This window comes from Sarcophilus harrisii, chromosome 4 (genome assembly GCF_902635505.1).
Source record: "Sarcophilus harrisii chromosome 4, mSarHar1.11, whole genome shotgun sequence".
Classification (NCBI taxonomy): domain Eukaryota; kingdom Metazoa; phylum Chordata; class Mammalia; order Dasyuromorphia; family Dasyuridae; genus Sarcophilus; species Sarcophilus harrisii.
Genome location: NC_045429.1, coordinates 448,813,034 through 448,921,080, shown reverse-complemented (window position 1 = coordinate 448,921,080; position 108,047 = coordinate 448,813,034). Strand labels below are relative to the sequence as shown.

The window sequence follows — 108,047 nt, the reverse complement described above, 5'->3', positions numbered from 1 at the left end:
TCATGGAGCTCACCACGTGCAAACTGCCTATGAACCCACAGGCTATTTTTTCAATCATGTCCAACGTTTCCTGATTTTAAGTCCAATGCTATTCACCATCCCATCCATTCACTGCTGGTCCTATCCCTTCTTACGACCAAAGGAAAAGGGAAGGCTGCTCAATTAGCCTATTGTTGTTGATTGACTGGTGAGTCAAACACAGCAGTATAAAACAATAGGATACCCACTCTGTTGTAGCCACTCACTGAGTTCTTTCAGCCACATCCAACTCTCTTGGGACCCCATTTGAGGTGTCCTTGGCAGAGATGCCAGAGAGGTTTGCCATTTCATGTTCCAGCTCGTTTTACAGATGAGGAAACTGAGGCAAACAGAGCTAAGGGACTTGCCCAAGGTCACACAACTAGGAAATATCCGGGCCGGACTGGAACTTGGGAAGATGAGTCTTTCTGAGGCCCCTTCAGAGCTAATGAGAGAAAGGGCTGGAACTAAGGGGAGCGGAGGAAAGTGTTCTTGTAGAAGGGGGGACTTTAGCAGGGATTTGAAGGAAGCCAGAATTCCCGGCACGAGGGAGAGTGTGAGGAACGGCGAGGAGGCGGATGCCCTTGCATGGGAGCCAGGGGTCCGAAGGCCGGCCCCGGAGGTTAAAGCCAGCGTTTTATGATTGATGCTGGGAGGCTGACTGAATCAGGGATGGGGGGGTGTCATTAGCGCGGTCAGGGGCCGCGCTGGGGAAGCTCCAGAGGACGCACTGGAGGCGAGGAGGCCCAGCGGCCGGTCCGGGGGAGAGGCCTCCGGACGAGAGAGGGCAGAGGCAGATGACGGCGCCTGCCCTGCACCGGCCCTGCACCGGCGCCTGCCCTGCACCGGCGCGGCGGGAGCAAGCTCTGCGCCGCTGTCGGAGCACTTTGCGAGCATCCCCCGGGTTTTACCCTCCAAACGCCCTTGGGAGGCAGGGGTTATGACCCCCGTCTTACAGACGCAAGCTGAGAGAGGCCTTAGCTGAGCTGCCCGGGTCCCAGCCAGGGCCCCGCGTCGTCTTCCCGGCTGCCCTTCCCGCGCCCTTCCCGCCCGCGGCGGGACAGCCTCCGAGCCCCGCCCGGGAGCGGCAGGTGAGCGCGGCTCCCGGGCGTCGGAGCCCCGGCCCCCCCTTTGCTCGGCCCGGGCCCGGGTCCCGTGCGCAGGCGGCGCGTGGGCGGGGCCTGCTGTCGGGTGGGGCCCGAGGGGGGCGGGGGGAGGGGTGAGTCTGGGCCCGGCCCGGGCTTCCAACCTCGGTTCCCTCCTCTTCCTCCTCAGGCTCAGCCGCAGGAAAGCAGCGCGTCCCCGCAGGCTGGGCCGCCGGTGGGCGGGGGCGGGGGCGGGCCTGCACGTGCACTCCGCCTCCCCGGGCCCGGGCCCGGATTGGCCTGTGCGGAGGGGGCGGGGCATCGGGCCCCGCCCCCTCCCATTGGCCAGCGGCGGCGGCGGCGGAGCCCGGAAGTGGACGGCGGGGACGGCGGCGGCGGGAGCGGGAGCGGCGGCGGGAGAAGAGGGCGAGGGGCGCGGGGCTCGGCTGGCGCGGAGCGGCGGGGCCGTCATGGAGGGGCCCCCCGCCCCCTCGGTGAGCGCCTGCCTGCGGGACTGGGACGACCTGCAGGAGGACTTCCAGAGCATCCAGGTGAGTGGTCGGGACCCGCCCCTGCAGCCGATTGGCAGAACCGGGCAGGTGCGGGCCCCGATTGGGCGGCGCGGGCTGTCCGTTCCGGGGGTCGGGACCCCCCCTCCCCCCTCCCCCGCAGCTGCCCGCGGGCTTCCGCCGGCCCGGCGGACCAAGGAAAGAGCTGCCGCGTGGGGGGAGGCGGGGGGCGCCCGGGGCAGCGAGCGGGGCGGCGGAGGTGGGGCTGCCGGAGGTCGGGCTGCCCGAGGTCGGGCTGCCCGGTTGCCCCGCCTGGGAAGGCCCCCGGTGTGCGGGGTGGCGGGCCCCGGAGCCTGCGGTGGTCCCGAGCACCTCACTTCACAGAGGAGGAAACTGAGGCCCGGGAGGGGCGCTTAGTGCCCGAGGTCCCCCGCGAGTAAAGCCGAGGCGCCGCCTCCTCTGCGGGCTCCTTGTCCGCCGGGGAGCTCAGAGTGCCCGCTGCCCCCCCCCGCCCCCCCCCCCCGCCCTGCCGGCCTTTGCAGGCTGGTGGGGGCCGCGCTCCCGCCGGGGCCGCACGCACGGACACCCAGACCCGCGCGCCAGCGCAAGCTGCGAGCAGGCAGAGCGTGGGCGCCCCTCGGGAGCGGGGCAGCCTCTCCCCTCAGCGCCCTCCCCGCGCCGGGGTCCCCCCGGACCCCCGGGAGATTTCCAAGCTGTGGCTCCCTGCGCGCACCGCTGGGCATCGGGGCTCGGCCCAGGCGCCGCCTGCTTTGCCCTCTTTGGGAAACTTGGTTTCTGACACGCTCGGGTGTCCCGGGCCTCAAGCTAACCTTCCCCGGGATGTCCTCCCTGACCCGCTACTGGCGCCGCGCCAGCCAGCCCGTGGGCCAGCCGGCCGGCCCTGGGAGGGGGCCAGAAATCGTGGGGGGGCGGCATCAATGGCCCCCGGCTGCCAGGCCGCCCCCGAGGGCCGGTGCCACCTGCGGTCGCCAGCCCAGGCAGCACTCAGTGGCCGCTGGAGACGGAGTCAGCCACGCCGGACCCGGTGCCCGGCCTCCCTCTCCCCGGCACTCCCCGAGGGCTCCTTGCCCAGAGTCTCGGTCCTGACCCCTGCCCACCATGGCCGCACTGGCGCTTGGGTGGGGCTTTCCCCAGAAACATGGAGGCTCTCCAGTTTGGGGGCTGGCTTTGTCTGGTCCGCGACTGCCAGCGCCCAAGAGAGTTTCCTCACACTGCCCAGTTTCCCAATCCCAGGAACAGAGAATCTCTTCTTAGAGTCCCACCTCCAAGGGCAAAGGGCCCCTCGGCAGGAAACTGGGTGAAGGTCACATAGAGCCTGTGCCCAGGGTACACTTGGGACTCGGCCTCAGATGTGCCCTGGGAGGTCCAAGGACCGAAGGTTGGCCAGCTCAGCTCAGGGCGGGGAGCGCTCAGAAGAGCCCGACGGCTCGCTGCTCCCCCCATTCCCTAAAAGTCAGGGGACCCCGGGCCCTAATAGAAGTGGTGGGAGGGGAGGCCGCAGGCTGAAAGCAGGGCCTTCCCTGTCGGTGCTCCTCATGGCCTAGCTGGGCGCCAGCCCTCTTACTCGCCATTGTAGGTGAAGGCCCACCGGGCACTGGAGGGCACCTACAGGAAGAAGCTTCATTTTCATCTTGAGGGAACCCCTGTTGTGCTGATGGGAGACATGACCTCTGCCCGACCCTCTCCCCAACATGTCTGCCCTGAATCATTAGCTCTTTCACACTTGGGGCGGCATAGGCAGGGGTATCCCAGCTGCCGGGGAGGCTGGCAGGGACTCTAGCTCAGTGACAGGAGGGACACGTGGATGGCTTCCTCAGGATCCCTGGACCGGCAGAGCAATGGGAGGAGCTGTCTGCTTGGAGGAGGTGGCCCGCTTGGCCAATGGGCTGGTTTCCATGTCACCTAGCACAGACATAAGAGATTTGAGATGCAGGAGGCCAGACAAGGGGCAGAGATTTGTGTTTACGCCATCTGGAAGGGGAGAGAAGTGGGCTGCTGCCACTGCCCCGTGCGGCCATGGGGACTCCTCTCACTCCAAAAGGGCCGAGGGATCCTTTGCCCGTGGGTTGGGGCCCCCAAAAGTTTCTCCATTCCTGGGACTGGTGAATGGTCATTGTGGAGATGATGGGCCAGCAAAAGCTGCCACCCAAACGGGGGAACCTCCATGTTTCTAGATAAAGCCCTCAACTGTTCCTCCTTTTCCCCTAACCTGGAAGGCGACCTTCTCCTCCAGCAGCACCCCCAGGGCCAGGCTCAGACTGAGCCTCCTCCCTCTGGTGGCCAAAGGGGATGTTGCTTGGTGCTCCGCAGTGGGCATGGGGACCACCTTGGGGCCTGCCCATCTAAAGCAGCTTAGCCAGGATGAGGCTTGACTTAATCCCTCTGGGCCCCAGATGTCTGCAACCCCCTGCCCCTGGCTTGGGAGGGTCCTTCAGGAACCCTTCCTCTTTCACTTCACCCGTGGTCCATGGTCCGCGAGCCTCATCATGGCTCTTCCCTTGCCTGCAGGAGACCCACCGAGAGTACCGTCTGCAGCTCGAGGCCCTGACCAAGCTGCAGAGTAACTGCTCTACCTCCATTGCCCGGCAGAAGAAGAAGCTCAAAGAGCTAGCCTTGACTCTGAAGAAGTACGTGCTTGGGGTGCTGGGGGTCACCAGCCCACTGATCCATGCGGAGAGGGAGAGCAATGGAGTCTGAGGCCCTTGGGAGGGCTGGGGGCCTCTGAGGCTCCAGAGCTGGCTTCCTAGGGCCCGGCCAGGCCGGGGTGAGGCGAGCACAAAGGACCAGCCATGGCTGGGCAAGGCAGGGCAGCCTGACCTGGCTATTTGCTCATCTGTAAAATAGAATTACTGGCCTAGAACAGAGAGGGGCTAAGTGGAGTCCGGAGCTTTGAGAAACCTGAAGCCGGCTTTGGGGGTCCCGAGCTGGTTGGGGTGTTCTGCTCTAGCAGCAGCAGCCCTTTGGGCCGGGGCGGGGGGGAGTGAGGGGGAATCCGCAGTCAGAGGGGACAGGCCCTGGGATGGCCAGAGCTTCTCCTGCAGCTGGGCCAGTCCCTCTTTTCCCACCATGCCCTGCAGATGCAAAGCTTCCATTCCATCCGACAAGGAGGAGATGCTGCAAGAGATTGAGAATCTTATCAAAGAGCGACAGGGGATCTTCTTTGACATGGAGGCTTATTTGCCCAAGAAAAATGGGTGAGGAGACGGGCCGGTGTCAGACAAGCGGCTCTTCCATAGCGCTGGCTGCTCTGGGCTCAGCCGGCTTCTGGGGGTGAGGGGGCTTCTTGGAACCCTCTTCGTCCAGATTCAGGGCTGGGCTGCCATAAGGGAGGGCAGAGGATGGCCCCCATGCCCCGGAGGGCCCAGGGTTTGGAGGACTTGCTTCCTCACCCCGCTCCTCCTCGTCCCTCCCTGCAGGATCTACCTGAGTCTCGTCCTGGGAAGCGTCAACGTCACCCTCCTCAGCAAGCAGGCTAAGTAATCTTGCCCAGCCCCCAGTGTCTCTCCTTCCCTTCCCCACCTGCTCCCCAGCCCCTGGGGAGCCAGCCTCGGGGTCCAGCTCTGCTGTTCCCACCAGTGGCTGAGCAAGCCCCTCGCCCTCTCTGGGTCTCCGTGTCCCCCATGTGAAATGAGGCTCTCTCCAGCTCCAACTGAGCAGCATGGGCTTGGGAGGGCAGCCAGGAGTCCCAGCCTGTTCCCGGGGCCTCCCCCCAATGGGGGGCTCGGCCTGGCTTGGATACTCAGGGAGTGCTGCTTGACCTCCTGCCCACAGGTTTGCCTACAAGGACGAGTATGAGAAGTTTAAGCTTTATCTCACCATCATCCTCATCATCATCTCCTTCACCTGCCGCTTCCTCCTCAATTCTAGGTGGGCCCTTGGGTGGCACTGGGCCGGACCAAAACCTGGGGCTGATGGGTGGGGCCGGGGGACTCGCGTCTCCTGCTCCCAGGTTCCCCCTCCTGTCCCCACCGCCCCAAGTTGCAGTTCCTCTTTGTCATCCTCAGGGTGACAGATGCAACTTTCAACTTCCTGTTGGTGTGGTACTACTGCACGCTGACCATCCGGGAAAGCATCCTCATCAACAACGGGTCCCGGTGAGCTCCCCCAAACACGCTGTGGCCCGGCCCATCTCCCTGGGGGGGTGGGGGGGTGTTAACTTCCTTTCCTCCGATGCCCCCAGGGGAATCTCTTTACTAGGGGGGTGGGTGGGTGGGAGTGGGAGTGACCCTGCCTGGTCACCAGGACCAGCTGGAAGGCTGGGGGAGGTGCGGGGCAGGAGGGCTTCTGGGAAGAGAAGTTGAGCCATCCCTCTCCCGTCTCAGGATCAAAGGCTGGTGGGTATTTCATCACTACATCTCCACCTTCCTGTCCGGAGTCATGCTGACATGGTGAGCCTCCTCCCTCCAGTCCCCCCATTTCTCAGCGCCATCCTCGCCTCCCCCAGAGCCACAGGCAGAGCCGGTGGGGAGCTTGGGGGCCTCTCATCCGGGGCTCACGTTTTATAGAAAAAGGAAACGGGTGAAAAGAAGAGGGGGCGTAAACTGCAGCCCTGGGTCCTGGTGCTCAACACCCTGAACCTGGGGCCACGGGAGGAGGGAGGGGAGACTCCTCCTCACTGCTTCTCTTCCTGTCCCCAGGCCTGATGGACTCATGTACCAAAAGTTTCGAAACCAGTTCCTGTCCTTTTCTATGTACCAGAGTGAGTCTCAGATTGTGGCTCCCCTTTCAGCACGGCCTCCCTGCCTCCTTGTCACCACCTCCAGGATGGCCTTGGGGATTGCTTTACCACTTGCTCCTTGGGGGGTTGAGGGAGGCCTGGGGCTGGGATGAAGGGTAATGACCCTGGGCCCTTCTAAGTGGGGAGAGGCTCAGACGAGGAGTCTCCCCCCATCTCTGGCTCTCCTGGGGAAGGACCTCCTTAACAGGACCTCCCTTGGCCTTCTCCGGCAGGCTTTGTACAGTTCCTCCAATACTACTACCAGAGCGGCTGCCTGTACCGCCTGCGGGCCCTAGGCGAGAGGCACAACATGGACCTCACTGTGGGTGAGTGGAGTCTCTCCTTCCTCCCGGGAAGGGAAGGAGGGGTCTGGCTCCCAGCAGCCTTCACCCTGGGACCTGCTCCTAATGCCGCTCTCCTTTCCTTTGTTCCTTCTGCCAGAGGGCTTCCAGTCCTGGATGTGGAGGGGTCTCACCTTCCTTCTCCCCTTCCTCTTCTTTGGCCACGTGAGTCTGCGGCCCCTTCCCCTCCTGCTCCCCAGTGCCCCTAGTGCTAGGCCCAAAGCTGGGGAAACACCCCCTCGGAGAGCAAGGACACTTCAAAGGGCAGCCCTGGCCGAGGCTTCTTCCCAGGGCCAGGCCCAGCCCTGCCACGAGCCTCAAATGCGTTTCATCCTTTAGTTTTGGCAACTGTTTAATGCCGTGACCCTGTTCCAGCTGGCCCGGGAGCCCCAGTGTAAGGAGTGGCAGGTGAGTGCTGCCTGGGGAGGCGAGGGGGACCACCCCAGTGCCCACGAGAGGGCCGACGTCTGCCATCCTGCTCTTTTCCCTCCAGGTGCTCATGTGCGGCCTCCCTTTCCTGTTGCTCTTCCTCGGTAACTTCTTCACTACTCTCAGGGTGGTTCACCAGAAATTCCACAGCCAACACGGAAACAAGAAGGACTGATGCCGTGGCCAGACGCGGGACGGGCTCTGCCCCAATCCCTTGGCCTTGTCTTGAGCTGAGACCATGGCAGCCGCCACCTTCTCTCCTTGTCCAGAAAAGTCAGTGACTGGCTGAGCCCCAGAGGAGCTCTCCTTCCTCCACCCCACCCCCAGTCACCTGCCCGAGCCAGTGGGCCACAGGGACGATGGATTGTTGGGTAAGGGCAGGTACCCTACCTGGACTGGGGCCTTCTGCCTGTAGCCAGCTCCTGCTCCCTCAGTTAACCCTGCACTTGTGGGGTCCAAGAAAAAATCCTCCTATTTCCCCTGGTTCCTCTTGTTCTAACCCCCCTCCTCATACCCTCAGGCCTTTTGTGAGCCTCGGTGCTGAAGCTATGGCAGTGAGAAGCGTGGCCATAATAAAGGGATTGGCGGGGGCTGGAGGTGGCTGGAGTGGAAGCCTTTTCTTACTGGCCCCTAGGGCAGTTCCGTGACAGCATTGCCCCGAGCTGCTGGTGTCACACCCCAAGGTGGGCCTGCTCATCCCCATCTGCCCCAGGGTCAGGGCAGCGATGGCCAGGCAGCCCTTGGGGAGCTGGATGGGAAGCCTGGGCTTGCAAGGAACATCTCCCAGACTCCTCTGGGCTCAGCACATTGATGAGTGGAACCAGTAAATTCTTGGGAGGGAGGGGGCACTAAGGAAATTTTGCCTGTTTTAGTGAACAAATTGACACAAGGCAATTTGGTACGGTTTTCACATTTAATATGGGGGGGACAATATGACTAACAAAGTCCTCTCGGAACCCTATTCACATCGGGACGAACAGCTGGTCTGGATGAGATTCTAGAACTCACTCAAGCAAAAGATGCTCACACAATTACAAGCTACTCCAAGGGCAGATACAGAAAAAAAAAAAAAAACAAAAAAAAAAAAAACAATTCTATTCCAAGATCAAAGAATATTTCAAAATAATTATTTACACTCATTGGACGTTCTGGGGGGGGGTTGCACCCAGCACTCTCCTTCCAAAGCCTGCTTCATGGTTGAGCCAATGCCAATGGGAAGGAAACTTGGGGAACAGGAGGAGGGGGGGGGGAAACGTGGGGGCAAAAGCCCCGGCTTTGAGACTGCTCCCTCCTCTCCCCTCCTACTCGTTGAGCAGCAGCTTTCAAGGCCTTAGCCAAAGGCCACAGGACACCGACCCTCAATCGGGGGGAAGGAGGTGGGCATTTTGGCACAGGAGAGCCCTGGCCGGAGGCACCCTGGACTCCAGGCACTGGGGAAGGGACCGACTTGGTCCCTTAACTCTTCTTCCACAAGGAAGAGGAGCTGGGCTCCCCACTCTAATCCCAGAGCACTTGGGAATTGAGGTAGCAGGCCCTGGGCTGGGGATGGGAGACAGGCTTGGCCTGACCCCCCCACACACCCTCACCCAATCCCAAACTCCTGACCTCAAGAGCAGGGAAGCAGCCCAGTGGTCCCCGTGCCTCTCTGGGGCATTGGAAAGAGTGACCATGGCAGCCAGCGGGCTCTGCAGGGGGGAGGGGGGGTGGCCCTCCGGGGCCAGTCTTCCCCCAGAACCCCCCTCCCCCACGGCCAGGCTAAGTGGGAACAACCTAGTAAGAGTGAGAAGGCAAAGAGAAAAGGGCTGATTACAGAACAGGGGCTGGGCCGGCCGGGCCGCCTCCGGCCCGCGCCCTCTCAGTCCCAGGGCGGTCGGGCCGACCCTAGCTCCACACATCCAGGGAGTAGCGCCCCTTCGCCATCAGTTTCTTGATGAAGTCCACAGCCTGGGACTGGCTCATGCCCCCGAACTCGGACGCGATCTCACAGAACACGTTGTGCACGTCGCGGGCCATGTTCCGGGCATCCCTGGAGGCCGGGAGGAAGGAAGCCATGGGGATCAGATGCGGAGGCCGCGCCCCGAGCCCCACTCCCCTTGCAGAGCCCCCCAGTCCCGCCGCGCCGCCCCGCCCCCACTCACCCGCACACGTAGATGTGCGCGCTGCCCTCGTGGATCAGTTTCCAGAGATGCTCCTTGTTCTGCTTCATCAGGTGCTGCACATAAACCTGGTGGGGGCGGGGCAGATTGGGGGCCGGCTCAGCCTCGGGCTCGCGGCCCCGCCCCCCGTCCCGCCCCTCCCTCTCGCGGCCTCACCTTCTGGGTCTGCTCCCGGGAGAAGGCCACGTGGAGCTGGGAGAGGACTCCGTCCTTGTGGAAGCGCGCCAGCTCCTCCCGGTACAAGTAGTCCTCGTCTCCCCGGCGGCAGCCGTAGTACAACACGGTCTCCCCCACCTCCTTACCTGGGGGCACCGGAGAGGGGCCTGAGCCCGGGCCCGGGCCCGGGGGGAGGAGCCCAGGAGGGGGAGGAGGAGGAGCCGGGGCCCGAGCCCGGCCCAGGAGGGGGAGGAGCCGGGGAAGGAGCCAGGGTCCGAGCCCGCCTTACCCTGCTCTTTCAGCCACGCCCGCTCCTGGATGAAGCCCATGAAGGGGGCGATGCCGGTGCCCGGGCCGATCATGATGACGGGCGTGGTGGGCTTGAAGGGCAGCCGGAACTGGGACTTGCGCACGAACATGGGTACGGTGGCCTTGTTCCCGTTCTCCTGGGCGGGCTCCTTGGCCCGGAGCCAGTTGGTAGCCACGCCCTTGTTGACCCGGCCCGCCTTGGTCTTATACTCCACCACCACGGCACAGATGTGAACGGAGTTGGGGTGAACCTGGAGGGCGGCAGCCAGGGGCCGTCTGAGGAAGGGCGAGGCCCGGCCCGACCCCGAGCTGGCCCACTCGGCTAGGAATCTGGTACCGTGAGCAGACCGAGGCCGTGCCCTTCCTTCCCTCCTGTGACACTTCCCTCCAGTCCGAATCCCTGCCTCCCGTAACTGCACCCGGGGACCCCCAGCTCCCCTCCCTCCCCGTCTCTGACCAGCTTTCACATAGACCCCCCCCTGTGGGAACACAGAGCAAACCCTCAGAGCCCGCTTCGGCCTCTTCCGGGGCTCGGCCTCCAGGACATCCTTTGCACCCAGGCCAGAAGCATCTTCCTTCACTCCAGGCCCCCCCTCATATCCCCCTCCTCTTTTGGCCTTTAAAGCCCTTTACCTCCCAGCCCGGGCTGGGCAGCCTCCAGGCCACCCCCCACTCCTGGGCCCCCACTGCTCCACGGAGCCTTTCCTGATCACCCCATGCCAGCCGCCACCCCCCCCCAAAGGCCCCGGGTGAGAATGGAGAGCCGGGACCCTTCCCAGCCAGACGCCCTGGCAGGTCACTACATCTCCCTCATGCCCCAGGAGTGGGAGAAGGTGGCCCAGAGTTGTCTGGCACAAGAAAAACACTTGTGATATGGCGAGGGCATCCCCAGGGATGGGGAGCCTAGAGGCTCTTCTACCATTTTACTTTTAAGAAGCCAGGGGTGAAGGGCAGGGCAGCCATTGAGGGCTTCACTGGCCCAGATGCCAAGGGGCTTTGCGCCTGCTGAGTTAGGCCCAGCCCAAAGGGTTATCTTGAGGGGGGGCAGCACTGGACTCCCCCCATCCACCTCTCCCCTCCTCCTCTGCTGCCCTCGGGAGTACCTGCCTCCTGACACTAATTGGCTGCCCAGGAGCTGGGGCACTGGGCCAGGCCACTTCTGAAGGGGCAAGAAAATGAGGCAAGAGGCGGCTGGGAGCAGTGCTAAAATCCGAGGTGTCTGTGCATCCCCTCACCTGGCGAGGGAGCCACCACTAGTATTCCTGTCATTCCCATTGTACAGATTAGGAAACGAGGCGCTCTCTGCTGAGCAATATTGACTGTAAGGGGAGCGGACCTTCTGGGGACCTCGGCTTCCTGCCCAGAGCTGCAGAGACCCCTCTTAAACCTACCTTGGAGGAGGAGGCAATGGAGTAGTAGCGGACCTGCAGGCGGGGCAGCAGCTCACATAGGTGGTCAATGGGGGGCCGGAGGGAGGGGTAGTCCTGAAGAATGGCCAGGATGTGCCTCCTGGCTTCCACAACCCAGCTCAGGTACAGCTCCTATGGGGGAAGCGAGAGGAGGACCGAGGGTGAGGCTGCCGGCGGGGCCGAGGGAGTGGGGGGCCGAGCCGGGGCCGGGGAGAGGGCTCACCTTGCCCTCGCCCGACGAGGACGCCATCTTGCGGAGTTGCTCCTGTTCTGCCGGCTCCCCAGCGTACTGTGCCAGCTCATAGAGGACGTTGGTTCGAGGGGGATTGGTGATGTCCAGGTAGTAGGTGAGTGCCGTGCGGTAAGTGGTGGGGCAGGGGAACGGATGCTTCTTGTTGGACTCCTCTGCAAGGCAGACAGACAACTGACTGGGGAATGCACACCTGGGCCTGTGCACACCTGGGCCTGTGACCGTTCCCAGGTCGGCCTGATCAGTGTCAGCCCAAAACCAAGGCCCTTAAGAGCCCTGGGGAAAGATGGAGGCAGCTTACCCAGTACATGCGCACACATCCATGGACTCATATTCACATTCATACACCCATGTACTCACATACACATATGTACTCAAACACACTTGCTACGTACACACACACACTTTCACACATATACACACACTCACATACACACACACACACACACACACTCACACTCACCAGGACCATACCCCAATGACCCAGCCCCTGACTACCCCACTACCGGCCACTCCCTCTACTCTCCATCATCTCTCTCCTTAACTCAGTGAAAAACTTGTGGGGAGTTGGGGGGATTCTTGGGGTCCAAGAGAGCAGCCTTCACCTGTCCAGATTAGCAGCTCAACAATTAAGCCAATAAGGAAAGCAGAAATGGAGGCTGGAGAACTCCTGTAACTTGACATAATCACTTTCCATCTCGGGGCCTCGGGTCTCTCTCTGATAAATTAGGAAGCTGCAGTCCCAAAGGACTCCCAAGTCAGCAATAGAAATCCCTATAAAACCCCCTGTGGGGGCCTGGCCCAGGCCGTATATGGGCTTCCCAAAGCAGTTTGGTGCTGTCTCACAGAAAGGGGAGATGTGAGAGGTGAGCCTGGGCCAGCTGGCCGCTGGAACGGGCAGACTCACCATCCAGGTTGTTCAGGGACATGACCACATCCAGGTCAGCCCCCAGGATCTCTCCGAGCTGGTTAACGAGCAACGCATCATTGGCTGGGTACACGGCAACGTGGTCCCCGGACTCGTACCTGGAGATGGAAAGCAAAGTTACAGGTCCAGGCTCCAACCTGGCTGGGACTCCCACGGTCACCTATGAATCACCCATTCATGTTTTCAGATGAGAAACTGAGGCCCAGCCGCACAATGGGCATGCAAGGTCCTATGACTGGCGAGAACCCCCGATCCAGCCCGCTTCTATGTGGGGCATTCGGGCTGCCTGTGGAGGGCCAGGGCCATGAGGAGGCAGCAGGAGGCCCCCCGCTCCAGAAGGCCCAGGGGACTCGGGGTCTCCTACCTGATTTTGGAGTTTGAGATGTCTAGCTCCAGATGCATGAGATGGCGTTCTCCGCCCTGGTTCAGCTTCCGATTTGTGGTCACGATGGCCAGGAAAGGATTCTTGGCGTCAAAAGGCCTGTGAGGAAGAACTCTGTTGGCATCCAGATGTCCCGAAGCACAAGGACCCAGCAGGGCTGCCAGAGGCCGTGACCTACATGGAACCTGAGGGACTGGCCGGCGATCCCTCCGGGCCTCGTCCAGGACGGCCCCGCCCCAGACCAGAGCCAGAGCCAATTGTGAACGCCAGGAGGTCTCTCGGGCCGGCCCGATCCATGCCAGGGCGGCTCCTCCCCCCCGTCCCCAGGCGGGGTGTGCTGGACAAACGCAGTGGCAGCTCACACTTATGTTACCCCCTCAGTTTAAGGAATGTTTCTCACAACCGCCTCAGTGGGAGGGGGGACAAATGAAGGTCCGAGGTCCTCAGAGAAGAAGCTTTCTTAGTCATAGGCACCCGGGGATGGCACCTGTCAGAATCTGAGCTCGAGACCCTGATCTTTCCCCTCTGCTTTGGGAAGAATGGGGAGAGGGTAGGCCCCCACAGGCCCACAAAAAACCAATTCTCTTGCCATGGGGCCAAGTCTTCCCTCTTGTGGAAGCAAAGTGCACAGAGTACCAGGCCTGGACACTGGAAAATCAAGTTCAAATCCAAATTCAGACACTTAAGAGTTGTATGGCACAGGATCAAGTCATTTGCCTCACTTTTCTCATCTGCAAAATGGGTGTTATTGTTATAGCACCTACCTACCAGAATTGGTGTGAGGAGTCAGTGAGATCCTATTTCCTTAGTTTAGGGTCTCGTGTATCCAAGACTCTGAATAAATTTCCCTCCTTCCTTCTCTCTCTCTGAACCCACTCCACTTCATCTCCATGGAGCTCAGTTTGGAGGGGAGTCCCTATCCCCCAAAAGAGTGAATCTCCTACAAGTTTTCCTTTTAGCTTGGGGGGAAAATCTACTCCATAGAAAGGCTTTTTCAAAGCCCAAATAAGAATAACCAAAATACTGGTGACTGAACTGCAATATCCCTTTCATTATCAAACTGTGTGTTCTTCTGTCCTATTGGGTAATGACCAGGTGGAGGCAGCAGCAAAAGGGCTCAGTCAACAGTCCCACAGAAGGGGGTGGGCACCTGAGGGGTCAGGGGGCAGGCCTTGTAGTCATGGCTGCAGCCTACACTCTGAACCCAGCTGCCCTCCCTTTATAGGCTCCAAAGTTCACCCCAGGCCGGCTGCCCCTGCAGAGGGGAGGGGAGCGTGACGTGCCAGCCGTGCCGGTAATTTGGCCTGGACACGGAGTCCAAGAACCAGGAACATTTTTAGCCGATTAGTGCTTTGATTAGACTGTGATTAGGAATCCAACTCTCAACACAGATCTTTGCCCCTGCTATCATTTGCTGGACGCTGGTCAAACTCTTTAGGGACAGAACTCCAGGTACAGAGGGCTGCCCTGATCTCACACACGGAAACTGCAATCAATGGGACCTTGAACCCCGGAAAGAAACAAAGACCAAGGGACATGTGACTTACTGTTGCATTGGGCCACAGGCCCACAGTCAGAAGCCCTGAACCAAACCCTTCACGTTCATCAGCGGATTCTTACTTAAGTCTTTCTCACTCTCAATCTAGCTGATGAGCATCCCTCCTCCCGGTCCCTACTGCCTCCCAGAGAAGGAGGAATGACCATGAATCTGAGACAGAGTGGACTTGGGGTTATTCACAGAAAGACTCACGGGTACAGAAGTGATCATTTCCAAAGGCAGAAGCTAAAAGGGTTTCATGTAAATATAGGTTATCTTTCCTCGACCCCTTGGGCTGGCTAGTAAAGAGACAAATGCCTTCGTTTAGCGGCTTCCGGATGTGTTTGTACACGAGCGCACACACAGGCAGGCACGTCCAGCCCCAGGTCTGCCCAACCCAGGCCAGGTAGACCCTTTAGGGGCAGGTCCTATTCCCCGCTTCCAGGCCGCTGCCGCCGCCCTGCCCCCAACTTACGGTTTCTGGTTCTCATAGCTCTTCAGGCGGCCCATTTCCCCGGTGTACACTTTGTTCATGTTTTCATCAGTGTGAACCACCAGCTCGTACTGACGAATGCTGAAAGGCAGGATTGAAGAGTGGTGAGCTGGGGCTCATGACCCTGCAGGAACTCCGGCAGAGCCAATATTCAGGTGAGAGAAGCTGGAGGCTGGGCAGGCCCGCGAGGCTTTGGGGTCTACTCAAGAAGAAAGCACATGTGATTCAAAAAAGGATGTCCCACATGCAAAAAAACAAATGCAAGGAAAGGTTGAGGGCCAAGGACTTGCGGAATAAGTGAAATCTGGTGGAATCAAGGGCCGGCGGCTTCCTTTAAAAATAAGACTGGCTTAATGTAAAAGAAAAGGGGGAAAAAGTTTGACATTCAAGATATGGAGGCCATTATCCCAAATATTTAAGGCCAAGGCCAATTCCCCAATAGGTAAGTGGTCAATGGGCGTGAACCGTTCTCAAAACAACTGCAGGTGATGGAGAATGATATAGAGATGACATAAAAACCACTCTGGATCACAACCAGCCCCACCCCAAAGTGGCGCCTCCCACAGGACAGTCTCTGCAGTAGTGTCTGAGGAGCTGCAGAAAGCTGGGCCCGCTGTGACCTCCTGGCTCCTCACTCTCAAAAGCAACACTATGGGGAAGAGAGGACTGGAGCCCCAAGGACACCGGCCCCCTGAGGGGGCTTTCCCTTTGTTACCAGGGCAGGCTTCCTTGGAAGGTTGGGGGGGGAGGGGGGGAGGAGAAGCACCGTGTGATGGAAGACAGGAGGGAGGCAAGGGGCTCCAGGGTCTGGAGCCAAGAGAGCTTGGAGTTTCTGGGGAAAGCCCACACCAGGTGGCTTGGCTCAGATTTCCGACAATCAACAGCGAGGCCGACATTGGAACCAAGATCTTCCCAACTGAGGGCTGCTGCCCCGGGGGTATGTGTGTGTCCCAGAGAGGGAAGGGCAGCAGATGAAGTCTGGATGGCCTCCGAGCCTCCAAACCCAGAGGCTATTGTACAGGAGGCGCTGGCAGAAGCAGCACAGCCTGGGGGGAAGAGCCACCACCAGGATCAGACACTTCTCTTCTTCACTGCTTGGGTCCTCCCAGGGAAAGGGCAGGGGCAGCAGCCTGGAGGGCCTCCTCCCAAGTCCCAAGCCCTCCAAAACATCCATATGTGAGTAATTGCTTCAGAGGACTAGGAGGCTAGGCCTTAGTCCCGGCCTACTTAGATTTCAACACAGTCTCTCACTCTACCTGGATTTCAAAACAGTTTTGTCCTCATGGACCTCAAGAGAGCCAGGCAGCCTGCCACAGGGAGATAGACGGGGAACTGCCAGGTATGGGGACTGACGAATTCGTGCTAACATGGTGGAGGGCACTGGGCTGTGTCCTTATCATCGCTAATGATGAAATGTGCATTCACAGCTCAGAAGACACACGGACAAGTGGCTCTCATCAGATGACACAATGTTTAAAAAATCCCAGAGAACTTGCAGAAGGTAGGAAGAGTGGCCCCAAACTAAAGAGATTTAACAGGGTCACCCCGGACATCATGTACACATATCTGAAAAAAAAATCCGGGCAGCTGGATGGTGCAGTGGATGGAGTCCCAGCCCTGAAGTCAGGAGGACCCGAGTTCAAATCTGGTCTCAGACACTTAACACTTCCTGGCTGTGTGACCCTGAGCAAGTCGCTTAACCCAAATTGCCTCAGGAAAAAAAAAAAAATCCACTGCATAAACAAAGATTGGAGGCAAAATTCTGGCTTTCCTGTGTGTGGTTCATGTCAAAAAAAGGTCAAAGGCCATTACGCCCTCTTAGGTCTTATGATGGCATCCTTGCTCACTGTGAGGAAGAGGACCAGGGTTCAGTGGGACCGTGGGATTATGGGATCAGGCTGTGGTGGGAGCCATCACAGGATCATGGGACCATCTTGTCTAGAAAAAACAAGCTGACAGGCCTCTGTACTCTGCACTGGCCAGAGCCCATCTGGAATGTGGTATTTGGTTCTGGGAACTCCATCTGGAGAACTAACTGCGTCCCAGCAGAGGGCGATCAGAAAGGGAGGAGCCCAGTGTTAATGAGGGGCAGCTGTTGGGGGCAGCGAAGCAGGGCTCCCTCCCCACACCGGGATGTGGCAGAGCCACAAGCGGGCCGAGGCAGGCAGGACCTCTTGGCAATGGTTGGGCAGATATTCTTGCCCTGGAGAAGCAGGGACTGGGCTTCCCCATTCCATGAGGCCCTTTGATTCTAGGGCTTCCCGGGAGCGATCTGCTCCTGCCCCGGGGGTGACCTGCTCAAGGACAATGTGGGCTGAGAAAAGGATCTGGTTTTCTTCAAGGGCTTTGAGCTGTTCGTACTGGGGATATTTTGAGAATACAGACCATTGTAAATAAAAAGCTATAATAATAAAAAAAATTTTTTAAATGATTACAGACCAGTGTGGGCAGGAACAAAAACTGTCTCCCCAGGCCTGTGGGAGGCTCACACTCTCAGGGCTTCTCTAGGACCCAGTCTCACCCCATCAGAGTCTTTGCTGCCAGATAGCGGGCTGAGCAGAACCACGGAGCCCAGAGAAGCCCAAAGCATAGCCAGGCAAAGTCTCGGTGCTGACCAATGGCCCCTGAATCCAGGGCCTGACACTGTGCCACAAAAGACGAAAGGAGAACCCACTTCCCAGGGCTGCCCTGGGCTACCTTGCTGTCCCAACTGTCCCAGCCCCTCTTGCTCTCCCATCCTGTGGCTACTCACCAGGCCCTGCCATCTTGTGCCCACACCTACCTGGACTCCTCACCAGTAGCTTCCACTCCAAAATATTCACAAACGGCCGGCCAGAACTGCTCTCTCCAGGTGATAAAATCTTCCTCCAAGCTGTGGAAAAGCCAAAGAATAAGCCATAGAGACAAGAGGAAAAGGTCATTGCCAAGGAAAGAGAGAGGAGAAAGACAAGGAAGGGAGGAAGGAAGAAAGGCAGGAAGGAATGGAGAGAAAAGGAAGAAAGGAGAGAGGAAGGGGGAGGGAAGGGGAGAGGGGCCCTGGGGCTGCCAAGCTCTGTTGCACAGACACCAAACTAAGGACAGCAGGTTGGAGGGCTGTAGGAAGCCACATCTACTTCTGTTTTTTTAACAAAACAACAAAATATTCCGAGGCAATGACACCAAAAACCAAAGGAGACAAAAACGTGGAGGGCTTTCATCTCGGCAGCCCAAAGAGCGCTGTCCAGGGTGGGGGTTACTTCCCAGTTCTTGGTCTGCCCAGATAAAAGAGGTGGCCGGTGCCTGTGGTCAGGCCTCCACTGAACTCTCCCGTCAAAATCTCTGCCTCTCAGGAAGCCAAGGAGAAGGGAGAGGGAGAGGGGGAAGCCCTTAGGAGGAGGAGACCACCCTGAAGCAGACAAGAGACTCTGAAGTGCGCAGCCAGCAGTGGAGCTAGCGGCCCACCCTCACTCAGCCGGGCCAGATGCCTCCCTGGGGCTCACTCACTTCCCGTCATCATCTCCCAGGCCGAGTTCAAATATCCGCTGAGCCCCCAGCTGGTCCAGCCTGTTGTCCACATATTTCCCCATCGCGTTGAAGTGTTCATAGGTCTTGTTCCCAAGACCAAACACCTGCAGAAAGAAAAGGAGCAATAAACCTCATCCTGTTGCCATCTTGGTTTTGTGGGAAAAGATGGATGGGGACTAAGACTGATGGGCTTCAACCAGTAGAGCTCAGGCCCTTTCCAATCTGAACTTCCATGATAAGCTTCTTGGCTATTACCTAACATATCTGAACTGATAAGACCAGGCCATCATGTCAGTGTGAAACTTAGGGAGGAAGAAATGAATCATCATGGAGATCACTTTTGGTCCCACTCAACTTGACCAGCAATTCAGAGTTGAAGGCAGGACCGTGACACACCTTTTGCTTCCCAGGAGCCCCTGGATCAGAACAGAGAAAAGATGCTTCCCACTTTGTTTGCCCTCCAACTGTTTCCACAGTAACTGAAGTGTCGGCTTCCTTCGGCTTGAAGCCAAGTCCCCTTGCAGTGCTCCTCCTCCTGCAGGTCTCATGACCCAGGGAACCCCTCTTCTCTTCTCTCAGGACTTCCAGAGTCTGTGAGCTGACAGGATTCCCAGCCCCTCCCTCCCCAAGACATCAACACTAGGTACCAGCTGGAGTGAAACCTTGCACAACTTTGACTTGCTCCCCCCATGACCTGAGAGACTTCTTTTTGCCTTCAATTCAAAATGGACCATGTTCTAAAATACAATCCAAGGGAGCTGTGGGAGAGGCTGCTCCAGGTGCCTCCTGAAGCTCCCCAAGATCAAGAGCCTGCTGTAAACCAACTTCTCACTGGCCTTTTCTTCCTCTCTCTCCCCCAGGCCTCTATGACTTCCCTCTCACCTATGGTGGGTGACACCCCCCCCCCCAGGAGGAAGCAGACAAGGTACCACTCGGCTCCCTTCCAGGCGCTGGTTTAGCTACAGGAGGGATCTCGGAGCCCTTTCTGCCAAGAGCAATACCAATGACGAGGGAATGAGGAGCAATTACCTTACAAACAATGATGGACTCTGGCATCCCAGGCCAGCTGTGGTGGGACAATAAGGCCCAGCAGCCTACGCCTGGCACACAGAGCACCTCAGAGGGCCCAAAGGCCCTTGGGGAATCATGGGAATGAAGGGACAGACAACTCACCGCAAATCTGACACCAGAGAGATCCGCATCTGTCTCTTGCAGCCAGTCATAGAAGTCCTGAGCATTGTCTGTGGGGTCTCCCTCGCCATAGGTGGCCATGCAGAACACAGCCAGGGAGTTCTCTATTTCTGGAAGACTGCTCAAATCCGCCTACGAAAGGAAGAAGAGTCAGGGCCAGTAGGAAAGCACAGCTCTTGCCCGGTCCACCCCCCGATCGACTGAGAGATGAAAGAGTCAGGTAGTGAGAACCAGACCGTCTACAGCCAAATGAGTGACGCCCCTCAAAGCAGTCACCTCAGAAGGCCAGACCCTCACTCGGACGATGCTGAGCCTTCTCCAGGAACTCCTTCCACAGCCAGTTTTTTTGTTCTCATAAGAAAGCCCATTTTGAATGCAGGTGATCAGCACACAGAGCTCAGCAGACCTGGTTCCTCCTAATGTCTGACTCAAAATCCAAAAGACTGACTTTCAACCTGACCAGCACTGAGAATACCCAAAGCGAGGTTCTGAGAGCAGGTCTGGGAATATACTGTCCAGAGACAAGCTGGACTCAAAATGGAGGGAGAGGGAGAAAACTGCAGGTACAATTGATCCAATGGGCCCCTGAAAAGAGCGATGGATGTGTGAGACACAGGGGAAAGGGGCTTAGCAATATGGAGGAAACTATAATGAAGAGACAGAAATGACACTTGTGGCTTCGTAGGTTAACAGAAGAAATATAAATATATATATATATATACTGACACTAAATCCAGTGATGTGGGGTGCCTAAGGGAAAGAGGCTGATAGGCTCCTGTGGGTGTGGATCCCTGAGCCTGGATGGGTGCCTGGAAAACTTCTGGGAAAAGGGACAGGATAAAGGAACAAGTCTGCAGATCGGAGACAGGCCCTCTCTGCTATGGAAATCTATAAAGGGCAAGGAGCAAGCACAGCAGAAAACATGAGGAGGTCGCAAGAAAGAGAAAAAGCTCCTGTTTTCAGCAGAGACCGGTCAGCCCAGAGGAAGCTCTGGAGTTCAAGAGGAAGACAAAACTGGCTAGAGGCAGGTGGCCGATGTGACAGAGATGACAACCAACTAGAAGCTATAGCCATGACTCAGAGCACTTTTCTTTCTCAGTACCTCTTTACTAAAAGCAAAGGACCTGATACACTTTCTGACTTGCCTTGATCAGAGGAGAGCCAGAGTCATGAACACGTCTGACCCATCCTGGGCAAGTCATTGGCTCCCTCAGAGCCTCAAACAGCTCCCTATAAGCAGAAGTTCTGAGAAGGGGCCAAGCTGCATTGGTGAAGGGAACTTCCTTCCCTGGGAGTTCTCTTACCCTCATAGGCCCTCTACCTGGCTAAGGGACTTTGCTCTTTCAGGAGACTGAGGAAGCCGAAGGAACGACACCCAGGGCTGTGATGCCCATCTCTTTAGAGCTCATGACACTTAAAGGAGGATGCACCAGGCATAATCTCAGTAGAAGTCTAGACTTTAGGAAAATTAATTTAATAGTTTTCAGAAAAATTGTTCAATGAATGTGAACAAATTTTTTTATGAGAACTGCACATGTTAAACCTCATTCAGACTGTCTGCTGTCTTGGAGGGGGGAGGAGAGGGAGAAAAATTTGGAACACAAGGTTTTGCAAAGTGAATGTTGAAAACTATCTTTGCATGTATTTGGAAAAATAAAATACTATTAAAACAACAACAAAAAGTTGTCCAAGATCCCATGATCTGAAATTTAAAAAAAATCCAAAGCTTCTCAAGAGTCGTGGAAGGGGGGAGAGGGGGAAGGAGTGGGGATAGCTAGGTGAGGATAGCTGGTCCTCTATCAGCCCTGAAGTCTGGAGGACCTGAGTTCAAATCTGGCCTCACACATTTCCCAGCTGTGTGACTCTGGGCAAGTCACTTAACTCCAATTGCCCCAGCAAAAATAAATAAATAAAAGAATAGAAAGATAGATAAATGAAAATAAAGAAGAAAGTGGAAGGTGTCCAAAAAATCTGATGTGGCTGCAAGGAGAGCACTTTTAGAAAAATGGTTTTGATCTGATTTGACTTTTTTAAATTATTCTTTTTAGTTACACATTCTTTCTCTTCTTCCCTCTCCTCCTCCACCCATCGAGAAGGCAAAAAAATGCAATCTTCCTACATATGAAGTCATGTAGAACATTTCCACGTTAGCCATGCTGCCCAAAATAAAGTGTGGGGAAGGGGCAAGAAAAAGAAATAAAAAACATCTGCTTCCATTTGCACTCAGAATGCACCCGCTCTCTGGAGGGGGACAGCATTTTTCATGAGGAGTTCTTTGGAATTATTGTGGATCATTGTTTAATCAGAGGCTAAAACTTAGTTTCACAGTTGATCTTGTTACAAGACTATTTTCTTGGTTCTGCTCAATTCATTCTTCCTCATATAGGTTTTCCCGGATTTTTCTGAAACCACTCCCCTTTGCCATTTCTTATAGCACAATAGGATTCCGGCACAAACATTTGCCACAATTTGTTCAGGGATTCTCCAATGAATGGAGAAGCATCCCTTCAGTTGCCAATTCTTTGCCACTAGTAAAAAGAGCTGCTATAAATATCTGGGTACATATGGGTCAGCTAGGTGGCTCAGCAGAGAGAGCACTGGGCCTGGAGTCACAAAGACCATACTTTAAGTCCTGCCTCAGACACTTACTAATCATGTGAGCCTCAGCAAGTCACTTAACTCCTGATCGCCTTAATCCACTCAAGAAGGAAATGGCAAATCGCTCTTTGCCAAGAAAACTCCATGGACAGATCATGAAGAGTTGGACATGGTTGAACAACATGACTTTTTTTTTTTTTTTGGGGGGGGGGGTCTGAATGAAGTAGTTTATTAATTTTTTCTTTTTCTTTCTTTCTTTTTTTTTTTTTTAATTATAGCTTTTTATTTACAAGTTATCTGCATGGGTAATTTTACAGCATTGACAACTGCCAAACCTTTTGTTCCAATTTTTCCCCTCCTTCCTCCAACCTCTTCCCCAGATGGCAGATTGAACAATACATGTTAAATACAACATGACTTCTTTACCTTTTTCTTTGAAGTCTTGGGGAAACCCAGATTTTAAAGAAGACACATATGAAAGATAACAGATCTTCCCAACTGAGGGCTGCTGCCCTTTTTTTGTTTTTGAAGAGTGCCATGGTTCTCTTAAGAATAGGTAAGAATATTCTAGAGAATATTATGAACTGAGGTTAGCAAAAAAGGACTAGGAACAAAAATGGGCTTTTGCGAGCATTTAGAAAGCAGAGTAGTGATTGATCACTGTGGTTCCCATAAGAACAAGTCATATTAGACCAACCTCATTTCCTTTTCTGAAAGGATTACTAGAATACAAATCAAAAAAATTTCACAGATCCTACTTGGTTTGATTTCAGAAAAATCTAACAAAGTTCTTATGTTATGGACAGGATCAAAAGGCAGGGAGTGAACAGTTACACAGACTTCGAACCAATTAAACAATGATATCCCAAAAATGGTCAGCAACCCACAACTCCTCAGAAGAAAAATAAGGCGCAGAAAGGAGAGACCGATACTGTATGTAGAAACACAAAGGGCATAAGTTAATGGATAATGTAAAACTGATATTATAAAATAAAACACTGGCTGACAGAATAAGGATTTTAAAAGCTCTCAACAGGCTACAATTATGAGCCAAACCTAATAATTTTAAATTGAATAGGGATAAAGTCATCTTATCCCATTGCCAAGAGCTGTGGGAAAATGAAAATATGTTCTCAGAGATAGAAGACAGGAGCAGTCCTCCTTTGGTAAGGAAGAAATATTGCTGATGTCTAGTATATATTGGTATTGATATTAAAAAGAGTATTTCCTTCCTTTTTTCCCTTACTCTCTCCTTTTCTTCCTTTCTTCCCCACTTCATCTTTCCTCCCTTTCTACCTCCCTCCTCTCTTCTTTACTTCTTTCCTCCCATCTTTTCTTTCTTCCTCCCTTCCTTCCTTTCATCCTTCCTTACTTTTGGCATTTATTCAGCACCCACTGGGTGTCTAGCCCTAAGCTGGGGATAAAAATGGCTTAAGAGAGCCTCTACCTTCAAGGAATGGAGCAGCAGTAAGGAAACCACTCTGCGAGGACAATGTATTCATGCTTGGTAGTCATGGCAGCTAAAGCCACAAAAGTGGGCTAGACCAGGAGCACAATCTGCCTCTGGGAGCAGGTGGGATCAGGTTTCTGGGCAAGGGAAGTCATATGATCAAGAATGTGTCTGGAAGTTTCATTTGACAGCAAGAGTTTTAGACTCATAATATTCAGAAATCTGAAGAAGTTATGGCAAATGAATGTGACATAATTCTATTACGCCATAAAAAGTGTTATGAAAGGGGGTTTTCAGTGAAAATTGGCAAGATCTGTGTGCATTGAGCAGAACCAAGAAAACAATTTATACAAGAACAGTAAATTCAAGACAAAAACTTTGAAAGATTTCCGAACTAGAATTTGAATACAGATGAAAACAAACTTCAAAAAAAAAAATTTTTTTTTTTTTTTGGGGGGGGGTCCTGTGTTTTCTTTCACAACATGACTAACATGGAAATACATTTTACCTGACTGCACTTGAATAACCAATATCAAATTGTTTGCCTTCTCATTGAGCTGGGAGGGAAGGGAGGGAGAGTATTGGGAATTTTTTAATTTTTAAAAATTTTTTATAAGAATGTTAAAATTTCTATTTGTAGTTAGAAAAAAAAAAAAAAAAGAATAATTTCAGAACTCCGATCAATCCCAATCATTATTCCAGAATACTGATGATGAAGAATACTTCCAACTTCTGGGCAGAAAGGATATGGACTCCAGGTAGAGAATAACAAATACATTTGGGACACAGCCAATGGGGCGATGTTAGGGAGCCATGCAAATTTGTTACAGAGGCTTCCCTCCCCCCACAATGGGGGCCCAGGCTATTACCCCCTCCCTCCTCCATCTCCACTCTCCCCCCCCCAAAAAAGAAAAGAAAACAGAAGGAATCACAATTGTAGTCAGTTTTGAAATTTACAGATTGAATTGATCATACACTAAAAAACAAACTACAAAAAAAGACTCAGATTTCTTTACAATCTTCTTCTGCTCTCCATATGTGGAAAACAGAATAAAAGCTACCTGGCAGACCTCCTCTTGTGGGCAGCTTCCCCATCCAGAGGCTGCAGGGCTGAGGGCAAAGAGCATGTGTGGGATTTGGAGGGGAGGGACCAGGGCTCAGACTCAGCTGTGACTCTCACAGGCCAAGGATGGGTTTGGGGCCTTCCAGCTCTGTCCTCTACCTCCTCCTGTACAAACTCAGGCTTGTCTAGCTTCCACTGTTTTCCCTCAGGCTGGGAGCGGGACATCTCAGCCCTCCTCCCCCAACCTTACTGGAAACCTTCACAGAGACCACGCAGACCAGAGCTGATGGCTCTCCTTGGTTTCCTCCATTGTAGCCATCGGGCAAAATGCTACCCTGATCACTTCCTGGGCCCTTTTAGCACGGAGAGTGCCAAAGCCCAGGCACCGAAGGGTGACAAGTATGCTTCCATGGCCTTCCATGCAACTCTGGTCCTTTGAGCACTAAGGGGATTTATCCTTAATGTTCTCATGAATGAGAAAGGTTGTATGCTAAAAAGGAAAACAAAAACCCACCCTTCTGTTTCTTAGTCTCACCCTCTGGAGCTCACTAAGGCCCATGGCTGGTCTCCCAAGACCTTCACATGAAAGGCCCCCCTGTTTATTTTCCAAAGAATCTGGTCATGGGTTAAAGACGCCCTTGAAGGCGCGGTTGTCGCTCAGCTTACCAAGTCATACTCCTCGGGGTCCGCAGCCATGCCCCTCATTCCGTAACGGTGGGCGTCTTTGGAGAGGCGGTTAGCAAATTCTTCAGCTGTGCCCGTCTGGGAGCCATAAAACACAACGATGTTCCTACCCTTTGGGAAGGCACACGAACACATATTAGACAGAAAGCCAAGGGGACAATCCCTGACCATTAACTGGGGATTAAGCAAAGACTAATGGAGGACAGTTCAGACATTGAGGAACATCCTCTTTCCCTTCTCTCCCATGTTCTCCCCCAAATGACCAATGAAATGAAGTTCTCGTCTGTGAGAGAACTAAGCCATACAAAAGCAGTCAAGTATGTGAGCAAAGAACCTATCAAAAAATCTCCAACAACAACAAAATCCCCGGCCTAAATGAGTTTTGCAATTATGTGGAGACTCAGACAGAAGTCAGCTAAATAAAATGGAGAAGGCTAAAAGACACAACACAAGCTCCAAGCTGAGAATGAGGGCCACTGGGAGGCAAAATGTCACCAAGCCTGTGTTTCAGGATCCATTCTCCTGCTCGCTCCCCAGCTGAAGACAGCCCCTAACAGAGACCACACTCAACGTTTCCTCAAGCTTTCTCCTAGAATAGCAAATACCCAATAAGGTCCAAGTTAAAAATCAAGAAACAAAAGAAAGAAATCTTACCGTTTTCTTCATCTTCTCCACAAAGCTACTTTCTTTGACATTTGGAGGTCTGAAAAAAAAACAAATTTTACAATAAGCATGGATGAATTACCAAATACTCAGTTCATCCTTGTATTTGCTGTCCTTTCCAACTGGTTAGCATTGAGAGAGACAGAGTATTCAGTTAGTCACTGAACATTTATTAAGCACTTACTATGTGCCAGCCATTGTGGACTAGGGATACAAAGAAAGGCAAGAGATAATGTCTGCCCTCAAGGAATCCACAATCTAATGGGACTCTCAGAGGATCCAGAATGAAGAACATGCTAGTCCATTGCTCATTTCTCTGACCGAGCTACATCTGGGCCTCCATGTTCACAAGTGAACTTCATACTTTATAAAGGCGATCAACAACCTGGCCCCATTCAGGCAGGTGGCCAGGATGGTGGGAGGACCAAGCCATTCAAGGATCAATTTAAGGAAAGGTGGTACTCATATTGGAGAAGAGGTGATTCAAGCAGGGCATCAGGGCTATCGTGTGGAAGAAGATGGAAGAGACTGGTTCTGCTTGATTCCAGTGGGTAGATCGAGGGGCAAATTGTTGAAGTAGAACATAAAGTCAATGTAAAGAAGAGCTTCCTTGCTCCCAAGGGTAGCTAACAAAAGATGTCCAAGAGTGAAGTAAGTGTCCTTTATTCCTACTAGAGAAGGGAGCTATCAGACACCAAAGGCTGGGTCCAGCCACCCATCCTGTTTCAGCCTCTGTTTTTCCTATAATTCAATTCAATGAAAAAGATTTGAGAGAAAGATGGGTTTGGTCACTTTAACATTCCATGAAAAGCCCAACAATCAAAAGTGATGCAAAAGCCAAAGTAAAGCCCAGCATTTTTAGGAAGAGGGGAAAAAAGGCAAGGTACAAACTCCTGTTCATAACCATGACTCGTCAAGGACATCAGGAAGATATTAAATTATGTTCATTAGATTTTACTGAAAAAAAAATAGGTAAATATGAAGTTTAACAAACACAAGAGTTTTTTGTTTTTTTTTTCCATAGAACCACAGAATCAAAGAATCTGAATGGGCCTGGTTCTCTAACCCAATCTCCCACCCAAAGCTAGAATTGTCATTATCATATTATACATGGTTTTCTAGCTTAAACCTTCCCAAAGCTCATTATCTCATAAAGTAACCCAACCCAAGTCCATTTTCCTCAAGCTTTCCAGTAAAAAGGTATTTCTTCTGCTGATTCCTAGGACTTCCCCAACTTGGTCCTACTTTTGCTTCCTGAGGCCATTCAGAAAATGATGAGCACTTCTGTAACATAACAGATGCTCTAAGAGAGAAGTCACATCTTCACCTAATTTCTCTTTTCTTCAGTGTAAGTTCCTCTGATTCCCTTGCTGCCCAAGTCTTTCCATCATTCCCTTAATAAGACAGACTTTCAAGGCACCACCCCCACCATCCTACTCTCAACACATTCCAAATTGCACTCCATTTTGACAAGTGGGGACAGAAGGTATTCCTCCTAACTCATCTGACCAGTTCACTAATAAATTAACAGAAGTGTTCTTCTTTCTGGATTTGTTAACTGCACACAGCTTACTTGAGTCCAATAGGCAGTGTTGGAGGCTCAGTCTTCAGAGTCTTTTTTGCATGAACTAATGTTTAAAGAGTATATATATTTGTAAAGCACTTAGTACAATGCATAAGTGCTTTGTAATTGTAATTATTGCTGTTAGTTTTAATCCTCCTCTTATAGAAGGTTCATTTGGCATAATTTGTTCTTGGGGAAGCCACCTTTGTCTTGCAATCATCACTTTGTGAGTATTCATGTGGAATGCCTCATCCTCAGATACTAATGCTGCAAAGTCCTAGGCTGGTCCACTCACAAAGTGATTCTTTGCTGGGTTATAATTTCCAAATTAAAAGGGTCCAAATTAAGGTTAAAATGTTGATTTCCTATAATTAAGAGAGCAGTGAGGAGATGATGCAGTAGAGACATTTGAAGGCAGTGAGGGTCAACCTTCCAACCTCTATAATCTTAAGTCCTCTGAAGCCAATGGTCCTAAAACTTTGGGATCCAAGTTTCATTAATGGGAAGGTGAAGAAGCTAAGACTACAGATTTAGTTTTTGAAAGGGACAGTTAAGCTCCTCTCTGTTTCCAGTCACAGAAGCCTTAACTCTGACCAACAGAAGTGTGTTTCATAAGGTAAATTGGGGGCAAAAATGGCAGAGAGCTCAGCCCAAATCCATTTTCAAAGCTAGGGGGGAAAACAAAACACTATTGGTGTGCTCTGAGTCAATTGGCAGCATCATTTTCATAAACAAAGGCCTGAACATTAATTAGTGACCTAAAGTAAATTAGTTTCTCCATTTAAAGAGAAAGGATAAAAACTCATTATTCCTTAAACTCTCCAATTTCACATTCTCCACTGGAGCTCCCAGGGAAGGAAGTCAGAAGGGGAAAGACAAAGTTTCCAAACTGACGGGTCCTAATCTCACATTTTTCAAATAAATCTTATAAACATGAAAAAAATAGAATACAGTCCCCAAGAGAATATGGATGCCAGTCTAGAAACTCTGACTTCATTCATAAGGGGATAATTATAGGTACACAAATAGAATCCAAGTCTCCAAAGTGAAATGCCTACATTTTTTTCAATAAGATTAGCAGCTATCAATGCTATTTTAAGGTTTTTAGATTTAAGTAACTACAAAAACCCCAGAGAGGAAAAGAGAGGACATTACCCAGTGAGGAAACACTTACTCACTAAACTTTGCTCAACTGGATAGTATCCATGGAATCACATGCTGCAGATCTGTGGAAGCATGATGCAAGGTCCCAGTGGCCACTTTTCTCTCATCACTGGAGATGGCAGGGGCAATTGGGACTGCTCTCCATTTTTTCCTATATGCTCATTTCTGTACTAGCTTGGGATCCTGCCAATGTCATCAAAAACTGACATCCTTTCTGATGTCACCATTTCTATGAAAGGTATAATTTCCCTGGATATCCAGGCTTGAAAGCTTGGAGGCCAGCTTAGATTTTTCCCTTTTCCTCACCTCTCTATCACCATCTGGTCAGACACCAAAAACCTGTGAATTTTTCCTTTAAAATATGTTATTTCCAGTCACCTCTTTCTTTCAATTCCCATGATTACCACCTTGGTTTATGCACACAGCTTCCATTCTGAATTGCTGAAATGACCTTAGGTATTTCTCCATTAGGCATTTTCTTATTTCTCCCCTTCATGGCACCAAGGTCCTAGACAATGGTGGCCTTCGTCATCTGCCAGCAGTGTCTGGATCTCAATGATTTTAAATTTAATTCAATAATGAATGAAAATGGCCCCTGTCCTCAGGCAGTTTATACACATATACACCCACACTCACACATATGGAAAGAAAAAGGAATTGCATTGATGTATGTGTATGGAAACTGCCTTTTTATTATCACAGCATGATTGTACTAAAAGAGTCCTTTCAAATTCAAGTCAACAAGCATTTTTAAAGTACCTCCTATGTACTAGGCACAAGGAGAAGATGGAGCATAAGGCGTGACTAGGATCAACTGGACATTAAGCTGATGTCTGAAGCTGAAGAAAATGAAGCTGAGAGAGGTTCCGGGTCACACTTGTTCCAGGGTTAAGAGAGGCACCCCCCATTCACCTTTAACCTGCACCCAGGAGAAGACTATGGAAGTTGTACTGCTACCATGGGTAGCACCTTTTCTACCTTGATACAGTCCCAGGATCTTTCAGTCCCTCAGTTCCTCTCCAGCCTCCAGCCCCAGGTTTTGCATGTTGAGGGAGGATATGAAATGGTAGCTCTTGTGTTTATTACCCACCAAAGACTTCCTGGTAACCTAACCCAGCACAAAATCAGGGCTCTACCTGTCATAATGGGCAGAATTCTCCGGCATTAGAAACAGAGGTACTTATAAAGAGTAATATGAAAAAGGGACCCTTGAAAATTCCTTGAGTATTATTCGAGACAGTCCCCTGTCTTGCTCATCCCTCATCCCAGCTTTAAACAAGTAGCTCATCTTACAGCAGTCAAGATGAAACAAGTTCCCTGCACTCCAATAGGTCTAATTTCTAGATTTATCACCATCGAGCACAAGTAACATCCCGCACATCAAAGGCCTGTCCACTTAAAACAACTTCAAGGAAAGAGAACAAAGTGCTTTAAGCAAAAAGAGGATTCCTTCGGGGAGGGAACTCTAGTGAATGGAGCTTCTAAATGCGACTCATCATTACGACAAAAACACACAGGGAGAATCCTGGCAAGCAGTTCCCCCGAGTTCTTCCACCCCATGGAGCTCTGAGCAGCCCCAGGCCCAGGCCCATTTTTAGGGCTGAGCTCAGAAGGGTCTGCTCTACACACTTCAGCTCCAAGGGTGAGTACATCATTCTTTTGGGGTCTGAGATGGCCCTACTGTGGTGACTGCCCTCCCAAGCAGAGAAGAGTCTGGCTATTCTGCTTTATCTAGTGGGATTCTTGTCTATACTCTCTCAAAGACCTTCATAGGCTATCTCATATTATTACAATCGAATATCTCAGATGTGTATAACGATGATGATATTGTTTGGCTCTTGTCTTTGTTGCAATTATAAGAACCCATGATTTCACATCCCTACTGGTGAGCAGCTTCCCCACCAATGAAGATGAACACTTTGTCTGTGACCACGGTCTTAGAGAAAGTGGCTCGAGCACTGAGAAGTTCAGTGATTGCCCAAGATCACCCAGACAGGAAATATCTAGGACCCAGGTCTCCTGAGCTCAAAACCAGCTCATAGTCACGATAGATAGCACATTTTCTCTCATTGTCAGATCCAGAAGAATATGCAGAAAAAAAGTTCAGAAGGAAAAGAGGAATAAGACAATTCCCTGTTCCCATCTTGTTAAAAGTTTTATATTTCTTTGGAATGTCGATAAGTTCAGTTTCCCTGCCCAATTCCTTTTTATTCTTGTTTGTTTACATGAACGTTCTTATTGACACTTACACCACATTTAGAATAAGACAAAAAGGCAGCTCCTCTGGGTATTACAACTCATATCCAGCCAATCCTGGTGCTTGGACTCAAAAGGGCTTTCTCTGAAATTGCACCAACCAGTCATGTCCAACTATCTAAGTACCTCCTTCATTCATTTACATATATTTATATCAGAGATCCCTCCAAAGAATAGTTTTCTTAGTTTTATTTTGATAACCATGTGGCTGAGGAAGAGAATGGTACCTCGCTGTTAAAATGTGACTTCCTGGCTATTACTATTTCTAAGTGGCTAGGACTACAGTGGGCATAAGGATGATGAGAAAGGGAAATGGAAGAGTTAAACTGCCCCAACCCTACTCATTACTTTCTAAAAGGAAGACCACAGATAAGAAGGGTCATTAGAAGATACAAAGCTCAGTTCCCTTAACTATACAGATGAGGAAACTGAGGCCATGGAGGCTAAGTGGCTTGTCTGAGTTAACTGGATGTAGGGCTCCTTCTGCTGTACCTTTGGCAAAAGGCTAATTAAAGAGCCCAGAACCCTTTTCCTCAAAGGAAAGCTTCAGAGAAACAGCTTAAATTGAGTAAAAAAAAAAAAATGAATTTTAACACTCACTGGTTCTTTCTCTCATTAGGAGGCAAAAACAATTTCCTTCATTTCCAAAAGAAATTTAAAGCTCTATTTCTTGGAGTCATAGATAGACAAAGCATTTATTAAATGCCTACTATATATCAGGCACACAGTTGACAAGAAAGTCCCTGCTCTGAAGGAGGTCACATTCTAATACAAGAAGACAAACCATAATGAAAAGCAGGAAATTTATGAAAATCGGATTATCTAGAGCTGAAAAGGAACTTGGCGGCTATCTTATCTTACAGACAAGGAGAAAGAAGCTTAGGAAAGCTAAATTTTATATATAAATTTGCCTACAGTTAAATGTGAGTTTTACACTTTAGGGGCAAAATTTGGATCCAAGTCATGGGGCTCTGAAGCCAAGGCTATTTCCATTGCAACAGGCCCCCACCAATACAATTTCGGCCTCCAGAACATCACTGTAGCTGCCAACAGTGACTGGGCATCTGTGGCACTCAAGGACTTTGTAGGCGCACAGACAAGGTAAGACACAGCCCAGGCCCACACGTGTTTGACAGTCTGGGTGAAGAAGAGGGGACATATACATAAAAGAAACCAAGGAGCAGGAAGGATGTAAAGGGAGCAATAATCAAGTAAGAATCAGGAAATCTGGGCTCAGTTTTCTGCTCTGCCAATGAATGAAACTTAGACTTGGAACCAGGAAGCAATATACTTCAGATCACTATCTTGGGCAAGTATCTTGAGCCACTATCAAGGGGCAAGTCTTGTAATCTTGTTCAGTGTCTTGGTTTCTTCATCTGTGAAATGGGGAAAATGGATGAGATCAATTTCAAGATTCCTCCCAGTTCTGATATATTTTCAATTCTAACTTTCAAAAAAAATTTTTTTAAGATCATACATAGATCTTTAGTTGAAGGAGACAACCGAAACCCTCTGGTTCGACCTCATATTGCAGAGGGGATCAAACAATCAGCTCAAGATCAAATAGGCATGATCAGTCTCAGCCTCTTCACCGGATCATAAGTGTTCTGTAAAACCTTAAAGAGATTTTCTAAACAAGCTATTAACATTATTTTATTCAAGGTCACATAGGGACAGAGACAACTAGTATTTTCCAGCTAGGTTAGTGCTGTCTCTACCACATTATGTTGCCATTGAGAAAACTGAAACCCTCTGGTTATCTCAATTGCAGAGGATTCAAACAATCACTCAGTCACAATAGCGCAGTCTACTCTTCACGTTCATAAGTTCTAAACCTTAGAGATTTCAAACAGTATAACATTATATTCTATCTCATTAGTCATGGGAAGAAACTAGATTTCACTAGATATGTTACACATATTTTCCTGATCACTAATTGTTAGAGGAATTTAAAGATTCTAAACACTTAAATCACTCTGATTTCCAAGGAACATTCATAGACACAGGCAAAGTATCAGCTAGCTGTCCTACACTTATTATGGGTGAGGAACATCAAATGAAGTTTTTCAGATGAAATGATAGAGCAAATTTGAACTGAGATCACTGAAGGTCAGGAACAACATCTACCACAAACTCATCTTCTACTAGATGGAGTGGCAATCAACGGCAGAAAGCATGCGGAACATACTGAGACCAGAGGAAGGCTCAGAAACAGGCGACAATGCACCATCTTATAGCTGGGTCACCATCCTTCTGCAAGTGGCATCCAGGCTGAATCAGACTGCAGAGCAGAAGGCTCAAACAGCAGATGACAGAACTGACTCGTACAAGTTCTCAGTAAAGGCTTCCGCTCAGATGAAGACCAGAGCTAGAGCATCTTCATTTACCACAGAGAAGAAGACAAGAAAAGATGAAAGGCCTAAAAGACCACTAGATTTATTTTAAAGAAAAGAAAAGAAAAGAAAAGAAAAGAAAAGAAAAGAAAAGAAAAGAAAAGAAAAGAAAAGAAAAGAAAAGAAAAGAAAAGAAAAGAAAAGAAAAGAAAAGAAAAGAAAAGAAAAGAAAAGAAAAGAAGAAAGGAAGGAAGAGAGGAAAGAAGGGAGGAAGGAAAGGAGGAAGGAGAAGGAAGGAAGAAGGAAGGAAAGAAGGAAGGAATCAAGGAAGGAAAGAGAAAGGGCTTTATAATGATGGGGTTAAGAATGGGGTCTGCCAAAAACAGAAGGAATGGAACAGGCCCCAGGGCCACTCCATTCCTTTCCTGCCCTTCCAAGTCTGCCTTAGCCGATGCCCATCTCTGTATTCTAGAGCAAAGCCGTTGGCCTGCGGAGCCCCTTGACAAGTCACTACACAGGACAAGAGCCCAGGGCAATCCTCATCCCAGCTTGGCCATGTTGCTTTTTCGTGTCTCTCACTCCTGTTTCTCAAAGCAGAGGCTGTAAAAACTCCCAGACGCATCACTTTGGTTCCCTAAACACAGCCCGGTCTGCGAGTCTGTGGACAATTGCTTCCAATCAAGGAGAAAGTTTAGCAACATATTTGAATGGGCCTTCCAAATCTGGGTTTAACTAAAGACTGTCAGGAATAAGAGGATGTGGAACTGACCTTCCCAGGCTAGAATCCTCCTGCGGAACAGAGTACGCACATCCCATGTCTGCAAGCACACCGCCCCAGCACGCCAAAGGAAAAGAGATGCCACAGCTCGTGAAAAGGGCTCAAGAAGGAGTGGTCAGAAACTTCAACTTTGTCTCCTGACCTCTCCATACTTGCTGCTGATTCTAGAAGGAAACTGGCTGGCAAGTTCCATCATGAGTTCTGTCATGAGTCCCAAGAGCAATCTTCTCAGAAGTCTCGGAAGTATTCAGAGCTCTGACACGGATCCCTACAAGCCTCAGAACATGGAAACATCTGGCAGCTCCAGCAGAAAGGACTCAGGAGTCAAGAATGAAATCTCCCATGATTCCCAGCAATTTGCACATATCCCTCCCCCACCCCCCCACCCCAATCCCTCCCTTTCTTTCAGCTGTATGGAACAAGAGAAAAGGAGAAGTATTTTCCTCCCCTATTCAGGTCGCCTTGGCAACAGTTTATATCATTGACACTGCCCCCCCCCCATTTTTTTTTTTTTTAAAAGAAAACCATGTAGGCTGAATGAAGCTATTGCAAACACTAAAAAGGCAGTTCTCTCCCCATGTTGCTATGGCACTGCTGCCCTTCATGAAGAAAGCCTGTATTGATCGCAGTCACTGGGGCTCCTTGGAATCATATTAAATTAGGCCAATTCCAATCTTCCCCAACACAAAAGGCCAGAGGAAGGAACTGATAAAATTTGGGTGGGAGGGCAGGATGGAAGGAAGAGGCAGAGTTCTGAGGGCAAGCCCAGAGGTAGAGCTAGATCCCCTTCCAGGATCATCAATCTTAGGAGCAAAAGTCACAAACCCCTCCCTCAGGCCTGCCAAACAAGAGTTGAGCTCTCAAAAAAAAAAAAAAAAAGCAAGACCCTCCCTCCTCCCCACCTCCCCCCTGTCCCTGCCAAGCAGGGTCCTAAGAGCTCTACTCAATGATGCTTTTGCCATGGGACAGCTGATTCAGCCCTCCAGAAAAGCTCTGCCACAGTCGAGGCTACCTGAATCTGCAGTCAGTGCCCCAAGTGACCCCACACCAAGCCAGCAGTTTTCAACAAGCCCCACATCCCAAATGCTTGACGAGCAAACACAAAAGTTTCCAATTAGAATTTCTGAGTTGGGATTGGAATCCTCCCTGGCTCAACATTTTTTAAAAAAGTTCAGCTTTGTCCAACATCTAAGCAGATGCTATTATGGATACAGCTGACTAAAAGGAGGCCACAAAATCTTAATGAGGCACTTGGATAAAGTTCAACCACAAGTCCTGGTTTTTGACCCGCTTTTTCAAGCTTTCAACAATGGAGAAAGTTGCTAAAAGCTGCTAACAATCTCCCAGTTTCAGTGCCGAGAAACAGATTTCTTCCCCCTGGACTTTGCCTTCCTTTCCCAACCCAGATGAGGAATGTCTACTTCTCAAAAAGCCTTGGATCTGAAGAGGACAATTCCCAAATCCTTCCTCAGATGTTCATGAATAGCAGATAAGGAGTTTGGTGCAACATGCCAAAGGAGTCACAAAAAGTCGATCCATTTTAAAGAAGAGACTCCAAAGAACCTCTCAAATGCACTCTGTCCTCCAGACCTTGCACCCTGAGCAAAGGAATCTCCCACCTTAGGGACCTCAAAAGATTTATCTGGTTTTGCTCCCTGCCTTCAGAGAGGTCAGACATTATTAGCCCCACTTTATAGCTCCATAACAACAACCCCTCAAGTCAGAAGGCTGGACAGCTGGATGTGAATGTAGAATCTCAATCTTCTGACTCTGACTTGATTGCCAGGCAGGAGTTAAAAACCCTAAACATAATCTGGCTATACACATGAATCCGAAAGCCTCTCTCAAAAGGGAACAGCAGCTGTACCTCACAGACACGTTAGGAAGCCACCATTTTGTATAGTGGATACGGTATTGACACTGGAGTCAGGAAACTCTGAGTTCAAATCTAGCTTCAGGAACCTATTAGTTGTGTGATCTCGGGCAAGTTATTCCACTTCTATATGCTCAGTTTCCTCAACTAAAAAATGGAGAAAATAACAGCACTTTCCTCACAGAGCTGTGAGGATCAAATGAAATGTTAATTGTGATGGACTTAGCACAGGGAATACATAAACTAGCCTGGTATATAACTGGTATTACATTAATGGTAGCTGTTATTATGATTATTATTTTGTCAGCCATCTTGGCTGTAGCAACCAAACTTCTTGAGTTGCCAAGACTAAAAACCTACTCCTCATCATTCAGTCATCAGAAATGGCAAATCTCATGCTTAGTCTTTCCAGTTTGAAAGGATGTCACCTAACTCAAGACTATTCAAGTGTTGCCTTTGAGATCCTAGAGTCACTTGGTAAACAAGCATTTATTAAATGCTTCCTATGTGCCAGGCACTATGTTAAGTGCTAGGGATATAATAAAGGGCCAAAGTACAGTCAGTTTGCTTTCAAGGACTTCCCAGATGATGTGCAAAAAAAAAAAAAAAAAAAAAAAAAAATCACATATTCTAGAACCTATACAGTATAAATGGGATGTGATGTATGTAATGTACTCTCATTGTGGATGTGGATGTGCTTGTGCACACACTACATGTACTGAAGGGCTGGAAAAGGCCTTCTGTCAAAAGTGGAATATGAGCTGAAGCTTGAAGGAAAGCTTGAAGCTGGAGTTGAAGACCAAGAAAGAGAGTGTCCCAAGCCTGGGGGACTAGCTAATCAGTCAGGGGAAAAGAGGGTGAAATGTCATGGTATAAGAATAGCATGTAGCCCAGCATCACTGGGGATTAAAGTGTAAGAAGACTGGAAATATAGGAAGACGACAGCTTATAAAAAGTTTTAAATGCCAAATAGAGGTTTTTACATTGCATTCTTGAGGAAGCCACTGAATTTTACCAAGAAGATGGGGTGACATGGTGAGGCCAGAGATTTAGGAAAATCACTTTTGAAGCTGAGGAGTCTAGGCTGGAATAGGAATCACTTCCATATCACTACGTAACAGTGACTGAAGGCTTTAGAGAAGAAGGCATACATAAAGTTGGGAAAAGGATGATAGCTCTAAGTCAGCAAAAGTATTAAAGGGAATAGCATACACATTCAGATATAAAAATCTATCTTACAGACAAGAAGGAGGGAAAAGGTGAGCAATTGTGAGGATGAGATAAATAAGTGAAAAATAGCATGGAGGGAAATAAGATAGTTGTCATAATTATAAATGTGAATGGCACAAACTCACCCACAAAATAGAAGCAGAGAGCAGAATAGATTAAAAAATAGATGTTTCTATGTTTTCTAAAATAGGCTGTTTACAAGAAACCCATTTGAAATGGAGAGATATACACAGGGTAAAAGTAAGGGGCTGAACAAAATCTACTATGCTTCAGCTGAAGTAAAGAAAGCAGGGGTAGAAATCATCGTCTCAGACAAAACAAAAGTAAAAATACATCTAACTGAAAGAGAAATAAAAAAAGGAAACTGTATCTTGCTGAAAGGTATCACAATGAAGTCATGTCAATATTAAACATATATATACCAAATGGTACAGCATCTAAATTTCTTAAGAAGTACAGGAAGAAATAGATAATAAAAATTATACTAGTGAGAGACCTCAACTCTCCCTTGTTAGAACTAGATAAATCTGACCAAACATAAATAAGAAGGGAGTTAAGGAGATGAAAAATATTCTGGAAAAGTTAGATATGATAGAGCTCTGGATAAAACTGAATGGAGATGGAGCAGAATATACTTTTTTTTTCTCAGCAATACAGGGCACCTACACAAAAACTGACCATGTCTTAGGACACTTATAACCAAATGCAGAAAAGCAGAAACAGTAAACACCTCAAATTTTCAGATCATAATGCAATAAAAAATTACATTCAATAATGGACAATGGAAAGAGAAATTAATAATTAATTGGAAATTAAATAATCTTATAATCTAAATGGGTCAAAGAACAAATTGTAGAAACAATCAATAATTTCATTAAAGAAAATGACAACAATAAGACACAATGCCAAAATTTATGGGATACAATCAAAACACCTACTTGGGGAAAATTTATATTACATCAATAAAATAAAGAAAATCACTAGCCTCGGCAATAAGAGTCAAGAAAGAGATTAAAGGAATCAGAATAGGCAGTGAGGAAAACAAACTATCACTCTTTGCAGATGATATGATGGTATACTTAGAGAACCCTAGAGATTCTACAAAAAAGCTATTAGAAATAATCCATAACTTTAGCAAAGTTGCAGTTATAAAAATAAATCCCCACAAATCTCAGCATTTTATACATCACCAACAAAATCCAACAGCAAGAGATAGCAAAGAGAAATTCCATTCAGAATAACTTTATTAACAGCATAAAATATTTGGGAATCTATCTACCAAAGGAAAGTCAGGAATTATATGAGCTAATTACAAAAACTTTCCACACAAATAAAGTCAGACTTAAACAATTGAAAATATCAAGTGCTCCTGGATAGGTCGAGCAAATATAAAGATGACAATACTCCCTAAACTAATCTATTTATTTAGTGCTATACCAATCAGACTTCCAAGAAAATATTTTAATGATCTAGAAAAAATAACAACAAAATTCATATGGAATAATAAAAGGTCAAGAATCTCAAAAATTAATGAAAAAAAATCAAATGAAGGTGGCCTAGCTGTACCTGACCTAAAATTATATTATAAAGCAGCAGTCACCAAAACCATTTGGTATTAGCTAAGAAATAGATTAGTTGATCAGTGGAACAGGTTAGGTTCACAAGACAAAATAGTCAACTATAGCAATTTAGTGTTTGACAAACCCAAAGATCCTCACTTTTGGGATAAGAATTCATTATTTGACAAAAACTGCTGGGATAACTGGAAATTAGTATGGCAGAAATTAGGCATGGACCCACACTTAACACCGTATACCAAGATAAGATCAAAATGGGTCCATGATTTAGACATAAAGAACGAGATTATAAACAAATTGAGGAACATAGGATAGTTTATCTCTCAGACTTGTGGAAGAGGAAGAAATTTGTGACTAAAGACGAACTAGAGACCATTATTGATCACAAAACAGAAAATTTTGATTACATCAAATTAAAAAGCTTCTGTACAAACAAAACTAATGTAAACAAGATTAGAAGGGAAGCAACAAACTGGGAAAACATCTTCACAGTTAAAGGTTCTGATAAAGGACTCATTTCCAAAATATATAGAGAGAGCTGACTCTAATTTATAAGAAACCAAGCCATTCTCCAATTGATAAATGGTCAAAGGATATGAACAGACAATTTTCAGATGATGAAATTGAAATCATTACCACTCATATGAAAGAGTGTTCCAAATCATTATTAATCAGAGAAATGCAAATTAAGACAACTCTCACATACTACTACACACCTGTCAGATTGGCTAAGATGACAGGAAAAAAATGATGAGTGTTGGAGGGATGGGGAAAACTGGGACACTGATACATTGTTGGTGGAGCTGTGAACGAATCCAACCATTCTGGAGAGCAATATGGAATTATGCCCAAAAAGTTATCAAACTGTGCATACCCTTTGACCCAGCAGTGTTTCTACTGGGCTTATACCTCAAGGAGATACTAAAGAAGGGAAAGGGACTTGTATGTGCCAAAATGTTTGTGGCAGCCCTGTTTGTAGTGGCTAGAAGCTGGAAACTGGGTGGCTGCCCATCAATTAGAGAATGGTTGGGTAAATTGTGGTATATGAATGTTATGGAATATTATTGTTCTGTAAGAAATGACCAGCAAGATGAATACAGAGAAGCTTGGAGAGAATTACATGAACTGATGCTAAGTGAAATGAGCAGAACCAAGAGATCATTATATATGTCAACAACGATACTGTATGAAGATGCAATTTTATGGAAGAGGATTTCTTTGACAAAGAGACCTAATTCAGTTTCAATTCATCAATGATGGACAGAAGCAGCTACAGCCAAAGAAAAAAAAAACACTGGGAAATGAATGTAAACTGTTTGTGTTTTTGTTTTTCTTCCCAGGTTACTTCTGCCTTCTGAATCCAATTCTCCCTGTGCAACAAGAAAACTGTTTGGATCTGCACACATACATTGTATCTAGGATATACTAGGACATATTCAACATATATAGGACTGCTTGCCATCTAGGGGAGGGGGTGGAGGGTGGGAGGGAAAAATCGGACCAGAAGTGAGTGCAAGGGATAATGTTGTAAAAAAAAAAATTACCCAGGCATGGATTCTGTCAATAAAAAGTTACTATAATAAAAAATAAATAAATGAATAAAGAAAATCTAAATAGAATAGAGAAAATAGAGCAAATTAATAAATTGGGCATGCAACTAAAAAATCTAGGAAAAGAACAAATAAAAAATTTCCACTTAAAGATCAAATTGGAAATCCTGAAAATCAAAAAAGAAATTAATAAAATTGAAAATAAGAAAACCATTGAGCCAATATGTAAAAATAAAAGTTGGTCTTGGGGGGTGGAGGGGTAAAATAGATAAACCATTTGTTAACTTGATTTAAAAAGGTGAAGAAAACCAAATTACTAGAATCTAAAATGAAAGGAGTGAATTCCCCACCGATGAAGAAGAAATTAAAATAACTGTTAGCCACTATTTTGCCCAATTACATCTAATAAATTTGATGATCTAAATAAAATGGATGGCTGTCTACAAAAATATAAATTATCCAGATTAACAGAAAAGGAAATAAAATACTTAATTACCCAATTTTAGAAAAAGAAATTGAAAAAGCCATCAATGAACTTCCTAAGAAAAAAATCTCAGGGTCAGGTGTATTCACAAGCAAATTCTACTAAAGATTTAAAGAACAATTATTTCCAATAGTATATAAATTATTTGGAAAAATAGGCTAAGAAAGAGTCATGCCAAATTCCTTTTATGACACAAATATGGTGCTGATAACCAAAGCAGAAAGAATCAAAATAAAGAAAATTAATTTCCCTAAAAAATATTGATATAAAATTTTTAAATACAATATTAAGTTAGCAACAAGATTACAAAAACATATCACAAGAATCATGCACTACAACCAGGGGGGATTTATACTAGTGATGCAAGGCTAGTTCAATATTATGAAAACTATTTTCATAATTGACCATATCATTAACAAAACTAACAAAAACTATATGATTATCTTGTTAGATGCAGAAAAAGCACTTGACAAAATAGAACACCATTCCTATTAAAAATACTAGAAAGCATAGGAATAAACAGAATTTTCCTTGAGATGATAAGTAGCATTTATCTAAAACCATCAGCAAGTATTATATGCAATGGGGATAAACTAAAACCAATCCCAATAAGAACAGGGATGAAACAAAGTTGCTCATTCTCATCACCTTTATTCAATATTATACTAAAAATGTTAACTTAAGCACTAAGAGAAAAAAAAATAAATTAAAGGAATAGATCAGTAATAAGGATACAAAGCTATCACTCTGCAGAGGATATGATGGTATATTTAGAAAATCCTAGAGAATCAACTAAAAAAACCCACTAGAAACAATGAACAACTTTAGCAAAGTTATTCATTTAGCAAAGTAATCAAAAATATGAACAGATAATTTTCAGACAAAAAAAATAGTTATTTCTAGTCAAAGGAAAAAATGATTTAAATCACTATTGATTAAAGAAATGCAAATTAGGACAACTCTGAGGTACCACTTCACACCTCTCAGATTGGCTAGGATGACAGGAAAAGATAATGATAAATGTTGGAGGGGATATGGGAAAACTGAGACACTAATGCATTATTGTTGGAGTTGTGAAATGATCCAACCATTTGGGAGAGCAATTTGGAACTATGCCCAAAGGGCTATAAAACTGTGCATATCCTTTGATCCAGGAGTGTCTCTACTGGATCTGTATCCCAAAGAGATCATAAAAAAAGGAAAAGGATCTATGTGTGCAAAAATGTTTATAGCAATCCTTTTTGTAGAGGCAAGGAAATTGAATAGATGTCCCTCAGTTTAAGAACAGCTAAATAAATTATGGTATATGAAGATAATGAAATATTATTGTTCTATAAGAAATGATCAATAGGATGATTTCAAAGAAGCCTGGAAAGACTTACATAAACTGATGCTAAGTGAAGTAAACAGAATCAAGAGAACATTAGGCAATTCCAATAGACTTATGATGGAGAGAGCCATCTGCATCCAATGAGAGAACTGAATGTGGATCAAACATAATATTTTCACCTTTGCTGTTGTTTGTTTTTTCTTGTGGGTTTTTTCCCTTTTGGTCTGATGTGTCTTGCTCATCATGATGAATGTGGAAATGTTTAGAAGAATTGCACATGTTTAACATATATTGGATTACTTGCTGTCTAGGAGAGGGGGAAAAGGGGAGAGAGGGAGGAACATTTGGAACACAAGGTTCTGCAAAAGTGAGTGTTAAAAAATATCTTTGCATGTATTTGGAAAAATAAAAAGCTACTAATTTAAAAGATAAGATCTCTGGGTATGGAATGCTGCAGGCACTGTCAGACAATAATTATTTGTCAGAAATGTCACAGAGGGAGTTTCTCTTCAGAGATGGATCGGATAGAGGTCCTTTTCAACAACTCCAAGACTCTGGGCTTCCAAAATCTGTGATGTTTGGTTCTGTTTTTATGTTTGTAAGAGGGAAAGCTAACAGAGAAGAGGGAGAAGGGGAGAAGCAAATATTGAGAAAAGACTGTGATATGTTTTATTTAAAAGAAACAGCAATAAAACTGCTTAAAAGTAGAATGCACTACAGGGAAACATGATGTGTACACCGTGTTTCTAAAAATCAAATTTATAGTTGAAAATGAAAGGGAAAGGAAGATAGAATAAGCATTTATTATTAAGCACCTACTATGTGCTAAGCGCTTTACAAATATCATCTCATTTAATCCTCACAGCAACTCAATTTGTAAACATCTGAGCCTGGATTTGAACTTACTTATTGACTCCAGAACCAAAGTTCTGCCATTAATTGCCTCAAAATGGGATTGAAAGGTCAACTACTAGTAAAAGCCAAGAATCTCTGGTAGGGGATCTCCATGATCATCCAGCTCCATTCGTCTCTGCATGAGGGGAATGCTTCAGTGTGGTCCCTAATCAGTTCTGAATTGTCTTGAGCAGCTCCAGGGAAGAAGGCCTATCAAAACCCTACTCCCAATGCTATGAAGATAACATCGGATGTGGCTCTGTCTTGACCTTGTCCTCAAAGTCTGTGCCATTTCACTATCTAAGAGAAGGTATTTGCGTTTCCTTCCTTCTGTACAGGCCTTTCTCATTCTCACCAAAGTGACCTTGACCTGGATGTGCTGTCCTGTGTCTCAGCACTGCAAGAAGCTGATGTCTGGCCAAGAATGTGCAGGCCTGACGTCCAGGGTTCTCATACTTAAAGTTAGCCTCCTACCAAGAAAAAACAGAGAGTGCTAGAAAAAATTACTCATCCTCTCTTCTGGAGTCAATCTTTAAGAACAGGAATAATGTCTCAGAAGCAGTTGTGAAAATAGATTTAAATGAAGGCTAACATCCCTTCTGTTAGGAAAGGATCATAGCATGGAATGATCTGATCCCACAATGATCATGGAAGGCGAGTTGTTTTTGCAAGAGAGCTCTACTGAAAGTAGTTTTTCCCAAGCAAAATGCTCACTTTTAACAAGGTTAATTAAGAAGTTGATTAATTCAAAAAAGCCTCCAGAAATAATCTCTAGGCTCTGTTATTCCACTCATATCTTCCCCAAACAGGCAATAGTTATGGAGCAAGAGAAGGATAAGTTGCATCCCAATCAAATGAGCTCAATCTCACTCATTCACTATGACTGGCATTTCCCTTACTTCCTTCAAATATAGTTAGGCATCCTCCATCTTGAAAAATATTTGCTTAACTCTGCCCACTCTTTCCACCGGTCCTTTTTGTTCCTCCCTTTCACTAAGAAAGGACTTCAATCAACTGTGGGTTTCGAGCCTATATGGGGTCTCATAACTGAAGGTAGGAGTTATGATTTATTATCAGCAAATGTCTTATGGTTTATATACCCACTTTATAGATGTATGTGCCCAGGGTCACATAAAAATTTCTCAGGCAAAAAGGGGGTTGCAAGGGGAAAAATTTATGAAGGCCTGGTCTAGGAGTATTAATGCTCTATTTCTCCAACACCCATTTCCTCTTTTATCCCCAGAAACTGGTCTCTATCTCCAAGTTCACTAAAACCACACTAATCCATCTACATGATCCTTGATCTCTGCCATTAATTCAACAAACATTTAATGGATGCAAACTGTTTAAGAGGAATAATGGACCTTACAATCTAGTAAAGTAAGAAATATACACAAATAAAAAGACAAAGTGCATGAAAGTTCCCAGGTGGACTTTCAATTTAAAGCTACACATACTAGGTATCACTGGAGCAAGGCATGATGAATAGGGACAATTTCCGTCAATAGTTCTACTACTTTCCCAATTGCCCAAGATCAAAACTGTGATCTTTAATCTGTATTGGGGGAGGGGGGGAAGGGGGGCGCAGAGAGGGATGCTGCAGTACAGTCCCTAGTCAGTTCTGAACTGCCCTGAGCATCTCTAGGGAAAGTCTAGTCAACACCCAGGCCTATGAAGACCCTGCTCCCAGTGCTGTGATGGTGACCTTGGATGAGACCTCTATATTGGGCTCTCCTCAGTGTCTGTGACATTTCACTATCTATATTAAGACAATGTATTCTCTTAATAGGTCTCCAAATTTCCCAACCATACAGTGGATACTCTCAGTTACCTGATCTCATCCTATGTATCCAACTTTATTTTCTGCTATTCTTCAATGAGAATCCCCATGCTGGCCAAGTGAGTGTCCTTGCCATCTATCCCATGTGCTAAGAGCACTCATCCAAACTCCTTGGCGAGGCTGTCACAATAACTGCCTGGAATGACCAGGTCTCTCCCCATTCTTCAGGGCCCAGCTCAATCCTGGAAATGTCTTTCTCTCTATTCCAGGGCACAACATTCCTCTCTAAATGTTCTGAAGCATAACATGCATCTATCTGCTCCACACATTTGACATTCAATCACTTTCAGTTACCTATATTGTTCCTTAACTGGTTCCCATAGGTAAATCTGGTTTTGTCGACCAGACAGGAACTTTTATCTCCCATTTCTTATTGATAACTTCTGTGTGATTAGCAGAATGCTGCTTAGAGACAAAGAAACTCAAATGACAAATGAATATAAGAGGCTGGGGGGAATAATGTGAGGGGGAAAGAAGGGAAAAAAATCCTTGTGGCGTGAGACCACTCGAGAGCAGCCGCTAGTCTTTCAGCTGGATTCTTAGTAGACTCCTCAGCAGCTCAAAGGCCAAGCTAAGTTGGAGCTTCAGATCTCAGCAGTTCACTGTGCTCTGTGCTGGATTCTGCTGACTGTGTTTTGGCAGTGAGTCACTGCAGCCACTACTACTGGCTAGCTGAGATGCTTGAATGAATGGAGGATCATTAATATTAAAAAAAAAAAAAAGAAAGAAAGAAAAGAAAAAAAGAATGAGTTCACTTTCACCCCATTCCAGGAGGGCAGAGCTTCCCACAGGCCTCTGTTTGATTTCAAGAAGGAAGAATATTCCATGATGTGGCCACAGGGAGCAACTGTTCATCAGCCACATTCTTATCTGTCATTATGTCAGCAGACACCCCAGGAAAAGTTCAAGTACAAGGCCAAAGTACAGAGAAGACTGAAGACAATATAAACATACCACTAAGGTCAGCATTCCAGCCCTCAGAACAAACTCCCTCTCAATCTGGATGAAAACTCCAAGGAGGGTATCAGAAGACGGTGACGCAGGGAAGAATGCAGATGTTCTGCATCTGGGAACTAAGGACTGGGGCGGGGGTGAAGGGGGGCAGAGATAAGGAAGCAAATACACTTTCTCCTATGACAGCATGGGTCTGAACTAAGGAATGCTGTGGGGTGAGGAAGGTAATGGAGGAGTTCTAACCCATGCAACCATACCAAAGATCCCAACAGTCACATTTCAAGGCTTATCTCCTCTGTCTATTGGTTTGGCTGGCATAGGAATTTGGTTGTTTGGAGAAGGGAAAGAAGGAGAAAAAAACCTCAGAATCTGAGAGCTGTGAAAAGGTTCTAACTGCTCAACCAAAAGCCAGTCGGCTTTGAACTTTTGTGAAGAGCTGACTCAGCCATAACGTCTACAACAAGGATCTGAAGAGATACAAAGGAGAGTCAAACATTTCTGCTGCTGCCTAATTAATAAGCTTCATCTTTTTTAAGGAGAAACTACAGGAAAATATCTAAGAAGAGAAATTGGTTGGAATTCTCTAGATTAAGGAGACAATTCCATGAAGAGGATGTATACCCTTCCACATTTCAATCTCCTCTATCCAAAGCCAAATGAATAGTCCTGCATGCCAGGTGAGAGGAAACATGTTTGCTCTCACAGAGGGATCAATCCCAAGGGAGATGTTCTGAGTTCCAGGTTTCTACTGAATACCAGATTACCTTTTCTCTCAGATGCAACTAGGCTTCAGACTGTCACCGCAAGTCATAGACTTACTTCAGGATTGAAAGCTGTAATCCTGATAGACCCAAGATCTGGACTATTTTATGGTCAACTGGAGAGCTCAAAATATTCTGATTGTGACTATCTAGTTCCAAACAAGCATAAATAAGGCTGATCTTTAGTTGGGTCTTGATCCTATGGTAGACTGAAATCAATGATTCCAAGAGAGGAGTTTTAGTTTTGTTAACACATTTTTACATCAAGCTAAGAAACACTTAAAAGAAGGTACTTCTAGATAACAGGCAGGAGATTATCCACAATAAGTCAAGGGGAATTATAACTTCTAAGGACACCATCTTTAAGATAATATATTCAAATAACTTGTAGAAACTATTACAAACAAAACAAGCTACCTATCAGCTCATTCCTTACTGATATCTTCAATGCAATGTTTCAAAGGCAGTTCTTAAGTAGAGAAGAGTTGACCATGACCTGGGCCACAACTCTCCAAGAACTCTGTGCCTTCTGATAAGGCTTGGCCAAGGGCTTACACTTCAGACCCAACTGCAAAAACACATCAATGAATCAATGAACAAAACAAGTAATCTCTGAAGACCTTAGCTTCAAGAATACCTCTAAAACAATCAACTTTTAATAACAGTAGACCATCCAACAAATATACAAGTACATAAGGCTGAGCAAGTTAATTAAGAGCCAAATGTATGGTAAATGGCAAAGTTTAGGATTGAACCCATATTCTCTGACCCAATCCAGCACTTTTCAGATTTGTTATAAATGAAAAAGTTATCTTAGGAGAAAAAAATAAAATAAAATAGAAAAGCTTTTTTCCAAGTTCAAAGACAATGGAATACATAGCAATGATGAGTTATAATTGGCAAGATTAAATGAAAAATTAGGTCCTGAAAGGCCACAAGTGGCTAAAGAGGAGGTGTTTGAATGAATTGGGACAGATCAATACAGTGAGCATGGAACCACCCAAACTGGTCTTTGGTAGCTGCACTCATCTCTGTTCCCTAACATGCATCCTTGATCCTGTGCTCCCCCACCACACTCCAAAATCCCTGTGGTTCTACATTACCTTTAGGACCACGTAAAAAAGTCTTCCTAATTGGCATTGAAAGCTCTTCCTACATTTCTATTCTTCCTCCTGTCTCTCCCTCTCCACACCCTCTTCAACCTGCCATACTAGAATACCTGCTTCCCCTCACAAATTCCATCTCTTATCATCATGACTTGCACTGGCTCTTCCTCTTTCTTGGAATACTCTCCCTCCTAAATTCCAAGATTCCTAGAATCCCTGGCAGTCTTTAAAACTCAGTTCAAGCATTACCTCCTTTGGTAGGCCTCTCCTGATCTCCCTACTCAGTGCCAGCCCCTTTAAGGTAACTTTCCATCTTTTCTATATATATCAGAATTTCTGATTTATGTTGTTCTCCTTATTAGAAAGTAAACACTTTGAGAACAGGAACTCCTTTTTATTTTTTATTTTTGTATCTCTAATGCTTAGTACAGCGCCTGGAACTAAGTATTTAAGTAAACACTTAACAGGTGCTTGTTGAATGAAATTCAAAGGAGTACTTTAAGACAAAGATGAAGATTTGGTAAAATCTATTAAAAATCTACACATAATTTTTTAATAAACCCTTCACATAAATGGAGATAAGTTAAAGACCTAAAAGTTCCTTTTTAAAAAAGAGATCCCTAGACCCTTCTACCCCGTCTTGGGTTCCATTTCTCTGAACACTGCAATGGTAAGAACTGACTTTTGAGTTAGAGGGCCCATGTCTACATCTCTGTTCGGTCACTTACTCCTTGTATATCACTGGCCAAATCACTTTCCTCTATGGATCTCTATTACATCATCTGTAAAATGAAAAACTTGGTCTAGATTATTTTTCAGGTTTTCTCCAGCTCTAAATTTTTGATCCCTTTAATCATTAACTTCTGGTTGCTTACTCCCCATGACACCTTATTTCATTATATGACCTTTTACAAACTATGCTCTAACTGCACTAGCAAATGTTCCCTTTCTCATTCATGTCTCTGTCCCATGAATCATACTCTTCTTTATCTCTATGTGCTTCTTGAACTCATTCTTCTCCTGCCTTTCTTTAAAGCCCAAATCCAATGTCATCTTCCCCATATATCTCCATTTGATCTGACATAGCATATTGTTTCACAATTTCTAAATACATTTAACCATTTTAATTGTATGAAATCCCAGTTTGTCTCATTCTCTCTGTAAACACCCAAAAGGAGAGAGACTGTCTTATGTAAACTGTTTCTCTCTTTCAGTCACTTTTCAGTACAGTGCTCTGATGGAGCAAGTGTTTAATCAATGCTCTTGATTGACTTATTGATGCTTATCTTGTTTTATTTTTTTTTAAATCTTTGTTATGACCTATGAATATGCTATAGAATACAAATATGCTACAATAATGTAAGCTTACATTTTTCATTTTACTGTGTAGGGGTGTGTTCCAGATGATTGCTTAAGAAAGTAGAAAAAAAATAACACCAGAAAACTGATACTCAGTGCAATAAAGATACTTTACCTCCTGATACCTTTACCAGTATCTGCTTAAATTCATTTTGGTAAATAACTAACTCGGCAATCACAATTACAAAGTTAATCTATTCAATGTAAGATAGAGTAATAATGCTTAAACAACAATTTTCAAAGCCTCTGACTCAAGAGGGATCTAGCCCTAGCAATGAGAGCCCCAATGTGGGGATGCCTTCCTTACTTCTATTAATTAAATGTGAGTGAGCGAGATACCTCATTGCTTAATTCCTCAGGCACCTCTGTAGAATAGTGAAGGGGCTGGAAGAGCGGATTCTTCATGAGGGTTCTCTAGATTAATAATATCAAAAATATGGATCTAAAAATACATCCAAAAATATAAAATGAGTGTGAAGTACACACTATAGAATATTTCTTGGATCTTTTTTAGAAATGAGAGCCAATTCCATCTCTGGTTTCATTCATTTCACAAATGACTACCACAACCAGAGCTCAGAGCTAGGGGAGCCCAAAATTTTAACTAAAACAAAGTTGTTACCCTCCCTCCCCTTGAATTCACAATCTGCTCAGAAAGGAAAGAGATCCCACAATCTCACAGATCTCACGGATGCCCTCATCCGTTTGGCTCTATCCCCAACAAGAAAGCAGCCTTGAAATCCCTTTCTTGTCTTCCCTTATGTTTGACACCAGGGATTTATCCACCCAAGATGCTGGCGGCTGGCTCAAGCATCCCAAGGAACACTCACCCACGGGCTGTCCACAGGTTCTCAGGCTTCAGCCTCACCCATGGTCAGGCCATCTTTTCCCATAACACATTTCCCTGCAAATATCTTTGATGCCTGTTCTTCTTTAAAGCTATAGATGAAAACATGATATTGCACATGCTAGATAAAGTAATGGTAGAGGTCAGGAGGGAAGGGGATGTGTATACAGCAAGACTGATATTAAGTTTTTGTCAAACAAACACAATGTCTTTTAAAGAAAGAAAAATGTCGTCTTTCAGAAGAATTTAAAGCAACGTGATTTTTAAAAATAAAATACACTTTACTATGTTCTTGAGCTGTTTATCATTTTGCCCTTTGCCCATCAAGTCCACACTGATTTGCTCTATGATAAGTTCTATGAGCAGAGGGAGAATGGGAGCCCTCTTCATTCAGTCTCCTTCATCAAGGCCTCCGGGTTTGAACAATGAAAGTGGTGGCCAAAAGCACACATCAAGAAAGGATTCTAGTTGGAAAATATGCTGTGACATCAAGTAGTGAGAAAAATGATTTGCATGTGTGGCTTGCAGAGATTCATCTTGTCTCTTAAAAGTGACAAACTTGGCCTGATAGCAAAGTAAAGCAAGATTTGGCCTAGGATAGCGTCAGAAAGCTGAATCAGAACTAGTGAAGGAGGCCAAGGCTAAAGGGGTAGGGGAGGGCAGGAAAAGGAAGGGGAAGACTTGAATCACTTACACAGGCTGAATTTTAGTGAACTCGGGGATTTCTTCCTTTTTCTTTCTGAAGAAGAACCAGTAGGTCAGGAGCCCCACAATAAGTGAAAAGAGAAACATGTCTGTCATGCTGAAAAGGGAAACATCTTCAGTTCCAGCCTCCGATGCGGTGGCGCTGGTGTCCACGTCTGCCATGTTGATGTGTTTTACTGAGGAGAAAAACAAGACCCAAAGTCACAAAGAAGCAAAGACCAATGGGGCTCAGCCCAAAGTCTGAAAGCCTGTGCCCATGAGGTCTAACCCTAAACCATAAGTAGAGGGCCCCAACTCCCCAAGTCAGGCCAAGGTGATCCCACAATACTGTAAATTGAGCTGTTCAGTTCACCTTCTGTAGCACTACACTATGTCCAGCTCCATGATGATGGCGCCAGGGCTGGTACATACTGCAAACTGAAGGACCCTTACAGAAAGGAGCAAAGCTTGCTGCCTTCTGGCCCCACATGGTGTCAGAACTGGCTTTTCCACCTTCTCAAACCTGGCAGGCAGGTGAGGCTGCCATGAGTCAGCAAAACACGAAAACACAATGTATGGAACCTCCAAAACCCCATTTATTTGGTTTGTTAACAATGCACTTCTACCTGCTAAGACCTACACTTACCCAGAGTTACTGATGGCAATCTCTATAACGAAATCAAAGAGGAAATGTCTCACGCCAGAAGAATTTCCTTGTACAAAAGAGTGGGTATTACACAGACTCAAAGGACCTCAGAATCATAAACTGGGACACAAAAAGGCCACCAGGGGTCATCAAATCCAACCTCCTTATTTTAAAGATGAAAAAACAGAAGCCCACAGAGTTGAAGTGCCTAGGAGTACAGCCAAAATTTGAACCCGAGCCCTCTAGCGATTCTGCTGTACCACATTGCTTTTTTGGTGGCCAACAGCCTTTTCACAAGATAGCTTCCTTAGGGGAGCCAGCCCTAAGACTTTGGATTTAACTTCTTTTACCCCTCTGACTCTCCTAAGTCCACTTGCCTGAAGAGTTCAAATTGGGAAAAGTCTATCAGGGCTTGAACTTCCAACTCAGAGGATTTTTAGAAATAATTCTCCAAGTCTACCCTTCTGTTGGCATTAGATCATGAGAGTCTTATGATCTCTCTCAATAACAAATAATAAAAGTGTGTTTCTAAGTACATTTGGGGGATTGACTTACACTATTACTAGCACTAGAAAAAAGGAGGTAAGAGAAAACTGCTAAGATCTAAAAGACAGATACAGGAAGGATCTCAAGGTCAGTGGAGGGAGGAGGAACTGAGAACTTTCAACCAGCTGCTCTTTTCACTAAATGATGTTCTTTTTGATATGTCACAGATTCAAACCCAATCACCACCCAGTGACGCCACTGTTCACATCAGTTTACATCAGTGATATGAAACTGCTATATAGGGACAGGTTATCTTGCAAAACCACCCCCAGATAGCTAGTTAATAAATGATTTTGATAGTGAAGGATTTGTTAAAAGTATTTATCTCAAAGAAACTCGAGTTCTTTAGAGATAACTCACTCTTATTAATACTACACTTAAAAGAGGGGGAAAAAATTAATTTTCCTGATTTTTCAAGTAAAGAAATTCAAGGAATGGCTATCTCAAAACATGGTCTGTTACACCCCAAAACAATCGTGAGGTTTGTCAGCATCAGTTTTTTCTTCTGTTGTCATCATAATAAACATTGATAAGGGATGGATCTACAGGTACAAAAATACACTTTTCTGTAGCAAAGAATTGGACACAATGTAGATAGATGCCCAGATATCATAGGATAACTGAACAAGTTCTGAAAAGTAATTGTAACAGAATTATTACTACATTATTATTATTACAGACTGGCTCATTAGAAATGAGCCAGTCAACCAGCATTTATTAAGCCTTTTAAGGCAAAAAGCACGGATGATCCTGCCCTCATAGAGCTCACACTTTAATGGGAGACACAAATGCACACAAATCATATGTACAAACAAGATGGAGAGGAGAAACTGGAGCTAATCAACAGAAGAAAGGCACTAAGATTAAGGAGGCCTGGGAAAGGCTTCTTTTAGATAGCATAAAATCAAACGGATGTGATTTAAGCCATACGAAAAGTACTTCAAGCTTAGAAAACCATTTCTAAAAAACTTCCAATTTGGAAATATGGGTTCTGACAGACTTTTCTACACTTCTAGAAGGTGGGACTTGAGCTAGAACTTGAAGACAGTCAGAAGCCAGGAGCACTATTACTGAATCCTAAAGAAGAGAGAAAATAACAGGCACGGGGAACAATCAGTGAACCTGGAATCAGTAAAGGGTGTTAGACGACTAGCAAAGGGTCTGGTGTCACTGATCACAGAGCACAAGAGGCAAGTATGGTGAAAAAAAGCCAGAAAAGGGAAGGACAAGGGGGTGGAAAGGCTTTGAAGGCCAGAACAACTTATCTTTGATTCTGGGAGAGGGCAGAGATTCACTAAGAGATTGGAGGATGGCCCAGAGTGGAGAGAGGCTTGAGGAAGGCCAACCCCCCAGCAGTTATAACAATAGTCCACACAAGAGGGGCGGGGGCCTGTAGTGACAGGGATGGGGCATTCAGGGGATGGAACAAAGGTGAAAACGATGGGCCTGCGCAATAGATTGAATATGAGGGATGAGATGGTGAGGAACTGGGGGTGAATGCTGGGTGGTAAGCTTGGGAACTGGGAGGGTGGGGGTATCTCTATAGTAATAAGAAGGTGAGAACAGAGGAGAGTTTGGGGGGGGAAAGATAATGGCCATGATGTGGGACATCTGATTAAGGCAGCTGAAGATGTGAGACTGGAAGTCGAGAGGACAGGGATGGAGAAGATTTTAAGAGCAAAGGGATGAACATGGAATCCACAGGAGCTACTGAGATCACCCAAAGAAATTATCTAGAGGGAAAAGGGAAGAGGCCCCAGAATCCTTTGGGACACCACAACGTAGTCATTGTGATCTGGAAGATCCAGCAAAGAAGCCTGAGGAGGAGTGGTGGGACAGGGAGGAAGAGAACAAGTCATGTGCCATAAAAAGCCTAGAGAAGTATGAAGAAGAGGGTGATGGAAGTCTGCAGAAGGGTCAAGGACAAAGACTGGGAAAAGGTCATTAGGTCTGCTGATCGGGAGAGCCTTGGTAACTTTGGAGAGAACTGTTTAACTTGAATGAAAAGCCTGGAAACCAGACCATGGAGAATTAAGGAGAGAGGGAAGGAAGTAGAGGCTTCAGTGACAGAAGCCTTCTCAAGTTCAGCCTCAAAAAGATGGCAAGATATGGAATGAGAACCAGGGTCAAGTGAAAGTTTTTCAAGGATAGGGGAGATGGAAGGTTGTCTGCAGCCAGGAAGCAGTCAGGAGATGGGAAGAAATTGAAGACGAGTGAGAAAGTGATGGTGATAGGACAATCTGCAGGGATGGAATGGGATGACTTGTACAAGCACAGACGTCTGCCTTGGCAAGTAAACTGTGAGACCGGCTAAAGAAGGAGACAGGGCAGAACGCATCTGGACAGCATAGAGGTGAGCTAGTTTAGCAGGGGATCAAGATGCAAGGGAGGGGAGGTAGCCAATGTAGCACTGATGGCCACTGCACTCCATCAACATATCCCCCCTCTACTTCCCCCACATGCTGATTCTCCCTTCAGAATTAAGGTGATGAGAAAAGAAAGGAGAGACCTCAACTTAGGTCCAATCAAGGAAAAATTGGGAGGACAGTCAGAATTTAGAGGGAGGGAACACGTGGGGAGGTGCATCTGGGCCAAAACATGAGAGATCTAGAAAGAAAGGAAAGCAGTGTCAGTAGCTAACCTCTCCAGGGTCAATATGAGCACAGCGCAGAGCTGGACCAGATAATCTCGAGGTGATCCGGCACAGGCAGGAACCTGGTAAAGATTTCTAAACTCATGACTGAGCCAAGCCCTCTGGAGGAGCAGGGGCCCAGTGAGAGGCCCTCCTGACCCAAAGGAATAAAGCAAGGCTGGTTTCAGGGCACTAGCTGAGCTGCTGAAGAAAACGAGGCAGCAGCACAGGCCAGAGAACACCCCCCACACTTAATGTCTGGCCTTTCTCCTTCAGCTTCAGGGAACAAAAAGAACTAGTATCTGCAGGTAACCCTGCTCCAAGACTTCCCCCTGTCCCTCATCCCCATCTCCTCCCTACACACATGCCCTTTTCTCATTGCAAGGGAACTACTGAGTCACTTAGCGCAAACAAAATCCTGTGCCAGAAAGGAACAAACTGAGGGAGATGGGCGGGGAGGGAGGCCGCACAGGTTTCCTAGAAGGAAATGGCAGCACTGAGGTCCAGAGCTCTTTGCATCATCTGCATTAAGCCCAGGCTTGATGGGCACATGGGGGTCAGGCATAGGTTCACAGGCACAAGATGTTCACAGGCTCCTTCATTCTCTCTCTGTCTCTGTCTCTCTCACACACATATGAATACAGGTCACACACACATACATGGGCCCCCACACAGGCCCCCATACACAAACGCCTACCTATACAGATGCACACAGGCTTGCATAGGCCTGCATACAGACACACAGAGGCTTGCACATACACACACACACACGAATGCAGGCCACATGGGCCTCCCTACACATACACCCAAAGAAACAACAGGCGCACACAGAGACACATACAAGCTTGCATAGGAGTGCACACATACAGATAGACACAACCCCCCCCCAACACACACACACACACACACACACACATAAATACAGCCCACACGCACATACACACAGATGTACCCAGACACACCGGTGCACATATACAGGTCTACACCAGCAGGTGCACACCGACCCAAAGAGGGACATTTTAGGTTCTCTTCTAGCAGCTGTCATTTTAACACTACTTCTATTAAATAACAGAATAACAGAAAGAAAAAACTGCTCCCACCCCTCCAAACCCCCACATGCAAAGCACCCCCAGCTCCCCAGGACTCCACCTTCCAGATCAGCAGCCCAGAGGCTGGAATTGCTGCTTCTTCTCATTGCTTTCCCCTAGAAGAAAGCGGCCGCTCTGTTTTGCATACAATTTGCTCTAAGTCCAATTCAGGTTGGGAAAAGAAAGTCATCCTCTCGGAGTGGGAAAGTCCCCAGGAAGTTGCCGGCCTGATTTTATCTGCTCCACAAATGAGCCTGGTCCTGTCTTCTGGGCCATCCCAGCTTCTAAATGCCTACAATTACATTCTTTTAGTCCTCTTCTCCCCAAATGCCTCTGCCATTCACCCGTTCCCATAAGCAAGGCAACTAACAATCAGATTTAGACAAAGATGAAAAATCTGCTTTGAAAAAAATCAGTGTTTACCTATAAACTCTCAAGTAAAGTGAATTTGGGGTATTTGAACAGGTAGACACCCTTCTCTCCTCCCTCCAGTGACATGAATCACTAGCGCTACCACACCAATTATCACTGGCTTCTTGGAAAGACTCTCCCTTTCTTGCTAATAAACACAAGGCCAGGGTTTAATGCTTATTAATTTAAATCAATTAGTAATAAGCTATAGTAATAGTAATTAGCTCTTCACCAGAGAATACACAATGACAGAAGCCATCAACAACTGTAGTCCTGAAGCTCTCCACAACCCCTTCATCAAGGCTCACAGGTTCTTCCACAAAGGTCAGCTCTTGTATCTTCTTTCAGCCAATCTAAAGAAACCGCCTCCCACCATGCTTGGGGCAACAGGAGCTGCCCCATTCATTAAGACTCTGGCCCTGCCCTGTTCCACATCTGGAACATGAAGGCAGGATGGACAGTGGCCCATATATCATATCATATCTACAATAACCCAAAGCTAATGATGATAGCTAAGTTGGGATGGCAAATTCCCAAAGAGCACAACGCGCTGACAGAGAGGGAGAGGCTGACAAGAAAATTAACAGGTGTAAATGTTAATTCTGAATTAGGATTACAACACACATACACAGGCAGATGTTAACAACAGTTTATTTAAAAACAAAGAAAAATTTAAGCAATCGCCATGGACTATAAAGCAGGAAAGTGACAAAAGCTCAGATTTCAGATAAGGCTACAAAATTAAAATAATCTAATGTTTGAAAACATCTAGTACTTTAAGATTTGTCAAGTATACTATCACATCTAATCCTCACAAGTCGATGAAGTGCTTGTGATTATAATCATTTTACAAATGAGGAAACTAAGGTCCAGAAGGTTAATGGCTTGTTTCAGGTCATATAGCAAGTGAAGATCCAAGGCAGGACTCAAACTCAGCTCTTCCTGACTCCCATCTTCCATCCACCAGGCCAAGACCAATCCATCTGAGCCCAAGGACTTCAATCTAGTAGGGGGGATTAGAAATGGGGCACACAATTCCAATAGATTTGTAATGGAGAGAGCCACCTACATCCAGAAAGAGGACCATGGGAACAGAAGGTGGGTCACAACACAGTATTTTCACTTTTGTTATTGTTGTTGTTTGCTTACTTTTTGTTTTCTTTCTCATTTTTTTCCTTTTTGATCTGATTTTTCTCATGCAGCATGATAAATGTGGAAATATGTATAGAAGAACTGTACATGTTTAACCTATCCTAGGGAGGGGGAAGGTAGAAAAATTTAGAACACAAGATTATGGAAGAGTGAATGCTGAAAACATGTATTTTGAAAATAGAAAGCTATTATTTAAAAAAGAAAAAAGGGGGCACAAATAACTAGATTGCAAGGTTGTAAAAGATTAAATGCAGATTGCCTTTAGTTCAGAGGAGCCTGCAAGATTTCAAAAGAGGATGGAATCAGAGCAGGCTTAAGGAAAAAAGTAGCCTAAGCTGGGCCTTGAAGGAGGAGAAAAGGATGTTAACAGGTAAATCCTTGTTATCCAGGGTGAAGAAGGAATATTTTGGGTTTAGGGGATACCTTTCAGAATGATAGGAATGGAGTGGGGAAAGAGCACAGAGTGGCGGGGATATAAGCCTTGTAAAAAAGACAAGCATCAGATAACTTGGAGCAAACTGCTCAAGGCTTTCAATGCCAGACTACAGAGCTTATATTTTATCCTACAGGTAATATGGATACATCACAGGTTTTTTCAAAAGGTGTAAACCAATCAGACCTGTGCACCAGGTTACATTGGCAACAGAATGCACAATGAAATGGAGAAGGGAAAGGCCAGAAGGAGCCCATTTAAAGATGTAAGGAATTGTTCAAATGGAAGATGAGGGCCTGGACTCTGGGAATGGAAATATGGGTTGGAAATGAAAGGTACTGAGGATGTGAGATTGAGAGGATTTGATGAATGACTAGATCTGGGAGGAAAAGAATCAAAAGTGCAGCAAAAAATGAAATCGCCACTCGAGGGAAATTAAGAAGACTAATAATTGGAGAGTAATGTAACAATAACACTCCCTAACTTATTAGTACTATAACAAACTGCCAAAAGTTCACTTTATATAATCGGGCAAAATCATCATAAAATTAATATGAAGGAACAAAAGATCAAAAATCTCAAGAAAAAAAATTAAAAGAAAGAAAGAGGGGGTTTAGTACAGAAAACCTAAAATTACACTAGAGAACAGAAATCATCACACTACTCAGTGTTCATTAAAAAAGAAAAAAGTTAATCAATGAAACAGATCAGCTAATACAAAATCCAGAAGTAAATGAACCCAGAAGAATAGGGCTCAATTAATCTCAATACACAAGCTGTTGGAGTAAAGACAAAAAACACTTAAAAAAATAAAAAATAAAAAAAGAAAGCCCTCTAGGAGAAATTTGTCCAGAGAGATCAATATTGCACACCACATACCACAATAAACTCTATTCAGATATATGTCCAAGACAAAAAAATCATGTCATAAACAAATTAGACATTATTTACAATTGTAATGGGGAAATGTTCTTGACCAAACATAGGGTCAAGAGCGGATCACAGGACGGAAAATGGACACTTGGAACTGCATAATATTGCAACGTTTTTGTGCCTTCTCCAATCCCCCAAAAGCTGTACAGTTAGAATTGGAAGAGAAACAGTTAAGTGGAAGTAAAATCTTTGCTATTTTTCTTCTTATATCTGAAGATATAATGGGAATTGATACAAGTACCAAACCAACCACCATTTCAATAGATAAATGGCCAAGGATATGAAGATGCAATCTTCCTTTTGTCCCTGCACTTTCTCTCTTCTCCCTTCTCAGTTCTTTGCTATCAGACTCCCTATCTCATCATTCCATTAAAACTGCTCTTTCCAAAGTTACTGGCAATCTCTTAGATGTGAATGACAATGGCTTTTTCTTCCTTGAGCTCTTGTCTGACACTGTGGGTCAGCCTCTAATCCTCATTCCATCTCTTCTCTCCAATGCTTTCTTCAGCTTCTCCTTCTACCTCTCTGACCACTTCCATGTTCTTTACCAGCTCTTTCTGCAGGTCCTGTCCACTAACCTTTTGTGCCCTCTCCCCCCCCCCCCCAACTCTCTGGACTGGGCCCTCATTTTTTCTCCCCTACCAATTTTCTTAGGAATTTCCAGCTCCCAGGAATTCAATTATGATGCATTTAGGGTTAGAGTCGGGCAATGATTCTCAGGTGTAGTCCAAGTCCTAAAATCCAGAAAAATCCAGTCTTTCCTCAAGTCCAGCTGGTTTTCCATTAGACCACAAAACAGTTGAACCAGTAGGGTTGGCACCCTTCAGAGAGAAGGACAGGCCAAAGAGAGAGATTTGACAGCATTCTCTGGGAAAGATGAATAAAATCACCATGAAGGAAAATGAGATTGCCAACAAAGAGCAAAGAGAAAAGCAAAGAACAAACTAAGAGTCTTGATAGATGCTTATATTTAAGGGGTAAAAGAAAGACAAACCAGAAGAAGCTTTTGACTAAGGGCCACATTATTCTTCCCTAAGTGACTCTTTATCAAATTTCCTATCACATGGGAGGCAATTATAATAGTCATCAATTAGGTGAGAGGTCCTAAAGGAGGTTAACAGTTGGGAGTGGAAAAAAGATGGCAGAAACAGAATTGATGATACTTGGCAGATGACTAAATACGAAGGGAGGAGGCTACTCAAGACTCACAAATAATTCCAAATTTATGACTTGGGTGATAACCATCTATTTAACCATTTTGTATTTATGAATATTTATTCTTTATACTTAAGAAAAGAGATTTGTTGCCTCTTCCCCATTAGAATATAGACTTTTTGTGAGTAGAGACTGCTGCATTCTTTATTTTTGTACCTGTAAGCCTAGCATGCCATCTGACATGCAATAATTAATAAGTGCCTAATGACTAATGATTGATGGAAAGACAGTAGTGCCCGACTGATGGATCTTAGACAAAGAGTAAGTAGAGGTTTGAACATGATGAATTTGACATGCTGAAGGACTATTAGCCAGACAGAAGTAGCTAATAGGCACTTGGAAATGAAGAACTGGATTTCAGATGAGAAACTATAGGATGTATAAATTTGGGAGTTATCTGCAGACAGGTAACAATTAAATCTATGGGAAATGATTACATCGCAAAGGAAAGAAGGTAATGAGAGAAAAGGGGAAGGCTGAGAACAAAACCTTAGAGGCAATGTTGAAATGCAGAATATAATCAGATCAGCAAAGATAACTAAAAAGGTTTTATATATATATATATATATATATATATATATATATATATATGGAGAACCAGGAAAGATTAGTATCATAGAAACCTAGGGAAGCAAATATGTCTGAGGAGAGGATGAAAATTCTTGAAGATGATAGCTACATATTAGTAAGGAGATAAACTGATTTACAGTAGGCTCTTTTTTTAAAGTAGATTTTTAGGGGCATATTTTGTTGTATTTCTCTTTATCTCCCGCTACCACATCCCTTAGAGAGCCATCCCTTAAAACCAATAGAAAAAAAGAGAAATAAGAGAGAGAGAAAAACATCAGCAACACCAATCAACATATCAAAAAAAAAAATCTGTTTGGTGGTGTTTGTTTTGTGGTTTATATTGTTGTAGTCACTTTTTGGCTTTTCTTACTTCACTTTGTATCAGTTCATTTGTCTTTTCATACTTTTCTTCTCTTACATGTTCATCACTTCTTATGACACAGTAAAAATTCATTAAATTAATGTATCTTACTTTATTTAATCATTCCATCATTGATGGGAACAAGATCCTTTCAATTCTTAGTGCCACAAATAGAGCTGCTATAAATTTCATAGGATACATAAGTCCTTCCTTGTCAGTGACTTCTGGATCCTGTGGTCTTTCTTTCTTTCTTTTTATTCTCAAAAAAAAATTTTTTTTTTTCAAATACATGTAAAGATAGTGTTGAACACCCCCCCCCCCAAGACATAAAGCAATCTGATAAAGGTTTCCTGTGGTCTTTCTTAAGGAGAGGTAAGGATTGGGACATTTGTTTAGCTAGATGGGTGCAGAAATATGTTGACTCATCTCGGGATCTGTTTCCCTTAGTCATCCTGTCTCAGGGACCAGATCTTCTCTTGGCTGCCTTCCTCTTTCTGATCCCTTGAGTCAGACACGGAAATCATGTGCCTCTCACTACAACTAGTTCATGTTGCCTGTTTTGTAGAGAAAAGATCAATGGGCAGGAAGTGCTTAAAGATAAGATTTAGGGAAATATTCCCTAATGCACAGAGGCTTTGTCTCATTGCCCTATATATGTCCCTGCTGACTTTTATATACATCCATATCATTACTGGTAACTGAGCAGACAAAAAAAAAAAAAAAAAAACCAAGGAAAATGAAAATCTCTTGCCTAAAAACCCCACTATCAACAGTCAAGTATACAATCTGCACACACACATTTTTGACTTCTAGCTTTTTGGCTAGAAACCAACTCAAGGAGCCACTTCCTTCTTAATCAACTACTACTTCTTTAGAGTGGATACAGGCTGCATTTTCAAAGGTCATTCATTAAATATCCTGTCACATAAAACTCTTGTCATCATTGTTAATTTGCCATTTAAAGTCAGTAAAAGGAAAAGTAATTCCCTTTCCAGCTCTACATTTTCCTCAGCAATGTTAATTATTAAGCACAATGTGTTCAGATACTAGATACTGTCTATTTCTCTAGTTTAAAATGCTCTGTGCCTCAAAGTAACTTTCAAAGAAACTAGAAAGACAAAGGCAGGGAAAAAAGAATCGCAGTGAGGTACAGGTTAGTTCTCATTCTAGTTTCTTGAATCAGCAAATATAACCATAAATCAAAGAATAAATTTCAGTATTCAGAGTAAAAGAGCTGATACAAATCACTGCCGAGCCAGAGCCCCACACCCTTTCGACATCCTCACCAACTCCACACATAGAAATATAAATGTCAGTATCATCTCTTCATCAGTTTTCCTTCTGTATTTAACAGTTTACTCCATGCTGCTCTAAAAAAAAATCTTTTTTAGATAGCTAAATTTTTAAAAAATGTAAAAAGTTCAGGCCTTCAGGCTTTTATATTATATCAAGTGGCCAAAATATAATTCAGCTTATTAGAGAATCGAAGAACTAGAAGGGACTGTAGAAATCACCTGGTCCTATCACTTGCAAATGAGCAATGAAGCCCAGGCAAGAACCTTGTCCAAGATCCAACTGCAGCAGGTCCAAGGCTCTTTCCAGTTTTAAGAGTAGAGAATTCTGTGATTCCCAGTGCAGTCCTCTTTGGACTAACTAATCCTATCTCTTATGGCATGTCCAGTGGAAACTTCAAACCATGCTTTTTTCTAAGTCTATTCCAAGTAGGAACAGGTCTATCCAAAATGACTAAGGTAGCAAAAGGTTCTTTGACAGCTCCCTACTGACAAGCCTAAGAGGCTGCCTCCGCTGGAGAGGCAGCAGGGACTGGATTTGGAACCAAGAAAGTCAAGGCTCCCAAGTCAGCCTCTGATACTTTTCTACCTGCCTCAGTTAATCTTCTTGAGTTTTAATTATGACCTTTGTAAAACACAGATTATGCCTGAAATGCATAGGGCAGAGTTGCTCTGAGGATCCAAGGATAAAATACAGGTAACCAGAAAGAGCTATGCAAATCTCAGCCATGCAATCAAATTGACTTCTAGATAAGATATCCTTAACCTGGGATCTGTGAAAAGATTTCAAGATGAAATCAAAAGATTTTATTGATTCATGAAGTGGAATAGAGGAAGGGAAGGAATTATATCTTTTATTTTCACTAGCTCCAAATTAAATTTAACATTTCTTTCAATTATAAATGTCAGCAACAAACAATTATTCTGAGAAGGGGCTAATAGGATTCAGGAGATAACCAAAATGGTCCATGACACAAAAGAGAAGAAAGAAAAAAGATGCTCACATCTTCTCTCACTATGGATCCTCCTTGTGCATTCACACCAATTTCCTGACATTTCCCAATCTTCTCAACCTCATCTCCTCTTGGACCTTCCCCATTCTCTGATGAAATAACTCTTCTTCTCATATTCTTTACTCTATCTTCTCATTCCCTCCAAGAACATGCTCCCTGAAATCATCCCCTCTTCCATGTTTGAGCTCTTCTTAATCTACTGTTTCCTTGTCTACAACCTATGAACATGCCCAAGTTTCCATCATATTTGAGGAATTTTTATAGAATCATACAATTCTTGAGAATTGGAACCTCATGGGCATCTAGTTCCGAGGTATCAAGTATGCAGCCTGTAGACACATGTAGCCCATAACACTCCCAAGTGCAGTCAGTCCAAACTAGTTTAAAATGCAAGGGGATGGGTATATTAGTTGATGTAGTGGATAGAGCACCAGCCCTGAAGTCAGAAGGACCTGAGTTCAAATCTAGTCTTAGACACTTAACACTTCCTGGCTGTTTGACCCTGGGCAAGTCACTTAATCCCAATTGCCTCAGGGGGGAAAAGGCAATGGGAAATAACTAACAAAATAAGTAAAAGTATAATAAAGTATTGATACCATGACACTTTGAAACTAAGTCAACTTTGAAATATCATCTCACCTATCAGAATGGCTAAAGTAATAGAAAGGGAATGTTAAAGAGGAAGAGGAAAAATTAGGACGTTAACATATTGTTGGTGGAACTTTGAAGTGTCAATGATTTTGAAGAACAATCTGGAATTAAATCCCCTATACCCTTTGACCCAGAATCATCATGATTATATGTTCTAAAATATTTATAGGGGCAGTTAAATGACACAGTGGAAACCAGTTCTGAAATCAGGAGAAACTGAGTTAAAATTTGAACTTTGACACTTAATACTTACTAGCTGTGTGATTCTGGGCAAGTCAGTTAAAACCAATTACCTTGAAAAAAAAAAAGTATATAAAATATTTATAGCAGTTCTCTTTGTGGTTACAAAGAACTGGAAATTATGGGGATTCCATCAGTTAATGGCTGAACAACGTGTGGTATGTGATTGTGACAGAAAACTACTATGCTGTAAGAAATGATGGGCTGGTTGATTTTAGAAAAACATAGAAAGTCTTGCATAAAATAACGAAAAGCAAAAGGAGCAAAGTCAAAAGAACACTGTATGCAGCAACAGTAATATTGTTTGAAGAATAATTGTGAACAACCAAGTTATTCTGAATACTAAATATATTCAAATCAACTATAAGGGACCTACGAAGGAAGATGCTATCCACCTCCAGAGAAAGAACTTATAAACAAAAATAAACATAGTATGGTTTTACATTTATCTACACATCTGCATCAAATGGTGGCCTTCTCTAGTAGGGATGGGGAAGGGGGGAAACACAATTTAGAACTTAAAATGTAACAAAAAAAGTTTAATTTAATTTAAAACAAAACAAAACAATGTCAACATGTAGCCTCAAGGGTCCTTACGTGACCCTCATTTCTAATTGAATTTGACAGTACTGATCTAGACCAACCCATATAGGAAACCGTGTCTATTCTAACATATCCCACAAATGTTCCTCTAGCCTCTGTCTCCCAAGCAGCTGAGTCCATTGGGAGTCAGTTCTCTTTAGCAGGAAGTGTCTCTGATATCCCACCTAAATTTTCTCCTTTGAAACTTACATTCATTGTCCTAATTTTGCTCTTTGGAACCAAACAGAACAAGTTTAATCTCTTCCACATGACAGCTTGACCATGTTTATCATGGCTTTCCCGGGTCTTTTTCCAAGGCTAAACTGTCATTCAGTCAATAAGCTTTCACTAAGCCTCTACTATGTGGCAGTCATTATGCTATAACCCATTCCTTTAATTGATCTGAATGTGTCATGAATTCAAGGCTCTTCATCTTCTTGGTAGCCTTTCTCCTGCAATCCCCTCTGCCTTCTGATTGTTCTAGACTTCTTTTTTCCTTTCATAGTGAAACTTCTAAAGGTTTTTGCCCACTATTTACCAGGCTTGGCTTCTACCCTATTCCTGGACTCAAATTGCCTTTTATAAAGTTCCCAATGATCTCTTAACTGCTAAATCCACTGGGCTTTCCTCAGTATGGTTTCTCCTTGACCATGAATCACCGTTTGACCCTAACCATCCATTTTCTCTTCCCGTGGCTCTGATGCCACTTTCTTGGTTCTCCTACCTTTGTTATTACTCTTTTTCAACATACTTCATCTAATTCCCATTCCCTAAATGTGGGCCTCCTCCATGGCTCAGTCCTGGCTGCTTTTCTCTTCATACATTCTCTTCCTTGATGATCATCCTCAGTTTCCATGGGTTCAATCTCTATGCTGTTGTCATCTAAAATCTATATATTCAATCCTATTCTGTCTTCTGATGGAAGTCAGGTCCTGCATTGCCAATATTGGGCTAGAAATCTATATTTGAATGTCCTATAGATATCTCAACCTCAACATGTCCAAAATGAAATGCAATTCTCTCTCCCAACTCAACCTTCTTCCAAACACCACTATTTCACAGTCATTCTTGAGTCTTTCCTCTTTTTTCAACTCCTGTCCAAACATGGCCATATCTTCATGACCTTGTCTCTATAGCATCTCTTATATTGTTAACTTCTCCACTTATACAGCTCCTTTCTCCCTCCAATTCAAGTCTGCAAAATCACCACCCCTCTGGATCTCTGCATAGTCTCTTAATTGATTACCCCCCCCTTTCCAAACCAACCTCTACCCAGTTGCCAAGCTAATATTCCTAACAACACAGATTTGATCATGTTACTTCCTATTCAAAAATTTTTAATTCCTCCCCTCTGCCTCTAGGAGAAAATTAAACCTCCTCAGCCTGTCATTTAAAGTTTTGTATCACCTGATCCCATCTACTTTTCCAGAATCGTTTCATAAGCCTCTTTCCATACTCTCACTTTCTGTCAAACTGACTTATTTACTTTCCCACGTACAGGACGGTCTTTTCCCTGCCTCTTAGAGTCTTCCACATCTGAAATGAATACCACTTATAAACCTAAAATCTCTCGCTTCTCTGGAAGCTCAGGTGTCACCTTCCCTAAGAAACACTTCCTGATTCCCACCAAAAACTTCATAATCTCCAGAAACTCTCCATTCCAAAAGATGAAAACACCTCTAAGTCTCACACCTCCTCAACAGATCCAAAGCTTAGAAGGGGCATTGGAGAGCTCCTCCCAAATACTCCACTAAAGTAGGCACTCAGAGAATTCACCTCATTTCCCACCCAGCTACTTTCCCAGACTTCATTTATCTTCAAAAATTCACCATTCCAGGGACAGCTAGGTGGCACAGTGGATAGAGCACCAGGCCTGAAGTCAGGAGGACCTGAGTTCAAATCTGATCTCTGTGTGACCCTGGGCAAGTCACTTAACCCCAATTGCCTCAGAAGAAAAAAGAAATTCACCATTCCACAAGATAACTGCAACTCACACTTCCTCAGTACACTGTCCCTGAGGTCTCTCACCGGAGAGGGCAGAGGGTAGACAATGACTGACTAGAGAAGGTAGCTGGATATGGAAGAGCTCCTTCCAGATCTTCTACCATTTCAAGAAGGCACCCAGAGAATTCACTGTGTCATTTTCCACTTGGTTATTTTCCTGGACTTCCTCATCTTCAGAAACTCATTCTTCAGCAAGCTGAAATCACTTCTTCAGCTTATTCTCCAGTTGCAAACCTCCATAATGCCAGCTTTTCAGCCTTGGATGTGAATTCTTCATCCACTGGATTATAAGCCTCCTGAGGGCAGTTATCCCCAGCACTTAGCATAGTGACTGACACAAAGTAGGCACCCACTAAGTGTTGACTGACTCTGACTCTGTCAACATAACTCCTGAAATTACTTTGTGTTGCTTTGTAATTTCTTTATATTTACTTATATGTAAATCGCCCAAGAGATTAAAGTTCCTTTAGGGAAGCACCAGTTTAGTTTGTCTTGTGTTTAACTCAGTGCTTTCCACATAGCAGGTCTTAAGAAATATTTGTCACACTGAACTAAAACTTTGTTATTCCTATTTCCCATTCCCTCGGGGATCTAAATTCTGTTAAATGGCAACGGTCAATAATGGGTTATTATTCCAGAAAAACCAGTATGAATTAATGTGCTACTTTAACCCATATTAAAATCCATGCAAATGAAGAATCTATGCAAATGGGGAGGAAGAGCAAATTGTAGAAGGGGAGGCATACCAGGAAATTACTCTGGTGTAAATATATTAATAGATATAAATTATAACAATATTTAATATACACATTATATACAATATATAATATATACATATGATGTGAAATATAATATATAAATTATAATATGTAATATATACATATGATTTTCATACAATAGCAAAATGCATGTCTTCTCAAATTTGCCTTTAACAAGCCAGTAAACATTTCATTGAATTTAGATCAGTGGGATGAGTACTGTCTGGAATATAGCTAAGACAGGGTCCCTGTCTTCAAGGGACTTAAAAACTAGTTGGGGAATAATATATACAAGCATGAAATATAGAATAAAACAGTAAATGGGCTATGTAAGTCTAATGCCACGTAAGGAGGATAAGTCCTGAGAAGGAATGAATTAATGTGATCAGAAAGTCATGAAACAAAGCACTGAAATTAGTAATAGGGATGGTATTCTGGGAGCTGGGAATGGATATGACCACTGTGTCCCTATTCAAAGGGGACAGTGAGTGACTACTGGGGAAAGTTTGTATTGGGGAAAGGAGTAGCAGCAGCAGGAACCCGTTTGTGCTTTAAAGCCAGGGACAGCCATGGCTCATTGCTTAGAAGAAGCCTCCCTCCCTGGTGAGTGTGATCTTGAGTCTGCTTAGCTCAAGCCTTTCATTTTGTAGACCCAAGCCCAGAGGGATGCCCAAAATGACAGAATTACTCAATACCAGAGCTGGGATTTAGGATTCTTTCACTAATCCAAGCTCCTTCCTTAAATCTTATTTTAGAAGAACAACAAAACAGATAATGAAGAAATAAAATATGGCAGGTAGTTATTGTAGGTTCTAGGGAAGAGACAATGAAGAAAGAATGAAGGGAGGGCCAGTAGACAAATGTAATTATCTGAAGAAGTCATGCCAACCCAGACACATGGGATACAGATCCAAACCTTCTCATCCAGGGCCAAGTTGGTGCATATCCTCCCTTAAATTCTCACAGGAAATCTGTCCAAAATACTGAAGGCATTCCTGCAGATCTGACAACACACGAAGAACCAGGCTCTCATCCCCGGTGACCTCCCATTCTCATTGCATGGCCCACTTCCCTTTTCCTATCTCAGGATAAATAAATCAACAAACAGTATAGGAAATTTATGTTTTAACCTTAACATCATCATGTATTTCTCACTCTCCCTTACCCTCCCATAGACAATTGTTGGCTCTCAAAAAGTACTTTCTCTACTGTTATTTCTTAACAATGAAATATGCCCTCAGACTTAACAAAGGTCACAAGATTATTAAGAAGAAAAGATGGCCCTCAACCCAAATTTTTTAAAAGGTCCCATGGTGCTCTCATGATCCCATATGACTTTTCTAGAAATAAGGGCCTGGGCAATAGTGTTAGCAGTAGGAAGAGGACAGAGGGGGCAGGCAAGAGAAGAATTCAAAAGCTAAGAATCGACTCTGTGACTGAAAGATGAAGAAGAATGAACAAACCAAAGGAAGGCCAAGATTCCCAGCCTCACTGAAGAACTGTAGGTTATTAGAGGAGATATCCTGGGGTGAAGATGTACCTGGGGTGGCACCCCTCAAAACACATCACAGAGACAGCTAGTTGACACTTCCCTGGTTAGGAGCTACCTGTTGAGGAGCCCCAGAAAGATCCCAATTGAAAGTACCATGGCTCTAAGCAATGGTTGCCCCTTTTCCCAAGTTTCTTAAGATGGTGCTCAATAAATCCTGGTCCCATTAGGTCCCATTAGATTACCATGAGACCTGGCAATTCCATCAAGGTTACTTTAGGCAGAACAGAGACTAGAGAGATAAGTAAGATAGGCAGATTTTGCTTATGCCAAAAACTTCTCTCCATGACATGAAGCTCTTTATTTAGGGAAAATTCAAACTGCATCATGAGAGTAAAAATTCAGCCTGTCTGAGGGAGAGTAACAACGGAATAAAGAGTACAATGTTTAAATCTTGCACCTGTTTGGGTGCAAGACCCTTCAAAATGGTACTTTGTTCCTCTTCACAATGCATCTGGGGTTTGCTCTAATTTAAAAGGAAGCTGCAATCCCACCCAGGGGGGCCCCAGGCTTAGAATCCTGAGGCTTTAGATCTGCCAGCTTCACTTAGATGGTGGGCTCTGCTAGCTTGACAGAACTCAAGGGGAGAGGAAAGAGAGGCAGGGAGAGGGCTCATTCAGGACCAGGATTTCTGCTGGGACCTTATATATGGCCCTGGAAGCACCCTGGTCAGAAATACTCAACTGACTTTTCTAATCTTTTCCAAAGGACCTTGTAAAAGATTCCTGATTCACCGCTGATGGGGCTGTGATCTGATCCAACTGTTTTGCAGAGCAATCTGGAATTATGCCCAAAAAATTATAAAACCGCCTATACCCTTTGACCCAGTAATCCCATTACTAGGTCTCTTTCCCAAGATGATTAGGGTGAAAGGAAAAGAACCTTTTTGTTTTACAATATTTATAGCAGCTACTTTTGTAGTGGCAAAGCTGTGGAAATTGAGAAGACACCCATGATTTGGGGAATGGCTAAACAAGTTGTGGTGTATGATTGTGATAGAATGCTACTATGCTATAAGAAATGGACACAGAGCTCAATATCTTAGAAAAACATGGTCAAACAGGATGATTTCAGAAAGGCCTGGAGAGACTTACACGAACTGATGCTGAGTGAAATGAGCAGGACCAGGAGATCATTATATACTTCAACAACAATACTAGATCATGACCAGTTCTGATGGATCAGGCCATCCTCAGCAACGAGATCAACCAAATCATTTCTAATGGAGCAGTAATGAACTGAACTAGCTATGCCCAGAAAAAGAACTCTGGGAGATGACTAAAAACCATTACATTGAATTCCCAATCCCTATATTTATGCACACCTGCATTTTTGCATTTCCTTCACAAGCTAATTGTACAATAATTCAGAGTCTGATTCTTTTTGTACAGCAAAATAATGTTTTGGTCATGTATACTTATTGTGTATCTAAGTTATATTTTAATATATTTAACATCTACTGGTCATCCTGCCATTTAGGGGAGGGGGGGGGGGTAAGAGGTGAAAAATTGGAACAAGAGGTTTGGCAATTGTTAATGCTGTAAAGTTACCCATGTATATATCCTGTAAATAAAAGGCTATTAAATAAAAAATTAAAAATTAAAAAAATTAAAAAAATAAAAATAAAAAAAAAAAAAAAAAAGAAAAACATGGTCAGACTTGCACAAAATAATGAAAAGGAAAACGAGCAAAACTAAGAGAACAATGTATACGGTAACAACAATATTGTTTTCAGAACAAGTTTGAGGGACAATTAGGTGGTACAGTGAATAAGGATTTGAGTTCAAATTTAGCCTCAGACACTTGACACTTACAAGCTGTCATTTAATCTTAACTGCACTCCCCCTCCACACCACAAAGAACAATGGATAAGTCATTCTGACAATTTAATAAATACCCAAATTAAACACAAAGGACATTTGGAGACAGATGCTATCTGCATTCAGAGAAAAAACTGACAAATAGAAGTATGTATAGTTTTACATTCACACACATCCACATTCATACATATATTTATGCTTAATGAGATCTGGGGAAGGGAGAGGGGGAAAAAAAGAAAATTACATATAGTATATTATCCTTTAGTATATATTTTAGTATATTTAGTATAATTTTAAAGGAATATCAAGTTGTACATAATAGATTTGCAGTTTCATGTACAATCCTTTTCTATATATTCTATTATGGAAATGTTTGTTTTATTTCTTAAGTTCAGAATAAAATAAATAAAAACTTGTTTTTTATTAAAAAAAAATTATAAAAGACTCTCCTGGAAATTCTGCTAAGACAACCTGAATAGCCTTAATTGGGGGTTCAGTATGAGGAGGAGAATCAACACTCTTCCCCCACATCTTTCCTTCCAAGCTGAAAAGTTCCTCTTGCTCCCAGATTCAAGGGCTATCTCTTCAAAGCAAACTCTCTGAAGAAAACCTCTAACACTGTATCTAACCTGAGTTGTCCTGTGTTAACCTGAATCTCATCTGAAAAAAAGCCAGCTCTTTTCCCCTTGAGTACAGTACCTCAACCACCTTGTCTGTTGTTTTTCAAGGTAGATCCTCAGCCCTCACTGAACTAAATTTTGAACAGGCTGATACAGACAAGATTACTAGGAGTTCATGTGATAGCACAAAAATGTCCCTAGGATGCATTTGAAATGCATCATCACACTTGCAGCCCTCAGAGCTGATAGGAAATGTATAGATCTCAAAGCCCAGCAATGTCACTTTGTAGGTAAGGACCACCCAGAGAAAGAACCTTTGCACAGATCTGATTTACATAACTCAAGTAGCTTCTGATGGGCCCAATTCAGAGGCAAGTTTCATATCTTGATGGTGTTTTATGGCCATTTACATAAACCATTAGGTTTATCGATTCCATGAGAGGTTATATATAAAAACAGAATAAAAGTAATTAAGATCAAGCTCTACTCACTGATGAATAAATGGAAGAGCTGAAAACAAAAATACCAACTGATTAAACAACTACACAACTCATCTGTTGCATTGGTATCCTTGCAACATCAAGGGCTCAGAACCCTCAGCATAGGGGCTGGGCTCCTAGTAAAGTCTGCAGACTAGAATCTCTATTGGAGGAAAACCATTTGTAGGAGTTTCAGTTTGCCTCACCTCACAGAATTCAAAGTGTCCTATATTATATGTACCTCTGTACAAGGAAAATTCTAAATGATTTTTGTTTTATGCTTTTCTTGGAATAAATAAAAAGAAAATGTCCTGCTAGAGACCTGTAATGGAAGCAATGAATGCTATTTAGAAAGGCATAGGAGAATCCTTACTGAATATGGGCTTCTATATGTTAAGAGATTTAACTCTACTTCCCCAAAATGTAAAATGCATCCTGTAGAACCCGAAAATGCTTTACATGTCTTTACTTGGCTATAAGTTACTTTGAAATAAAAATGTAAGCAGTAATAATTCTCCATTAACCTAGAAAATATAACAGGGTAACTATAATAGTGAATGTCTCTTTTCTAATCCATTACTTTCCCTCATCTTAAATGAAAATAGACTTGAAGTCATTAAAATGTCCAACTAAAAATATTTTTGAATTTGCCATTTAGTTTCCAATTTTTTGTGATTCTATAACAATGTAATTCAGCAATTCTCCAAGTACGATTTGAGGTCAAAATTATTTTCATGATAATACTAGGAAGTTTTCATTTCTAACCTGGTAGCTATCAATAAATGTAATCCACATAAACAAAAACTCTTTGGAGAGTCATCAATAATTTTTGAGGATGTGAAATTAAAAGGTTTGAGGACCACTGAGAGTCTAATTCAAGCTCCAACATTTTATAGATATGGAAATGAAGGCCCAGAGAGATAATGGCAGTGTTCAAAGTTACACAGCTAAGTGATGCCAAAGCCCAGAAAAACCTGGTTTCCTAACTCCCTATCTTTCCATTACACCACAGGCCACTCCACTTCTAAATTCTCATGTGTCTCAAAATGGAATGACAATGGAAAGGGCTCTTTAGGAGGAAAGAAGATTCCCAAGAACAAAAAAATCAATTATCAAGAGGAAGTAGTCTATGATATACTTTAACAAATGCAGTTCTAAGAATAGGGACAGGACCTTATTTATCTCTATATCTACCTTTGGGCTACCTAGCAGAGTATTTACTATACAAATAAGTACTGAGTGAATCAATGAATGGATAAATAAACTATAATTTAGAAAGGTCAGGAGAGTAGAACAGTGCAAAAGATGGTCCTAAGCCAAACCCAGGCAGGATCAATTTTTGGATAGCTGAAGAGCCAAGAACCAGTTTGTTACTAGATTTGGCCCTAGTTTATATAGTTAGCCTGCATTTGGTACATAGATACAGTGATAGACTTATGAGTCAGGAAGTCCTAGATTTAAATTCTGCTTCTCCTATTTTGTAGCAGTGTGACCACAAACAAGGCACTTATTTCATAACTTTCCTGTAATGCTGACTGATTGATAATTCCTCATGGCTTCCAATGAGACCGTAGCACAGCCAAGTATTGTGCAAACTTGAAATTAGGACTGGAATCACTTATAAGTTTTAAAAAAAACTCAAAATCTATGTCTACCAAATCTCACAATTTTCCCATGACACTCTGATAACCCTCTTCTCTTTTCACCTTTTATTCAAATTTATTTATTAGTTTCAGCCTTTTCATTCCTGACCAATTTTTTTCCAAGCAGTAAATATAGGCAAATGTGGAACATTTTTTTCTCTTAATATCATTTTATTTTTCCATTTACTTGTAAAAATAGTTTTTAACATTCATTTTTGTAAGATTTTGAGTCCCAAATTCTTCTCCTCCATTCCTTTTCCACCTCCCTCCCCAAGACAGCAAGCAATCTGATATAGGTTATACATGTACAATCATTTTAAAGATATTTCCATATTTCTCATGTTGTGAAAGAAAAATCAGAACCAAAGGCAGAAAACAACAGGAGAAAAAAAAGGCAAATCTCCTTCCCAAAAAGGTAGCATGTTTTGATCTGCATGGTTTCCATTGTTATGGAAATTTTCTAGCAATTCAACTGGACAATTAAGATTTAGATCAAACACTCCTCCAAAAACCTACCAATCCAATCAACCATGGGATTTTCCGAGTCACCCAGCTACTAAATGTCTGAGGTCACACTTGAACTCTGCTCCTCTGGAATCAAGTGCCCTGTATGACACATTATTGCACTAGCTGCCCAGCTTTTTGTTTCCCAATTAGAAGATGAGTTTTTAACTTTATCCCCTCTTCTTAAAAGTTGAATTCTCCAGTAATTCCTCAATTTAAGTGCCAAGTACTTGAGCAGGCAGTCACACTCTGATTCATTAATGACTCGAAGACATCTTTCCCACCTATTCCTTGTGAACTTGGATTGGGCTCAAGGAGTCACACAAGCACAGAAAAAAGTACAGAATGTCATCTCTAGAACCAACCATCTCATTTAAAAGAAGGAAGAAAGTGAGATCCAAAGAGATTAATAATACTCTTACACATGTCCAACAGTTGGCTCCAAACACGTCTCACTAAAATCATTTGGCAGGTGCATGCTGTTTCCCAGTTTATTAAACACTTTCACCTACATGACTTCATATAGCAGGTTATCCCCATTTTCGAGGTGAGGAAACAAAAGTTCAAGTTCAGCGGCTCGGTGACTAAACTAGGTACAAGTGGCAGAACCAGAATCTGTGCTTGCAGCCGTTTCCAACCCACCCTTCCCAGGGTTGCTAAATGGATATTCCCAATCCCCAAGTACAACCGTGAGCTTCTTCCTCAAGAAACATCTGACTCTACTGCCTTTTCAACCCAGTCTGACCCATCTTCCCATTAATGCACTGTCTCCTTTCCACCTAAAGGAGGCACCTTTCCGTCCCCCGTCTTTCTATGCACATTCTGGCTTGCCGCCCAAATCACACTCAGAGTGTGATTAAAACTTAAGACCCACGCTCCCCAGCCACAGGTGTCCAAGGTAAAAAAAAGCAAACAAACAGCCACCACCCATCCAGAAGTGACCCGTGGATGACAGGTGTTGTGGGGTCACTCAGGAGTGACTCGTGTGGGACGCGTGTTGGGGGGTCACCAGAATGAGACTTTTAGGCCATTGTGTGACATGTGTGTTCCGCCTGCTCCTGGGTGGCCGCTGGGGTCACTCGGGTGGGATTTGTGTGTGACATGTGCCTGTGCCAAGAAACACGCCACGTTCGAGCCCAACCCCCCCCCCCCCCCCCCCCCCCCCCCGGAGTCTGCCTCCACCCCCCAGCAGAGAAGAGACCCGCAGGATCCACGAGTCAGAGGTGTCCAGATCCTGGAATGCCGCGGAGGGAACCGAGAACGCGGGCAGTCGGACCCAGACCCTGGGCCGTGCAATCCGAGCGATGGAACTGGGATGTGCTCAGCCGCTCTCGGGTCCGACCCCTTCACTTTACAGGCGGGGAAACTGAGGCCCGGCTGGGGAATGGAAGCGTCCTGGGAAGTCTAGCCCACGTCCCTCATGTTACCGGGGCGGGAAACTGAGGGCCCCGGAGCCCAAAGGTGCCAGGGGTCGCGCCCCGGCAGGAGTCGCTGTCCGCGCCGGGCCTCAGTTTCCCCGCGGGGCCTCGGGCCTCCCCGACCCCTCCCCACCCAAGCGTCCGAACCCGTCGGGGCTCCGGCGGAGCAAGGCCCGGCTCGGTGTCCCCGGCCCCCGAAGCCTTGCGGCTCCGAAGCGACAGCCTTCGCCTCACGTAGCGCCCCCTCCCGCGCCGGGCCCCGGCCCCGGCCCGGCCCGGCCCGGCCCGGACTCCAGCCCGCCTACCCCGACTCACCGGCGGCTGCAGGGACTGATCTCACTCAGTCCCTCGGCGGGCCCAGCTCCGGACCAGCTCCTCTGGGCGCCACCACTCGCGGGGGCCGTCGGGGCCGGAGTGACGCGGCAGCCGCCCGCTCCCTCCCCGCTCCAAGCGCGGCTCCCCCTCTCGCTCTGGGAGTTTGGTTCGGCCCGACTCCGCCCACGCGCCGCTCGTCCGAGCCGTCAGCTGGACTGGAAGCGCACGTGGGGGCGGGGCGAGGGCGGAGTTAAAGTGCCGGCTTCAGGGGAGGAGGCGGGGCCGAGGGGCAGGAAGTGGGAGGGAGGCGAGGCTGAGGGTGTGTGGGTCCGGAGGGAGGAGGAGCGGGAGGAGGAGCGGGAGCCGGGGTCTAGCTCTGCCAGGGCCCGCGGCGTCGGTTTCGAAGCCAACCCACTAACAAGAAGTCCGAGCCGAGTTCCCCAAGCGCCGGGAACACAGAGAAGGGGGAGGACGGCCCCCGAGTCCGCAGTCTAGCGCTGGGCGCGGCCGCGATCAATAACGCCCCCTCCACCTTCGGAAGAAGCGCGCTTGTCTAACCTCGGGGGAGGTTGCGTTTTCGGGGAGGGGGAGAAGCTGGGAAGGCGGGTCTTGCCGAGGGGGGGCGGAAGCTCTCCGCCGAGTTTGGGAGAGCTCACGGCCATAGAAAAGAACAGAATCCCAGTCACACTCATGGAACATCTGCCGGCAAAGCGCTCACCGACGGGCGTTCCGAGAGGCAGCGCTCAGCGAAGGGCGTTCCGAGAGGCAGCGCTCGCCCGCGGGGGGGGGGGGGGGGGGCGAGGGGGGTCATAGCCCGCCGCGTTACCGTCCATCTAGTACGGCCTAGAGATGCGCTGGAGTTGCCCGGGCTCCCCGAGGGGGATGACGTCAGGGGGTGAGGGGGCCGGGACTGCAGGTGAACCTCCCTGAGGAGGGGGGCGCTCTGCCCGGGCACCCGGTGCGGGGAAGCCTCCGAGCCCTCCGGGCCCGGGCCAGACCTAGGACGGGAGGTGAAGCAGCGGGGACCCTGGCGAGCTAAGGGCTTAGCGTGCTGAGGCGCTGCCCGCCGGTGACTAGGGCCAGAGAGACGAGCGGGGCAGCCCCGGAGGAAGGCGCCCGTGGGAGAAGCAGCAGGAAAGGGGAGACGGGAGACTGCCTACCTTCTAGAAGCTTACACGCCCCTGTCTCCCCTCCCCCACACTTGCTAAAAGTGGTGGTGATGCGTCTCCCCCCACTCCCCCACAAAAAGGTCTTCAACTTGTGTCCCAGCTCCTGACACCGTCTGATGATCTCTGTTCGCGGTAGTGTGGCCGAGGGTATCATTCCCAGCCTTAGAAATAAGCAGTGAGAGTTAGCGTCACCTCCCCTTGCACCTGCCGGGAAAGGAAGCCCGGGAGGGATGTCGGGATTAATCCCGCGGGACCGTCGCAGGCGTCAGAAAGGGGCTTCCGAGTCGGGCAAAGAGGGGCTTAAGCCGGACTGCCGGTGAGCAGTGAGACTGGGGGCCGGTCACTCAATCTCCGCGTTTTAGCATCCTCGCGTGGAAAAGAGTAATGTTTTTACTCCCTAAACCCCGGAGGAGGTTGTAATGGACCTGGGGATAAGGGCCGAACTGTCATTTCCTTCCCATGTAACTTACAGGCTTAAGAAACTTGCCTAGAGCGCTCGCTCCTCAAGGAGCTTGCATTCTATCTGCGAAGCGCCAGCCATGGCAAGCTAACCTGGCTGGAGAACCCCCGAGAAGCATGAATTATAGAGCTGGCAATGGCCGCTGGGGGCCAGACTATGAATGTCAAACCAAGGACTTCGATCCTCAGGAGCGCTTAACTTTTGGGGGGGTCACGGACTCCTTCAGCAGCCTAGAGAAGATGATGGGCCCCTTCTCAGAGCCATGTTTTCAAGTGCATAAAATAAAATCAAAGTATAGTTGCAAAGGAAACCAGTCACACTGAAAGCCAGTCATCAAAAACTTTTTTTTTTTTAAATTTCATGAACCCCAGGTTCAGAACTGCTGTCCTGGAGATAACAGGGAAACTGGAGTTTACTGAATAAGAGAGAGAGAAGATAAACAAAGGAGTGAAAAACATTCATTGGATGTTTTGTAAACAGCAGGCATTGTGCTGAGTGCCTGGGGTGGGAGACAGAGGTGAAAGTGCACCGGACAGTCTCAACCTTCAAGAAGTTTACAATCTAATGAAAGTCTATGAGCAAATGTACCATATGTACAAGTGAGCTGCATACAAGCTATACAAGAAATTGTTAAAAGAGAGGAGGTGCTAGAAGTAAGAGGGGTTTAGGGAAGTCTTCCTGAAGAAGATGGGATTTGAAGGAAGCCAAGAGCCAGAGGAGGACAAAGAACTGTCCAAGCATGGGGAAATCGCCCAGAGATGGTGTCGTGGAGTGTAGGCGGAGCGCAGAACAGCAAGGAGATCCATGTCTTTGGATCAAACACTACGTGGTGGTGAGAAGATCTAAGTTGTAAAGGGCCTAAAAGCAGGAAGAATATTCCAGGCAAAAGGGGGCAAGAATCTGAATTAGAATATGATTCTAGGAGTGGAAAGAAGGAATGCATGTGAGAAAGGAGGTGAAGCCAGGACCAAGAGTCATGTTAATTGGGGATGGGAAGAAAGAGAGAAAAGGAAGGATTAAGGATGACCCAAGTTTGCAGACATGGGGGGAGAGAGATCTTGGTGCTTTCAACCCATCTTATGCTCTTGTACACTTTCCTTCACCTGTACCTTTGTTCATGCTCCCGTCTTGTTCTCTCTTACTTCCACCCAGATGCCTTCCTTTCCTCCTGTCCAGATGCTCTTCATCCTGCAAGGAACAACTTTAGCCTGCCTTCCACATGAGGCTTTGTCCAGTACTTCCAACACTGATCTTTCCTTAACTGATACAAGCCTAAGTCTAATGTTCCTCCCTCCCCCCCCTCCACACCACAGAGTCACAGATGTAGAGCTGAAAGCAACCTTATCTGCTCAACTCCTCCATTCTACAGAGGAGTAAACTGAGGCTCAGCAAGGTGAGTGACTTGTTCAAGGTTACACTGTAGAATGTATTGCATGTTGTGATGAAGCTGAACTCTCACCATTCTCCTCATTTAGACCTTTCACCTCCGGCACTCCGTCCCTGGTAGCCCTGTTGTCCTGACTCATGACTGCCTCACAGGGTTCTCTCTAGGCTGGCTCCAGTAATCTTTTTGTTTCTTTCATTAAGCATCACAAACAGGCACTCTGCCCACCCCACCCTCCACTAAATACTCTTTACTTTATGCTTCTGGAACCATAAATCAAAACTGATTGGTTCTCAAAGGGGTATGTCAAACTAGTCCTTTTGTTTCTGTTTTGTTTCACTTGTTTCTGTAATCTAGTGCTTAGTAAAGTGCCTGATAGAACTTGGGCAAGTACTTTTTCGTTCATCCAATAGAACATAAGCTCCCTGGGGACAGAAATGATTTCACTTTTACCTTTGTATTCTCAGCACCCAGGACAATTTCTGACACATCTTAGCAGCTTAATAAATGGTTATTGATTGATGGATTGTAGATTCATATCCCCCTCCAAATGCCTTTTGCTATTCTATGAAACAATCTTCTAAAATTCCCTCTATATATTTGTATAATAAGCATTGCCCCCTAAGTACCATTGAGGAGGTCCTGAATAGTGTATTAGGCAGAGAGAATTGATCCCTGAGGCAAGTAGGGAGGAGGCGCTCATAGAGATCAGTTTAGTTCCCCCCTCTGGGGAGGTTGTCTAGTCTAAAATCCAAGTCAAACTCCTGAGACCCACCCTCTGAAGTAATCTCATCTTGCCAAGTCCAGTCAGAAATCCCAGTCATATGCCTCTGATTAAATTTTCCCTATAAAATCTACTTATGGGGAGACTCCAAGCCATGTGGTCTCTCCCCTCACTCCACTATGCTTCTCAACTCCACTTCTCCTCCTTGCAGCTAAGTCTTATAGGGTGCTAAGTCCCTTTCAAGATTTAGCCTGCCAGCTTCCAGTTCCAGCCTCACGAGTGCCTCCTTTCTACTGGGTAACTGAGTTCCACTGAGGAACTTGGCTTTCATATGCTCTCCTACTTTATTTCCTATTTGCCATTCCTTATGTCTATTGTACCCCTTCATTTTGTCTGTAAGCTCTTCCCTAAATAAACCTACCTTTTGCCCAAGAGAATGAATGGCCATTGGGAATTCTCCACATGACCTAACCCCACTTCTGGTGCCTTCCATCAGGGTGTCTACATCACCCACATCACCACACTTCCCTGAGGAGAAGTTTTTGCTAGCTGAAGTCCTTTATGGGTTGGTTTGGCCTCCTGGCTATGGCAATAGTTTTGCATATGTTTTTTCTCTAGAAAATAAAGCTGATCATTCCCAGGCAAATGGTCCAGACACAGACAGTCACTTAGGAACAAGGCAGGAGATGCGACACTCTGATCTCTGGGATGAGCTAGTATTGGGGAATAGTGGGAAGCAGCCGCCCCCTCTCACCCCAGCAGTCTTGGAAGGGGAAGGAGAAGAGGGAAGACATTGTCCCCTGGAGGGGATCTCCAGGACTGGGGTTTCTTGGAATCAGAGCATAAGGGAGAGGGGAAACATTAATTATATGTTTAATGATGAATCCCAGAAACAGCAGCAATTAAATGAAGTAGTAAAAAACACTTCCATTATTATCTAGAATTCAGTGGAGATGCCCCAGAAGGGAATTTCCTCAATGAGCAGCACCCCCCACGGATAGGAGAAAAAATTGCATTTAAGCTTTTGGAATTGACAGCAGATTATTCTCCCGATGTCTCTAGTTACAAGGAGGGGAGAATAATAAACTACAATCCTGATGCTCAGGAAGGAGACAGAGAAATCCTTTCATCTTTACCAATGGTGAAAGAGCCCAGGAAGTTAGACCTGATGTACCAGAATGAAAATGGAACCGAAGTGGTAGAGTTTGCAGTATCACAGGATAAAAGGATAACTATTTGTTGGAAAGAATTGATGGAACCAAGACTAATTATTGAGCCTCACACTGACACTCCAAGTATAGAACAGGCCTGATCTTTATCATTCTCCCAGTGTATATGAAGGGCTAAATATATAGTTTCAAATAGTTTATATTTTTGTTTGCTTTATGACCTTGTGAAAATGACTATAGGTTGGACCTTTTCTAAATAAAGTATTTCAACAATAAAAAAAGAAAAAGAAAAGAAAGCTGATCAGAGGTAATGTCTTTACTTTTATCCATTTCCCATTTTTAGTGACCAGCTTATGTTACATTATCAGCTATGATTAAATGCAGTTGTCTTCTCACCTTTATCTTTTCTTCTAAATTGACTATTATTTTATAAAAACAGAAAGGAACTGTCCAGGGCTGAGATGTGATTTCTATTTTTAAAATTTTATTTCTTTGTTCATTCATAGCCAAAAAAAATCACCAGTTAGTTTAGACTCTTGAGAGACCTCTCAGATACTAACTAGCCTTTCCAGTTTAGTAAAGTTTGCCACCAGGAGGCATCAGAGGAGAATTATTATACTCAGTGATGGTGCATAGAGCATGTCACTGAATCTTGTATCATTTTCTGGTTTTAGAGTCAGGGGATCTAACGGATCTTCCGATTGGTGTTGATTATTTATATGACCTTAGGCAATTCCCTTCTCTTTGAGCCTGAGTTTCCACACGTGTAAAAAGGAAGAATTAGACTAGATGATTTCTGAGGTAGCTTCTGGCTCAAAATAAGGGAAGGAGAGGGGGAAAAGAGGGGAGGAAGGAGAAAGCATTTATTATATGCCAGACACAGTGATGACCTGGGGATACAAATGTAAAAACCAAGGTAGTCCCCATCCTCAAAGAGCTCACCTCAGTCTAAGAGAGGAAGGTAACATACAAGGAAAGTAGGGGCTGGAGTCAAATGGTCCAGGAATAAATGCTCTGTGATCTTGTATCTTTCATGCACATTGCTTGGCTCATTGTAGATGCTTTATAAATGCTTGTGTGTTTGAATGACTATTTTGAAATGCTTGAAGGCACATAGTTAATTAGTCCCTGAGCTAGAACTAGAATCTTTAGTTACCTGCTGGTAAAATATATATATATATATACACACAGAGACTAGTCCTGTTGAAAAGGTACAGTTCTCACTTTAAATTTAACATCGTCATTCTCCATCCTCTTTGTAAAGGTGTCAGAGGCACTTGAAATTCCTATTTGATACCCAGCCAAATTCCCCACAATCCTGTTCTGACTGTTGCACTGGCCTGAGAATGGATCAACTATATCCCTAGACTAACAATACTGATTGAAGATTCATAGCTCCCACCCCAGACATTGACATTGACCAAGGAGGAGAGGAAAAAGAGAAATGTGATTCTTGTGTCTGCAGAAAATCAAACATGCTTCCTTTCCCTTTCCCCTTTTCCCTAACACTTACTACGAGTGCCTGGCACAGATGTGATGAAATTCTGTTGAACTAACGTTGAACTTGAGTGATTCCATGTTGATTCTAAATCGTTCCAGGACTCCTGCAATTGGCTAAGAGAGTGCAATATATCACAATGTGTGTGAAGGAAAACTTCAAGTTATCGTTCCTTTTCCAAAAGCACCGTCTTCTCCCTACAGTTAATTGTCAGTTTTGTATTTCACCTCTCTGCTATTTGTGTCCCTGTCTCCTTAGCAACAGGTACGTGTCTCTGTGGTTCTGCTTTTTCAGTCCTATTTAACTCTGAGTGAACCCATTTAGAGTTTTCTTAGCAGAAATACTAAAGTTGTTTACCATTTCATTCTCCTGATCATTTTTTCGATGAGGAAACTGAGGCAAAACAGGGTTAACTGACTTGCTCAAGATCACATGGCTAGGAAGTATCTGAGGTCAGATCTGAACTCAGGAAGATGACTCCTAACTCCAAGGGTGGCACTTTATCCTCTGTACTCCCAGATGCCCTGTACCTATCTCTACCATATATTAATTATAGCTTTAAAAATGTATTTGGAGGGAGGGGGCAGCTAGGAGATGCAGTGGATAAAGCACCACCCCTGAAGTCAGGAGGACCCGAGTTCAAATTTGACCTCAGACACTTAACATGTCCTGGCTGAGTGACCCTGGGCAAGTCACTTAACCCCAATTGCCTCAACAAAAAATAAAAAATGTATGGGGGGGAGGGACAGATTCCCCTCCTCCCTGGGCGAGCAGAACTCATGGGGCTAGGAAGTAGTAGAGAAGGGGGAGATTTAAAAAGTATCTCTATTTTTACATGCATTCATAATATGCCCCCCATTTATCAACAACAAATGAAAAACTAAACTCTGATCAACATTCATAGTCCTACAAAACAAATTCCCACGTTGACCATACCTGACCATGTGCATCTCTCACTGCATTTTAAGGAGGTGACATGTTTCATCTTCAGGATTCTGGTCTCCTGCTTTATTTTTGTATTGATCAGAGTTCTAAAGTCTCTCAAAGTTGTTTTTCTTTTCCTATCCTCAAGTATAAAATAAAAAAATAGCACTTACTTTCCTGAGCTAGGGTTAGAATGAAATGGGTTTCAAAGGCAATCCCAACAGACTTTGAATAGAAAATGCCATGTGCATCCAAAAAAAGAACTAAGGAGATTGAATTAAATCAACACACAGCTATGTTCATTTCTTTTCTCTGTTGTTTGGTTTTTTTCTCTTTTCCATGGTTTTTGCCTTTGGTTCTGATTTTTTCTTTCCCAATATGGAAGCAACGTGCATTAAAATTAAATTAATAAATAATAAAAGAGTGAAATTAGATAACACAGAAAAATTTTTTTGCAAACCGCAGAGTGCTATTTGGAGGCTATGATGATGGTGGTGGTGCTCATAGTACTCTCTGGTCTCCTGCTTCTGCTTTTCATCTGCCTGAGTTTGTACAAGTCATTTATATCTTTAAAAAAAAAAAAAACAGCTATTTCTTATGAGGAGATTCAGGTTTTTAGCATTTCTCCAGCTTTACAGTGTAGACACTCAGATTACAGGTAGCATTTTCCCTGATCTTCAGCCTTTTTTGTATAAGAGTTCTTACCCTGGAATCCCTGAATTTGTTGTAAAAACTTTTTGATAGCTGTATTGTAAAATGGTTGATTTTCTTTGTATTCATATGGTTTTGTTATATTCATTGAAAAATAGATTTCTGAGAAGGGGGTTAATAGGCTTCCCTTTGTTTCTAAGGGGATCCAAGATATTTAAAAAAAAAAAAAAAAGTGAGCCCCTGGAAGAACAGAAGCTGAAAAACAAAACCTAATAGTACTTCCCTCTCAAGGTTGTTGGAAGGATCAAATGAAGTAATATTTGTAAAGTGTTTAACACAGTGCTTGTCACATAGTAGATGCTTAATGAATATTTTTAGTGCCGTTTTTTGCACTGTAGTCAGATGGATTGGTCTGTGTGTATCTCCCATGCTTTTTAAATTAAAAGGTTGTTAGCTAGCAGCTGCATGTAGGAATTTTCTTACTTAATAAATGTTTCTTTGCTTGTTTGCTTGCTTGCTTAAGAGCTAACTCATCCACACAGAAACTAGTAAAACATGCCCAGAAAAAGGATTTCTCCAGCAGAGGCTTGGAGGGCTGGTGGAAGCTTTGGAACTGAGGGAGGGAGGGATGTGGAGTGTATAGGAAGAGCAGTTTTTCCTGGCATCAGGCCCAGCTGGGCTAAGTGGAAGAACAACTCTGTACACTAGAAGGGAATTAGGGGTACAGAGGTGCAGGGTCAGACAGCGTAATCTGGAGAGAACAAAGCAAACAAGGCAGGGCAGAAGGGGCCATGACATTTGAGGACTGAACATCTAAGCCATTCCAGGCTGTGGGGCCCAGGGAAATTACATAATTTCCTCTGAATCCCATAGTTAGGGAAAGCTCTGGGGGTTTAAATCTTCCTTCATTGCCAAGACAAGCTGTGCAAGCACCTGCCCAACCCCTCCCTCCTGAAAAGGATCAGGAGTCAGCCTTTCTAAAGATAATCACTCCTTTCACTAGTTCTTGTCTTCTTTTCTTTTATTTCCTCCTTTTCTCTAGGTTTCTCTTTCTCCTCCTCCTCTCCTCAGATTTTTTTCCATGCTTTTCACTTGCCTGACTCTCTTTCCCTTAGTCTCTTTGTCTTTGTCCCCCTCCTACCCACTCTTCCTCTTCACTAATCTGGGGGGGGGTATTTTGATTCTCCCAATTATCTTTTGTCTCCCTTTTCCTGTCCTTTCCTCATCCCTTTTTCTCTTTTGCTCTTTTTCTCTCCCTTCTTCTCCTCCTCTTCCTTCTTCCTTTCTCACTCCTTCCTCCTTTTCCCTTCCTCTTTTCTTCTCCTTCCTCATCCTTCCCTCCTTTCATTTTCTCTCCTTTCACCTTTCTTTCCTTTTTCTTTCCCTCTCTTCTTTACCCTCCTTTTCTTTCTCCTTCTTTTTCCTTTTTCCTTCTCCCCTTCCTTCCTTCCTTCCTTCCTTCCTTCCTTCCTTCCTTTCTTTCTTTCTTTCTTTCTTTCTTTCTTTCTTTCTTTCTTTCTTTCTTTCTTTCTTTCTTTCTGTCTCTTTCATTTCTTCTTACTCCTTTTCCTCCTCTTTTCCCTTTTCTCATTCTCTCTTTCCCCCCTCACATCTCTTCCCTTTCCTTTTGTCTCTTTTCTCCCAAATCTCTCTCTTCAGGTTCAGTGTTACAATCACAATTAAAAATGACTTTTCATGATTTAGCTGTTGGGGGTGGGGCACAGTTGGTTTCAGGACAACAGCTTTCCCCTCTTCCCCACCCCTCACATTGTCCCAAGGATTCAATCTCTGAGTAAGTAATTGCTCCAGCTCCATTAATATTTGCTGCTATTCTACCATCACATTATACGATGGCCAGAAAGTCAGTCATTTATTTTTGTAAAACCTCATGCTGCTTTGCATTTGCTTCCAGTTTCCTAGAGGAAACTGGTTTATCCACTATGAAAGAGATGATAAAGGATGAGCCCTTGAAGGGTGCTGGGGGGCCCTGATGTCTCCCCTAGGGAGACTTCTTTTTGCCCTATCCAATGATCATGGAATCCTAGATTTCTGAATGGATGGGGCCCTAAGTGTTATCAAGTCTAACCTCCCCTCCTTTGAAAGATGATGAAACAGGGGCCCATGGAAATTAAGAGATGACCTAGCATCAAATAGATAGTGCCTTTATAACATAGTTTTAGGTCTAGTGCAGCTAGGCCATCTTAATTTGCATTTTTTTCATTAATTCTCTTGAAATTTTTGAACTTTTATGGTTCCAGATGGAGTTTGCTATTTCCCCTAGCTCTGTAAAATAATTTCTTGGGAGTTTGATTGTTTTGGCACTGAATAAGTAGGTTAATTTAGGTAAAATTATCATTTTTATTATATTAGCTCAGTCTACCCATGAGCACTTAATGTTCTTCTAGTTGATCACAACTGACTTTATTTGTTCAGAATGTGTTTTGTAATTGTGTTCATATAGTTCCAGACTTGGTCTTGGCAAGTAGACTCCCAAATATTTTATATTATCTAGTTATTTTAAATGGAATTTCTCTTTGTATCTCTTGTATCTGGACTTTGTAATAACATGTTATTCTATGTAATAACATAGAAATGCTGATTTATGTGGATTTATTTTGTGTCCTGCAACTTTGTTGAAGTTGTGAATTGTTTCTAGTAGTTTTTTAGTTGATTCTCTGGGATTCTCCAAGTATACCATCTATTCTAATTCCTTGAATTTCTTTTTTCTTCTCTTATTACTAAAGCTAACCTTTCCAATACAATATTGAATAGTAATGGTGATAGTGAGCAATCTTGTTTCACCTCTGATCTTATCGGGAATGATTCTAGTTTATCCCCATTACATATATTGCTTGCTAATGATTTTGAATAGATGCTGCTGATCATTTTAGGGAAAACTCCATTTATTCTTATATTCTCTAGTGTTTTAACGGGTGTTGGCTTTTGTCAAATGTTTTTTTCTGCATCAATATTAATTAGGGAAATTGATCTATAATTTTTTTCCCTCTATATTGACCCTACCTGGTTTAAGATCAGCACTGGATCTGTGTCATAAAAGGAATTTGGTAGGACTTCTTATTTCTCTATTTTTCCAAATAGCTTGCAGTTTTGGAATTAATTGTTCTTTATATGTTTGGTAGAATTCATATATAAATCCACCTGGCCCACACAGGTAATATCAAAGCCAGGGTTGGAAGTCAAGACCTCTGACTGGACAGCCCATACTCTTTCTTCCCAGCCTTATTGTGCTTCACTTTCCTCATTTATAAAATCAGAATAATACTAGATAATATGAAATAAGATCACTGAGCTCAGAAAAGCCTGAGTTCAAATCCCAACGCAAACATTTATTAGTCTGGGCACATCATTGATTGTATTTCAGATGCATCCTCATATGTGAAAGGGGGAATAACAGCTTCTCTACCTTCCAAGGTTGTTGTGAGGATCAAGTAAGATATCATATGTAAAGTTCTTTGAAAATCTTAAAGCACTATATAAACACTAGCTATTCTTATTATTGTTATTATAATCTGGAGTGACTCAAGTTCAGTCCCCTTCTGAAATTTGCCAATCACATGTGTTTCTACAAGGCAGAAGATATATCCATTTTGTCTTTTGTCCCTGTACATAGTAGGTCCTTAACAAAATGAAGTCAATCTGCACCTGAAATTTCATTTTCTCATCTGTAATACCTATAGGAGAGGGACTGAACCTTGGGGATTCTCAGTATAAGGAACTTCCAGATGAGAAAACCCCTTCTCCTAGTTCAAGCCAGCATTTTTTCTTAAGGACAGCAGCTTGTCTAGAGTCACAATGAGGCAGGACACTAGGTCTTCCTGGTTCTGGAGTCAATTCTCTATCCATTATGGAGATTAAGGCTAGGCTTTTAATAACACCTCCTATTCTTACCTAAAATCTGAGAAATGAGATAATATTCCTAAAGTATTGTGCAGGGCACACCCAGGAGAATGGTTTTTGTTTGTTTGTTTTACAATAAATAACATTGTAAAGACAAATTATGAAAGACTTTGGAACTCCGATCAATGGAATGACTGACCATGATTTTGAAAGTCCCATGATGAAAGATGCTGGCTTGAAGAGGGATGGATTCAAGGTACCGAAAGAGAAACACATTTATAGATATTATCAGTGTGGAAATTTGTGTTAGCACATTTGGTTTGGTTTTTCTTTTTTTTTTTTTTTTTCCACTGGAGGCTTGGGAAAAAAACAAAATTATTAGTTGAAAAATTAAATTAAACTGCAACACATAAAGTGCTCCATAAACCTCAAAGCATCTTATCATCAAGTTGTAATGAAAATCATCTTTTCTCTACCTTTAAATTCAATGTTAAATGACTTGTTAGGCCATAGTGAAATGGGAAGGAAGAAGAAAGAGACATAGATTTTCATGAATTGCTTTAGTTCTTTAAAGAACACTTAAATTATCTCAATTAATTCTACAAAAGGGTAAGTGACAAATGCCTTGAAGGGGGAGTACGTTTTAAAAGTCAGTACAGTACATAGGAGCATAGTCAGACTCATTCTTCAAAATCTTTTAATTGCCCAGAAAGTACAATGTGGTATGTTTTAAAAGATAGAACTGGAAAAGCACGTGAGTCTCTTTAAAAAGGAGGGCAGTTGTGGGGTCAGGAGGGTTCCTAAGAATACAAATGAGGGCCAATGATTTGCTTGTTTTTTGTTTTATTTTACTTTTTGATACCAGTTGCACTATCGATCCAGGGAGTGTTATTGATGAAGAACTTCTCAAATAAAAGGGGAAAACAACAAGTGAAGATTCAGTTGGCAGGAGAACTGATGATTAGAGGACAAAAATGTTCTTGAAAACATGTGATAGCATGTAACTGGGCAGGAGAGGGTGACCTCTCACCTTGGGGACAGGAGAAGACCAAAGGGCACCATGGACAAGAGCAGGGCCTTTCCCCATAACCAGGGAGTCCAGAAATAGACTGGTTGGGAATGTGATGGAGAAGATATGCTCGGATTCTCCTTAGTGTACTAGGAGGCTCACATTGAAAGGCCCTGGGGGAGAGGGGAAGACCAAAAAACATCTCAAGCTCACTCCTGAGCATCCCCTGGGGCATATATCTCTAACTTCCAATTGTTGTTTGTTTCCATTTTTACTGAGCACACAAAGTTGGGTTATGTAAGCCAGAATACCATTTAAGTGTCAACAGAGCTAAAGAAAAGAGAAGGAATTGTTTGGGCTGGGAAAGGAGACCTAATCCTTTGCCTCCACCTACCACTGATCCCACCTTCTATCGTACTTTTTTTTAGACTTGTGATTTTATTGGTGGAAGGAAAGAATTAATCATGAAAAATCTCCCTCCACTAAGGCAGACCAGCCCTGGCTCTTGCACTAAGAGATGAAATGATTTACTTAGGGTCATCTGGACAACATGTGTCATTGATGGCATTTGAATCTAAGTCTTCCTGACTGAAACAGCTCTGAGAACTCTACAAATAACTACCCCTTAACATTTATTTTATTTCCCATGTATGGAAGAATTGCACATATTCAACATATATTGGATTAGTTGCCATCTAGAAGAGGGGGTAAGGGGAAGAGAGGTAGAAAAATAAATCAGAACACAAGCTTTTGCAAGGGTGAATGTTGAAAACTTTATGTGTGTGCATATGTTTTGAAGATAAAAAACTTTCAAAAAAAAAAAAAACTTCATTTCCAAGCACTTTTCTTGTTGTGATGTCCTACAAATAGTGCTGGGATCAAAGACCTGATGCTAGCTGCGGGGTTTTATATAAAACACTCTCTCGCCGTTTCTCAGTGCCCTACTCTGTCAAATATGACTGTTGGACTCATGGGCTCTAGCATTTCTCCTGGCTCCAATAGTCTATTTCCCCCTGTCTTTATACCATTCCCTGTGAGGCAAGGGAAGAAGGAGAAATTGTTTTCCTCAGTTTACATATGGAAAACCTGAAGCATGGAAAAGTTGGGAAAAGGGTAAATTTAAATTTAATGGAAAAAATATAAATTTTAGAATACAAGCTCTTTGAGGGTAGGAACTATGTGACTTTTGTCTTAGTAAGTCCCAACACCAATATAGTTCCTGGTACATAGTAGACAGTTAATGCAAAATGACTGATTAATTGGGTGATCTTGCAAGGACCATCACAAGTTAGGAGTGGCACTAGAGCTGAAATACATTTTCACGAGAGAATCTCACTAGTTTCTTCATCTGAAAAATAAGTGGTTCTAGATCGTCTCTCAGATCCTTTCTGGATCTAGATCTATAATTGGGCTAACCCTGACCATCTTCTAGAGTTCCAGAAAAAGACAAATGTCACCCAGTCAACCAAGATGGAGCCGATAACCCTGTCTCTCCGTATTGTCCAGAACATGAGCCTCATTTTATCTCAAGGCCATCATGTCATTGATTTGATCCTTTTTTAGCTCCCATATGTTCATAGAAAAACAGCAAAGTCCTATTCTCTGTTCCTTTACAGGCATGGCAAGGCAGCATCTCTCCATCCCTCACTCTTTGCTTTGGAATCTTAGATCGTCCCGGTGGCAAAAGGTGAACCTCAAAGTTTGACAGCTGTAGTCCTGGACTTCCTCTTCAGCCCAGGGTGGTGGGAAGAGCCTGGGATGGAGCAGTGGAAGCCTTGAGTCTGACTTTGGCTCTGCCATTTACTAACTGTTGACCTTGGAGCCAATTGCTTCCCCAGTCTGAGCCTCTGCCCTCCTCCCTCTCATGTCTCTCAGTCTTTCATTTTGGCTGGCATCCCCAGTAGTGGTCATAGGTCAGGCTTGCCTCTCGTTCTTGCTCGGGACAAATTGATCTAAATGGTCTCTAAGCTCGGGGTTCTAAAACCTTTGACAGGAAAGGTTTGCTTTCCACCTTGCACTTTCTATCTGCTATTCAGCTACTCAGGATCCTGAGGCTAGCTCTGTCACTGTGTGGTCTTATATAACATACTCTCTTCCACCTCTCACCTTCCTTTCCTCCCAGCTTCTTCACCTTTTTTTGTCTGTGGCCACCAACTTCTCCCAAAACTGCCTTTTCCAACAGGGAGATTCATTATACAAACATATGACAGTGATTGTGATCCAGAATCCAACAGTGCCAGACTCAGGAATCCAGAAGCTCAAACTCAGAAAGAGCTCTCTGGAAAGGGGGCAGGGGCTCGGTCACGGAGACCAAACTTCTCAAATTATAGCTGAGAAAAGGGGCCCAGGAAGGCTGCGAGCCCGTCTGTCTGGAAGGGAGCCAGGAACTACATACCCTTTTCTCAGTTTTCATGTGTGGAAAAGGAGTTTCCAGGCTCTCTGGAGAATCATATAGAAGCCGTCCTTAAAAGATCTGGTTCTAGCATTACTTGGATCACTGCAATATTTGCATGCAAGAGGACATGTGTGTGTGTGTGTGTGTGTGTGTGTGTGTGTGTGTGTGTGTTTATTCTGAATAAGAGCTGGGAAAGGAAGCACGTTACATACAAGCAACATCTTTATTAAGCATTCATCACCCACCAGATACTGAGGCTCAGTGGTCCAAGTGGGCTCCCCACTGGTCAGAAGGATGGAGCTTAAATCTCAGCTCAGCTAGAATTTGTGTGATCTTGGCCAAATTATTGGCTTTCCTTGAGCCCTCTGGAAAATAGGGGCTTTGGATGACATCAGGAGTTCTTAACTGGGTTCCACACACCCCTTGAACCAATGGATAAATTTCAGCGTGCATGAATGTGAAAGGCCAAAAATAAAACCAGATCCGTCTTTTTCACTAACCTTTCACTAATATCTAGCATTTCTTTCAATTATGAGTTTAGGAATAACAGTAACTAAAAAAGGGTCCACAGTGGATCATGACACACAAAAAGGTTAAAAGCCTCAGTGGTCTTGGGAACTGGACATCATGAGCACCAAATATCCCTGGCAGTGTCTAGCCCCTCGCTTCCCCCACGGTACCCCCCTCACTGTACCCCCCCCCTGCTCACCAGCAGCATTGGACATCATGGGAGGAAACAGGGGCAGTCGCCCCTCCAGTGATGGAGAGCAAAGTGTGGGAAGAAGGAGCCCAAGGGCTGACTGAGCAACTCACTCACCTGGGATCTTCTTGGGGCTCAGGAGGACTTTCCGGAGGGGAAGGGGGAGCTGCACTTGAACCGGGAGTGTCCAGAAAGCTGAAGCACTCTCCCTAGGAGGTTCCTCTTGGACAGGTCCACGAGCCTTCTCAGGGCTCCGGGGGCTGGGGTGACAGTGGCGGTGTCAAAGAGAGTGCCCAGGGGGTGCTCCACTGAGTTTTCCGGTCTTTACCAATCTCTGAACCTCTGACTGCGTTTTTATGGGAGGAGAAGAGGAGGGGCTACAGAGATTATGCTCCCCCGGCCAGCCCCCATCTCCTCCCTCTTCCTCTTCCAGGAGCTGGCAGTTTCCCTCGAGCCAACAGCCTGTTGCGCCCCTGAATTGACGCACAACAATAACAACCCCTGGATTCCAGGGACATTGACTGCCCAGTGATGGCCAATCAGCATTTCCCTTTTTCCTCCTCCCTTCACTCCAGCCCCGTGGAAAGCTCAGGGAATTGAAATGGGAAGACCTGAAGTGTTCCTCTGGATCAAGGGGGAAGGCAGCTAGGAGACTCAATGGGAGCTAAGGCTTTCTCTGTCCCAAGATCTATGGGCAAATGAATGCCCCGACAGGTGGGAGAGGGGGGCCACAATGGGAAAAGCAGTAGGTGCTTGGAAGAATCCTTCCCGCTTGCTTCCTTCCTGTGTGACCATCGGTGAGCCAATTCTGTCCTTTTCACCTCAAAGAATCTGGAGCTGGAAAGGACTCCCTCTAGTCCTACCCCAGCATTCTACAGGGGAGGACACCGAGTCCCAGAGAGGTTAAGGAACCAAAGACCCTTGCTTTAGAACTGAGGCTTTATACAGGGGTGGACACTGAGTCCCAGAGAGGTTAAGGGACCAAAATTATAGCTTTAGGACTGAAAGAGACTTTATACAGGAGAGGACACCGAGACTCAGAGAGGTTAAGGGACCAAAGACCCTTGCTTTAGAACTGAGGCTTTATACAGGGAAGAAAACTGAGTCCAGAAAGGTTAAAGGACCAAAAACCATAGATTTGGAACTGAAAGAGACTTTATGTAGGGGAAGACACTGAATCTAGGGAGATTAAGGGACCAAAATTATAGCTTTAGGACTGAAAGAGACTTTATAAGGGGAGGACACTGAGGCCAGAGAAGTTAAGGGATCAAAGATCATAGATTTAGAACTGAAAGAGACTTTAAAGGTTATCCAGTCCATCGCTTCATTTTACAATGGGGAAAATGGAGGATTAGAGAGAATGTCCAAATCACAGGGTCTCCCAGCTGGGTCCCAGGATTCACGAAACCTTTTAGTCCAAACTGTACCTGAGCAGGAATTTCCTCCTTAAAATACCTGAGAAGGCTCTGCTTAAAGCCTCCCAGTGAGGGAGAGTTGCTACTGAGGAAAACAGCCCATTCCATTGATGAAAGACTCTGCCAGGGATGGTTGGGGCTCATGGCATCCAGTTCCCAAGACCACTGAGGCTTTTAACCTTCATGCCATGATCCCCTCTGACAGTTGGATGAAAACTATGGACCCCTTTTTAGTTATTCTTATTTCTAAATTCATAATTGTAACATAATCATACACAGTGACTTGCCCCGTGTTAGAGGAGTAGGAAGTGTCAGAGGCAGCATTTGAACCTAGGACTTTTAACTCCCCATCCAGTGCTCTTTCCACCATGCTAGGCTGTGTCTCTTGTAGCCCTACTGCCAGCGGTTTATTCACCTTAGTGATCTAAGTCCAGGAAACCAGGGCCTAACTACACTGGAAAAGGTCAGTTTGTTTGGGGTACCTTGGCCTCTCCTGACTCCCTTCCTTCCCCCCTTTATCTCAGTGCTTTCACAATTGATCTTCTCTCCCCAAATCGGATCGTTCTCTACGGTTTTCTCCTTTCTTTCTTCCTAATCAACTCCCCCCAGACCCCCCATTCCAGTATGAAAATGGTGTTATGCAATTTAAGTAGGTTGAGATAGATGTGACCAACTGGTAAACAGATGGGAGGCAATAGATGGGAGATTTCTTGGGGCCCCTGCCTTTCCTTGCCCCAAGAGTCCCAACTGTTCTTTTTTTCTCCCTGAGGCAATTGGGGTTAAGTGACTTGCCCAGGATCACACAGTTAGGAAATGTCTGAGACCAGATTTGAACTCAGGTCCTCCTGACTTCAGGGCTGGTGCTCTAACCACTGTACCATCTAGCTGCCCCCCAACTGCTCTAAGAAAGAGTCCAATTCCTATCTTCCCTGAGGGTCTGGAAGGGAAGGGAAACAACTTTACTCTCAAGCAATCCCCAAAGTCCCTTCTGGCATCTTGTTGTTTCAAAGTCTTGAGTAGAAATGTTGGGGTGCTTCATAAATGTTGGGGTGTGTTATAGATTTGGGGGTATGGGGCATGGGTTAGGGCATCATCTCTGAAAGAATTCAGGTTTGAACTGTCTCCAAATCAAACATGGGAACTTATTCGGGCATTTACTTGGAAGAAAGGGCGACTCACTCTGTGGGCTTCCTCCTGAAGGAGAGGGAGCAACTTAGCAGTGTGGTGAGGGAAAGGAATAGGGAACAGGAGGAGACAGAAGAGGACTTGGGGAGAGCAGGGAAATTGGATGATCTTCGAGGAGATTTTGCAAAAATTGGGACAGTCTCAAATAAGGTATACATGAGAAAAGTGAGAGCATGAGAGAAAGACCAAGAGGCAGAGACACATGGAAAGACAGACAGAGGGAAGAAGAGAGATAGAGAGGAGAGAGAGAGACACAGAGAGAGAGAGACACACACAGAGAGAGAGACAGACAGACAGACAGAGACAGAGAGAAAGGGAGAGAGAGAGACAGAGACAGACAGAGAGAGAGAGAGAAAGAGAGACAGAGAGAGAGAGAGAGAGAGACAGAGAGCGACAGAGAAAGGGAGAGACAGAGACAGAACTAGAGAGATACAGAGAGAAAGTGAAGGAGGAAGGGAGGGAAGGAGAGGAAGAGGGAGAGGAAGGGGGAGGATTACTGGGATTAGACAACAGCTAAGATTCCAGCAGGAAGAGAGGGAATGCAATCTCTTGTAGCAAAGAGAGGGCTGAATTCAGAATTAGAAAGACGTGACTTTTACTCCCAATTCCAACCCTTACTAGCTAGGGAACATTTTTTAACTCAGCCTCTCTGGACTTCAGTCTCCTCAGTAGTAAAATGGGCATAGTAGTAGCAGCACCTACAATCCTTATAGTGATTGGATGAGCCAACAGATAAGGTAAATTGTAAACATCATTTGAAGTGCTTTGTAAACTTTAAAGTCCTCTACAAATGTTCCAGGTAAGGACTGGCCTCTGATTTCCTTAATGTCAGAAACTCCTTCCTTCAACCAACACTTTCTTTGCAACGCAGAGAATTCCCTTGAGATCATTAAGGGACTCACTCAGGGTCACCCAGCCAATGTCAAAGGAGAAATGGAAAAATCCAGATCAGAGCCATGAAGATGGGCCAGAATCATGCTCCATTGGGAAGCGTGCAATATTAAGAGCTCTGGAAGACACGCAACATGTTGGGTGGATCCCCAGAGATGATTTATGGGAGGACACCGATAATAGTTTCTGAGGATAAAATGACTCCAATGGTTGCGGCATCCTCAGTTGGGGAAAGGAACCACATCAATGAGATCACAGACCCAGCGAACACAGACAGGATGAACGCCCTGGTGTGCCTGGTTCTGGAGATGAAGAAGTCCTCAGCTGGGGCTCCAGAACCGTCCTGAGAGGCAGAACAGTCCGCTCTCAGCATCAAGGCCGTGAACGAAAAATATCCAGGCCAGGATTGAACTAGAATTCGAGGCACCTCCAACAAGGACTCAGACAAATGACTTTGGATAGTCATGTCTGGCCAGAATGAAACTGGATGTGTGAGCTGTGGGGAGGGGAAAGGAGAGGAGGGACGGGAACAACAGGGCAGGGCAAAGGAACGAAAAAGAGGACAGAGGGTGGGGGTTGTTGCCAGAGCAGGTTTTCTGCTTCCAGTTGGTCCCTTCCCCTCTCTGGATCTTGGTTTCCTCCTCTGAAAAAATGGAAAGATTGGACTAGGTGTCCTCCAGGTATTTCTAATGTTCCCCCTAACATCATTCAGCACAGAGACTCAGGAACTTCTGATTTATTAGAGCAGCAATGAGGAATTCTGGTACAACAGGAAAATCACTGGTTGGGAATCAAAGGATGTGAGTTCAAACTCTACCTCTGATTCTTATTTTTTCTGTGACAAGCCCCTTAATTCATGTTTGATTCATTTTCCCCATCTGTAAAATGGGGATCAAACAGCACCTTCCTCCAAGGGTGTTGTGAAGATCAAATGAGATAAAAATTGTAAAGTGTCTGCTGTAGTTAGCGCTATATAAATATTAAGTATTATTAATTAATGCTTGTTGGCTTGAATCAATGTAAGCTCTTTCTAAAAAAAAATAATGATATATTATTTTTTCAATTACAATAAAGATGGTTTTCAAGATTCATTTTTCTAAGATTTTGAGTTCCAATTTCTTCTCTCACTCTTCCTTACCTTCCCCCTCTCCAAGACAGCAAGCAAACTGATATAGATTATCAATTCTTTTTGTTTTGTTTTGTTTTGTTTTATAGCTTTTTATTTACGAGACATATGCATGAGTAATTTTTTAGCACTGACAATTGCAAAACCTTTTGTTCCATTTTCCCCTCCTTCCCCCAGATGGCAGGTTGACTGATACAGTACAATCAATTCTTAACACATTTCCAAGAGTTATGTTGGGAAAGAAAACCAGGAAAAAACAACAACAAAAGGTGAAAATAGCATGCTTTGTGGTCTGCATTTACTCTCTGGACATGGGTGGGATTTTCCATCCTAAGTCTGTTGGAATTGTCTTGGATCCCTGGGAAGAGCCAAGGTCACCACAGCCGATCATCGCACACCCTTGCTGTTACTGTGTACAGTGTTCTCCTGGTTCTGTTCACTTCACTCAGCATCAGTTCATGCAATGTAACGATCAGGTTGGATTTTCTCTCTCTATTTCTATTTCTATAAGATTATCTATATTATCTCTATATAATATATTATCTATAAAATAATCTACAAGATTACAACATGTAGTTAGACGGGCACCCTGCTGAGCTGGCCCATCAGTGGGTACACACACACACACACACACACACACACACACACGATCTATATTTATCTATATGTGTTATCTATATGTGTATCTATATGCTGTCCCCTGCTTCAGGCTCAGCCCCCTCCCTTCCCGAGGCATCGGGCCCCTGACGATGTCCTTGGCAGGGCTCCTCACACATGAAGTTGTCATTAATAGCCGGGTCACCATCACTCACGAAATCGAAGGGGAGGATACAACAATATTGCCATCAGATAAATAAATCCAATCCTGCAGGAGGGGGCGGAGATGCGCCTGGTCCCGGGGGGCCTTGACAGGACAACAGTAGTTTCCCCTGTAATCATAAGGAACAAATTGTTCTTCCCCCTCCTCACACACACTCTATAGTCAGGGGAAAAGAATGTTATAGAGGAAGTCCTTGCTAGGCAGACATGGTAGAAAAGGAAGGGGTAGAAGGTGGGCGACCCCTCGGTGCTAGAACATTGGGAAGAAGGGAGACCGGCCTCCAGATTCCCCCCAGGAAGGGAATGCATCCAAGTCTCATGGAATAGGCAGGAATGGGTGGGCTGCAATCTACACCATGGGAGGGAACTTCCCCATGGAGGATTCCATCGGAGCCCTGACCTAGCACAGGTCTTTGTCCAGAGCAGGCTCTCAAGCCAGGGATGAGTGATGTGGGAGGGACCTTCTAGGCCCAGGTCTTGCCCTGCTCACGCAGACATTCCACATGGGTGAAGCACCCATTCCGGAGGCAGGCCGGAGCATTCCACCTCCCGCCATTAGAACCTAGGAGTCTCCCGCCGGCTCCCTCTCCCTCTCTGAAGCTCCCTTCCTCGCTGCTCCTCCCTTCCCCCCCCTCTCCCCCCACCCCGGACTGGTTGCCCTCCAAATGAATCCATGCTATGTTCTTCAGCCTCCTTGCTCCAGAACCAGCTTCCTTTTATCTCTTTCCAATAACCGTAATTCTTCTTGACATCCCATTTTCAAGGCTCTTACCTTCTGAACTCCTCCAAACGCAACCTTCTCTTTTAATCAACAGTAACTCCAGGATTCATGAATCAACAAGCATTTATTAAGCATCTACTACCAACCAGACCCTCCGCTAGTTAGATGCAAAACCACTAAATGGAGCCGGAGGATTGTAGATTTAGAGCCCAGAGTGGCCTTCTGATCATTTAGAAGGCCTTCCCCATTTTATAGATGAGTAAACTGAAGTCTGGGGAAGTGAAATGACTTGTCCAGGGTGATACAGAGAATAATGATGTGATTTCCAGAAATATAATCGCAATAATAAGGTGATTTTGTCAGAGGATGAGATCATCCAGAGGGTAAGCACAACGGATTGTTCTTATGCCAGTCTCAGGGCACAGCCCGCCTGCTGGGTCTCAGCTCTGCAAAACAGGGCATCTCCTGAGATCTTGACGGGTCTGACCCGCTTATTCCACATAGGAAGACACGGAGGCTCAAAGATGGACAAAATTTGTCCCAGGCAACACAGGTAGCAAATCTCAGAGTCAGGATCTGAACCCCAAAATGTTTGTGTGTGAAGGTGATGATGATGAAGTTCAAAACTAAAAAGGACAGTTCAAAAGAAAGAAGTAGATGGGGCGGAGCCAAGATGGCGGAGAAGACACACGCTACTTTCTAAGCTCTTCTCTTACCCTCATTACCAATATTATATCGAGCCTCAAAAATAGTCTTGACTGCTACAATTCGGAAAGATAAGAAGTAGAACAACTCACCTGCCAAAGAAAATCTGCAGTCTCGCCAAAAAAGGTTGGTTACGGGGCCAGGGGGGAGATCGGCGCAGACTGGGAGAGAAATTAGGTTCCGAGGAGAGTCTCAAACCGAGGGTGAAAGCACAGATCTCAGCACAAGCACGCAGCCCCAACCCGCAGTAAGGGCTTTTCCTTGGGGCAGTTGTGATCCTGCACGGCAGGAGGACGCAGCCCGGGTTAGCCTCCAATCTGCACAGTGGGGAGCTCGGCTTGGGGCCATAGAGCTTTTCCAGGGCCGATTTGCATCAGGCAGAGACACTGGGCAGAGTTTGTGGCTGTCTTCCTTCTGCAGTCTGCACTCAGCTGCTAATACTCACAGTCCCACAAGAGGCTCCGGCCCGAGCGGTGACACTTTCACCACTTAGTCTCTAGCCGAGGGCAATCGATAATCCACTCAGCCCTACTAAGCAGTTTGATAGCTCGGCCAGTGCTGAATCCACTTCCTGTTGGGGGAAGGGAAAACTCTCACTCAGAGCACTCCCATACCTCGGAGCCGGAAATCGGTTTACATCTTTCCCTGCTCTGCAGAGGAAGCTGGTAACCCCCTTGCCTAGGAGACCTACCCTAAAGGCTTTAAAACATGAATAAAAAGATGAAAAGAACGATCGACAGCTTCTATGCAGAAAAAGAGCAGGTCAGCAAACCTGAAGAGACCTCAAACAGCAAAAATGCATCAGACTGTCCTCCTTTACATGATGCTCTCATAGAAGAGACCATTAAAAGTCTCAAAAGAGAGTTAGAAGATAAATGGGGAAAGGAAAGAGAAGCCTTACAAGAGAGCAACAACTTCCTGAAATACGAATTGGAAAAAGTAAAAAAATCTCAGGAAAGTAAGAATTGTGAATTGGAAAAAATAAAGAATTCACTAGAAAGTAGGATTTGTGAATTGGAAAAGACAAAGAACTCGCAAGAAAGTAGGATCCGTGAATTGGAAAAGACAAAGAACACGCAAGAAAGTAGGATCTGTGAATTGGAAAAAGAAAATAATTCACTAAAAAAAAAAATTAGTGAAATGGAAAAAAATTCCACAGACCAAAACAATACATTCAAAAACTCAATTGGACATATACAGAAAGAAGTAAAAAAAGCTAATGAAGAAAATAATTCTTTAAAAATTAGAACTGAACAAATTGAAACTAATGATTCATTGAGACAGCAAGAATCAGTCAAGCAAAAACAAAAAAATGACAAACTGGAAAAAACCATGAATTATCTACTTGCAAAAACGACAGACTTGGAAAATAGATCTAGGAGAGATAATCTGAGGATTATTGGACTTTCTGAAAACTATGATGAAAAAAAGAGCCTAGATACTATTTTACAAGAAATCATCAAAGAGAACTGCCCAGATGTAATAGAATCAGAAGGTAAAATAGGCATTGAAAGAATTCATCGAACACCTTCTGAAAGAAACCCTAAAATAAAAACCCCAAGGAATATTGTGGCAAAATTTCAGAACTATCAGATTAAGGAAAAAATTTTACAAGCAGCCAAAAAAAAACCATTTAAATACCGAGGTGCCACAATAAGGATCACCCAAGATCTGGCTGCCTCTACATTAAAGGAAAGAAGGGCCTGGAATATGATATTCCGAAAGGCACAAGAACTTGGGATGCAGCCAAGAATAAACTACCCAGCTAAGCTGAGCATTTTCTTCCAGGGAAGAAGATGGACATTTAATGAAACAAATGAATTCCATTTGTTTCTGAAGAAAAAACCAGAACTAAACAAAAAATTTGATCTCCAAGAATAGAACTCAAGAGATGCAGAAAAGGTAAAAATAACTCTTGAGAATTGTATTTCTGTTGTGGATATACAAAAAGAATACATGTATAATTTGATTGTACTGATATAACATAAAAAAGGGAAGTAGATATGGAAAAGGGATGATGGCAGAATAAGGTGGGAAGGAGGGATAAAAAGAGGGAAACCACATCCCACAAAGAGGCTAAGGAAACTTATCATATCTGAGGGAATTTAGAGAGGGGGAGGAACATTGTGTGAATCTTACTCTCATCAGAGTTGGCTCAAAGAAAAAATAATTGACATTTGTTTTAGAGAAAATTCTCTCTCGCCTCATTAAAAACGGGGGAGAGGAAAAGGGAAAAGAAAAAGAGTAATAAGGGAAGGAAGGGGGAAAGACTCAAAGGGGGGGAGGGAGGGATTATAAAGAGGATAAGTATCGTGATACAAGAGGGGTACATAAGTTTAAAAGGGGGAAAGAGGGTTGGGGGAGGCAAGAATAAGTAAAGCACAATCTGGGGTTATTAGGATGGCAGGAAATACAGATTTAGTAATTCTAACCGTAAATGTGAATGGGATGAACTCCCCCATAAAGAGGAGGCAGATAGCAGACTGGATCAAAAGTCAGAACCCTACAATATGTTGTTTACAAGAAACACATTTAAAGCAGGGGGATACATATAGAGTAAAGGTAAAAGGCTGGAGCAAAATCTATTATGCTTCAGGTGAAGTCAAAAAAGCAGGGGTAGCCATCCTTATCTCAGATCAAGCAAAAGTAAAAATTGATCTAATTAAAAGAGATAAGGAAGGAAACTACATCCTGCTAAAGGGTAGCATAAACAACGAAGCAATATCAATATTAAACATATATGCACCAAGTGGTATGGCACTCAACTTCCTAAAGGAGAAGTTAAGAGAGTTGCAAGAAGAAATAGACAACAAAACTGTAATAGTAGGAGATCTCAACCTTGCACTCTCAGAATTAGACAAATCAAACCACAAAACAAATAAGAAAGAAATTAAAGAAGTAAATAGAATATTAGAAAAATTAGGTATGTTGGATCTTTGGAGAAAATTGAATGGAGATAGAAGGGAATATACTTTCTTCTCAGCAGTTCATGGAACCTATTCAAAAATTGACCATATATTAGGACATAAAGACCTCAAAATTAAATGCAAGAAAGCAGAAATAGTAAATGCTTTCTTTTCAGATCATGATGCAATAAAAACTACATTCAACAAAAAGTTAGGGGGAAATAGACCAAAAAGTAATTGGAAACTAAACAATCTCATCTTAAAGAATGATTGGGTGAAGCAGCAAATTATAGATACAATTAATAATTTCACTCAAGATAATGACAATGATGAGACATCATACCAAAATTTGTGGGATGCAGCCAAAGCGGTAATAAGAGGGAATTTTATATCCTTAGAGGCTTACTTGAATAAAACAGAGAAAGAAAAGATTAATGAATTGGGCTTGCAACTAAAAAAACTAAAAAAAGACCAAATTAAAAACCCCCAATCAAATACTAAATTGGAAATTCTAAAATTAAAAGGAGAAATTAAAAATATTGAAAGTAAAAAAACTATTGAACTAATTAATAAAACTAAGAGTTGGTTCTATGAAAAAGCCAATAAAATAGATAAGCCTTTGGTAAATCTGATTAGAAAAAGGAGGGAGGAAAATGAAATTAGTAGTCTTAAAAATGAAAAGGGAGAACTTTCCACCAATGAAGAGGAAATTAGAGAAATAATAAGGAGTTATTTTGCTCAACTTTATGCCAATAAATTTGATAACCTAAGTGAAATGGATGACTACCTCCAAAAATATAGACTTCCCAGACTAACAGAGGAGGAAGTAAATTGCTTGAATAGTCCCATTTCAGAAAAAGAAATAGAACAGGCAATTAAACAACTCCCTAAGAAAAAATCCCCAGGACCAGATGGATTTACATGTGAATTTTACCAAACATTTAAAGAACAATTGGCCCCAATGCTATATAAATTATTTGATAAAATAGGGAATGAAGGAGTCCTACCAAATTCCTTCTATGACACAGACATGGTACTGATACCTAAACCAGGTAGGCTGAAAACAGAGAAAGAAAATTATAGACCAATCTCCCTAATGAATATTGATGCTAAAATCTTAAATAAGATATTAGCAAAAAGACTACAGAAAATCATCTCCAAGATAATACACTATGATCAAGTAGGATTTATACCAGGAATGCAGGGCTGGTTCAATATTAGGAAAACTATCAATATAATTGGCCATGTTAATAACCAAATTAACAAAAACCATATGATCATCTCAATAGATGCAGAAAAAGCATTTGATAAAATCCAACATCCATTCCTATTAAAAACACTTGAGAGTATAGGAATAAATGGACTTTTCCTTAAAATAATCAGCAGCATCTATTTAAAACCATCAGTAAGCATCATATGTAATGGAGACAAACTGCAACCATTCCCAATAAGATCTGGAGTGAAACAAGGTTGCCCACTATCACCGTTACTATTTAATATTGTATTAGAAACGCTAGCTATAGCAATAAGAGCTGAGAAAGAGATTAAAGGAATAAGAATAGGCAATGAGGAAGCCAAATTATCACTCTTTGCCGATGACATGATGGTATACTTAGAGAACCCCAGAGATTCTGCTAAAAAGTTATTAGAAATAATCCACAACTTTAGCAAAGTTGCTGGTTATAAAATAAACCCACATAAGTCATCAGCATTCTTATATATCACTAACAAAATCCAACAGTCAGAGTTACAAAGAGAAATTCCATTTAAAGTAACTACTGATAATATAAAATATTTAGGAATCTATCTGCCAAGGGAAAATCAGAAACTTTATGAGCAAAATTACAGACCACTTTTCACACAAATTAAGTCTGATCTAACCAATTGGAAAAATATTAAATGCTCTTGGATAGGGCGAGCAAATATAATAAAGATGACAATATTACCTAAACTAATCTATTTATTTAGCGCTATACCAATCAGACTCCCAAAAAACTATTTTAATGACCTAGAAAAAATAACAACAAAGTTCATATGGAAAAACAAAAGGTCAAGAATTTCAAGGGAATTAATGAAAAAAAAATCAAATGATGGTGGCTTAGCTGTACCAGATCTAAAATTATATTATAGAGCAGCAGTTACCAAAACTATTTGGTATTGGCTAAGGAATAGATTAGTTGATCAGTGGAATAGATTAGGTTCAAGGGATAAAACAGTCAACAAATATAGCAACCTAGTCTTTGACAAACCCAAAGATCCCAGCTTTTGGGATAAGAACTTACTGTTTGATAAAAATTGCTGGGAAAATTGGAAACTAATATGGCAGAAACTAGGCATTGATCCATACTTAACGCCGTACACCAAGATAAGGTCAAAATGGGTTCATGACCTAGGCATAAAGAATGAAATTATTAATAAATTAGAGGAACATAGGATAGTTTACCTCTCAGACCTGTGGAAGGGGAAGGTCTTTATGACCAAAGCAGAACTAGAGATCATTACTGATCACAAAATAGAAAATTTCGATTATACCAAACTGAAAAGTTTTTGTACAAACAAAACTAATGCAGACAAGATTAGAAGGGAAGCAATAAACTGGGAAAATATTTTTACAGTCAAAGGTTCTGATAAAGGCCTCATTTCCAAAATATATAGAGAATTAACTCTAATTTATAAAAAATCAAGCCATTCTCCAATTGAAAAATGGTCAAAGGATATGAACAGACAATTCTCAGATGAAGAAATTGAAACTATTTCTAGTCATATGAAAAGATGCTCCAAGTCATTATTAATCAGAGAAATGCAAATTAAGACAACTCTAAGATACCACTACACACCTGTCAGATTGGCTAAGATGACAGGAAAAAATAATGATGATTGTTGGAGGGGATGCGGGAAAACTGGGACATTGATGCATTGTTGGTGGAGTTGTGAACGAATCCAACCATTTTGGAGAGTAGTTTGGAACTATGCTCAAAAAGTTATCAAACTGTGCATACCCTTTGATCCAGCAGTGTTACTACTGGGATTATATCCCAAAGAGATTATAAAGAAGGGAAAGGGACCTGTATGTGCACGAATGTTTGTGGCAGCCCTTTTTGTAGTGGCTAGAAACTGGAAACTGAATGGATGTCCATCAGTTGGAGAATGGCTGAATAAATTGTGGTATATGAAAATTATGGAATATTACTGTTCTGTAAGAAATGACCAACAGGATGATTTCAGAAAGGCCTGGAGAGACTTACACGAACTGATGCTGAGTGAAATGAGCAGGACCAGGAGATCATTATATACTTCAACAACAATACTAGATGATGACCAGTTCTGATGGATCAGGCCATCCTCAGCAACGAGATCAACCAAATCATTTCTAATGGAGCAGTAATGAACTGAACTAGCTATGCCCAGAAAAAGAACTCTGGGAGATGACTAAAAACCATTACATTGAATTCCCAATCCCTATATTTATGCACACCTGCATTTTTGATTTCCTTCACAAGCTAATTGTACAATAATTCAGAGTCTGATTCTTTTTGTACAGCAAAATAATGTTTTGGTCATGTATACTTATTATGTATCTAAGTTATATTTTAATATATTTAACATCTACTGGTCATCCTGCCATTTAGGGGAGGGGGTGGGGGGGTAAGAGGTGAAAAATTGGAACAAGAGGTTTGGCAATTGTTAATGCTGTAAAGTTACCCATGTATATATCCTGTAAATAAAAGGCTATTAAATTAAAAAAAAAAAAAAAAAAAAAAAAAAAAAAAAAAAAAAAAAGAAAGGCCCTTAAAAAAAAAAAAACAAAAGAAAGAAGTAGTCAGCCAGCCTCCATTGTTTCCTAGCTTACTGAAACAAAAGTTCCTTCTGTTATGGGAATGAAAAAATGGAAGCGTCTGAGATCAGTAAGAATAATGTCATAGGACCAAGCCACCTTCTCCAATTTCCTCATTTTTACAGATGAGGAAACTGAGACCCAGAGATGTTAAGTGAAATGTCCAAACAGCAGAAGTAAAATTTGAACTCAGGGACTCTTAATTATTAACTCTATCATACTACACCTTCTTCAAGAGTTGCCATACCTGGCTTCTCCATCCCAACCTCCAATTTTTATTGTTCTTTCCTTCCTTAAATATCTTATATTTGGAGTAAATTTCAAATATATCCATATATAAGGTATATAAACACTATATATATATCACAACATGCACACAGCTCAGTGTATATGTATATAATACACTGTATAAACATATATAGATATATGGAATATCACTGTATACATAAATATGTATATACACATATACTGTATAAACATGTATATATAATATCACTGTATACATGTATACATGCATATGTATATATACATATGCTATATAAATATGTACATAGATATATAATAGATATATGCTGTATATATGTGTATATGATATATATTATATATACATCGTATATGTATATACATATACACTGAGCTGTGTACATGTGATAGTGTATCAACAAAGTAGAACATAAGTTACTTGAAGGCAATGTCTTCTATTTTTGTTTTTGTTTTCCTGGTAGGATTGTACCCAGCAGGTGCTTAATACATGTTTGTTGAATGATGAATGTTGCCATCTTCCTCACCAACAGAAGCTAGGGAAAGAACAGCTCTTACAACCTTTTTTAAACCACCAGGTGCATTGTCTGGGACGGGAGCCAGTTCTTGCCCTTGACTCCCTCAGCTCAGAATTAGCTTATTTAACCCCTTGGTGAGAGAAACGAACTTAATGAATATTTGTCCATGACCTTGGATTTCACATTTGTTATGAAAACTCAGATTTAGGGCTCCTGGCAGAAAGGGGCTCAGACTATTCTCAGTCTTCATGTAGGACAGACTGGCACCAGAATGGCAATTTAGTCATTGATATAGAGAAAAATTCCTAAAAAATAGACTAGATATTCATGTTGGCCTTGACAGGATCCTGCCTTGCCCATGTAAGAGATGGAAGAACAGATAGTTGCCTGGTAAACATAAGTAGAAGGCTCTGGCTCAGCTTACAGAGAGCATTTTTTAACATTTTCTTTATTTTTTATTTTCAATTACTTAGTATTTTATTTTTCCCCAATTACAAATAAAAACAATTTTAAACAGTCATTTAAAAATTTTTGAGTTCCAAATTCAAAGAAAACATTTTTATTACAAATTGCTGTGTAACCAGCAGCTCCCCTTTCTCTGACACTTGTGGTTTGGAAAAACTACTCCCAACAAATTGGGGGGGGGGCAACAAGAATTATTGAACCTATTTTGTAGATGGGGAAACTGAGGATGGGAATTCAGAAAGCTAATAGACATCCTGACTCCCAAGTTCAGCCCTCTCATCACTAATATCACTTGAGATTTCCTCCTCAATCTGGGGACAAAGGTGTGATTCAAAGTCAGCTCTCCTACTTCTACCTCTGACCTGAATTCAGCAGGTGAGTCCATTTTTTTTTTCCATTTGCGTGGCCAGCGAGGTTTGTACATTGAAGATCAAGTTTTTCCTCTCTTCTTCCCAAGAATTAAAGATAACCTGGTATGGATGATTCCAATGATGCTAATTGCCCTCCTACCCTCAAGCCTTTCCCTTCTCCAATCCATCCTTCACACAGCTGCTGAAACGATTTTTCTAAAAAATATTTCTGACTATGTCACTCCCCTACTCAAGAACTTTCTATTACTTCTAGGATCAAATACTATTTGATATTTAATGTCCTTTGCAACATGGTCCCGGTTTATCTTTCCACATTTGCTCTACTTTTCTCCCTAGATGCAGGGAAGAATTCAGTCAAGGTAGCATTCTCAGTATTCCTCATGGATGACATTTTGTCTTTGTGTCTTCAGATAGTCTGTCTCTCATGACTGAAATGCCCCTTTATCTTTCCTACGTCATCTATGTCCCTAATTTCCATCGAGGCACAATTCAAGCTCCATCTTTTAGATAATTGCCAGTCCTGATCTCTGGAGATGTCATCTATTTTGTATCCAGTTATATATAACTCCAGGGCTCAAGTTTACTGCATAAGACTTCTCACTGATGGAAAAAATTACTCAATGCTCCATGTCTATGTAAAGGGGGAACTAATTAAGAACTTGGGAGAAGAGATCCTTGCTCATCTGGCTTCCTAGTTTCAAGAACTCCTCCCAGGTTCTCTTAAAGAGATCTCTGTAGTGAAAGATTTCAGGAAGAAGCATGGAGAGGAGCTGGCAGATCAGTTGTATCTCTATTCCCATTTTAGCACACTAGAGATTTCAGGGAATTTCCCTTGGGTGAAATCACTAATCCTCTTCCTTGATTTGAGATCATAATTGAGGTTTGACTTACTGAGGAGCCTTTTATTTGTTTAAAATTATTTTTTTTAAATTTGGAAAACAATTATCAACAAATGAAAGAAATTTCAATAAGCAAAGCAATAAGAATTTTATATGAAATTGTGAATTTTCATATATAGTTTGTTTTTAAAGGATACAAATTAAATTTAAAAGGTAAAACCCAACTTGTCCTACTTGTTTATGTCCCCCTAATTTAATGTCTTATTGGGTCTTTTCTTGTGATATTTGCTTCTATTTTAAAAGGTATTTTATGAATAGCTAATCCTCTTCATCATAAGTGCATTCTTCTTATCTGCAGTGATAAAAGTTGACAATTCCTGACCTTGTCCCTGGATATGGGTGTGTGTGGGGGTTATGGTTGGAGCAGTATGATCCAGGGCCCTGCCATTCAGGCTCATCTAACTTCTCTTGGGGTCCTTGGACCTAAAGACTTGGATAGATTTTCCTTAATAGGAATTTATATTTGATTGACCAGAGGACTAAAATTTAAGCTGTTGATGGTATTTTCAGGTGGCTTGAATTCAAAAAAGCTGGGATGGGTAGCACTGGACTTCCAGGCCCCTTATATCTCCCCGATGAAGTTCTAGAGTACTCTCGAAAGTGGGTGTTTCTTTTCCCTTCCATCAGCTCAAACCCC

The 108,047-nt window shown here is 44.1% G+C and overlaps 2 protein-coding genes across 4 annotated transcripts; one reads left to right on the top strand and one right to left on the bottom strand.

The window, feature by feature from the left end:
* The first annotated feature begins 1,516 nt into the window (after nt 1-1,516).
* Nucleotides 1,517-7,716, top strand: TMEM120A (transmembrane protein 120A). The gene is made up of 12 exons (XM_031967978.1): nt 1,517-1,654; nt 4,142-4,260; nt 4,711-4,827; nt 5,050-5,109; nt 5,405-5,500; nt 5,638-5,727; nt 5,956-6,021; nt 6,271-6,332; nt 6,584-6,676; nt 6,792-6,856; nt 7,031-7,099; nt 7,185-7,716. Exons 1-12 carry the CDS (start codon nt 1,574-1,576, stop codon nt 7,293-7,295), a joined length of 1,029 nt encoding a protein of 342 aa, XP_031823838.1. The 5' UTR covers nt 1,517-1,573; the 3' UTR covers nt 7,296-7,716.
* A 485-nt stretch (nt 7,717-8,201) lies between these two features.
* LOC100933747 (NADPH--cytochrome P450 reductase) lies at nt 8,202-91,561 on the bottom strand. 3 transcript variants are annotated; one of them, XM_031967977.1, is made up of 16 exons: nt 91,411-91,561; nt 50,488-50,674; nt 25,885-25,933; nt 25,213-25,341; nt 19,418-19,567; nt 18,224-18,348; nt 17,523-17,612; nt 14,723-14,821; nt 12,693-12,809; nt 12,308-12,426; nt 11,374-11,555; nt 11,133-11,282; nt 9,722-9,992; nt 9,433-9,578; nt 9,259-9,344; nt 8,202-9,146 (listed from the first exon to the last, which is right to left on the bottom strand). In XM_031967977.1, the coding sequence occupies exons 2-16, from the start codon at nt 50,658-50,660 to the stop codon at nt 9,002-9,004; spliced, it is 2,031 nt and encodes a 676-aa protein (XP_031823837.1). In that variant the 5' UTR covers nt 50,661-50,674; nt 91,411-91,561; the 3' UTR covers nt 8,202-9,001. The 3 variants fall into 3 exon arrangements, with proteins under 3 accessions (XP_031823837.1, XP_031823834.1, XP_031823836.1); XM_031967974.1 differs by lacking the exon at nt 91,411-91,561 and adding an exon at nt 75,353-75,476; XM_031967976.1 differs by lacking the exons at nt 50,488-50,674; nt 91,411-91,561 and adding an exon at nt 33,980-34,287.
* Nucleotides 91,562-108,047: the final 16,486 nt, after the last annotated feature.

Excerpts from the sequence above, each read along its gene's own strand:
- TMEM120A (XM_031967978.1), top strand. The coding sequence starts at position 1,574 with ATGGAGGGGCCCCCCGCCCCCTCGGTGAGCGCCTGCCTGCGGGACTGG. Across the intron at positions 6,333-6,583 it reads GTCCTTTTCTATGTACCAGA|GCTTTGTACAGTTCCTCCAA; the intron begins GTGAGTCTCAGA and ends CTTCTCCGGCAG. Across the intron at positions 6,857-7,030 it reads CCTTCCTCTTCTTTGGCCAC|TTTTGGCAACTGTTTAATGC; the intron begins GTGAGTCTGCGG and ends TTCATCCTTTAG.
- LOC100933747 (XM_031967977.1), bottom strand. The coding sequence starts at position 50,660 with ATGGCAGACGTGGACACCAGCGCCACCGCATCGGAGGCTGGAACTGAA. Across the intron at positions 14,822-17,522 it reads GCTACTGGTGAGGAGTCCAG|CATTCGTCAGTACGAGCTGG; the intron begins GTAGGTGTGGGC and ends CCTGCCTTTCAG. Across the intron at positions 11,283-11,373 it reads CCTCGTCGGGCGAGGGCAAG|GAGCTGTACCTGAGCTGGGT; the intron begins GTGAGCCCTCTC and ends CTTCCCCCATAG.